This window comes from Octopus sinensis, linkage group LG20 (assembly GCF_006345805.1).
Source record: "Octopus sinensis linkage group LG20, ASM634580v1, whole genome shotgun sequence".
Classification (NCBI taxonomy): Eukaryota; Metazoa; Mollusca; class Cephalopoda; order Octopoda; family Octopodidae; genus Octopus; species Octopus sinensis.
The window spans coordinates 14,720,984-14,865,162 of record NC_043016.1 but is presented as its reverse complement, the minus strand read 5'-3'; the positions used below and the strand labels follow the sequence as shown (position 1 = coordinate 14,865,162).

Below are 144,179 nucleotides of genomic sequence, written 5' to 3'. Positions count from 1 at the left end.
ACATAAAAAGCACCATTCTAGCATGGTCAATGCCAGTACCACCTAACTGGTCCCTATACTGGTGGCATGTAAAAAGCACCCACTATACTCTAGGAGTGGTTGGCGTTAGGAAGGGCATCCAGCTGTAGAAACCTTGCCAGATCAGATTGAAGCCTGGTGCGACCTTCTGGCTTGCCAGTCCTCAGTCAAGCCATCCAACCTATACCAGCATGGAAAGTGGACATTAAATGATGATGATAAACTTTCCAGGTCAGCAGTGGTTTACTGTGATGGAAGGGTGTGGGTTTTTTGTATATCAATGTACAATAAACTGAAAAAGTTCTTTTTATATTTCATGGTAGGCAACCCGGGTTGCTGAGTATGTGATTAAGAATATTAGTTATGGAATGGAGTAAATAAGATCTGGGCTACATAAGTTTCATAGCAAGCAGAACCTTGAAAGTGGTAAATATCCAAGCAAGGTGTATACCACAGGGTTCTCTTCAGGCCAAGAATATCTTGATTAAATGAAACTTTATATTGTCGCATGGCGGTACATGTTTACAAATGGAAGATTCAATTAGATTGGAAAGGTTGTGGATTTTTTTGTATCGAAATATGAAAAACTGAAAAAATTTCTTTTGTATTTCATGGTAGGTGACCAGGGTTGTGAGCTATGCAAATAAGAATACAAAAGTTAAGGAATGGAGTAGATAAGATCCAGGCAACATATGTTTCGTGGCAAGTGGAACCTCATATGTGGTAAATATCTAAGTGATTGAATCTTCCATGTGTAAACATTTACCTTCTTGTGACAATGTAAACTTTCATTTTATCAAGATATCCTTGGCTTGAAGAGTAGCCTGCGGAATACACCTCACTCGGATATTTACCACTTCTGAGGTTCCACTCGCTATGAAACATATGTAACCCGGATCTTATCTATTCCATTCCGTAACTCTTATATATATATCAATCATCATCATCGTCGTCATCATCGTCATGACTTGTTAAGTCAGGGGACTAAGTCTTGTATGCTCCAGTTTTGGCATTTCTTTTCTTTTGCTGGATGTCCTTCCTAAAGCCAACCTTTTCTGGCACCGATTATCACATGCCAGCATAAAGTCAGCCTATTTATAAACTGATATAGTATATAATCAAATTTTATAAATATATATTTAGAAAAATCCAAAATTTCCTGTTTCTATTCAAACTCTTAAGAAGAATTGTAGATTAGGTCTATGACTTCCTGCCAATTTTAATCAATGGCTGATCATTGAGAGGAAAAATTAGCTGAACTAGGTTTTGAAACTTCACTAAAATAATTGACTGGCAAGCTAATTAATTATTTTGGCTTCAAATTATATGATGAAGGCAGCGTGTGTGGTTATTATTTTCATATATGATTGACTTGTCTTTAGAAAGACATTTAGTTTTATCAACTTATACAATAGTTTGAAATTGCAAGAATATCCAGCATAATTGAAATGGACTTGGATAAGTCTGAAAGAATTCTTACAAAATAAAAGCACACAGTTTGGGATTTTGTTTTGCAGAAATTATGTAAAGACCATATATTTTCGATTTTTACTTTGAAGAAAGGGTTCACTGTAAGGTAAGCCAAGTTTTATTTTTGAATTCTCAATGTAAGCCAGTAGGGAAAAAGAAATTAACTAAAATAGAAGAATAATAGTAAATGTTTAAAATGTAATGCTAAAATAAATATTCTTTAATGCTAAATATTCTAATGACTGACCATCCAGATCAAGTTTTTGTCAATTTACCATAGGTTTAGATATTTAAAACCCAACTGAGATCAAATCCTGTTTCAAAAATCAGAGCTTGAGTTTAAGTTAATATGCTTTAATTTCAAATCCCACCAGCACCAGCAAAACTGTCTTCGATTCTTAGGGAGTTCGATAAAATAAAATACCAATCATTGCATAGCCTCAGCAAAATTTTGGAAGCTTTGAACCAAGCTTAGAAACAATGTTCATATAATTTTTAAAATAAAGGTCACTCTGACCTATTTTCTTAATTTTTACTGTATTTGAAATATTTTGAGTTCTAACGTAATAAATTTAGATACTTAAGAAAGTATAAATGTAAATTTACATTTACCACATTTTAGTGAAAATCTATGCTTGTAGGTGGGTGGGGTGGGGGACAGATTTAATAACTTTTCTCTTCTGTGAACCATTTCTTTCTGTTGATCAAAATAGCAAATCAAACCGGTAGAATATAACTTGTTTTTATTTCTACAAGGGCTTGGAATGAGACTCAAAAAAGTAATTGGAATGTCTTGGTGAAACATCAGTGAAAGGAAAATTGTTTAAAAATAAAGTAAAATATTGATGTAAAATGAATCAGATAAATATACAGATTAGATCAGATCGCTTGATCAGATGATATTCAAACTCAAAATAAATTCCGCTGTATACTGTAGTTGCATGTTGAGAGAGGATTCAGGAACTTTCCAGAGGTGTGGAGGGACGGGGCGGGGGGGTACTTACTTTTTTTGGAAACAAGTCAAAGAATAAATTGGTGAAATTTTGTTTCTAATCCAAACGTAAAAATGGCAATTAAAACCAGGATTAATAGTGGCAAAGATAATGATGATGATAGTGGTGATGATGATGGTCATGGTGATGATGATGGTCATGGTGATGATGATGGTCATGGTGATGACCATACGATGATGATCATGTTGATTGGTGATGGTCATCACAATAAAAATGACTTTAAAGATATAATTTATTAAATATCCTGTAGGTTTAAACAGAAGAAAGTAATGAGGGTTTTCTTGATCAAGAAGCAGTTGACTTGTCCTTTTATCATAAATATCCTTCCCTTCATGCACCAGTCAGGGAACCACTGACTTGAGTCACTGAGGGAGCCAGCCCATACACGATCTGTTGTTTTGCTAGAAATGGCAACTAAATTTCTCTATTATTACATTAGATAATACATTGGATAATGTAATCCAAGATAAACTGTCTGAAATGATGAGATGGTCATTTCTAGAGTGTCTTTGATCATAAGTTTGCCTCATCAGGGCTGACCTGATGCTATGCAACAAAAGCAGCTTTCTTTGACAATTCTTGCCAAATTAAGGTATTAATAATTGCAGCAGGTTCAAATGATAATTTTACTCATATATAATGATCAAGCAACTTCTTGCCAGCCCCTGAGAAGATGGCAGATAGATTTTCAAAAATCTCAAGTTAGGACACATCAAATTTTCAAAACCCCACACCACTAAATTTATTTTAACCCTTTAGCATTTAGATTAATGTGTCAAATGTAAAGCTTATTTATTCACATTGTTTTAAAATTAATCATGAATTACCTTGCAGCTTGAGAATTTAATTATGTGATTGTTTATTTTTAGAATGACATTGTAGGGTAAGTGTGAGAGGCCATAGCTCACCAGCTAAAATATATAACAGGTAGTATATTTGGGCTGGATTAACCCATTTAGCCTCTGCTTTAACCATTTAGCATCCAGATTACTTTCAAATATAATGCCTAACTATTCACATTATTCTGTATTAATCATGCATTATCTCATCACTTAGAGGTTTCAATGAGGTGATTGTTTATTTTTAGAATTACACTGTAGGGTAGGTTTGAGAGGCTGCACATGGCCAGTATCAGTGTCAAAATGGATAGAATATCTGAGCCCAATATAGCAGGTTTAAATGCTGAATGGTTAACCCTTTAGCATCCAGATTACTTTGTCAAATCTAATCCTTATTTAGTCACAATATTTTAAATTAATTATGTATTATCTCATGACTACAGGATTTCAATGGTGTGATAATCTACTTTTGGAAGGACACTGCATGGTAGGTATGAGAAGTCAGATCTGGTCAATTTCATCATAAAATAGGTGGAATATTTGAGTTGGATATGGCCAGTTTAAATGCTAAAGGGGTTAAATATACAATAAAGATAGAGTCATACTTTACTTTATTCCAGAGCAATAATTTTAATATATCAAAAGCATACAAGACTACTGACTCTATAATTAATATTGTATTTACAGGCGGCGAGCTGGCAGAAAGGTTAGCACACCGGGCGAAATGCTTAGCGGCATTTCATCTGCCATTACGTTCTGAGTTCAAATTCCGCCAAGGTCGACTTTGCCTTTCGTCCTTTCGGGGTCAATAAATTAAGAACCAGTTACACACTGGGGTCGATGTAATTGACTTAACCCCTTTGTCTGTCCTTGTTTGTCCCCTCTATGTTTAGCCCCTTGTGGGCAATAAAGAAAAAAAAAAATATTGTATTTACAGTTTTACATTGGTTTTGTTTCTTTTTTCTCTCTTTTTAAACATTTTGATCCTGTTAAACAACTTCAGAGCTTGCAACTTTTGAATACCTAGAAAATAGATGAAACTGAAAAGAGACAGTTGAGAAAATATTAGGAGCCTGGTTTCTCAGAAAAGATTAATAAGAGGGTTTTAGCTTCCAGGCTTCTGTTGACTGCTGCAACAAAAATCTAACATGCATAAATAATTGGTTCTATATCAGCCACATGGATGGCCGTGTGGTTAAGACACCTGCTTTGCAACTTCATGGCTTCAGGTTTGACCCCAGGTGTCATCTACCATAGCCATAGGTAACCATTGCTTGTGAATTGAATTTGGTTGAAAACTGTACTGAAGCCCATGGTCAGACACAGACATACATACAGACCTATGCATTATATATATATATATATATATATATATATAATATAATATATATATATATATATATATATATATATATATATATATATATAATCAAGTTAGAAAACAGAGAGAGCTAATGGATACAAATTAGTTTATTAATTAATCAACACATTCACCTACAATTGTTTCATTTCACAACCAAAATTAAAATTACAAAATGTATACAAATATATAATTTTGCATTTTAAATACCTTGTATAGAAGATGATTTTGTGAAATGAAACAGTTGTATGTGAATATGTTTATTGATTAATAAGTTAATTTCTATCCATTAGACCTCTCTGTTTTCTAACTCGATAATAATATTTGATATTTCATGATATTCTATATAATATATTCACTGAAGAAATATTTCTTTAAAATATATTATATTAAATCACTGTACCTTGTATAAAAATATCCCTATAAGAGGTTTAAATATCCTCATTGTGAGTATATATATATATCATCATCGTTTAGCGTCCGCTTTCCATGCTAGCATGGGTTGGACGGTTCAACTGCAGTCTGGGAAGCCAGAAGGCTGCACCAGGCCCAGTCTGATCTGGCAATGTTTCTATGGCTGGATGCCCTTCCTAACGCCAACCACTCCGTGAGTGTAGTGGGTGCTTTTTACATGCCACCGGCACAGGTGCCAGGCGAGGCTGGCAACGGCCACGATTGGATGGTGCTTTTTACGTGTCACCAGCACAGAGGCCAGTCGGGGCGGTGCTGCCAACGGCCATGTTCGGATATATACATATAGTTGCGGTATACATATAGATACTTATACAGGTTGTGATGGGTAAATTATCGCCATTTTATATATTTATTTCATGCATGTGCATTGTTTGTTTTTGATTTTGTTGACTGCACAGTATAGTAGGGACAGTTGGGCATCATCTATCATAAAACAGCACCATGACATAATTCACTCTGCCGGAAATTTGAAAATGATATGCTGTACTGCTTGGCATTTGCTCTGGAAGCTCCAATATGAACATTTCAGAGTGTTTGGGTGTCAATCTGAGGATATGTACCAAGAGTTATAAAAATCAAACATCTAGTCAACATCATGGTGTTTCGAGTGATCATTAGTTATGGTGACGTTATGCCTCCATTCATCTTCCCAAATGGTGTCACACTCAAAACAGGGGCCTACATTAAGTGCCTGGAGGAAGTAGGGCTGCCCTATCTGAAGAGGGTGGCTGCTGGAAGATCCTATGCCTGGCAACAGGACTCTGCACCATGCCACACAAGCTGGAGAACAGAGTCGTGGTTGTCAGACAATTTCTGCGACCACATCACCCTCTAACACCTGGCCACCTTGCTCCCCAGATTGCAACACCCTTGATGTGTGGGGCGCAGTTGAGCGGGGCACTAACAAAACTCCTTGTAACACCAAAAATAACCTGAAGGCAAGGATTATGGCAGCATTCACCAACTTAAACAAAGAGACCGTCCAGAAGAGTTGCAGGAAATTCCGAAGTCATCTGGAGGCCGTGGTTGAAGCCAATGGCGATTTTATTGAATAAATTTACTCTTTAGTATTTCAAGATATTTTTATGTAATTTTGGTAAATATATCTGTTAAAATGAAATGTCAGTGTTATTTTCATTTTTGCGTAATTTAGATGACAATTTCTTGACTGCACTGTGTGTGTGTGTGTGTGTGTGTGTGTGTGTGTGTGTGTGTGTGTGTATATTTGAGGGAATGGTTGACAGTGATTTGAAAGTTTCACTTCCATTTGTTTCATGAGACTGTCTGATGAAGCCAGTGGAGACAAATGACTATGAAGTCATTTTTGAAACTCTGTTTAAATGTACAAAGTATTCCTTTTAGTGTTTTACTATTTGATATACTTAAAATATATACCTAAAAACAGATATTAGTATACTTATGTATGTGTGCAAGTTTCCATGTGTGTGTGTGTGTGTGTTTGTGTGTGTGTGTGAGAGAGAGAAGAGAGAGAGAACTGAAAAAAAAATCAAATGAAATTCGTTGATATATTATTAATTCTGGATCAAGTTACAGACACTCTCTTACAAGCATTTATTCAATGATGATATTGCTCAGGAATTGCATTATGAAATAAAATCTCTTTTTAAATTTTAGGTATCAACTTTCCATTGTTGTTTAAGAGTTGAAGTATCATGGCTCTGGCCCTGGTAACATTATAAATTCCTGGTTCCAAATGAGTCAGGGATAACAGTGGAAGGAAAGTACAAGGATAAGAGTTGTAATTGACTGCCACACCTTTTTCAAATGCTTAATTGAAAGTACAGCAAAATTGGTACATCTTCAATGATTTGATCAGAAAATATATACATGTTGGTTTCTCATGCAGCTGGAACTTGGACCTTGTTACAGAATGTAACAGCACATCAAATCTCTTTGCTGAATAACTCATGTCTCTGCTGAGATCCAAACTTGACTGCGTCTTCCCACCACAGTGAAGAATAGCGGGCAAGATTTCTCTTTTTAAAGCTACTAGTGGGCTCCAGCAAACATACATAATTGCCCGAGCTAGCTGGTCTGTCATGTGATGGGAAGGATAGCCCACATAAAGCTAGAAGGACTGACCAGCACGTGACCAAGTCATGTGACCCCTTGTGGAAAACACACATATGAGCCAATATTTGGGCATTTAAGCCTAATCGTCTGAATGATAATCATACTTCTGTTACGGTTGCTTAACATCAACTCTGAAGCTAAAACAGAGCCATCATTATTTTTTTTTTTTACAAGATAATCAACCTTTACACCTTGGAAATCAAATGACTGATTCATGCTTCATGTTCTTATTATCTCAATCTTTTTAATTTCCGGTTTCCTTTCTGATTTTATTGCAGGGCAAATATCAAATTTTAAAAGTGGAACATCAGATAAGATACCCTGTATAGAAGAAGAATAGTTTCCTTGTAGAATATTGCTCTTTAACCATAGCTATTTGAAGAATAAAAGCAGTTTCCCAACTGTCTGTTGCTCCCACCAAGTAGTCTTATAAGAATCCAAGGTTGTACATCACTTTAATAGGCGCAGCCATGTTCCGGGTTCAATCCCATTGTGTAGTACTTTAGGCAAGTATCTTCTACTTTAGCCTCGAGCCAACCAAAGTCTTGTGAGTGGATTTGGTAGATGCAAATTGAAAGAAGCCCATCATATAGGTATAATGTTTGTGCGTGTGTGTGTGTGTTTCTGTCTATGTATCAACTGGTGTTGGTGTGTTTATGTCCCTGTATCTTAGTACTTTGACAAAAGAGACAAATACAAAAAGTACCAAGCTTAAAAAGAGAAGTATCGGGATTGATTTATATGACTAAAAAACTCTTCAAAGCAGTGCCCCAGCATGGCCACAGTCTCATGACTGAAACAAGTAAATGACAAAAGACAATATATATACATATATATATCATCAACATTATTGATGATGATGATGATATATAGATATATATATGTGTGTGTGTGTATATATATATATATCATCATCATCATCGTTTAACGTCCGTTTTCCGCGCTAGCACGGGTTGGATGGTTCGACCGGGGTCTGGGAAGCCAAGGGCTGCACCAGGATCCAGTCTGATCTGGCAGAGTTTCTATGGCTGGATGCCCTTCCTAACGCCAACCACTCCGCGAGTGTAGTGGGTGCTTTTTACGTGCCACCTGCACAGGTGCCAGGGGGGTCCGGCATCAGTCACAATCGGTTGGAGCTTTTAACGTGCCACCGGCACGGAAGCCAGCCAAGGCGGTGCTGGCAACGGCAACGTTCGGATGGTGCTTTTTATGTGCCACTGGCACAGAAGCTAGTCGGGGCGGTGCTGGCATCGTCCACGTTTGGATGGTGCTTTTTATGTGCCACCGGCGCAGAAGCCAGTTGGGGCGGTGCTGGCATCGGACACGTTCGGATGGTGCTTTTTATGTGCCACTGGCACAGAAGCCAGTCGAGTCGGCGCTGGCTACGGCCACGTTCGGATGGTGCTTATTATGTGCCACCGGCACAGGTATCACAACTACTATTTCCATTGATATTTATTTCCATGTTCATGTTCATGTACTTGACTCAACAAGTCTCCTCAAGCACAGTGGGACGTTCTGGGATCCAGGGTACATTGAATGGGATGGGGCTATGCGGAACTGGTGCAGGAAGCAGCCCGGGTCTTTGCAGTCACAGCATATCTCCAGAGATCTCGGTCCTTCGCCATTGCCTCAGTGAGGCCCAACGCTCTGAGGTTATGCTTGACTACCTCATCCTATGTCTTCCTGGGTCTACCTCTCCATACATATATGTGTATGTGAGTGTATCTGTGTGTAAGTGTATGTATATGAAGTGATTTTTTTGCACTTATGTGTAATACTATCATATGATGAATGTGACTCAAAAAACAATTGGAATGTCTCAATAAAACACCAGTAAGAGGAAAATAGTTAGAAAAACAAAACATCAGTTTAAAATTTAAAAAACAACAACCCATACAGGTTGCATTAAATCTTTTACAAGTTAGAAAGTCAAAATACATTACCTGGTATTGTGATGAATGCCTTGGGTCATTTCAGGAACATCTGGAGGAAACAATTCAAAGAATAAATTGGTAAAATTTTGTTTCTAATCTGAGTGTGAAAATGAAAATTAAAGCCATGATGATGATGATCATCATGATCATGATCATGATTAACTTGTTAAATATTCTCTATAGCTTTTCTGAATTTTAATTTTTGCACACACACACACACACACACACACACACACACACACACACACAGAATCAAATAGAATATCGTGTAGAAGTCTATGTCAGAAAAAAAAATTGATCAAAAAGATGCAAGTTATGCATAGCTGAAAGATCACATATTCTTTTTAGATCCAGGAATTCCACCACACTAAGAACTACAAATCTGAAATTTTTAACAATTGCAAGCATATGGACAAGTTTCTTTTGTCAAACTGGAAGACACCATTCTCTCCAGATTGAATACCTACCTCATAGACTTTGACCTCTTTTCCATCATATTTTCCTACATCAGCTAGATTAATTATAATTTCTACAAAGGGAATGAAGATTTTGGTTTTCTAACTTTTCTATCCTTTCTTCTCATTCATCATTTTGCATAAACATTCTGGTGTTTTCCTCCTTTATTATTATTATTATTATTATTTATTTTTTTTCTTATTTTCTCATAGATCAGCATTGTGGTTTTCAAATAGGTCTAACATGGTATGCACTGAACCAGAAAAATTGCTCGCAGACATATTGCATGTTATATAAATCAGACAAATTATTGTATGTAACAGCATAAAACTATTAGTAGTTCTTTTCTAAATGATATATATATTCTAAAAATGATATCAGTAGATAACTTTTTTTGAATCATTTTACTAAATGTTAAATAAAATTTCTTTACTTTATTTAATATTTTTGCAATATAAAGTGCTTTTTTAAATAGAAGTTTTATTTTCGGAACCATATATTAGCAAATTAGGAACCAGAATGCTGCTGTAGTAATATAAAGTAAAATGCATAAAATTTCATAACAAACTAGCTTTTTTAGGTCAACCTGCCCTATATTTTAATAAAATGAGAAATACTGATTTTACTTTGATTTTTCCTTTTGTGCTGGATAGAAATCGATTAAATCATCTTTAATATAATACTAACATTTATTCTGTCAACTCTGAAGCAATGAGGGTCAATGAATAATTGAGTATGGTTTAAAAGTAGGGCAGTGCGATCTTGTACTATAAGATTTTCTGTTAAGTATTTTGACCTGGTATGTTTTATTGATATTGATTCTTATGACTAGGTGCAAATATTTTCATTCTGATTAGAAAGAATATATTGATTAAATCGATTTTAGGTCCCTATTAATGTTTATTTTATGTACCTTGAAAGATAAGAATACCTTCACATGATTTGAACTCAGAAAAGTCAATAGTGCAGTTTAAAATTACTGTTATGCCAACTTAATCTTCTTCAAATCATTTCAAGTAAAGGAGGATAATGGGGTCAAAAAAAGAGGGGTGATCATGGCTAGAATACTGTTGACCTTGCTCAATCTAGGGCTACCCAATAACAACAATTTAATCTTTTTTTTATTTTCATTTATATTTTTTATGTGGTACTTTATACAAAGGAGAGGAGAAGATTTGTAAAAGTTACATTTGAATTGCAGCAACAAATTATTTTGTGTTGCATGTTTCCATTAATAACTTTCACAGACAACATTGCTTCAAAGTGATTTTGAGAAAATACTATTAACAATCAAACTTTTCTACTCTAGGCACAAGGCCCGAAATTTTGGGGGAGGGAGCCAGTCGATTACATTGACCCCAGTACGCAACTGGTACTTAATTTATTGACCCCGAAAGGATGAAAGGCAAAGCCGACCTTGGTGGAATTTGAACTCAGAATGTAAAAACAATCAAACTGATCAATCAATGATCAGATCAAAGTTGTCATTTGTTCTGATCAAGAAACCTAAAATCAAAGTTGTTCTGGTCACAAATATTATGCCTTCTTTATTAAAACATTGTGTGCTTAAAATTACACAACAAAATGTCTTTTCCTTTTCTAAGAGAGCAGAAAAGAATTTTAGAGAGGTTTGACTGCTGTTTCTAGCAGGGCGTATGACCATGTAAAGGTTCCTTTGTTATCTTACTGGTATATTTTTAGTTAGCTACATTGATGAACTCATGAAGAATCATGTGCTTTTCTTGAATATTTAAATACAATGACAATGATTCATCCATAATGAAAATATATTCTTTGTATAATTTTATTAGGGTAAAGGATTGGCAGAATTAGTAGAACTTTGAACAAAATGTTTTGTGATATATGTTCTCAGCTGATTAATTTGCACTTCAATCTTTTAGGTTCGATAAAATATGGCAATTGTCAAGTAGTAGGATCAGTTTAATTGACTGCAGATCATACAATTGATAAGTAGAGCTCAACTCTCTGCCCAGTCACTGAATGCTGACAACCAAGTGATAGTGGTGCACTGACATTGCACATATGTTAGTGCATCGCTATCACTTCACCTGAATATTACAGTTTCAATATTAAGACCCTAAATTATTGCATTCAAGCGTATGAGCATGAGATCAAACACACACACACAGTAATATCCAGTCTGTAAAATATGCAAATACATACACACTCTGTTTGGAAGAAGAACTCCTTAAAGGTATAATGTAAAAGTGAAAAAGGAAAATAATATGAATCTATTGAGAATTGTAAGAATTGGGATCTGATGAATCAGCTTTTCATAAATATCACATTTAAGGTGAATAAGAATATAGATTTGTGACCAATAGAGGAAAAACAGACCGTATGAACAGAGCACATATACAATAAACTTTGAGAAACCTTTTGCAGAGTCAATTATCTGAAAGTAAAGACTAGGAAGCAAGGAAGTTACATTTTATAGACTCTTTGCACATAGAAGAGATTGCTTTAAGGAACTGACCACTTTAAGGAACATCCACATAAAACAGGATCTCATCAACAATTCCATTTTTTGGTATTGTTTCCTCATTGAAAGAAATAGCTATAAATACCACTGTGTCTCTACCTGCTGCAAGTAGTGGCACATTCTTTAAGACAGTCAGCTGTAAGTAGTGTCCATACCAGCCAAGACAATGGGTGATGACAATTATGACATCGATGCAGCTGAATCAGCTAATTGCTAAAATTACACGACAATGGATACTGTCGTTTATTACTGCATCTACATCTCACACAAACTTTGAACCATCTATCTTGGTGTATATACATTTTTGTTGTCATTGGTAGTAACAACAATACAATTTCTTAATGATGAAAATAAATATTTTTGTATTTAAAATCCCAATGGAATTTTATTCTTTCCATTGACACCTACTGAACCAAATAATCATACTGGTAATTACCAAAAATTCATTCAAGAATATCTTGTTAGAGACATCTTCCATTCAACATGTATCGTTCCCACTGTAACCACAGAGGCTGCAGGATTGGTCTGGTTCCTCTTAGTTGTTGTAAACTTTCCTCTTTTGTCCTTGTCACCCTAGCCCCTCCCCTCTCTCTTGCTTGTCTTTAGACATGTCAAAATGATATTGATTAGATAGGCATCATCATCATCATCAACATCATTGTTTAACGTCCGTTCTCCATGCTAGCATGGGTTGGACGGTTCAACCGGGGATCTGGGAAGCCAGAAGGCTGCACCAGGCCCCAGTCTGATCTGGCAGTGTTTCTACAGCTGGATGCCCTTCCTAACGCCATGTATCCATTTATCCATGTCTTATTATCTTTCCCTTTTCTTTCACTCCTTTATGTTGTAATGATGATACAATGATGAAATGCACCTGGTACACTTTTGTGAGATGTTTGATGCTAAAAAGGAGAAAGAGCATTAAGGTGAGAAATCAAACCAGAAATTAAACACGAGTGAAATGTAATCCCTCCAACGCATTAAGGAAAGCAGCAATGGTTCCACCAAACTAAACCAAACCAAACCGTGTGTGTGTATGTATGTATGTGTATGTATGTATGTGTATGTATGTATGTATGTATGTGTATGTATGTATGTGTGTATCTATGCATGCATGTATGTATGTATGTGCATGTATGTATGTGTGTATGTATGTGTGTATGTATGTATGCATGCATGTATGTATGTATATATGTATGAGTGTGTGTATGTATGTATGTGTGAGTGTGTATGTATGTATGTATGTGTGTATGTATCTGTGTATATTTTCCATTTGAGTTTTGTTTAAGTTCTTCTTGAAAGAGTTCAAGCCAGTCACTAACAAAGTGACAAAAAATTGTTGAGTTGTGAGGGGTTCCCAGTGTTTGCAAACATGTGGTTGAGTTGATGTGTTGGTTGAACTGTCGATGCATGTGTCCAAGTGCATGCATCTATTCATCTAAAGAATTTCCAATGGACAATCTCTGGAATCTCTCACACATCTTCACTGTGCTGCTAATAGATTGGATTTTGAGCATCATCATCAATTTGTTTTGCTCTCTCTTTAAAAAAAACTAATATTTCTTGGTTTTGTAAGCACATAGCCCAATACATTTATGGCGATAGTACAAATTTATAGTCAGGCTATGAGAGTTGTAAGTCTTCATTAATTTGCCATAAATGTTCTGTTCTTCCAGTACAGTCACATCTGCCGGGCAGCTGACATCTACAACAGTGCATGACTTTTATTCCCTGTTCCACAGAACAATATCAGGTCTGTTATGTTTGCACTGAAATAATGTTTTTATTGAGATGTTCCACCAGTATTCCTTGTTTTTAAAGGTATAAATACATGTTGGTTCTGACATGCCTTTTTGATATATGTGCCGGGGTGGTCCTTCCTGCAGATAGCTTTGTAAATAGTCTTTACAACTATATAATACCTCAAGAACAGGTAGTATCTTGTAGACATTTGAGGGCAGCTGCTGCTCATGTGGGGGATATCTTCCACAGTGGTAGAGCAGAGCTGACATATTTTATCACAGCATGGAGATTTGTTGAGCCTCTGTCCCTCTGGTTTATCAGGTATTTAGTAGCTATCTCCTGTCCCTGGATAGTGAAGGTATATCCTTCTAGATGGGGTGTAATGTATCTTTGGCAGGTCCAGGAGAAGCTACTCTTCCTGTCAGTGTTGTTGCTGTCCTTTAACTTAGGGGATATGTACCCATGTATTATTTTTTGCTCATATGATGCCTGCTTCTTTTTCAAGCCTCTCTTTAGGTTGGTCAGTCCAGCATCCTTTGGGTTGCATGAAACAGTTGTATTCTCTGCGAACCTGCACAGTAGTTCTTCTCCAACTCAGGAGATTTTGTTGCCTTCACTTCTGAGTATGTATGGAATGTACTTGTTTGTTTCCTGTTCAGTAGGTGTTGTCTCAGTGATACAAAGCAACATTCAAAGGTTGTTTGGACTGACTTTATGCCTCTACTGCCATCACTTCATCTCACATAAATCCTCCTATCAGTGTTGCTGTTAATGTGGAAGTTGCCAGTGGTGGTCAGTACCTTCCTGGTTTTGATGTTAAGGCTGTGTATCTCATCGAGTATCCACTCCTATATCCCAAATGTTGGTACCGGCACTGACACTGCAAAAGCATTGTGAGAACTGGTCAAGTTAAATGGAGAGAGCTCTGAGTTCCATATTTTCTGGAATCTAGAGAAGTACTCTTTTGTTATTCTGGCTAGAGTCACAGCACCAATATATGCAACATTCTCATCAATTCTGGAGTACTTGTAGCTTTCGTTATTAGAGATAAGAGAGATAGACAAGCCATTCATGCACATATTCTCTGCCAGATCAACAAGCTTTCCTTGTTTGAGTATCATGTATGAGTGTTTATCTTGCCCAGACTCCGTACCTATATCTCGTGAGAATGCTGTGACTAGTTCTAATTGCCTCTTCATGTTGGTCATATTACCAGAATATCAACAAAGACCATCAACAAAAAAATGCGTAGGTGACATTAAATTTATTCTTTTCTACGTATCCCAGCATTAGTCTTGGCATTTTGTTATGTATGTACATATGTGTATATGTATATATCTGTGTGTGTGTATGCATGAGTGTATGTATGTATACATGTATGTATGCATGTATGTATGTGCATGTATGTATGTATACATGTATGTTTATGTATGTATGTATGTATGTATGTGTGTGTGTATGTGTATATGTATGTATGTGTGTATGTATGTATGTGTGTGTATGTATGTATGTGTGTATGTATGTATGCATGTATGTATGTATGTATGTGTGTATGTATGTATGTATGTGTGTATGTATGTATGTGTGTATGTATGTATGTGTGTGTGTGTATGTATATGTATGTATTATGTATGTATGTATGTATGTGTGTATGTATGTATGTGTGTATGTATGCATGTATACATGTTTATACACACACACCCATGCATGCACGCACAAACATGCATGTCAAACAAATGAGAGAGTTGTGTTCAACACCTATTGTTGTGGATATAGTTTTTTCTTTTATCGAAACTAGACATCCAGTCTGAGAGATTCTCAATTCAGTCATGGGGAGGTAGAAAAGAATAAATTTCTTCCCCTGTCAGTGTACGGGTATATATTTGTGCTCTTCCGACAGCAAAAAGAGTATTTACTCCTATTTCTAGCAATGTAGGTGTCTAGGTACCCTTAGTCACATTTAGTGATGATTGAATTTTCCTTTCTGTATCTATCTGTCTGTCTGTCTGTCTGTCTGCCTGCCTGCCTGCTTGCCTGCCTGTCCGTCTGTCCGCCTGTCCGCCTGTCTGTCTGTCTGTCTGTCTATCTATCTATCTATCTGTCCGTCTGTCTGTCTGTCTGTCTATCTATCTATCTATCTATCTATCTATCTATCTATCTATCTATCTATCTATCTATCTATCTGTCTGTCTGTCTGTCTGTCTGTCTGCCTGCCTGCCTGCCTGCCTGCCTGCCTGCCTGCCTGCCTGCCTGCCTACCTGCTTGCCTACCTGCCTGTCTGTCTGTCCCTTCCGTCTGTCCGTCTGTCCGTCTGTCCGTCTGTCCGTCTGTCCGCCTGTCCGTCTGTCTGTCTATCGATCTATCATCTATCTATCTATCTATCTATCTATCTATTTATCTGTGTATGTGTATATGTGTGTGTGTGTGCATAGATATTATGTATGTATGGTACAAGTGTGGCTGTGTGATAAGAAGTTTGCTTCCCAACCACATGGTTATAGGTTCAGTCCCACTGTGTGTCACCTTGGCCAAGTGTCGTGTACTATAGCCTTGGGCCAACTGAAGTCTTGTAAGGGGATTCGTTAAACAGAAACTGAAAGAAACTTGTAAACGTGTATGTGTATGTGTGTATTGTGTGTACGTGTATGTGTATATATATTTTGTATTTGTGTTTATCCCCCACCATTGCTTGGCTGTTGGTGTTAGTTTATTTATATCCCTCTAACTTAACAGTTCAGCAAAAGATACTGATGGAATAAGCACTAAGCTTTAAAAAATATGCACTGGGATCAATTTGTTCAACTAAACCCTTCAAGGTGACAACCCAGCATGGCCACAGTCCAATGGCTAAAATAAGTAAAAAATGCACACACACACACGTGTAGCATATATATATATCTACTAGAAGAGGATGATGACATCATAAAGTACGTTTCTCCATTTACTTTTGATGTGGGTCGCCTTGACTAGGAGGAGTTGATGGCATTAAACAGTGTCAGAATTGTTACTGGGTATTTCAACCCTGAACTGTAACAGTCCCTTGATGGTTGGGTGGCAGTGATAACCAAATCATTGCCCATCTCCACTCGTCAGCTTCCAGCTTTTGCTCTGTAATCAGCAACAAGCTTTTTCAAAATCCTCCTTATTTTTTGTCTTTTCAAGGTTGATATAATAAAGTACAATCAAGGGAAGTGGCCAACCATATCGTCAGATGAAAAACTCTACACACACACATATACATACACACATACATGCACTCACACACACTTGCACACATACATACATACATACATGCATACATGCATACATACATGCAAACATACATACATACATACATACATACATACACACATACATACATACATACATACATACATACACACATACATACATACATGCATGCATTCATACATACATACACACATACATACACACATACATATATACATACATAATTACATGCACACATACATACATACATACATACATACATACATACACACATACATACATGCATGCATGCATACATACATACATACACACATACATACATACATACACACATAAATACACACATACATACATACACACATACATACATACACACATACATACATACACACATACATGCATACACACATACATACATACATACACACATACATACATACATACATACATACATGCAAACATACATACATACACACATACATACATACACACATACATACATACACACATACATACACACATACATACACACATACATACATACATACATACATACATGCAAACATACATACATACATACATACACACATACATACATACATACATACATATATACGTACGTACATACATACACACATACATACATATGTACATACACATGCACATATGTACATACATACATACATACATATGTACGTACATACATACACACATACATACATACATACATACACACGCACATACGTACATACATACATACATACACACATACATACATACATACACACATACATACATACATGCACACATACATACATACACACGCACATACGTACATACATACATACATACACACACATATACATACATACATGCATACAAACATACATACATACACACATACATACATACATACACACACACACATACATTCATACATACATACATACATACATACATACAAACATACATACATACACACACACATACATACATTCATACATACATACATAAGACCAAAATAGATCTCTTTCACAGTCAGGAAATGTTTGCTGATGAAAATTTCTGTAAAGTGCCACTTCTGTAAAGTAGTAGAATGTGAATATAGGACTGCAATGTTAAACAAAATGTGCCATTGTAGTGGAGTAGATTACCATTGCTGCAACCAAAACATGTATACCAGAGCTGCTCAAATGTGGAGTTGGTGTTAATTATCAGTTTTGATTGGAAAGGTATCATTTATCTTTAGTTTGTCCCATGTGATCAGACAATCTATAAAGAGTTTGAGGTGTTTGAGAAAAACAGTGTGAAAGAAGATCCCAAATGCAGGGACAAATAAAACCAAGATACTTCACCATGAAAATGCTCCTACTCACTGACCATTTTTATCGATGTCTCTTTTGATAAAGCATCAAATGGTTCTTGTCCTCTAGCAACATTTATCCTCAGATTTGGACACTGAAGACATTTTTGATCTCATGGTTGAAATCTCCCTGAAAAGTCATTAATTTAAGCTGACAGAAGAACGAAAAACAAAATTTGCTACAAGAAATGTGCAGCACCTCTAAAAAAATGTCCTTTAACATGTTCCAAAAGCTGGAAAAGTCATTGGGAGAGGTGTATCAGCAACGTATTTATTCAAATTTTTAAGCTCCTTCAGAAGCATTTACCTACAAAACATAGCAAAAAATATTTAATAAAAACACTATCAAACTTTTCTATTAATTACCTGAAATTTTGACTATAATTTAGCATAACACAATTAAACTGAAAAAGCATAACAAATCTTTTACAAAATAAAAAAGAAATGCAAACATATAGCACTGCCTTGATTCTGGTAACAACTCTCAAGAATTCAACTGCATATCTAAGGTTACTGTCTACCAGTGTCTGGCATTTAACAATAACTCAAAAGCTTAAGTTGCTTTGACCTCAAATCTATTCAAATCAAGATTTTATCTGCACATACATTCTTTTAAAAACCATGACAGCTGCATACTTCTTTGGCTTCAAAGTCTTTAAAGGATATTTCAATAATATATAATCTTAAATGGAACACACTTTCTAGAGCAAAAATGTATGAGGGAAATAATAGTCTTTATATTATCTGCACAATGAAGGGAAAACAGTCTTTTTACCAAACCCTATTACTCATCTGTTATTCAAAAGGCATTCCAAACTACACCCACAAAAAATGTCATTCAAATTTTAAAAGCTAACAAGCCTTCTACATTGCTAACAATGCCCTGTTTAGTTGTAGGGAAGCCTATATCTGCAAGTATATTCACACATTATTCATTCCTTTGTTCCATTCATATAATGTCTCACATTTTTAATTAATCTCTTGACCTTTTACCTTCATCATTGTTAATGGTTGTAAATCTACCAATGCTAGCTCCAAATTCATATATATGTAGGCGGCATGCCTGTGCAGGTGGCACATATAAAACACCATTTGAGTATGGCCATTGCCAGTACCGCCAGACTGGCCCTTGTGCCAGTGGCACATAAAAGCACCCACTACACTCTTGGAGTGGTTGGCGTTAGGAAGGGCATCCAGCTGCAGAAACTCTGCCAGATCAGATTGGAGTCTGGTGCAGCCATGTGGTTCACCAGTCCTCAGTTAAATTGTCCAACCCATGCTAGCATGGAAAGCAGATGTTAAATGATGATGATGATGATGATATATATATATATCTTTTATCTTTCACTTGTTTCAGTGATTTGATTTTGACCATACTGGGGCACTACCTTGAAGAGTTTTAGTTGAACAAATCGACTCCAGGATTCTTTTTTTAAAGCCTAGTACTTATTCTATCAGTCTCTTTTGCCAAACTGGTAATTTACAGGGATGTAAACATACCAACATAGATCATCAAGCAGTGATGGGAGGACAAGCACAGACATAAACACATACACACACATTATATATATATATATATATGTCTATGAATTAGAGGCTAGTAAACCATCTAAGGGATACTAAATATCCAATATACTATTGGATGTGTACCTACATATTTTTAACCAAGTGCTTACTATTGCATGGCAATATTGAAATTGAATACTAGGTAAGGGTGGGAGTAAACTGGAAATTTACCCAAGATTTACAATGACGCCACAATGTGATATCGCTATAACGGTAAAGATGGTTTGTGGTACAATCAGAGTATATTGAATTCCTACCCCAATCTGTGGAAACATCTGAAATTATTTTTGCTTGCCTTCCCTACCTCATACCTGGTTGAGTCTGGTTTTAACCATGTTGGAACTTTACTTTCCCATTAAAGAATTGGACTGGATGTGACACAACGAGAAGACTTGTGGCTAAAGTTGACAAGTTTGAAACTGAATGTATCTGCACTAGCTGCATCGCACCAGACCCATGGTTCTCACTAAAAAAGTTTTATTTTTTCCTTTATAATACAATCATTAATTATTTTTGCATTGGTAGTTCTGATCAATGGTTCGTTTGGGGAAAATGAAAATCAGTGTAAAAGGAAGGCGCAAGTTTCCAGAAGTTAATCTGTCAGCATAATATAGAGTTAACGTTAGAATATTATTGACACTAACGGCAAAACTAAACCCACAATAAGAGATTTGTAAACAACCGCATATTTAGGCCAAACGGCAATGAGTCTATGGGGGCAGGGGTTGTGTCAAATTTTTTTTTCATACAGGTAGGCAATGGAGCAGTTTTTGGCCAATAGATGGCGATATTGCAGTTTGACATGTAAAGTTTGGGAAACTCTTGATAGATAGATAGATACCTACCAACCTACATACCTATCTACCTAAATACATACGTACATGCATACATGCATACACACATAAATGCATGCATACATACATATACACATACATATGCATGTACGGACATACATGCATACATACATGCACACATACATATGCATGCATGCACACACACATACACACACCCATACATACATACATACATATACACACATACATACATGCACATACACACATACATACATACATATACCCATACATACACACATACATACATATACACACATACATCCATACACACACACACGCACATACATACATATACACACATATATACACACACATACACACATATATACATACACACATACACTCATACATACATACATACATACATACATACATACATACATACATACATACATACATACATAAGTATGTTTCAATAGCAGTTTGACATAGTTCCATATGACTTAAAGTTTTGTGGGTGCATAGGATGAGCCCATCTTGTTATGTCATGCCATGAGTGCTTAAACTGTCTGTAGGAGTGCAACTGTGTCATATTGGAAATCTTGGGTATTTTAGATCTGGTGCAGACCCATCCCTCTCCAATTCTGACTACAAGGGATTTCTTTCAGAAAAAGAGCGGCAGGAGGAGGGAGAGGAGGGGAGAGAAAGACAGAGACAGAAAGACAGAGAGAGAAGGAGAAAAATTGTCCCCTGTACAGGACTGGTGTTTTATTTAATGATCCTGAAAGTATGAAAAGTAAGGTTGATCTCAGTGAGATTTGAACTCATGGGGTAGCAGAATGATTACCACAAAGTAATCTATCTACCACTTAAAAAACTCTACCAGTTGATTAATTGGTTGCCATATATGTGTGTGCATGGGTGTGTGTGCATGTGTGTGTGTGTGCATTGTGTGTGCATGCATATGTGTGTATGTGTGTGCATGCATACACATACATACACACAGTCAAATTTCAACCTAGTTGGTTTTAAAATACTGAATATTAGGAAAATATATTTCATTAGAATTATTTCACTATTTTATATTTTTAGACATATTTCTTCCTTTTTTTCACAATGAATAAGATAATTTACGAAAGTAAGAAGAGAGAGAAAGAAAAATGAAAAAGTAAATGAATTATAAAATAGGGGAGTACGCATTTCTTCAAACCAAGGAAAACTGGTGAACCTGACTTAATTTTTTTTGTGACACTCAAAACTCTCACAGCATTATTGTTGGTTATTGTGAGTTTGAAGTGGTGGAACATCTGGGCACAAGCATAGAACCTCATCTGGTGCAGCATGTGCAACAAAGCACTAATGAAATGAAAAACAGTGACCTTGAAAGTGGTTCAAATCCTACCAATATCTGAAAAGCCACAAGTTGAAAAATATAATTTATTGATAAATGTAAGATATTTCAGTGTCTTATTTCATTCAATTATGGATTAACTGACCCCACTCACAGCATTAATGATATGTGATGGAGTAAACGAGCTTCTCATGGTGGTGTCCCATATAAGATATCTGCATCTAGTCTGAGAGTAAAGTGTAAGAGTGAGTCAATAGGCCCCCGTCCCATTATTCTTGGACAATTTTGTTGCCTCCAGGATTGAGTGGGTATTTATTTATTCTGGTTAGGGTTTGTTTAATAATCAGGTTTATCTTGTGGAAACTAATGTAGTTTACACAAAAGAAGAATGTGCTGGTACAGGCATGTAAAGAATAACAGTGAGGTAAAGAAATGCTTAGTGATTAAAATGGTAAGAATCTGTGAAAGACAGAAGCATGGAAGAAACAGTGACGGTTGATCTTATGAAGTCTGAATGTCCTAAAGACGATGAAGGTATTTCTGACAAATGGTAAAATGCAGTGTGAGAGAAGACCTGTCTCCAACACATGCAAGCATGGAAAAGCAGATGTAAAAGACAAAAATGATGAAGATGGCATTGTTACTGCTGCTGATGTTGGTGCTGCTACCTCTGCCACTGCTGTTACTCTCATCATTGCTAGTGATGATACATATAGGGTGTATAAAAATTTAGTCTGAACCCTCTGTATTATATGTAATATAATTAGTTCCGACTAAATTCGAGAATTTGCTTAAAAGGAAAAGAGAACGCGATATACCGTCTAAAGATAGAAATATCTTTTAAAAAATCAAAAAATGGCTGTGAGATAATATTTTACTCAAAGTAGCTGCTCTCAGCTTCAACCCTGGCCTCAAGACAGCTTCAGAACCTGGCATATGTGTTCCTCACTGCATCCCTGGGAAGATCTTTGAACATCTCCTTGAACTTCGCTACTGGCTCAGACTTGGTGTTACAAGCAGAGCAGTTGGTGACATGCATAAGATCTGGTCATCAAATCTAAGCAGAGACTTCAAACTTGAAATCTTCAAAGCCACAGTCGAACCAATTCTACTATATGGCTCAGAAACCTGGACGTTATCAAAGAAGCTTGAGAGGCGGTTGGATGGACCCTACACTCGCCTCCTTATGAGAGCTCAAAATCTCTCATGGAAGCACCATCCAACCAAAATGCAAATATATGGGAAACTACCACCTGTGTCATCTCTTGTGAAAGGTAGGAGAGTCCAGTTTGCTGGATATTGTTGTAGAGCTGAAAAAGAAGTAATTTCTACTCTTCTCCTCTGGAAGCCATCTACTCGCAATACCAGAGGGCACACACTTTCCTACCCTGATGTAATCTCCAGGGATACAGGCATCCAGCAACAGGACCTCTGTAATGCCATGATGGACCGTGAAGTCTGGCGTAGCATGGTAAATTCCATTGTCTCGACTACGGTCGAACAATGATGATGATGATGGTGTCTTTCTCAATTATGCCCCTCACATAGTAATCCATTGGATTACAATTGGAAGAATTAAAGGCTGGTGATGTTGTACAATCCTTTGACAACTACTTTTGACTCTTTCTGGAGGTATGGCAAGGAGCTGAATTTTGCTGCCAGACATATGGCCTTCCAGCAGTAATCCTCTCCAGTCAGGATTTATCTACGGTCTTCAGCAGCTTCACAGACCTGTCTGAATTGAAAGATGTGGGGTGGCAACATGTCACCCTCACTGAAAGCACACCCAAAGATCACCACAATTTGGGGAAACTTGGTTTTCAAGATGTCCATGTCATGTCTTATAGCCTTTATAATGTTCACAGAGCATTGAGCGACAGTTATGATGTAGGCATTTTGACACCTGGTACAAATCCTCATGATACAGGTAACTCTTACCCAATATTCAGGTGGCTTCCAGTCTTCCATGTCAGCTAATTTTTTCTCAATTTCAACTTCAATATTTATGCTCTCCAACATTGTTGACTGTTCACCAATGCTTCAAGCTGTTTCTGAAAGAAAAAAAAACCCCCAAAAAACAAAAACAAAAATGGAGACATAAACAAAAATCACCAAATTTATTGCAAACACCCTGTATATTAGCAATTTGGAATTCTATGTTAGAAAAGTGTAGAGACTGTTAAAAAATGTATGTAGCAAAACATGATTATTTCATGTAACTGACTTTTACACTCAGCAGTATTCATCACCAGTGAGACTAAATTGATGTTAAATAATAATTTAAATCCAATGAGGTCTCGAAATAACGCCGCAACACTTATTGATATTTAACAATGCCAAAAGGAAAAACAGCAGCAGATTCAAACAATTAAATGTCATTGATTATTATCCATGTATCAGCCCAAAATCTTCTAAAAGTTATCAGTCTTTCAAAAGACACTACATGGGGCAATCCACAGACCATCATGTGCACAAGGTCACTGTTTTCAATAAGGTTACGTGCTGGATTAGGAAGGTTGTGGATGGCAATATATTTGTTATCAAGGAGAATTTTTGTGCCACGGAAATGTGTGAGTGAGAATGCTTCTTGCTCCAAACTATAAAAAGAACTCATTTGCTATGGGTCAGCATGGTGGATAAACATTATTTTTTTTGATCATTGGTTTAGAAATATAGCTTCCTTATTTGAATTCTGTCTGTCTGTCTGTCTCTCTGCATAAGACAACTAATAAGGATTGATGTAAAAAACATAGGTTAGATGTAAATGTTAGTTTCAAATTTTGGCACAAAGCCAGCAGTTTCAGGTGAGGCAGGTAAGTTGATTATATTGGTCGTCTGGGACTTATTTCATTGATCCTGAAAAGATGAGAGGCAAAGTCAACCCTGAAGGCATTTGAACTCAGGACATAGAGACAGACGAAATGCCACTAAGCATTTTGTTGAGTGTGCTAACAAATCTGCCAGCTCACCACTTTAGGGCAGATGTAAATATTAAAATACAGAAAATAAAAAATTAATTTCTGAAGATGAAGTTAACAGTTTGAAAATTATAATTGAACACACGTACACACACACACATTTATTTCAGAATTACTGGGGAATAACACCCTCATCTCTTGCCTCAAAAATCTACAATTCTATGCTCCTTTATAGAATTTACTGTCATATTGGTTGCATCATATGATGGAACCAAACTGGCTTCCACAAAGGTAGATCAACACTTCTATAAATCCTTGTTCTTAGAAGAATCATAGAAGACCTCAGAATCTTCAAGTGAAAAGCATCAATTGTATCTGTGAATTTCTCCAAGGCATAGTGTCAATAGAAAATACCATGTTACATATATTGTTGCACTATGGTAGGCCAGATGAAATTGTCAAAGCTATCACCATCATATGCAAAAAAAAAAAAAAATCCCCAAAAGCATCAAACTTTGTGCAAAACATAAACAGCCCAACAAAATAGTTTCTAGTAAGAGCAAGAATCATTCAGGTACATACCCAAAGTCTTTTATCTTGCTATTACAATGGACTACATTCTTAAGCAAAGTTTTGAAATCATCCATGACATTTTACAATCAAGTAGAAGTGATCAAGAAGTTAGTAGAAACTATACCTAACCTTAACTTTAGCAATGATCTTATCCATACATATCATCAGCTGTGGGATATGGAAGACTTACTAACATCCTTAGGGAGTACTGTAGCCAAAGTCAGTTCCTCAAAGCAAAGAAAATTGACTAAGAATGTGACCATTAATCAGGCTGAAAGTCACATACCAATTTTTTGAAACAATAATCCACATCTCAAAACAGATCAGTAACTTCACATACTTTGGGCCCTAAGTTGCTGACAGTAAAAGAGACTTCCTGATACATGAAGAACAAGTTCAGTGTGTCTGTAACAAGCTTCAAAACATCTCTCCTCTAAAGAGTTAATAACAATTAAGTACACTCCTAAGAAAATCAACAAAAAAAAAAAGCCCAAAATTTGAAAGAATAATAACAAACCTCAAAATTATAAGGATAGTCAGTTTTGTTTGAAAATAACTTCATTAGCTGAAAGCATAGAGATACAGGAAAAGATCTCATTAATTATATACATCACAACAGCTCTGAGGTGATTAGAAAGGTGATTCACATATTTTAAGGATTATGATATAATCTAAAGAGACTGGTATAAAGTTCTAGAGTAATATCAATGAGATAACTTGCAATTATTATCAAAAGTAGAAGACAAATCTATTTTTTTGAAAAAATCTTATAAATCTTTTTTTTATTCCTCCCATAGCTAACTTTACTCCATTACCTTACAGTGAATAATGCATCTCACCAACACAGACTGCCTACCATGTTCTGAAATTCTTCTTTAATGTGATGTGATATGTATATACCCATAAGATTCAGAGTCACATGACCCCATGGTTATATCGAAATTATTTTCCCTGTCCTTATGGGTCCAAATCTTATCAAATTTGATAACAGTTATTCTAGTTGCTAATAAAATATCTACGTCTTGTTGAGATAGGTTAGTATTCTTTATAGTGACAAAAAAGTGCTTCATTCGGATGAACTGGGGAAGTGGAAGAATAGTAACTAGCTTTATCTTTTGTCTTTATTTGTTTTGGTCATTGGACTATGGCCATGCTGGAGCACTGTCTTGAAGGGTTTTAATCCCTTTTTTTTAGCCCAGTACTTATTCTGCTGGAGTTTTTTTTTGTTTTATTTTTCTTGCCAAACTGCTAAATTATGGGGATACAAACAAACCAGGATCTGTTGTCATGCAGAGGTAAGGAACAAACACAAACACAGACAAATAGATATATGCTACTAGTATTCACACAGTTTCTTTCAACTAAATCAACTCACAAGGCTTTGGTTGGCATGGGGCTATAGTAGAGGACTCCTAGCCAAGGTGACACACAGTGGAACTGAAACTAAAACCATGTGGTTGGGAAGCAAGTTTCTTGCCATACTGTCATGCTTATGCCTAATAGTGAAGAGTTAACATGCACCTTTTTAGACTTAGAAACCAATCAGTTACCTCAGAAATGAAGCAGCAGGAAATTTTGTTTATGAGTTTGGCAACAATGATATTCAGAATTACTGTTTTTCTAATCCTAAAAAATATCAAACTTCAAGCAGCAAATGAATCTTAGAGAAGGTTTACAGACAAAATTAAGTTTGTGATTTTTCAGGTTAACCCTTTAGAAGCCAGATCCAGCCAAAAATATTCTTTGTTTTATGTTCAAAGCAGCCAGATCTGGTCTCTCTTACCTACCCTCACAAACTCACAGACACATGCACACACTTGCACAACCATACATATATATGCACACACACACATACATACACTCACAAACACTTACACACACACACACACATATACATACACACATACATGCACTCACACACACTTGCACACATACATACATACATACATACATACATACATACATACATACATACACACATACATACATACACACATACATACATACATACATACATACATACATACATGCATACATACATACATACACACATACATACATACACACGTACGTATGCACATACATATATATACACACACACATGCACATACATGCACTCACACACACTTGCACATACATTCACACCTATGTATGGGTATGTGTAATGTAAACTGATCCACACACACACATGTATGTGTGTGTGTTTGTGTACGTATGCGTTTGGTCAAAGGAAAAACACAAACGATTTTTATTAATGAGTATTTTCACAAAAGTAATCTCTGAAAAATTCCTCTCGATTTCCTTGTTTCATATTCTTCTGGCTTAAAGTACAAAATTCCAATAAATGAACCGAAAGACAAAATAACAAAGAAATAAGGTGTATTAGTTAATATCTGATGTTTATTGATATGTAAGAACTATATTGAATTAGGTCATTATCAGAGACTGTATCCAATTAATATGATTACAAATGCTCTGATTACCATAAAATGGTACCTACCTGTTGTTGCTGTGGAACTTCTCATCACCTATAACTCACGTATATGGCATGGGGCCAAATGCCAACCTGTTTATTGTGGTGAAAACATTAAAGAACAGATGTTAAAATGATGATGATGATGATGATGATGATGATATTGACGATGACGACGACAACAATAATAATGATGATGGCGACAATAATGATGACGATGATGGTGGCAGTGGTGGTGGTGGCGGTGATGGTACATCGACAACGTTGTTATTGATGAAAATATTTTCAACAAGTGTTAGAATTCCCTTAATCTTGTATGTTTGCCAGGGTGTTTCCTTCCCCCACCCCCGACTTTTATCTTTACTCTCCGTTATTGATTTCTTTTGTGTTGGCACAAGACCAAATAATTTGAATTAAGCTGTGGCATAACTGACAAAATCAATCAATGTATATTACTGGTGCTCATGTTATCAACCCCATGAGTATGAAATGCAAGGTTAACACGTAGCAGGATTTGAACTCAGACAATATATATTTTTATATGTGTGTGTGTATTTAGCATTCAGTTGAACTGTTGATTATTTTGCCAATATCCTCTGCTCATAAGGCGGCAAGCTGGCAGAATCGTTAGCATGGTGGTCAAAATGCTATGCAACATTTGGTCCATCTTTACAATCTGAGTTCAAATTCTGCCAGGATTGATCTTGCTTTTCATTCTTTCAGGGTTGATAAAATAAGGGTCAGTGAAACACTGGGAGTCGATGTAATTGATTTACCCACTAATTTGCTGGCCTTGTGCCAAAATTTGAAAACAATATCCACTGCTCATCTCCAGTCTATAGCTATCATATTATCACCACTTCCATTGACCTTATCATCATCATCATCATTGGATAGCACTTTCCTTCATTTATAGGGTGGATAAGGTGTTAGACAATGTGCCAAAGGTTTCATTTCATCTCAAAGGCAAGACAGCTGTATTCTACAGGCCTCAGTTTATCGAGGGGTATTTAGATAACAGACAGTGTGAGAAAGTTACGTAAAGGTATCCCTTTTCCTCAGAAATTAAACATTGGGCCAATAGGATCTTTTAAGATTTATGGGCGAGGTTATGCTTACCTTTCCCCCTCCTCCCCTCCTCCCTCTCCTCCCCCTCCTCTTCCCTCCCCTCCTCCTCCTCAAGTCATTATCATCATCACTGTTGTCCTCATCATCCTCATAACCATCAGCATTGCCATCATTATCATTGTCATCATCATCGGGGTCAGTATCCCCATTCTTGTTGTTTGTCATTGTCATCACTGTTGTTACCTCCCTTGCCATCGAGATCGTCATCGTCACCATCGCCATCGTCATTGTCGTCATTGTCGTCATCATCATCACCATCGTTACCTCATCACATCATTGCTGCTGATGTTTTTATGACCACCATCATCATTGTCAGTGCCACTCGTGTTGGTGGTGGCATTATCACCACAACCACCACCACCACCACCGCCACCACCATCAACAACACCATTATTAACATCATCATCATCATCATCATCACCATCATCATCATCATCATCATCATCATCACCATCACCATCATCATCATCATCGTCATCTTCTTCATCATCATCATCATCATCGTCATCGTCATCATCATCACCATCGTCGTCGTCGTTATCATCATCATCATCATCATCATCATCATCACAATCACCATCATTGTCGTTGTCATCATCATCGTCATCACCATCATCATCGTCATCATCATCATCACCATCGTTGTCGTCGTCATCATCATCATCATCATCATCATCATCATCACCATCACCATCATTGTCGTCGTCATCATCATCATCATCACCATCATCATCACCATCATCATCGTCATCACCATCATCATCACCATCGTTGTCGTCGTCATCATCATCATCATCATCATCACCATCACCATCATTGTCGTCGTCATCATCATCATCATCATCATCATCAGCAGCAGCAGCAGCAGCAGTTAATGTTTGTATCAGTATACCTAGAGTATATTTTATCTTCTCAAAATTATTGCAACTGCAAAACTGACTGTGCAAAGCTCAGATAGAAAAGGAAGAAAGAATAAAGTTTATCAACTCCTTTTTGTTACCATATTTCTCAATACACCTCCTTTGTTTTAATTAATTTTTAAAATTAACAAACAGTTTAGTGAAATAACCTTGTTGCAATTAAGCTGGTGATTGGAACACAAATTAACATTAAATTTTGATGGAAGAAGGTTTTAATTAGGATCAATTTCAAACAATGAGCTTGTAGCTTAGAACCAGAAAGGGTGGCCACAGTTAGGTTGGTATCAAAAATGTTAAAGAGATATACAAAGACTGAGTGAACAATGCCAGGCCCTCCTGATTGGCTCCCCAATGTGCCGGTGACACATAAAAAGCACCATCCCAATGTGGCCAATGTTGGTACTCTCTGACTGGCCCCTGTGCCAGTGACACATAAAAAGCACTATCTGAACGTGATCGATGCCAGGCCCGCCTGACTGGCTCCTGTGCTGGTGGTGCATAAAAGCACCCACTACACTCTTGGAGTGGTTGGCATTAGGAAGGGCATCTAGCTGCAGAAACATTGCCAGATCAGATTGGAGCCTGGTGCAGCCATCTGGCTTTCTAGACTTCAGTCAAACCGTCCAACCCATGGAAGCAGATGTTAAACGATGATGATAAAGATCTAAAGGACATTTTGAAGCAAAGCAAATTGCTCTGTATCTGACTATGGCCAAGAAACCACTAACCATATTGTATTACCAAAATACTTTCCAATTCTATTTATTTATTTTATCATATTTCCTTTGGACAATGAACTATTAGTGTAATTAAGAGAAGAGGGAATAATCAGTTGAAAAGAAATTATTCATGGGATTACAAATCCTTCAAAAATACTATAATCTTTTATTCTTATATTCTTTTATTTGTTTCAGTCTTTTCATTGCAGCCATGCTGGAGCACCACCTTTAGTTGAACGAATTGACCCCTGGACTTATTCTTTGTAAGCCTAGTACTTATTCTATCTTTTTTTCTACTCTAGGCACAAGGTCCGAAATTTTGGGGAGAAGGCCAGTCGATTAGATCGACCTCAGTATGCAACTGGTACTTAATTTATTGACCCCAAAAGGATAAAAGGCAAAGTTGACCTCGGTGGAATTTGAACTGAGAACGTAAAGACAGACGAAATACTGCTAAGCATTTTGTCCAGCATGCTAACGTTTCTGCCAATTATCATGCCGGCAAGCTGGCAGAATCATTAGCATGCTAGATGAAATGCTTAGAGGTATTTTGCCCATTGCTACGTTATGAGTTCAAATTCTGTCAAGGTTGATTTTGCCTGTCATTCTTTCGAGGTGGATAAATTAAGTACCAGTGAAATACTGGGGTCGATGTAATCTACTAGTCCCCTCCCCACAAATTTCAAACCTTGTGCCTTCAATAGCAAGTATTATCATTGTTATTATTATTATTAGTAGTAGTTGTAGTAAGGCATTGAACTGGCAGAAGTGTTAGCACACCACACAATATGCTTAGCAGTATTTCACCTGTCTTCACATTTTGAGTTCAAATTCCGCCAAGGTTGACTTTGCCTTTTATTCTTTCAAAGACTTGGGTTGATGTAACCAACACATCTCCTTCAAAACTGTTGCACTTATGGCAAAATTTTAAACCATTATCATCATCATCGTCATCATTATCATCATTATTAATATTAAGGTGGCAAGCTGGCAGAATTGTTTGCACACTGGACAAAAATATTTTGCGGCATTTTGCCCATCTTCATGTTCTGAGTTTAAAATTTGCTGAGGTCAACTTTGCCATTCATCCTTTTAGGGCCAATAAAATAAGTACCAGTTGGGTACTGGGGTCAATCTAATAAACTTTGCCCCTCCTACGAAATTGCTGGCCTTGTGCAAAAATTTTAAACCAACATTTACACCTATAAAGGCAGTGAGCTGGCAGAATCATTAGCAGAGTAGGCAAGATGCTTGTCAGCATTTTATCTGTCTTCGTGTTCTGAGTCCAAAATTTGCTGAAGTCACCTTTGCCTTTCATCCTTTCAGGGTCGATAAAATAAATACCAGTTGCCCAATGGGGTCAATGTAATCAACTAGCCACTCATCATAAAATTCCAACCCTTTTGGCTATAGTAAAAAGGAATATTTACACCCACAGTATGTTTCGATCAGTTTGATCTTCAGGTGTCTCATTCCTGGAAATGTACATTGTACTGGAGTAGTTTTTAATTAATTACATTAATTTCTCAACCAATGGCACTAACATTCTTCATTCTTATTCCTGATAAACAACCTTGTGTAATATTCAGCAAAGAACCAAGGGACACATGGATATTGCTGATATCTAATCAAGGGTAACAGACATTTTAAAAAATCTTTATCAAACATTTTACTTTTACTTGTTTCAGTCATTTTGACTGCGGCCATGCTGGAGCACTGCTTTTAGTTGAGCAAATCGACTCCAGGACTTATACTTTGTAAACCTAGTACTTATTCTATCAGTCTTTTTTGCCAAACTGCTAAGTTACGGAGACATAAACACACCAGCATCTGTTATCAAGTGATGTTGGAGGGACAAGCACAAACAAACACACACACACACACACACACACACACACACACACACATATGTATGTATATGTATATATATATATATATATATATATACATATAGGTATGGCTTTGTGTTAAGAAGCTTGCTTCCTAACCAGATGGTTCCAGGTTCAGTCACACTGCATGGCACTTAGGGCAAGTGTCTTCTACTATAACCTAGGGCAGACAAAAGCCTTATAAGTAGATATGGGAGATGGAAATTGGAAGAATCCCATCGTATACATACATATATATTGCCCAAAGAAATTCCAACTTTGATTTTTCATGTTTTATTTACAATCTTATAATAATATAATATAAGATAATATAATATAATGAAATGACAGAATATTAAATGTCCATTCTGATTGTTGTAAATTGTAAAACATAACTGTCACCACTACTACATGAACCTGAAGATTGCATAGTTTAATGCATGAAAGTACTAGTTCAATCAGAATGGACATTTGATATTCTATCATTTCATTATGTTATATTATTATTATAAGATTGTAAATAAAATGCGAAAATCAAAGTTGGATTTCCTTTGAGTAATATATTCTTCTATAAACAATCATACACACCCATGTGTGTGTGTGTTGTGTGCATGTGTGTGCAATTCAAATTTAATTATAGCCATGAAATGTACGTAGTTTTTTTTACTTATTATATAATGATCATTCATTTTTATACTTTTTGAGATCTAGTTATATGTTTTATAAAAATATATTTTATTTGTTATTTATGTTTTGGTTTATGTCTGTCATTGTTTGAATTGCATAATAGTGGTTTTATCTCTAATTTATATTACACACACACACACACAGAAGTATGTGTTTCTCTGTGTGTATGTGTTTCTCCCCTCATCACCACTTGACAATCAGTGTTGGTGTGTTTACATCCTTGTAACTTACCAGTTTGGCAAAAGAATCTGTTAGAATAAGTATTAGGCTTAAAATATGAGTCCTGTGGTCAGTTTGTTCAACCAAACCCATTCAAGGTAATGCCCTGGCATGGACACAGTCAAATGATTGAAACAAGTAAAAGAAAAGAATAACTAACACACACATACACACCACACACACATATACAGACTACACACAAACACACACACCATACACACACATGCTCACACACGTACACTCACACACACACACTCGCACACACATGTGACACTCTTCTTTCAGCTTCCCCTTACCAAATCCACTGACAAGGCTTTGGTCAGTTCAAAGCTGTAGTAGAAGACAGACTTGCCCAAAATGCCATGCAGCGGGACAGAACCTGGAACCGCATATGGTTGGGAAGTAAGAAAGTTCTTATCCAGCCTCATCTGTCATGCTGTTTGTTTCAATATCCCAGCAAATTAGATTCCATTATATTCATAAACTGTTCTCAGTTTTAACATTAACTTAATTTCTGACATTAATGTATTTGAAATTAAAAAAAAAAAAATTAAAAAACCAAACACTGCTCACTTTTGTTTCTTCTGACATTTATGCAAAGTTCTGTGCTAATTGTAAAACAAAACTCCACTGACAGCTAAAACAGAAATAGGAATCTGAGGATTTGGCATCTAAAAATTGCCATAGTAGTGTCCAATCTCAAGTGAAATTTTACTGTGACCAACTTTCTGTTCTAATTCCATTTAACACTGATTATATTTAATAAGAATATGAAATGACTTCAGAGTTTGACTGCTACTTCGTTTTATTTATCAAGTTGAGAGGAATGAAGGGTAAAGTTAATTTCAGCTGGATTTGATCTCAGAACATGAAGGGTCATGATCAAATGCCATAAGACATCTGGTCTGATGTTCTAACAATTCTGCTAATTCACTGATTTTTGTGTTCATTTTGTTTTTTGCTTTATGCAAACCGAGTTTTTTTCACAGCTTTCATAAGCAAAAACGAAAAAAAAAAAAAGAAAGCAGAAAAGAAAAAAGAAAAGAGAAAAGGAATGAGTATATTCTTCAATATTATTTTACAGATTTAGGCATTAAATTGTTAGATGTGTCTGTGTGTGCTATATATATTAATCAGCTGAAATTGCTAAGATGATCCGGTTCCCGACTGAAGATTAGAAGCTTCGAATGACCCGTCTGTTTTTTTGTGTCGTCTCTTTGTGTGTTTTTGCGTTCTTGTCCCATTTTGTAATTTATATTTAATTTCTATACATATATATATCATCATCATCATCACACACACACATACAGTCTGATATAATAAATCCATAAGCACATATAAAACACCAAAGGATATATTTTTTCCTCTGAAAATATTATGCTCAGGCCATATAATTTTAATATTGAGTTAAACGTTTACTGATTACTAACTGAAACAGCTGTAAGGGTTGATGATAAATTTGCTGTTAAACAATTAACTTCCCAATCTCCATTTTCTTTTTCTTCTTGTATGTGTGTGTCTGTGTATATATATATATATATATATATTACACCCACACCCAACTGATCAGTTTTCAAGGTGTCACCTACTTTCTACAAGTGCAAAATTCTTGAGGGACTGGATTGAGGGTCTGCCAACATTGGTGGTCTACTTGGTCTGGATGAGTTCCGCATCTCCATTGCATTCAGAGCGGGAGCCAATGTCTGCAGGGAACCAAGATATTGCCTTGGTAGGTCCCTCAACTCCACAGGCCTTCATGGTTTGTCTTTCCACCTAAATACTGGTTGTTTTACTTGTCTTACCAAGCTAACCTTAATCATTAAGCAAGCTCTGGCTCAGATTAATATCTTTCCAATCCTGGAGCTGGTGGGATTATCCAAACGTGATGGAAAGAGACTAAATGGTCTTACCTTTGTCCTTGGCTAAGAGATTGGTGCCTCATCTGGGTTCACATTCCTAAGATATTTTTCGATGTTATTATTAGTATAATAATAATAACAACAACAACATCAAAAAATACCTTAGGAATGTGAACCTAGGTTTGAAATTTCCCCAAGACACCTGATGAAGGCTGGAGGGTAAATCAGCTGAAATGTTGTGTTAACAACAAACAAGATGAGGACAAATATCTGTCAAATATAAGTAAGTGATGTTCTTGTCATAGTTGGTGGCTTGCCTCACCAAGGTATCAGGCGATATCCTTGACGGTGCGTGGCTGTTCGAGTGTCTCAGCCTTGCCATTACCTGCAATAATGTCATAAGTGTGTTGGCTTGCTTCATTAGGTTCCATCAAACATTGTAGTGTTTATTTGGTCTTTTTCTTTTTCTTTTTCTTTCTTCTTTTTCCTCTTTCTTCTTCTTTGTTTTTTCCTTCTTCACTCATGTTTGTGTTTTCTTCGGTTTTGAATTTGCATTTTAGTGTAGTTTTGGATTATACATTTATCATATACATACATGTTATATATGTAATTATTATCTCTCTTGGTAATAAAAGGGTTAAGATATATATATATATATATAATAAAAAAAGAAAAGAAAAAACAAGTAGTGTATAAGAGTGAGTACAGGACAAAATACTTTGCAATATTTATGTATAACTTCTATGTCCTGCATTCAGGTTTAGCAAAGGCTGAGGATGGCTTTTAACTTTTGATTTAATAATCATTTCTTCAATATGTTTGATTAGCTGTTTGCTGCTGCAAATTATGCATGCTACATATCACATTGTTTTGTATCAAGTGTTAATATATCATTGTTCAACATTCAAATCACCTCTGGTCATCATCATCATCATCATCATTTAATGTCTGTTGTCCATGCTGGGATGGGTTGGATGGTTTGACTAGGGCTGGCAAGCCGAGGGGCTGCACCAGGCTCCAGTCTGGTTTGGCATGGTTTCTACGGTTTGGATGCCCTTCCTAATGCCAAACACTCCTAGAATGTAATTGGTGCTTTTACGTACCACTGGCACAAGTGCCAGTTGCACGACACCAGTATCTGCCACAACTATGGTTTCACTTGTCTTGATGGCTTCTCTACTCAAGCATGGCAATTTGCCAAAGAAGACACAGGTGGAACTCCAAGAAGCAGGGGCATATTAAAAGCTACCATGCAACAAGAAGTAGGTGGAAAAGTTGGTGGAATATAGGATGTAATAATTCTATACTCTCTCTTTTTTCTCTTTTACTCTCTTTTACCTGTTTCAGTCATTTGACTGCGGCCATGCTGGAGCACCACCTTTAATTGAGCAACTCGACCCCGGGACTTATTCTTTGTAAGCCCAGTACTTATTCTATCGGTCTCTTTTTGCCGAACCGCTAAGTGACGGGGACATAAACACACCAGCATCGGTTGTCAAGCAATGCTAGGGGGACAAACACAGACACACAAACACACACACATACATATATATATACATATATACGACGGGCTTCTTTCAGTTTCCGTCTACCAAATTCACTCACAAGGCTTTGGTCAGCCCGAGGCTATAGTAGAAGACACTTGCCCAAGGTGCCACGCAGTGGAGCTGAACCTGGAACCATGTGGTTGGTAAACAAGCTACTTACCACACAGCCACTCCTGCGCCTCTATGATGATAAGTTCTTTAGAATTTTCAAAAACTGTTTGAATTTTCAAAAACCAACACAAAAAAAGCATTGTTGGCTCTGTTGCAGTGGACCTGGTTGCCGCTATGCATGACAATGTCTCAGGGACCACTAACTTGGAATGACCTCCAACCCCATCAAGCAACAGCATGGAACTAAGAAGTCAAGAAGTCTGTCAAACGTAAAGCTTATTTAATTACAGTTTTGAATTAATTATGTATTATCTCATAGCTTTGAGATGTGATTATATTTTAGAATGACATTGTAAGGTAGGTGTGAGTGGCTGGATCCAGCCAGTTTAAACATAAAACAGGTACACTATTTGCATTGGACATGACCAGATTACGCCGTCAAATGCAAAGTTTATTCATTCAAATTGCTTTTGAATTCATTATATATTTTATCATAGCTGCAATATTCTTGTGATGTGATTGTTTATATTTAGAATGACATAAAATAGGTGGAATATATGGGTTGATATGTATGTCCAAACATTACTACAGACATCATATTGCTTTTCTCTCTCTCTCTATAGAAAAAAAAAATTAATTGTTCTGTTGGCAGATTGAGACAATTCCATTATGTTTACTTACACTTTGAACTTTCCCCCATAATAAAGACACAAGAGAAGTTTTACCAGTAACAGCTGACACTAGTTTGTTATTGGAATCTTCAAATAAAAACAATTGTTGCTTCCTATATTATAACCTGTTCTGACAACCTATGCTTGGTTAGTAGAAATATAGAAATATAAACAATACACACATACATATACAAACACACACACACGTGCACACACACACACACACACACACACACACATGCTTATTCTAAAATTAAAATGTATCAAGAGGAGTGAAATGAAATTAAAAACTACAGCAGCTCATTATTAACTCTGCCACAAATTATCACATTAATCTTACCAACAATTAACATCAATATTGACTTGCTAGAAATAACAACCAGATCTCCTTTAATTGATATCCTATTCTTAAGTAAGGAAGGAACGTGATGGATAGTATTGTCCCAGACATAACCCCACAAAAGTTGCTGAAGTACCTTTGAAAATACTTTTCTAAAATATAAGCAGTGATCAATATTAACCTTGGATTAAACAACTTAAATCTGTTTAAGGACATTGCATTAACTCCACCCCCATCCCCAACCACTATTAACAAACTGATCAAGAAATAGCAGCAGAATGTCCCTCAAGTCATATCTTACTGTCTCAAAAAAAAAAAAAAAAAAAAAATTGGATAATTAGTCATACACAATGTGTCTTAACAAAGACAAGATAGTCATGGCTGGAATGCCTTTGATCAAAAGTCTACTCAGTCAGAATTGACTTAGAACCAATGAACAAAAACAACAACAACAACAATAGGATTAACCCTTTTGTTACCAACCTGCCCAAGACTGCCTCTGTTTCTATGATAAAAACTTTCTGCATTAGTGATCAAAATTAAACTTTCCCATTGAAATTCCATGTTATCATCATCATCATCATCATCATCGTTTAACGTCTGTTTTCCATGCTAGCATGGGTTGGATGGTAGACCGGGGTCTGGGAAGCCAGGAGGTTGCGCCAGGCTCCAGTCTGATTTGGCAGTGTTTCTATGGCTGGATGCCCTTCCTAATGCCAACCACTCCAAAAGTGTAGTGGGTGCTTTTTATGTGCCACCAGCACAGGGGCCAGAGGAGGCTGGCAACGTCCATGATTGGTTGGAGCTTTTTACGTGTCACCGGCATGGACGGTACTTTTTACGTGCTAACATTAATTTATGTTACCAACTTAATAATGACAAAAACAGTTTATTAAATTCTTTATCATTTTCCAAAATGAATTGAAACAAATGCAGCATAGTTCAACAGAAGTATGGTAACAAAAACCATGATCAGTTTTGTGGACATCACACTTACTAGAAAGCTATACGTCACTAAAAATACTATGCAACACTATTACTGAGGAACTCTCCTGGTGACTTCACATCCAAAACATTACAAGGACTACACCAAAAAGATAGGTCTTCCTTTTGAGGCACAAAAAAGATTTCAACCCTCTACAACAGTGTTTCTCAACTGGGGTTCCGCAAAAGGTTATGAGAGGTTCCGTGAGAAAGAGTGAGATAAGCTAATTTCAGGATCGTAATATTACCATACATGCACAACATATCATTGGCAAGCTGGCAGATATGTTAGCAGGCCAGACAAAATGCTTAGTAGACGTTAAATGACGATGATGATGATGATGATATTTCATCTGTCTTTAGATACTAAGTTCAAATTCCACCAAGGTCAGCTTTGCCTTTCATCCTTTTGGGGTCAATATCCCTATGAAATTATCCATGCATTCTTTTATTTACCCATCTATTTTAAGTTTCATTCGTTTTCAATTGCTTGTATAGTACTTTATCTTTGCAATCTTTCATCCTACAAAAGTCTGACCCTCTTACTTCAAATAATAGCAGTTCTGTGGCATTTTTTACATGCCATGCTATGTTGTTTTCCTCTGCTCTAATGCTGTGTTCGCATCCAATCAGTCCTCTTCCCCTTCTTTTTCTTGGTACACACATTCTGTTTGCTTCACTTTTTGGGTGGAGTGACCCATATCTAGTTAGCAACTTCCTTGTCTTTCTGTCTAAGCTGTTTAGTTTGTCTAGTATCCATGCAATTACCCTGCTCCATATGTAAGGAGTGAAACCGCCCAGGTGTTGATAGCTTTGATCTTATTCCGTCCTTTTAATTATTATTATTATTATTACTATTATTATTATTATTATTACTATTATTATTATTATTATTATTATTATTATTATTATTATTATTATTTATGGATTTTGTATCTTTGTGGTACCAGTGCCGGTGGCACGTGGCACACAAGAAAACCATCCGAACGTGGCCGTAGACAGTACCGCATCGACTGGCCTCCGTGCTGTGGGCACGTAACAAACACCATCCGATCGTGGCCGTTTGCCAGCCTCATCTGGCACCTGTGTCGGTGGCACATAAAAACACCATCCGAGCGTGGCCGTCTGCCAGCCTCGTCTGGCACCTGTGTCGGTGGCACATAAAATCACCCACTACACTCTCGGAGTGGTTGGCGTTAGGAAGGGCATCCAGCTGTAGAAACACTGCCAGATCTGACTGGACTGGTGCAGCTTTCGGGCTCCCCAGACCCCAGTTGAACCGTCCAACCCATGCTAGCATGGAAAGCGGACGTTAAATGATGATGATGATGATGATGATTATTATTATTTCTTTTTTGGAGATTAGGCAGATATTATACTTAATTAGAAACTTTAAATAGAAGCAGTTCTAAGAACATTCATTTGGGAGTCTCAATCATGGTTTCTTGCTTGGAGAAGCCTCGAAACAAAAAAAATAAATGCTTGTAAAAATGTTATTAAGTGGGAGTCAATAAATACCAATTGTGTAATGAACAACAGAAAACATGTGACCACATGTCTCAGACTGTCTGGGTGTTGAGCTTGTCAGAATGTGCATGTGTGTGTGTGTGTGTGTGTGTGTGCATGTGTGTGTGTGTGTCTGTGGACACAGACATGATGAAATAAGAAGTTATATTTATAAAACAAACAATATGCAAACACTGCCAAATGAGAACAGGCAACATATGATGTAATCACTTACCAAAACAGAGAGCAATAATGCTATGCTCTCCTCTGCTCTTCCTCACCACCACCACCACCACCACCACCGCCACCGCCGCCACCGCCACCGCCGCCGCCGCCGCTGCAACCGCCGCCACCACCGCCGCCGCCACTGTTGCCGTCCCCACCATCACAACCGCCATTTAATGTCCACTTTTCCATGCTTGCCTAGGACAGATGGAATTTGTCGAGGCAGACTTTCTATAACTGGATGCCTTTCCTGTTACCAACCCATACCTATTTCCAAATAAGGTAATATCTATCCATGGCCGGATATGTTTCTCATGAAAGACTGGGAACAAGAAATCTTGCTTACATGATGCTGGCACTCGTGTACAATGTCTTGCGATATCAACATATACATACATACATTCATACATACATTACATACATACATTACATACATACATTACATACATACATACATACATACATATGTAAATGTGTATTATGTGTGTGTAAGTAACATCAACACTTTAAAGTAAAGATTGTTTGCCAACATAACATGGCAGTCCTGGTTTAGGACGAATGTTGCTGTACTTTAGCACCAGGAGACATCATCTCCAGTTGGCTATACGACACAATCTGTGTCCTTATATTTTCGAACAAGGGGGTCTATCATCCCCACTCTGCTCAAAACAATATCTGTGTATCGTGATTTCTGGTTTATTGTTTTGAGCTGAGTGGAGATGCTAGACTCCTTTGTTTGAAAATATAAGGACACAGATTGTGTTGTACAGTCAGCTGGAGATAATGTCTCCTGGGGCTAAATTATAGCAACATTAGTCCTAAACCAGGACTGCCATGTTGTGATGGCAAACAATCTTTATTACAAAGTACAGCTGCTGAATATCTCTTGTTGTGAGATTTACAAATAGTAATTTTCTAATCAACACTTTAATACGGAGTATTTCTCCATTATGGATCTTTGCAGAGCTAACAGCTGTTAGGAGCTGAAGTATTTTATGGCTGCAAAGAGAATGGTCAGTCTTTGTGATGCAAGTTTTTGCTATGTTGAGGATGTGAAGTGACTAGGAGAGAGAGATTTTTATTGATGGTCAGGGCTTTCACTTGTAGTGACCTTGTTGGTTCACACTATGTGCTGTTACTGGGGTTGATGTAATCAACTTATATCTCCATGCCTTGAAATTGATGGCCTTGGGCAAAAAATTTTAAATCAATATTTAAGATGAAATGTGAGGGCCTGATTGACACATTCGTTTGAGCATCAAATAAAATGCATTGATAAGATGGTGAACCAGTGGAACCATTAGCACACCAGGCATAATGCTTAGCAGAATTTTGTTCATCTTTACTTTCTGAATTCAAATTCTGCTAAGGCTGACTTTACCTTTCATCCTTTCAGGATCAATAAAGTAAGTACCATTTGAGCACTGGGGTGAATGAAATTCACTTACCTCTCCCCCAGGGTCATTGGTCCTGTGCCAAAATTTGAAATTAATGTTTAGGGCATGATGAGATGTCATAATGTAGTGATTATGTCTTTATGCTGTTGAAGTAGACAAGATTGACACCACTCTATTGGTATGTTTTCAAAGTGGTTGTTCATGAGTAAGTAGAGATTTAGCATGCAGTGGAGACAGTTGGGTGTAGAACGTTGGGGAAGAACAAAGGTTGGTATCATCTAAGTAGGAATGGATGTTGTTGGAGGTGACAGTATGGAAACAAAACCAAGCCCTGTAGCACATCAGAGTCGATAGAATGTGGGTCATAGAGTGCCATCAGCACATGTCCCAAAGAGGCAATCAATAGGAACTCATCACTGTCTTTCAATCTGTTTTCTAAAATGCATGAAAATTATTGTTTAAAGAAATCAATATAATTCCTGGAGAACTTAGAATGACATTAATACTTCCATCATCATCATCTAATAGAAAATTCTATTATGCTTTCTTAAGCCCCCCCCCCCCAGGTCATAAAATATTTTCACTATTTTAAAATTTCAAGAAAAATAAAAATTCAGTCCAAATTTAGGGATGGTTTTCAATAATGAAACCTGGATCAAAACTTTTAATATTTTTCCTTCTATTAGTAATCTCAGCATCATACAGCTGTTGAAGAGATGTTGAAGTGATACAACAATAACAGCATGAATAGCAGCAGCAGCAGTATTAGTAGTAGTAGTAGTAGTAGTAGTAGTAGTAGTAGTAGTAGTAGTAGTAGTAGGGAACTGCCTGTTATGTGAAGTGGTTTACCTGCTAAAAATAGCAGCTAAATCTCTCTGAAAGTAACACATATCATCTAATAGGCAGACTAGAAAATGTCCTAGTTGGGAAGGGCATAGATGGAATGCCTTTGATCATAGTCCTTTTTCTTTTTTTCTTTCCTTTTTGCTTACTGGGTGTGGAGGAAGAAGCTGTGACTAACAGCCTTTGCAGGCACTTTGAGGCATGTAGCACTGATACAAATGGTTTCTGTTGAACCATTGCTAGTCAACACCTTCAGAAAAGAGAAGAGCAGGGAGGTAGTTCTAAGGAGATGATATTCAAAGGACTGGGAAAGTCCTGTGAAGACTGGGAAATGGGACAAAACCACTGTCTAGTAGGGTGGAGTCAAAATAAAAGATTGTAGAAATTGAAAATACCTGAGAACTAAAATGTTGCTATATTTAATTATGAGAAAAATGCTAAATTTTCCTTTAGATCAGTCAAGAACATTTACTCCCTCAAACCCCACAAACTCCACTATTGTATAAAATTTACAAAATTTCCCCATTTTTGGAGTTTTGGGGGCTTGAGGGAATAAATGCCCTTGATTGATCTCAGCGAAAATTTAGCATTTTTCTAGTAATCAAATATAGCAACATTTTAGCCCTCAGACATTTTCAATTTTTACAATTTTTTATTTTCCCTCCACCCTGCTGTCTAGCTAAGTAAAGTCACTGTCTTCCGTACATACAGGCTTGTCCTTTCAGGTGCCTGTGCCACTTAAAAAGCATCTGTATCAGTGCTGTGTTAATGCAACCATGCCAGCGCTGTGTAAATACGCTCGTGTTGGTGACATGTAAAAAGCATCCACCACACTCTGCTAAGTGTTTGGTGTTAGGAAGGGCATCCAACCATAGAAACCCTAACCCCAACAGATAGCTGGCCAGCCTCATGCCAAACCATTCAGCCCATACCAGCATGGAAAGCAGATGTTAAACAATGATGAAAAGTGATCAGAAAAAGAGACTGGAGTGGGTTAAAAATTCCTGAGTAGATGTGGAAAAAGCCTATCCCAGACCAAGGAACAAAAGTCATTATAGTAGTGGTAGAAAAGTCAGAAAGAGGAAACAGAGGTTGGAGAATATCCGTGAATGACTTTATGTAGTTTAGAAGCACTGATCTACATGTGGGAGGAGCTCTAACCATTGCGGGCCACATCTGAGTTTTGTTGAATTCAGTAATTGCTGGTGAATGAAATGTTTCTTAGGATCTAAGGAGAAGGACCAGTTGTTGGGATGTAATCCTTGCTGTGTTATAGATGTGCTTTTACCAAGAGACAATTAAGGTGTGACAATGAAGTCAGGTATTTTAGAACTAATATGGAGGGTCTTGTAGCTTGTTGTTCATAATTAGGTGGTGCATGGCAAAATGGGTTTCCTTTTTTTTTTTTATATGAGTAATGTTTGTATTTTGTTGCTGTTGAAAGAGACGGGATTAGCATGTCCCCATTGGAGGAATCAATGCAGGTTTGAAGTGTGGTGTCTGGATTGTGAGAGGATGACACATGGATGGGGAAGATTAGAGAAGAATGAAAAGTCATATCATCTTCATAAAAAGAGGATTTGTTAGATCTGGTGGCAAAGTAGGTCACTGATATATGGGTGGGTGGGAGTACAAGGCTAAACTCTGGGGTATGCTGGAGGTGCTAGAGTGAAAAATAGAAAGATCTCTGTGATGTTGTGATTACTGATCTGAGAAAGAAGAATGGGTGATCTCTCAATTGGAGATCTGCATGCCAAACATGATCAAAAGAGATTAGAAAGTAAATTATTTAATTTGACCTGGTACAAGCCCAGTTTTGAAGCACTAAACAATATAATTGACTCCAATAACATCGCTTGTAATTTACTTACCAAAATCTTCCCACACATTCACTAAGAGATAAAAGAAGCCAAGTTGATCTAAGCAGGATTTTACATGAAAAGTATGAGTAGAGTTAGTGATGACAAGTAATTGATTGACATTAATAAATCACTGGTATTTATTTATTTTATCAACTTTGAAAGGATAAACAAAAAAGTTGGCTGCAGCTGAATTTAAATACAAAATAAACTGAAACAAATTTGGTGGTGGTGGTGGTGGTGGTGGAGAGAGGGTAGGTCGATTACCTCATCTCCAGTGTTCAACCCGGAAGGATAAAAGGCAAAGTCAACCTCTGTGGTATTTGATCTCAGAACATGAAGACAGTCAAAAATGCTGCCATCCATTTTGCCCACCGTGCTAACGATTTTCTCAGCTCACAACCTTAAAAATAAACTGAAATATTACCAAATAATACATGCACTTTAGTTCAGTGTTTGGCTATTTCTGCCATTCCACAAAAGTTACTTTTTATCTTTTACTCATTTCAGTCATTGAACTGTGGCCATGCTGGGGCATCATCCTGAAGGGTTTTAGCCAAACAAATGGAACCCTATACTTATCTTTTAAGTCTGGTACTTACTCGATAACTTTTTCTTCTTTCTTTTTTTTTTTTTTTTGCTAAATTACAGGAATGTAATCAAACACTGGATGTCATGCAGTGCGGAGAGGGGGGGGGGAACAACACAAACATACACACATTCAATTCAGTCATTTGACTGTGGCCATTCTGGAGCAAATCGACCCCAGGACTTATTCTTTGTAAGCCTTGTACTTATTCTATTGGTCTCTTTTGCCAAACTACTAAGTTACAGGGACATAAACACAACATACATACATGCATACACATATATACATACATACATATATATATAATATATATATATATATATATATATATATATATATATATATATATACATGATGGGTTTCTTTCAGTTTCCATCTACCAAATTCACTCACAAGGCTTTGGTCAGCCGAAGGCTAAACTAGACAACACTTGCCCAAGATGCAACGCAGTGGGATTGAACCCAGAACCATGTGGCTGGGAAGCAAACTTCTTACCACACAGCCACTCCTGTGCCTATGTGCTATGCAGTGAGGCTGAGCCTGGAACCATGAGGTTGGTAACCATGTGGAGGGTGAGTTAAAAAGTAATGTCATTTTGTTTAGGCCAGGTATAATTACCAACACAGGAACATGTATCATACATCAAAATGAAGCTGGTCCTTTGTGGATCACATCCCTACTTCTCAACATAGTCACTGTTTCTCTCAATAGCAATATTCCACCTTCGAATGAGAGCATGCATCCCTGCCCCGTAAAATTCTGTTGACTGTTCTTTGAGTCACTTCTTCACTACAGTTTTCACTTCCTTGTCACTGGAATAATGTTTGCCTCTCAAACCCTCTTTCATGGGGCTGAAGAGATGATAGTCTGAAGGCACTAAATCTGGTAAGTGCAGGCAATGACCCTGTCAGATTTGCATTTAGTATTCAGCTCTCTTGGTACCCAACGGGCACACACTTTTGAAAAACCAAGTGATTTGACAATGTTGTAAGCACTTCCATGGCTCGCACATATTGCCGACAACAATAGCTTACAACAGGATGAAAAGTGCTGCTTGGAGCACTTTGCCTTTTTTTGGTTTTCAATCCTCACAGGACAAGACCATTGAGAAAAACATTGGACCACAATATATTACATTGTGGTTGCATTGTGTACTTGACCTCAGCCACTTGAATACATTATATTATATAGTAGATCACATCACCACAAATGTTGGTGGTACTACAACCACCACCACCACCACCACTTGATGATTATAAAACTGCTGGGTAATACTTAGAATATACAGGACTGCAATATCCCAAGGCTGACAGATCTCAATCTAAATCTATAAAACTTGACTGCCACAACAAAATCCACCATCAACAACAAAAACAACAACAAAAACAAAAACAACAACAACCACAAGTACATCAGTTAATTGTTTTTCATTCTCCCCCAGCCTCTCTCTCTCTTTTGCTATCATTGTTTAATTAAGGTATTAATACCTAATTTTAAATATCATTGTGGATTATAGCCTTTATATTTCTATGTTGTTACTAAGATAGTCATTCTCTGCTATAAACACACATGACTGCTGCAAACCAGTCGGTAGTAAGTAAGTTTTAATGCCTCCGACTCCATGACATAATTTCAATTTATGGTCAAAATCATTTCACTGTAATCATTTTGCAAAATGTCACACAAACACATTCTACACGGTACAAGTACACAAATCCCTTGAAGACATAATGAATAACAGCCTGTTAATGGTTTCACCTGATTATGAAAAAAAAACAACTTAGAAACTAGTGACTTTTTATCACATTTCTATTAGATAAATAAGTATTATTGATTGATTGATTGATCACCTATATCAGGTTCAGATTTAACACATCTAGAAATCTCAAGCCAATAGTTTTATTTGATTTTGAGGCCAATAACATATTGGTCTCAAATTTTGGCACAAGGCCAGCAATTTCAGGTGGGTAGGTCAGTTGGTTACTTCAACCCCAGGGCACAAGTGATACTTAATTTGTCAATTCCGAAAAGATGAAAGGCAAAGTTGTCCTCGGTGGAATTTGAACTCAGAACATAAAGGATGGGCAAAATTCCACCAAGTATTTTACATCATCATCATCATCATCGTTTAACGTCCGTTTTCCATGCTGGCATGGGTAGGACAGTTTGACTGAGGTCTGGAAAGCTAGGAGGTTGCACCTGGCTCCAATCTGATCTGGCAATGTTTCTACAGCTGAATGCTCTTCCTAACACCAACCATCAGGAGCCTGTCAGGCGCTCCTCACACCGATCACATTCAGATAGGGCTTTTACATGCCACTGGCAGGGGAGCCCAGTCAGGGGGTATCGGCATCGGCTACATTTGGATGGTGCTTTTTATGCACCACCAGCACAGGAGCCAGTCAGGTGGGCCCGGCATCGATCATGTTTGGATAGTGCTTTTTACGTGCCACTGGCACAGGAGCCAGTCAGTGGGTACTGGCATCAGTCACGTTTGGATGAAGCTTTTTACATGCCACTGGCACAGGAGCCAGTCAGGACGAACTGGCCACAGCTACGATATTACTCGGCTTGCTAACAATTCTGTCAGCTCACCACCTTAAAGTGTACACATTATTGAGAATACTAAGTATGACATCCAAATGGCCTTTCTCAAACTTAATTTCATATTCTTTTATTCTTTTATTTGTTTCAGTCATTTGACTGTGACCATGCTGGAGCACCGGCTTTAGTCAAACAAATCGACCCCAGGACTTATTCTTTGTAAGCCTAGTAATTATTCTATCAATCTCTTTTGCCAAACCGCTAAGTTACAGGGATGTAAACACACCAACATCAGTTGTCAAGCGATGGTGGGAGGACAAACAGACACACACATATACATATATATGTACTATGAGCTTCTTTCAGTTTCCATCTACCAGATTCACTCACAAGGCCACCAGTACAGGAGCCAGTCAGGCAGGCCTGGCATCGATCATGTTCAGATAGTACTTTTTATGTGCCACCGGCACGGGGGCCAGTCAGGGGTTACTGGCATCAGCCATGTTTGGATGGTGCTTTTTATGTGCCACCAGCATGGGAGACAGTAGAAGACACTTGCCTGCGGTGCCACACAGTGGGACTGAACCTGGAACCATATGGTTCGTAAGCAAGCTACTTACCACACAGCCACTCCTGCACCTATTGTCATTGATTGCTTTTTTATTTTTTAAAATTACTTTTAAAATTATAGTTTATTTAAATCGAAATCGATCAACATCAATGGAAATTGCAGATGTGATACCAGTGCCGGTGGTACGTAAGAGAACCATCCGAACGTGGCCGTTGCCAGCGCTGCCCCAACTGGTCTCGTGCTGGTGGCACGTAAAAAGCACCATCCGATCGTGGCCATTTGCCAGCCTCGTCTGGCACCTGTGCCGGTTGCACATAAAAAGCACCCACTACACTTACGGAGTGGTTGGTGTTAGGAAGGGTATCCAGCTGTAGAAACATTGCCAGATCAGACTGGGCCTGGTGCAGCCTTCTGGTTTCCCAGACCCCGGTTGAACCATCCAACCCATGCCAGCATGGAAAGCGGACGCTAAACGATGATGATGATGATGATGATTTATTTATTTTTTGCAGTGAAACTTTGTTAAGTAATCCCTTTTTTTCCTGCTGTATGACATTTATTGTATTTATACACATGAATACAGAGGTAGGTATGACTGTGTAGTAAGAAGCTTGCTTCCCAATCCCTATAACCCTGGGTTGACCAAAGCCCATCATATACAACACACACACACACACACACACACATATGTGTGTGTGTTTGTGAGTGTGTGTGGATGTTTGTTTCTCATCGTCTTGATATTGTGTGATAGTTGTAAAATTGTTATCCCTATCATACAAGCATTGTCATTCATTTCCAATATTCTGTGAGAACATAATGTGGCTATGGAGAAATATTACCTGGCCTGGAAACAGGTGAGGGTTGGAAACAGAAAGTGCATCTGGGTGTAGAAAATCTGCCTCAATAAACCCTAATTTCATGCAAGCATGAACAGGTGAACATTTAAAACGACGTGATGATGATGTGTGTGTATATATATGTATATGTATATGTAGTATATATATATATATATATATATATATATATATATATATATATATATACATATATAGATATATATATGTGTATATATGTATATGTATATATATATGTATATATATATATATACACACATATATATATCATCATCATCATATATATATATGTGTTATATATATATATAATATATATATATATATATATAATATATATTATATATATATATATATATATATACATATGATGATGATGATGATGATGATGATGATATATATATATGTATATATATATATAATATACATATATATATATATATATATATATATACACATCATCATCATTGTTTAACGTCCGTTCTCCATGCTAGCATGGGTTGGACGGTTCGACCAGGGTTCTGGGAAGCCAGAAGGCTGCACCAGGCTCCAGTCTAATCTATATATGATGATGATGATATATATATGTGTATATATATATATATATATATTATATATAATATATATATTACATATATATATATATATATATATATATATATATATAATTAATTAAAAAAATAGAAAAAAAGACAACAACAAAAATCAGCAACGTAAGGATTAATACATGCAAAGACACCCAGGGAAGGAAAGAAAGGGTGTTTTGGTGTTTTGAGCAAAGCTCTCCTTCAGAAATGGGGGGGGGGGGGGAATGACCAAGAGTCCACATGTAACTACATGTGGATTGTTGGCGATTTTTTTCCCTTCTTCTTTTTCTTTGGGACTTTCCTATATCTCCTGTTTCCAAAGAAGAGGTTTGCTTGAAATGTAAAACAACTTCTCTTTTCCTTCCTTGAGTGTTTTATTAATACTTTGCATGTACCACGTCCTTGCAGTGTTGTTTTTTCTTGTCTTTTTCCTCTGTTTTTTTTTATTAACTTTTTTCCACATGCTCACACAGACCTTCATCCTTCAGTCTGGTTTTGGAGTACCTAATTCATGGAATTCTTTCTACCATCAGATTACATTACCTTATCCATTTGGAATATGCCATATATATATCTATATATCTATATCTATCTATCTATCTATCTATCTCTCTATCTCTCTCTATATATATATATATATATATTCCCTGTAAGTTTGGAATAATATTCCCTCATATTATTATTATTATTATTACTATATATATATATACATATACATATATATAAATATTTATAAACATACACGTGTATTTATTCATATAGCACTTATGTAATTTCTTGGATGTTTTTATGTGACTGGAATATTCTAGACCAGTGGTTCTCAACTAGTAGGGGTCCATATAAGATTTTTGGAGGTCCATGCAATCTAGATAGTAAGCTGAGGATCTACAGTAGTATTTTAGGGGTCCATGAAAAACTTTGATTTAAATGTATCTATTGCAAGAAGCAACTAGGTTTCTTTCTTTAATGTTTTACACCTTTCACAAGTGAATGTGTAAAGAAGTATCCATAAAACAATCTTTTAAACATCAAATGGCAATGGGGTCCACCACAATAAAATAGCAAACAATGGAGTCTATAGATAAAAATAAGTTAGAATCACTGTTCTAGACAATTGGAATATAACCTGTCATATATTTGTTTTCATTCGTTTGCCTCACCTGATGTTCTTGTCAATGTGTTTTTGACAGTTCTTGACACTGTCTTTGACAGTTCTTGACACTGTCTTTGACAGTTCTTGACACTGTGTCTTTGACAGTTCTTGACACTGTGTTTTGACAGTTCTTGTCACTGTGTTTTGACAGTTCTTGTCACTGTGTTTTGACAGTTCTTGTCACAGTGTTTTGACAGTTCTTGACACTGTGTTTTGACAGTTCTTGACACTAATATAAAATATTTCATTTTATTTAAAGTTATCCAAAAGAAGAGGGACAGACTGCTTAACCTTATCTGGCTTTCCCAGATTTATGAGATTAATGTGGCTGGTGTTTAGTCCAAATATCTGTGGATTAAAATCTTTAAAAAATACTGAGGGGGTTACAAAGGGCTCTCAGACTATTGGGTAGGGATAAAATATTTTGTAGGAGATGAGACTGAATATGCGTAACAGGAGAAAAAGCAAATGCATTTGATGGGACTAATATGAAGTTTGAAAATTACTATTTTTAAATCTTACAATGAGAGATATTCAGCAACAATACTTTAGAGTTAAGATTGTTTGCCAACACAACATGGCAGTCCTGGTTTAGGATGAATGTTGCTGTAATTTAGCCCCAGGAGACATCATCTCCAGCTGGCTATATGACATGATCTGTGTCCTTATATTTTCAAACACAGAACTCAGGGAAGCAGAAGCCATTATAGAATGGACAGCAGAGTAAAAGAACTGTTATAGTATGTCTGTTTGCTAGAGGTTGCTTTCTGTTGGTGCATAAATTTTTGCCAGCCAACAGGATGACATTTAGTCCAGGATATCTGCATGTATACCATGAGCAACAGTAGCACTCAAATGCTGTACCTAAACTTTGAAGAGAGTTAGTGACTGATCAGACCTGAGGTATTTATTTTGAGAAGAGAAAGCCAAGGCTTTTGGGTGCAGTTTGGTAGTCATGCGTATAAGGTTAACACGAGAAACTGCACAGGTTACAAAGCTAACCTTTCCAGTGAGTCTAAGAGCTTTAGCTTTGTGTTGATGTGAGAAGGTGAGCATGTAACTGTGTTTTCTTTGAATATATCTTTTATCTTTTACCTTCTACCTGTTTCAGTAATCAGACTGTGGCCATGCTGGGACACTACCTTGAATTTTTAGTCGAATGAATTGACCCCAGCACTTATTTTTTAAGCCTGGTATTTATTCTATTGGTCTCTTTTGCAAAACTGCTAAGTTATGGGGACATAAACACACCAACACTGGTTGTCACGTGGTGATGGGGGGACAAACAAGACACACACATAGATATATATATGCATATATATAAGTTTCCGCCTTCCAAATTCACTCACAAGGCTTTGGTCAGCCCAAGGCTATAGTAGAAGACACTTGTCCAAGGTGCCATGCAGTTGGACTGAACCCAGGTCCACATGGTTGGGTAGCAAGCTTCTTACCACATAGCCACTGCTGTGCCTGTATATATATTTTCATTGTGCTCTCTGCTAGAGATTAGGTTTTTGTCTCCTACTGAAGGATTCCCTTCAAGGTCTCATTTCATGTTTACATAGCATTTGGATTATGTCTGTCTAAGCAGAGGGTTAAGGAGTGGAAAGTAGTAACCAGCAGTGTGAGTATTGTAGAGTTAGATACAATGGTAAGTGGATTGTTAATGTTCAGAATGATGATGAGAAAATGTAACAGATCCTTGGAATACACCAGAGTTAATAGAATGTCAGTCAGAGAATGTCTCGTTTAACAGGAAGAGTTTGATTCAAGAAATGACTAACAGAGGTCAAAGGCAGGAAACTTAGCTGGAAGATTCAAAATCTTTGTCAATGTCAAGTGCAAGGGACCGTTTGTGAAATGAAAATCAAGTTCTCAGTGGATCTAATTCAAAGAATGGAGTACTGCTAGCTGTAGACAAGAGAGAATAATTGAAAATCTTGAAGATGAGAGAGAATGATTGAAAGCTGTTCCCATGCAGGAAATGAGTCCAACATGTCAATTGTTGGAAGTGTCAGATAAATTAATATTTTGGTGATGAATTATAAGATGAGAGAAGTTCCTAACCTGAAGTCCTCACTCGTAGTATTGGGGTCTGTGAGCTGTGTTCAAAATTTTAAAAGGCTGCAATGTTAAATATTTAATGAATCCATTGCATATATTTATTCAGTTAGATTACAATCAAGAGATTAAAATAGGACAATTTGGTCGTCAGTTAATAAAATTGGCTTATTGGATAGATAAGCCTTTCTAAAACCTAGTCCATGGGGATATTTGTTTAAATCAAAGGAGTCCTTGGCAGTGAAATGGTTGGGAACCATTGTACTGAGGCAGGTTCCCAAAGACTGAGATATAATGAGAGGGAGGGGGGATAGAGGGAGGGAGGTAGAGAGAGAGAGAGAAAGGGGAGAGTGGGAGGGAGGGACATGAAAGTGTTTCACAAGTATAGGAATTAGTTGTGGAGTGTATTGTTTGTAGGTGGTGGAACAGATGGCTTGTGGGTTGTAGAAATCAATGCTTTTTTTTTTACATACTCAACTGTAACTGGAGTAGCAAGACAATGGGTGAGTGGAGGACAGTCTGAGTGGAGTTTTGCGAGAGAGTGAAATGAGGAGTTAAATGCAAAATGGGAAGCAAATGCTGAGGTTTCTTTTTAAGAGTATTTTTAGTAGAGCTATTTTGTTTGAGAAGTAATAAATAGGAGGATTGTATGAAGTTGGGTGAGAACAATTTTACAAGGAATCAGAAGGCTTTATTGCAATAAAGCACAAAAGCATTCTTTGCTTTTCTGGTGGTGGTGGTGGTGTGCAACTCTCACCAGATGTTGCAGTAAGTGGTATTCTTTGCCAATTCTGCTGTAACGCAATTTTGGGTAAATAATTTGGGAGTTTAGGGGTTTATGGAATTTTGAAGAATGTAACTCTTTATAGGCACACTTTTTTAGTGCTTAAATCACAAAGTGTACATCTTAAAAGCAAGAAGCAGGGAATCCCTTATCCAAAACTCACAGAACTGAAATTATTGTGGATTTTCAGAGTATTTATGTGTTTGCTTCTATAAAATAGGACAGCTTGGCAATCAGACCTAGGTCTAAAAAAACAAAAAAAATCCATAGCCATGGCTTATAGGTGCAGGCTTGGCTGTGTGGCAAGAGGCTTGCTTCCCAACCACATGGCTCCGGGTCCATTCCCACTGTATGGCACCTTAGGTAAGTGACTTCTCCTATAGCTTCTAGAACGCCTTATGAGTGGATTTGGTTAAACAGAAACAGAAAGAAGTCCATTGTATATGTGTATGAATATGCATGTGCATATGTGTCTGTGTATGCCTGTGTGTGTATATGTATTTGTGTCTGTGTTTGTCCCCATCACCACTTGACAACTGGTGTTGGTGTGTTTATGTCCCTATAACTTAGCAGTTCAGAAAAAAGAGACTGACAGAATAAGTACTAGGCTTGAAAAAAAAATGTCCTGTGGTTGATTCAATTGGCCATAATTTCTTCAAGGTGGTGCTCCAGCATGGCTGCAGTCTAATGAGTGAAACAAGTAAAAGGTAAAAGTTTACATTTTATAAAAGAGCTGATATATACACACTGAATATAGTTTTTCATATAAATATTTAATGATTTTAATAATTTTTATGCATAATGGTTTCAGATGTTGGCTCAAGGCCCAGAGAGGGAGTAAATCAATTACATTGCCTAGTATACAACTGGTACTCATTTTATCAACCTGGAAAGGATGAAAGGTAAAGTCGAATCAGTGGAATTTGAACTCAGAACATACACTAAGCATTTTGCCTGGTCTGCTAACGATTCTGTTAGCTCACTTGACATCATTATATGATAATACTATCAGAAAGGTAAGATATCAGTCTCCACCTGCAATGTCCTGTTTTGACATTAGCTGTTTAGTCATTACCATTAACCTTTAAATATTTAATTCTGTGCCTTTTCATAAATGTTTCTAATTAACCTGTTGAATATTTAGAGCTACCTTTGATATTCAATTCCTCTTACATTATGTACATTTGATGGATATTTCTCCTCATCTTGTTTGTTGTTAACATGTTTCAACTGATATACCCTCCAGCCTTCATCAGGTGTCTTGGGGAAATTTCAAACCTGGGTTTTCATTCCTAAGGGATTTTTCGATGTTATTATTATTATTATTGTTATTCAGGTCACTGCCTGGAATCAAACTTGGAATCTTGGGGTTAGTAGCCCATGCTTTTAACCACAATGCCATATGCCCACAGCCATATGGCGTAGTGGTTTGAAATTTCTCCAAGACACCTGATGAAGGCTGGAGGGTATATCAGCCGAAATGTTGTGTTAACAGCAAACAAGATGAGGACAAATATCCATCAAATGTAAATAATGTACATAATTCCTCATCTCTTAAATATAGAACAGTATTATTCAATTCTTCTTGATAGATTTTTTTTATTGTTTCATGAGCAGCATTCTATCAAATGGCATGCGTTCACCCTACACCAACAAATCCACTCCACCCAATACATAATCAAGATCTTCATTTTCTTTCCTCCAGAAACTTAAACAGTTTGTCCTCTAGTTTCTTCAGGTTTTAGATAGTCATTGTTCTAATACCAAATTCCTCAAATGCTTCACACTTATGCAACTGTTAAGTTCTCTTCTATTGATTTCACTTTCTGTGTTATAAATAAGCATAAATGTTTTCTCTTTTTCTTTCCACTATTATCCATAAGGGTATCTCCTGACCATTTCCAACAATATCTTCACACCACAGAGCATAAAACAGGCAGTAACACAATGACCAAAGTTGTTACTGTGGTGACTGCTGACAACAAATTACAACCGACTGGCCAACTCACTTGAGCTGAGTGGTGGTGGTGGTGGTGGTGGGGGGGGGGACCCAATCCAGGATAGATGTGGTCTTGTGTCATAACAGCTTGCAACAGCAGTACTTTATGGAATCTTCCGAGCACTTTGTGCAAGTTACCCTTTGTGGCATATCATGCCAGCATTCAAATAACAATGCCACGAAGCATTTTTCTGGGCATACTAACGATTCTGCCAGCTCATTGCATTAATAATAATAATATAATAATAATAATAATAATAATAATAATAATAATAAAAATAATAATAATAATAATAATAAAAGACCTACTCATTGAAATTGAGAAAATGTGGCATCTCAAGGCGGTTACAATACCAGTGATCGTAGGAGCACTAGGAATGATCAAGAGGGAACCGAAATTATATGAGAATGATCCCTGGCTTACCATCCCTGCAAGAAGTGCAAAAGATTGTCTTAACTGGTACATCACACATATTGAGAAGAGCATTGTCGATGTGAGAACTGTTGCTGCTCATGTATTTTAATTTAACTAAAAAAAAAAAAAAAAATGAACGATCTACTGAGTTTGGTTTAATGGCCTACCATTGTATACTATGAGTTTCTTTGCCCTAGGAGTCGGGAAGACACTCGGCAAGAAATGGAAGCAAATTTGAAAGAAGAAAAAAAAAGTAATAATAATAATAATAATAGGACAGTGCTGTGCTTGGAAACTTTGTAAAAGGCAATACAGTAGACAATTACGGGCCAGTATTCTGCTTGCCAGTTATGTGGAAATTATTGACTGGAATAGTCGCAGAGTCGATGTACAGACATCTGGAAAAAAAATGGAGTCTCACCACATGAGCAGAAGGGTTGCAAGCATAAGTGCAGAGGTACCAAGTATCAACTCCTGATAGACAAAACTATACTTAGAGACTGCAAAAGAGGGAAAACTAAATTAGCCATGTCATGGATCAATTATCGTAAAGCATACGATAGTTGTTATTCATGGATGACCTCAAACTTTACGGTAAAGATGAAGCCCAAGTCAGTTCCCTCGTTGATATGGCGTATACTTCTCAGAATGGAGTTCAGACTGAGAAAGTGTGGTGTGTTAGTCTTGAAGAGAAGCAAAATCAAATGTATGGACAGGCTATCGATACTGTTGAGTTATGAAGCAGATAGAAGAGACAGGCAATAAGTACTTGGGGATTTTGGAAATGGATAAATTGATAGAGAAAGAAATAACAGAAAAATTAAAGGTGGAGTACCTGCTCAGACTGAGACTGATCCTTAAGACAAAATTAAACGGACAGAATAAGATTGAAGCTATCAACACCTGGGCAGTTTCACTCCTTAGTATGGAGCAGGGGGTAATCACAGGGAGAGTAGACGAACTAAACAACTTAGACAGAAAGACAAGGAAGTTGCTGACTAGATATGAGGTACTCCACCCAAAAAGTGACACAGACAGACTATATGTAGCAAGAAAAAAGAGGGGGAAGAGAACTGATTGAATGCGAACACAGCATTAGAGCAGAAAAAAACAATATAGCATGGTATGTAAAAAATGCCATAGAACCACTATTATTAGAAGTAAGAAGGTCAGGCTTGTGTAGGATGAAAGATTGCAAAGATAAAGCACTATACAAGAAATTGAAAATGAATGAAACTGAAAATCGGTTGATAAAGAAAAGAATGCATGGACAATTTCATAGGATGTTTAAAATAAGACAGACAGAGAAAAAAGATGGGTGTAGATGACTAAAAGTGATTCAAAACCAGAAACGGAGGCTCTAATCTGTGCTGCCCAAGAGCAAGCACTAAGAACAAACTACATAAAATACAGAGCAGACAACACATCTGAAAGTGATAACTGCAGAATTTGTGGACAAAATAGTGAAACCATATGGCATATTACCAGCCAATGTACACCATTAGCCCAGAAGGAATATAAGAGACACCACGACAATATAGCAAAGCTTGTCCATTGGACACTTTGCAACAATTATGGTCTTGACAGAGAAAGAAATTGTTACGATCATAAAGCTGAAGGCATCATACAAATGATAATGCAAAGATCCTATGGAATTTTATGATTCAGTGCGACCATGAGATAGAGAATAGGAAGCCAGGCATAGTCTTAATTGAGAAAGAAAACAAACCATGCTGGATCATAGATATAGCATGCCCAGCTGACAACAAGGTATGCGATAAGGAAGAAAGAAAAGTTGAGAGATATGACAGGTTAGCTTGGGAAGTTAAGCAGTTGTGGTCGATGAAAAAAAGGTGGTAGTAGTACCAATAATTGTTGGAACCCTAGGAACAGTGAGTAAAAATCTTGAGAAGTACATGGAACAAATGGGGGCTGCAATAAGGGTGGAACAATTGCAGAAAACAGCACTGCTTGGAACCGCTCAAATACTCCAGAAGGTGCTCAAAAAATTAGAGGTGTCACCTTAGTTCCCTGGTAGTGAACAGCTGACACCATAGTACACCTCCAGCATTAGAAGCTGTGCAAAGGCAATAATAATGATAATAATAATAATCCTTTCTGCTGTAGGCACAAGGCCTGAAATTTTGGGGGAGGAGACTAGTTGATTGCATCAATCTCAGTGTTTCACTGGTACTTAATTTAATGACCCCAAAAGAATGAAAGGTAAAGTTGTCCTTGGTGGTATTTGAACTCAGAATGTGCAGTCAGAGGAAATGCCGCTAAGTATTTCACTCAGTGTGCTAACGGTTCTGCCAGCTCGCCACCTTCAATAATAGTAGTAATAACGATAATAATAATAAAAAATAATAATAATAATAATAATAATAATAATAATAATAATAATAATAATAATACCAAACCTAATTCAAACCAACAACAATAACAATAGTTATAATAGTAATAATAATAATAATAATAATAATAATTAATAATGGTTTTAAATTTTACCACAAGGGGTAGCAATTTTGGGAAGTTGATAAATCGAGTACATCTGGTACTTATTTTATCGACCCCAAAAGGATGAAAGGCAAAGTCGACCTCGGTGGAATTTGAACTCAGAACAAGAAGATAGATGAAATACCACTAAACATTTCGCCTGGCATGCTAATGTTTCTGCCAGTTCGCTGCCTTTAATAATAATAATGATAATAATAATGATAATGATGATGATGATGATGATGATGATGATGATGATGCGACCAAGTTAATTCAAAACAATAATAATTAATAATAAGGAAATAAACGTTATTTTATTATTGACTGTAATCTCTCCTCTAAAAAGAAAGGGTCATCCACCTGGCTTATATGAAGTTCCTCACCAACATACTCCAATTTTCGCTGCCCAGATGTACCCTCTCTTTTTACTGATTTCTTTTTGGTGGTGGGAAACCTCTGCACCCCAGAGCCAGCTGGTTGTGTCCATTCTCTACTCAAGTACACTTGTCTTTCTTCTTCTTCACATCACACATACTATCTTTCCATTCTAAGCCTCACCACTAATCACTGTGTCCACTCTTTAGTCCTCATGAATCCTCTTCCTGCTCCTTTTTGCACCCATCAACTCAAGCCATTCAAGAGGAGTATTAGTTGTATAAAATTCAGCAGTTGCAGAGGACCTTTATAAATCATGGGCCACTGATCCTTATTCCAAACCAAACAAACTAAACCGTTAAAGTAGAAATAAATAAATAATCATGTTAGAGAATTATTTTAAGAAAATAATTAACAGCTGTAATTATGTCTGAAATATCTTTCAATCTTATTTTATTTTTGTCTGCTTTGTTATTTTCCTTAATGAATTCTTTCTAATGAACCTTTTAACAATTAAGAAACTAATTTCTCAACTAGTTTATAAGATAGTGCATAGACTTTTTTGGAATTGCAAAAGTAAATTTAAATGAAAGGACAACTGTAGATATTTCTTTATGAAAGTTTAAATGCTCCTGACATTCTGCTCAAAGGTCAACCTAAGATCATTAAACACATTGAATATATATATTACGGTGGCATGTAAAAAGCACCATCCATCCGTGGCCGTCTGCCAGCTCCATCTGGCACCTGTGCGGGTGGCACGTAAAAAGCACCCACTACACTCACGGAGTGGTTGGCGTTAGGAAGGGCATCCAGCCGTAGAAACACTGCCAGATCAGACTGGGCCTGATGCAGCCTTCTAGCTTCCCAGACCCCAGTTGAACCGTCCAACCCATGCTAGCATGGAAAGCGGACGCTAAATGATGATGATGATGATGATGATATATGTACAATTCTTGTAGAGTTGTGGTAGCTTAATTTCAGGTCAACTGTAATTAAGACGACTTAAGATAAAGGGGAATCCAGCTGTGATCCTGTCTCTATATTAGTCTATAATATCTAATGTGGCCTGCAAGACAGCAAGCTGGCAGAATCATTAACATGCCAGGCAAAATGCTTAGCAGCATTTCATCTGACTTCGCATTCTGAGTTCAAATTCTGCCAAGGTCAACTTTGCCTTTCATCCTTTGAGGGTAAACGAAATAAGTACCAGTTGAGCATTGGTGTCTGTATAATCATCTTAACCCCTGCCCTGAACTTGTGGTCCTGTGCCAAAATTTGAACCAATATCTAACGTGTACTGTCCTTACTTAAGACAGCAGAATGTCATTTGAGAGAAACTTGGCTGTTTTTCTAGCAGGTCGAATGATTTAATAACGGCTCCTTTTTTTTGACTTATAGTTTAGATGAAAATGATTGCCTCTGGGTCCAATTTTCTGAAACCTTATACTATTGTACTATTGTTAGTATTTCCTATATTAAGCTTATAAAAACATAACTGAGGAAACCACAATATCTATGCTGAATTACCTAATTTCAACTTTCTCAAGACAAAGCTTTGTATTATTCTAAGAAATTTCAACATGTCTCAGAAATTGATACTACAAAAAGAACAACTATACAATTCTGACAATAGTCTAAGATTCACATCCTAGCACTTAACTTTCTATTCGGTGAAGGTGACATATGCTGATATTAGTTATAAAAATTTAACAGTATCAGGCTTTGTGCTTTATAATAATGGTGTATCTCTATTTCTTCATTTTTATATTGAAAATATAAGCGGTATTAATAAGTATTTTCTTTCTTCTCTCTTAGAGTCCAATTTCATAAAATCTTCATTTGTAAAACCAGGCCCAAAAGATATAGTCTCCCAAAATGACAGGTTTTCTGTTGTTGGCGGAGCAATGGAATAGCAAAATATGATAACTGGTTAAATGTAAAATGTGTCAGTTTAGCTAATAAGCATGGGAGTTTAATCTCTTGATCAAATTCTGATAAAAGTCTTTGGTTTAAGCAGAACAACTAACTGACATCACAAGTAGAAAAGTAACAAATAAGAGAATATTCCTGGTATGGGAAATAGAATGGCAAAAATCTCTTTAATAAGGAGTTCAGTTTAAAATTCCAAGAGTCCCCATATACAACAAAGTACTTAAAGAAGGTAAGAGGGAACACTGTCATAATGAAGATTTTGTGACCATAACAGCTTAAATGAGGACACTATTTGCAGGTGTGAACAAAATAAACTAACTGATACCTTGGGTTAATAAAGTTGAAATTCTTTTCTGTAGGGGATGCTTAGGGGACAGGTTACGACTTGTCATTATAAATGGTGTGACTTATTGAAGTTCTGTTGTTGATGTTTGGTGCCAGGTCACCCAAGATCAAGGAGACCTATTTTCCAAGACATCCCATATAACATAAGACTAAATTGTTTGATGTGTCTTTAATTTTTTTTAAAGATTTTAGGGGCATGATTTGAAAGAGAGAGAGAGAGTGCGTGTGTGTGAGGGAGAGAGAGAGGGAGAGTATGTGTTGGTTACTATTTCTAGCAGAATGGGTTCCTTTGTTGGCTGTACTGCAGAAAATGTTTTTTTCTCCGTTATTTGCTCTTCCTACAATTAGTCGTGTGACCATGAGGTTTGAATGGAACCTATTTTCAGTTGGCATATTAAGTAAACAGGCTTTTGTATTTTCCTCATGGCCACAACATAATGGCTTCAGCTGTAAGCTTTGAACTTATTCATTTTCCACTACCAGCTACTCAACATGAAGTAGGACTGAGAACAACGATAGCAAAATATGGTGGCAAAAATAGCTGTGTGAGGAAAAAATAAAAATGATAATAATAGTAAGTTTTTTAATATCAAATGTTTTATATATTTACACGCATACTACAAATATATATTCATATCTATCTATCTATATCGATATATATATATAAATATACATACATATATATATGTATACACACACATATATATGTATACATACATATATATATATATATATATTATACATATATATATGTATACATATATGTATATATATATATACACACATATATATAGTATTATATACACACACACACATATATATATATATATATATAGACAAATATATATATTTATATAATATAATATATATATACATATATATATATATATGCATATATACATACATGCATACTAGTCATATACATATATATATACACACACCACACAATATATATATGTATACACACACACACATATACATATATATATATATATATCACGTGATCATGTGACCGACCAGACCATCAGATATTGTTACACATTGCTGGTTACAATGCGTTCGCATTGTTTTAGCCTTCGAATGACGCCACCCCGCTGGCTAAGCGAGCAGGCCATATATATATATATATATATATTATATATATATATATATATATATATATTATATATACATATATAAATACTATATATATACATATATATATATGTATATGTACATATTTACATGTATACGTATATACATATGCATGTGGGCACAGGACATGACAAAAATATAGACAATAAAAATATGAGTACGAGAACATGGAATAAGGGCTTTTTTTTTTGCAAGCAACAAAATAAACAAATGGAAAACATGACAAGCCACAAGGAACGACCCTTCATTATGTCAGCTGTTTTTCTAGTCCATATGTCATATGTGTCGCAGGATCTGCATTTGAGGTCTGAACCATTTTGAAGAACGTTAACCTGGTAGTTTTTTGTGCAGCCAATATGAAACTTTCAGTCTCTGCTTTTAGTCCTGCAATGGGTTGTTGCTTGATCTACATCAGCATTTTGACTTCGAAGTACATACTGTCCATGCAGAGGTTTCTAGTGCCATCACTCCTCAGTTTATTTCTGCCTGTTCTTTTTTGCAGTCTGCTTGATCCATTTTGCTTGTTTTGTGTCAGTGGTTTCAGGTTTTTTAAATATTTCAGGATTGATCCCAAGTTCCCTTGTGAATTTGTAAGCTTCTTTGACAATAGAATGTGACTTTTTGCTGCTTTTGTATTTGCACACACAAGTTGCAGCATTCAGTTGTCTGTCTTAAATAAGTACCTGTTCATTGCTATTGTGGAGGTCTTATAGCACAATTCTTCCTGCATCATTCCTCTTCCCCCATTATTTCTAGGTAGGTCCAGGCAATCAACATCTGCTTTTGGGTGGTGCATGTTCTTAAAAGTTAGTAGTTTTCTTGTCTTCTTGTCCAGGCATTGGAGCTTTGTAAGATTCCAGTTAATGATATTAAAACTATATTGGACTACTGGAAGTGCCAGTAATGGTTTTGATGTGATTTTTAGAGTTGAGTTCAGTTCTTAGTACGAGTTTTATTCTCCCATAATATTCCTTTCTTATTTTTCCTTTGTGGTAGCATGTTGTATACCATCTCCTTCATTTATCCCCGGGTATTTGTAATTTTCTTGTGAGTCAAGCTCCTTCATGATTGTGTCAGCACCTAATTTAATGGAAGCTGTTTGCCTGAGATTGCCTCTTACAAAAGATGCTTTAGCACACTTATCAAGGCCAAAGTCCATCCCAATGTCATTACTGAATTCTTTAACAGTGGTTAACTCTTCATCAGTTCTAGCAAACAGCTTCAGATCGCCCATATAAAACAGATTGTTTATAATCGTATTGTAAACTTTGAACACATACCTGGTGTTATTTAGTTCGTTTGAGATTACTATTATTGTTATTATTATTATTATTATTATTATTATTATTATTCAACATTTGATAGTTTGAGGCAAATTTCTACTCTATCACCTGCTACACACCTTTTGAGTGGGATGGGTTACTCAACATGATAAAAATTCTAACTGGGCCCCACCTGCAAGGTCATGCACTGTTTATCTTGATATGAGATCACCATATTGCACACATATTGTTGTGATTCATGTGCCTAGTGTACCCTTATCAGACAGGTAGTCATTATGGGTATACTGGGCTTTGTATATTTTACCCCAGTATCACTTTGATGGCATGCACTGCTCTCTCACTCAATAATAATAATAATAATAACGCTAGAAAAATCACCAGCAATAATAAATATCCAATAATATTGGGAGAATATATGAAATCATAAAAGACAAACTAATAAAGAGACAAAATAAGGAGAAAAACAGGAGCAAAGAAAAAACAATGATACCTCAAGAATGGCTCAACACAATTAACAAGGAATTTACCAAAACAATGAAGAATAGTAACTGCAATGTTCCTAGAATTAATAATGTTCCTAATTTCTTTGAAACCCTTTCGCTTTAAAATGGACCACATCTGGCCCAAATATTACACCTGTTTTATGTTCAAACCAGTCAGAGCCAGACTCTCACACCTATCCTATAATGTCATGCTAAAAATAAACAACTGCAATGCAAATAAAGAAGCATTACAATTGACAGAGTGATTTGGTTGCTGAAGGGTTGAAGTACCTAAGTGGCCCCCACCAGTTGTAGACAAGATGTATACATATCTGGATCAAAGAGGCAGATTTAGCTTTATGTATACACTGCTTTTTCTGCTTCTCCTGATGATGCTGTTTTCTCTTCATGTCTTCAATCTCTTTCTAGTAATAAGCTTGTCAAGGCAAATGGTAATTAGTGCTGTCTATGATTTTTAAAGTGGAGGCACATGGCCTAGTGGTTAGAGCAGTGGACTCATGGTCGAGGAATCACGGGTTTGAATCTCAGACCGGGTGATGTGTGTGTTTATGAGCAAAACACCTAAGTTCCACGCGCCTCCGGCAGAAGGTAACGGCGAACTTCTGCTGACTCTTTTGCCACAACTTTCACTCTTTCATCCTGCATCTAGCAGCTCACCTGTGACAGATTGGCGTCCCGTCCAAGTGGGGAACCTATACGCTGAGAAAACCAGGAAACCGGCCCTTATGAGCCAGGCATGGCTGGAGAAGGAACAAACAATGATTTTTAAAAGGTTTTTGCTTCAATAAATTCCTTGAGCCACTACTTTTGTTCACTGACCTAGTATTAAGCCTGATGCAGGCAACCATAAAGTTTTCTACAGGAAATGCAGATTGTGTTTAGATCATCTTGGTGATCATGAAGTATGGATTCAATGTTTTTAATGTTGATTAAATGAGGGATTTTGGGATACTGAAAAGATCTTCGGATATCAAAAAAGTTTTCGTGAACACTTGATGTTATATCTGTATGCAGTTTATGTTTCTCAGCTATACAAGAGAACAAAAATACAGTCTGCTCTCTACGGTCTTTGAAGATGTGTTCTCTGCAAATATAAGTTGTAGTCCAAAGAAATGTTTTGAATATGACTTTGGCCAGAAACTTTCCACCTTTGGACAGGAAGGATATATTCCAACTTCTGGAAAAAAAATTAATTTGAGTTCTTGTCATTGTTTAGTCCCAGATCAGACTGAATGGTGGAGCCTCATGATCAAAGGTATTCTGTTCACAAGCATACTTCTTTTCTCTGAGTCATGAAGCAAGAACCAGATTATTCAATGAAATTTTTTTAAAAAGGAAATGTTTGATTTGAAGGCAATTTGGCTGCAATTTCTAGACAGCCAAGCAACTACACAGAGACTCCATCATTTGCCATGTGTGTGTATGTACACAGACATTTCAAAAGTAAATAGACGCCATCATTTTCGAAAGATTCATTTCTGTTTTCTGTTTTGGACATTTGTTGGCCAAAGAAGAGGTTTCTTTCTAGTCTCTCTGCCATAGAAGCCAAGTTGATGGAGACAACCTCACAGAAGTTCTCCAACTCATTTGTGTTGCAGCATCAGCTGTCTTACAACAGAGATTCCTTTTCAGCCCCAAAGTGAGAGATTCATTTGACAGCCCCTAAGTCACTTGTCAGAGGGCCCAGATCGATCTGACCAGGATGCTGTTGACACTTTTTTTCCTTTGCTGTTAAATCGTCCATCCACTCTGTAGACTGTGGTAAGAGGAATCCTAAGGTTTTGTACTCTCTCACACTGGCTAAGTCCATCCTCAGATTCACTCACAATACACCTTCTCTCTCTCTCTGTCGAAGACAAACGGCTCTTTTGCTTTTGGTGTTTGCAACATGGCTAGTTGCTATAAACAATTAACATTTACTGTAATCATCATCTAGCGTCCGCTTTCCATGCTAGCATGGGTTGGACGTTCAACGGGGTCTGTGAAACCAAAGGCTGCATCGGCCCAGTCTGATCTGGCAGTGTTTCTACGGCTGATGCCCTTCCTAATGCAACTACTCCATGATTGTAGTGGGTGCTTTTTAGTGCCAGATGGAGCTGGCAAACGGCCACGAACGGATGGTGCTACATGCCACCGGCACGGGGGCCAGGCGAGGCTGGCAACGGACACGAACGGATGGTTCGCTTAATCACAGCTGCAATTTCCATTGATGTTGATCGATTTCGATGAAAAATAATAACGAGAAGCACCAGTTAGTATTTGCACAGATAAAGTGATATAGTAAGCGGTGGCTATTTACCTCTGATATGTCTATATACACTCTTGATTGCATGTCTCAATGATGTGTTAATGAAGGATTCTTGTACCATAGCATGCATCCTTCTATGATAACTTCAACTTTAATGATTGAGTGGTTAGCAGAAAGGTAATATCTAATTGTAAAAATATGCAAATAACCACTAGAGTTTATAAGGTTTCCTTCAGTACTTACCTTTATTCCATGCCTCATAAATAAAAGAATTAAATTGCTTGTTGATCATAGGTGATAGATTTCATTCTATTAGTCTATTTTTTAAATAACGTAGACCAATAAATTGTAGGGCAAATAATTCCCAAATTATTAAAACCATTTAATTATATATGAAAAAATTAAACCATATATGAATAAGATTTTATTCACAAGATCAGAGGTTGCTGGTTCAACCACCAAGCATTTAATTTGGTCAATTCAGTATCAATGTCATCATTGCTATCACCACCACCGTCAGCATCATTTGATTCCTTATCCCATGCTTGCCTGGGTAGAACATATCCCCTGCACAGTTTCTCAACATATGCAGTTTGTTTTTTTTGCCAGATTCCTGAGGTTTGGCCATTCCTTCCTCTTGGATTGCATAACACTTACCTGTCAGTCTTCAATGTACCAGTATATCTGTACCAGTACAGTTTCTTCTCTTACATCCAGTTTTTCTCCCAGCTTCACAAAAGCATACTGGAAAAAAAAAAAATCCAAGAGGACAATTTCTAGACATCATTGTATGAGGTAATCAATCAAATATTAATTAGTTTGTTATTCAACAACTACCATTTAAGCCTCAGTCTACACAGCAAACCATCAGCAGTTTAGCTCCAGTTCAGCTTTGGCCAAGCAGACCTGTCTTCATCAAAAGCATTCAGGCCATGACCAATTTGTTTTCATTCTAGGCATAGTGGTTAATATGTCCTTTTCTAAGATGATAGGGCATGATACGAAAATTTAGCTGCCACTTCTACTAAGTGGCAAGTAACTCCCTCATTTTTGTGAATTGTCATCTTGGATGCTCATCAACAAGGCTCGATGGTTTGCCATAACTATTCCAAATACTTATTTGTTCTTATACTCGAGAAAAACATTTTTATGCCTTCAGATATACATCTTATGGGAAGAACGGTTACATTGCTGGTATTTATTCCATAGTTTCTGAGTGAATAACAGGTAAAGATTTGTAAGTTAAGCCAAAGACATCAAATTCGAGTAAGATCGATTAATACCAAAGCTATTATTTGACTGGTTGACCTCGACAAGTTCCAACTCGATATTAATAGCGATTTCTTTTCGTGGTGGATAAAAAGCACTTTTAGTATGCAAGGCGGAGGTGTTCAATCCCAATAGGTGTTAGTATATTACTGGTTTGTATCTTATGGAACCATGAAGAATAAAAGGCAATGTGGCGGCGTTTGACACTCGAACTCGGGCACGAGCTGCACTGAATCTTGCACCGAACCATTTAGCACTCAGTCACCATCCACAAAAGCGAATGCTCATGTTACACTAATGTTACCAAATGTTTGACGTTTGAAATAAATTAAATGCAAATGGAACAGCAAGATGGAATTGGAATGGCCAAGGTGGAACATTTGGTTGATTGGAACATTTGGTTCAAGTTATAATATAGTCAGAGAGTCAGAGAGAGACAGAGAGAGACAGAGAGAGAGAGACAGAGAGAGAGAGAGATAGAGAGAGAGAGAGAGAGAGAATATTGGTTAGATTGATATATAATTTTTCTATAATTATATATATAAATATAGAGAGAGAGACAGAGTGAGAAAGAGAGAGAGACAGAGTGAGAAAGAGATAGAGAGAGAGTGAGAAAGAGAGAGAGTGAGAAAGAGACAGAAAGAGAGAGACAGAAAGAGAGAGAGCGTAGTCGGTATGTTTATGAGTTGCCTTCTACGTGTATATATATGTTGGAGCGTGCGCAGAAGCCCGTATGATTACATCAGTCTATATATATATTAACAACTGCTGTATATTGTATGAAAAGTCGGCGTATTGCTACTTTCACTGGATAGTCACCTCCTCCTCCTCCTCCTCCTCCTCCCTTTCGATATCCGTTCGTATTTTTCTTTTTACTATACGTTCGACTACCACCACCACCACCACCACCGCCACCTCCACCACCGCCTCCACCACTACTGTTACTACTACCGCCACCGCCACCACCACCACCTCCACCACCACCACCACCACCTCCACCACCACCACCACTACTGTTACTACTACCGCCACCGCCACCACCTCCACCACCACCACCACTACTGTTACTACTACCGCCACCGCCACCACCACCACCACAGCCACAGTTACTCCCACCACCGTCACCGCCACAGTCACAGTCACTCTCACCACCACTACTGTTACTACTACTACTACTACTAGTACTGCTATTACTACTACTACTACTACTGTAGCTACTACTGCTGTTTCTGCTGCCGCCGCTGCTGCCACCGCCACTGCTACTGTTACTGCTGCTGTTTCTGCCGTCGCCGCTGCTGCTGCCACTGCCGTTGCTGCTGACTGTTGCTGCTGCTGTTGCTGCTGGTGGTGTTGTTAGTGCAGCCATATTGTCTGTCAGTCAGTTTATTTTAGCAGTGGTGACTACTGACTGCTTTCCCAGCCTTCACTGCCTCCTCTGACACTCATTTTTACGGCCAGTCGAGAGAAAAAAAAAAAACCCCTTCTTTTTTGACGACACAATCATGTAAGTATAAATAACAATAATAATAATCATAATATTCTCTTGTGAAATATATTTATTTTTTCTTCCAAAATTTCCATCCATCAGGGATGAAAATGAAATGTGTCTTTTTTTTTTGTTTTTTAAATTAAAACCCCTCCAAAAAAAAAAAAACCCAGCAGAACCGAACCGAAAAAAAAACCAATGGAAAAAGAAACCCCAAATCCAAACACTTCTCTTCTGTCTCTCCTTTATTTTCCTCCTTTCCTTGTTTTAATGTCGAAGGAGAAAAACGGAGAAAATAAATTTTGTTGTTGGACGCCATTTTGTTCTCATCTGTCATTAAACAATTTGTTTATCCATATTCCACCAAATGTACAGATGTTCTACGCTAAATATACACCCAGTGTGTACACTAGTATATGTATATATGTGTCGGTATATGTGTCTGTCTCTGCGACAAAAACCATTCCTGGTCGGTTCTTTTTTATTGAGAAATGTCAAATGAGGTTCTCCCTCCTTTCTTTGGAAGCTTGTCACAGAGAGAGAGAGAGAGAGAGAAACCTCATCTGCGATCACCTGTTAAGTCATGAATTCCTTCAGAGAATGGAACCCCTTCAATGTTCCTTACTCTTGACGACATGTACACCACACCTTTAACCCAACACCACCGACCGAATCATAATATAATATATACATACCTATAATATATACATACATAAAAATATACATACATAAAATATATACATACATATATGTATATATACATACATATAATATAATTGACATACATAAAATATATATATACATATAATATATATATCATACATATAATATATACATACATATATGTATATATACATACATATAATATAATTGACATACATAAAATATATACATACATATAATATATATATACATACATAATATAATTGACATACATATAATATATATATATATATATGTATGTATATATATGTGTGTATGTATGTAATATGCGCATACATACTTGTACGTGTGTATATATGTGTATGTATGTATGTGTATGTGTTGGTCTTTTTTGCTAATAAAGCTGCTGTAATTTCTAATTTTAATGTCATTTGGGAAGAAGAGGAATGGATTTAATTTTTTTTCTTCTTTTCAATGAAATACCCTGGACACACACATTCATGTGTGTGTATAGATATGTACACACATATATATATATGTATATACACACATATATACATATTCATGTGTTTATGTGTACGTATACAGTGTCTATGTATGTATATATATATATATATATGTGTATATGTATATCTAACATTTGTGTGTGTGTCTACAAATGTTATCTTTTCTTCTCCCTCAACCTGTTGCAGTAATTATGTTAACTTTCTTCCACATTATTATTATTATACACCCATCCATAAATGTCCTCTTAATGCAATTCTTTAATAATTATTTTTAATGTAGTCATTGTTATCCATCACCATCATCATTATTATTATTATTATTATACATTATCCTGTGTGGTGGTCTAATCTGACACCTCTTCAATGAATATCGGATGATGATAATCTCTGAAATGAAAAAAAAAAGAAAGAAAGAAGAAAGCACTTGATAGTTTGTCCTGTGAATATAATGTGTTTCATTCATTCGATTGAATCAATAAGTTATTTTGTTAGGAGCGAAAGATGAGGAAGAAATAAGAAATTAAATTGTCACTTTCCATCGATGTTTCTGTTTTTCCTTTTCCTTTTTCTTTCCTTATAAACTTGATACGATTTCCAGTTCGGAATGAATGGCTGACATTCGGAGTTGCTGTTAATTTCTAGCATTTATTTCTATGTCTGTCTCTGATTTAGATTAGTTTATTATTGAATACAGTGTGTCCTTTTTTCTTTTTTTGGGGTTTGAAAAATATTTTTTTAATATTTCAAAATGAAATATTGACAAGACAGAAAAGAAAAATTCACACGTATATTAATTTACATACATAACTATTTTAATTGCAAATCGGTGTTGAAATCCATTGATAATAATAATCAATGGTTTATCAATGGATTCAGCTGTCTTCTTCAACACAAGGATTAAAATCAAATATATTCTGAATTGAAATGGAAGCAATTTCGGTTTTTTATTATCTCCAATTTTTATTCATTTTTGGTATTTTCTTTTTTCTGTTTTTAATGGCATTTTTCAGCCTTTAGTTTCTTCTAATCGAAAACTTACCTAAGATGTCGATTTCAATTAGTAAGTGCAACGGTATATTTTTTTATGAAGAGCATAATTTAGAATTTAGCTAAGTCATTTTTGGGATGCAGTTTTTAAAATAGTGATCAGATATTGATTTTTGTTCATGGAGTATTAAAGGAAGAATGACTATTGAATTGTAATTTTCGAGAGAGACACCACAACATCTTCGATAATACCATGGGAAAAAATTACCTTATTCTCACTAAGAAGACAAAAACCTGAGTGTAAAACAGAAAACTAAATTCATTCATTCATTCACTTTCTTATTACCAATTCTCTGCTTTGATAGTTTATATTTTCTCAACTGTCTTTTAATATTAACAATTAGAATTTTGTTTGACATTTTATTCTTGTGATGCATTTCTGAAGCTTTTGGTCTTCAAATTCTGTACAAAAGATATTATATCCCAAATCTTTTGTGAAAGTGAGTTTAGAGGAATTCAATATGGATAATTCATTCGGTTTTTTGGTTGCAACAAAAATAATTACTGAATAGTTTTGCTAATAGCTTTTTTAATTTTTTTCTTTTTTTCTCTTTTTGTATGGGTTACAACTAGCGTTGAATATTACACTGAAATACCTCATTTACTTGTGATCGTGTTCGATTTAATCACATTAAGATAATCTTAATTACATTCATACGAATCATTATATAAAGTCTTTCAGAATATCTGTTAGGAGGAAATAATTAGTAATTACAGAATTAGTTAATTTCTTTGCTTTTGGCTGCCAAAATGTTACCTTCCAATTGTTCTAATGAGAATGTGTTTATAATATTAGATGCAATAAACGTTAACATTGATGTTCACACAGTTAATATTTAATAATAAGGGCTAAATTCATAATATCAAACTATAATTTGACCTTGAACAAACATGTGTATGTATATGTATGTACTAGCATATATGTGTGTATGTATGTATTTATGTGTATATATGTTTGTCTGTATGCGTGTATGCGTCTACATATATACGCATATTTGTATATATAATATACATGTGTATATATATGTGCATATTGGTGTATAAATATCATCACTTAAAACATCCATTTTACCTGCCTGCATGGGTCACATGGAATTTGGTGAGAGGCAGATTTTCTATGGCCAGCTGCCCTTCCTGTTGCTAATCTTTACCTGTTTGCATATTTTCCTATGGATGTGTTTTTCATCATAGACTTGAGATGAACAACCTCACTTGTATGATGATGATGATGATGCTGTTTACAACTATCATGTAATGTCTAGACATAAGTGCACATATACATACATATATATATATAAACGCACTACAGGCTTTCAGTTTTCATCTAACAAATCACATCACAAGGCTTTTATTGGTGTGGGGCACTTGCCTAAGGTATTATGCAATGGAACTGAGCCCAAACCACATGGTTGGGTAGCAGATTTCTGAGCTACACAGCCATGCCTATGTATACATGCATGTGTATGTATGTATATAATATATATATTGTGTATGTGTATATATATATATATATTGTGTGTGTGTGTGTATATATATATATGATATGCATCTTGTGTGTATATATGGGTATGTATATATGCCTGTATCTCTAAATGTATGTGTCTCTATATATATGCATGTGTATAGATGTACATTTATAGTAGAGTATATGTGTGTATGTATATATATGTATAAATGATGGCATATGTGAAACATCTGTATGTGTATAGGTATGTGTGTATGTGTAGGTATGTGTGAATGTGTAGGTATGTGTGTGTGTATATATATATATATATAATATATAATATATATATGCATACATGTAGGTGCATAAGTATGTACATAGGTGCATGTACATGAATGTGTGTGATATAGGTATAACCTTTGCTTATTGTTAGAAATGTTTTATTTTCCATCTCTGAGGTTTCTTTTTATACGGAATGTATTATAACTAATATCTTCTTGTTAAGCTCTCTTCGCTTGTCTCATAATGTATTCTTGTACAGCTTGTTGTGCATGTGACTATCTCTTGTGTCAGTGATAGGATTAATGAGATTGCTGCAGCTGAAGAGAAGCTTTTCTGCATTATTGAATGTTTTTAGTAGTTTCTGATGCTGTGTCTTAAGAATTGCAATTTGTACCGTTTTAACTAATGTCTACGAAACAGCTTTGATTTCTACGATTGTCACTTCATCCTTGTTATCTATCTTTTCAGCTGGCTTGTAGGTTTGATCATTATAAATGAATGGGAATGTAGTGTGCTGCTGCTGCTGCTACCATCACTGCTATTACTGACTGCTGCAGCAGCAGCTACCACCACCACCACCACCACCACCATCATAAATGCTGCTGCTTAGAGCAGCAGGAAAGGGATGAGGAAGCATGGAATTGGAAAAACTGAATTGCTTTAGTTAATAGAAGATAGTCTTCCCTTGCTCTTTATCATTTTTAAACAATTTTTCTTGTCTTGAATTGGTTTTTCTCTTGAAGTTTCTTCATAATGTATCTTATATGCCAGGTCCACACATCTCTTTCATCCAACATCATCACTTCATATCTCTTTGTTTGGATAGGTCTTTTCCAACACACTACTTTGTCATTTGTTGTCTCTCTTCATCTCTTTTGTGAGGTCCAGTATCTACACTTGTTCCTGAGTCTTTCTTGGTTCTTTCACAAGTCCCTTCCACAGGACTCCCTTGGCACTGCTTCACCAAACTCTCATCCTCCATATGCTTCACATATCTGTACCAGTGCATTTTGTTCTCTTGCATGCTACATTTGATTCCTCTTATATTTCATTTTTCTCTCAGTACATATCTTTCATGTATTACACATATGTAGTACAGTTTTCTCACATCATCCCTGTTTTTGTACATCCTCCACATTTATGTTGAAAGTTTGCTATCGTACAACCTCACATTTAGTACACAAACATCATACTTTCTACCTTTATTTTTAAAAAAATTTGATTGCAACTGAGGTATTAGCTTCCTTAAATTTCTTGCCTTGTTCTTTTTGGATAGTCTTCTTCACTGTTAATTAGATCATCTTGGTAATGAAAGCTATCAACTTCTTCCAAGTATTTCATGGGTGTTCCAGTTGCTAACTATTCTTGTGCATCTGTTACATATAAAGACTTTATTCTTTGTCAGCCTGCCTTTGAACCCTCACTTTTGCATCCATAATTAACATTAGGTGCAGGCATGGCTATGTGGTAAGAAATTTACTTCCCAGCTACATGGTTCCAGTTTCAGTCCCACTCTGTGGCACCTTGAGCCAACCAAAACCTTGTGAGTGGATTTGGTGTACAGAAACTGAAATGGCTGTATGTGAGTGTTTTTGTTCCCAACCACCACTTAACAGGTGTTGGTTTGTTTACTTCCCTGTAACTTAGCAGTTTGGCTAAAAGACAGTAGTACCAAGTTTTTTTTTAAAAAAGTACTGGAGGCAAGTTGACTAAACCCTTCAAGGAAGTATCCTAACATAGCCACAGTGACTGAAACAAGATTAAAGATTTGGTATACAACACAGAATTCTTACAGCTTTTGCATCTTTAGGTCTTCCCTAATGGCCATAGTCCTGTTTACTTTTTTGCTAATCAGAACTTTTGTCTTTGGTTTACATTGATGCTCCTAATTTTTAGGCTTTGTTTCTACATTAGAAATTTCTCTTTTACAGATTCTGTTGTGAGAACTTAGTTATGAGCAAACAAGATTTACCATAGGCAGCTAGTCTTGATACTCTTCCTGTTTACCACTTAGAGAACTATAATAAACAGCAAAATACTGAGAACTGAATCCTACCAGACAACATACCTGCAAGTGAAATTTCTTGCTGAAATCTTTGTCGACTCTCACCTTCATGAGAACACAGACCATGGTAGCCTATTAAAGGGGCCTCCTTGATGTTGAGTGTTTGATATAATGCTTTGTTAATGTGTAAGAACTCCTGTTGTTGTCTCGCCAGGAAGAGAACATCACTGGGGACTCTTACACCAAACACAAACTTTAAACTGAATCTCATCTAAGCTAATTACCTTCCCTATTAGTTTATTTGCTTTTTTCATATTCACCCATCAAAATAAGAGTTTGTTTCCAGAACATCACCTTTACCTTTCTAACAGTTGATGTTCTGCACCACCACTCATTAATTATGACACTACTCTATACCACCTGATTGATTATGCAAGTAACTTATACATACCCTACTTTATTGGATGTTTTCAGCATCTCAGCAGGTATCCCTTCCAGTCCACCTGCTTTTCTTTAATGTCCTTAATTGCAATCTTGACCATATGTTCTTACTTTACCTATCTCCCTTTACTGTTCTTGGCTTTTAAAGAAATTCTTTTACTTCTAAAATTCTTCACTGCATATTTTAAAATGGGCTTCTTCTGCATCATTGATTTCCTTATTTACTTTGTATTTAAATTAGTTATTTCTTGAGATCGTTTTTAACATTTTAAGAATTTATTGAATTCCTTTTAATACTTGAATCGAGTCTCTTTTGTGAAGCATACAGACATTTCAGTTTTATCTTTGAGTTACCTTAAATAATCACTCTTACTTCTGAAACTCTTTTAAAAAATCTGTTTTCAATAAAGGCACTTTGAAATGTCTTTCTTTTAAAAGCATATGCTCTTCTGTCTTACTTTTATCACCAAAATTGCATATTAGAATATATTATATGCAAGCAAGTATTTAACTGTTTTAAACCTTTTTACCTCTCAAGGGAAGACAATGGAGACTGGACTGTTGTTGTAAGGTATCATATATATTTTTTGACTCTATTTGGCTTTGGCTTCTGACTCTGCTCCAAACTGTATGATTACTTTTCTTTTAACTGACATGAAGCCTTAATACATTCTTGGGAGGTGTTTCAGTCTTTTTTAATAAAGTGTGTGTGATACCCTGACTAGTTCTGAACTAGAATTTCTTTATGGTACCGGGTTTTTTTATCTTCTAGTTATTCAAATGCATCAACTTATTGCAATTTTATTGCTTATTGCAAATTTTACTAATGATAATGAAAAGGTATTCTTGAACTGATAATTAAAATAAACTCACTATCATATAACTTAACAATTAATATTATTAGACAAGGTTTTTCTAAACTTTTTATTTGATATGTAAAATCTGATTCAGTATTGAATAATATTCTTACTTTTACTGAATTATTAAAACAAATAATTGAATCACTAGCATTGACTTAGTTCAGATGTAAAGTTCTGCAATATATGAGACTTTTCAAAAGCCTTTCAGTTACCCTTATGACATCCAGTTATTTCTACTTGAATGTTCAACTACTTCTAATTACTGTATTTCTGAAATCTGTATTTGATTTGTTAGTTATGCACCATAGGCCTAATCAAGAACTGAGACTAATCATCATATATAATTTTGATTGACATTTCCAGAATATAGCTATGTTGAGTACTTTATTCCGGTTTGAGAAGGAAATATTTTATATACTTCTTAAAATTTTATTTAAATATTTAATTACTGATTCATAATTCACTACTAATGCTATTTAAATCATTATATCAATATATGGTTAAGTTTTATAAATGTCACAAATTAACACTTATTTTAGAACCTTTATACTGACTGCCAAATTTATGCTTGACAGATGGATATTTTTAGTGTAACTAGGTAATTAGTATTTCATTGAAAGGCTCTTTAGCATATGAAACTTGCTTTCATTAACTTCACCTTTATTGCTTCACTAAGATGTATTTTGCTTTATTGATACATTAAATTATGTTTTTTGTGATTTTGACTAATAGAAATCAATTAAGTATCATTCTTTCTTATTAGTCTCAATATGTTACCAAAAAGTTTTTGGAAATCATTAAAATGTTTGATTTTTTGCTAATTTCATATATTCTATAGTTTTAAAATTAATTTAAAGATTTAAGGTGTTGATCCTGATGTAAGTTGAATACCAGTGGCTATGTATTATAATTTTGGCTATGGGAATCAGTGGTAGACAAAATGTGACGATTACATGTCCCACAGAGGTTAGCATGAACATTATTTTGTGGGATAAAGTAGCATGCTATGATCGAAACAGTTGGGTATACTGTTGTAAACTTACCTTTTGTTCCAGAAAGTGATTCATTTAAAGTACAAAAATATTTTTGGAATATTTTCGTATTATAATGAAATTGCTTAGACAACATCTTATGAAAATTACATTAAAAATAAGATTCTTTTTCACTTTTTACATATTCTTTTATTTATATTAAAATGAGACATTGTTGAGGTGTAAAGCAAAAAAAAAAACAATTAAAAATTAAACGACTATTTTTTATTCCTCATCTCTTTTATGTTTGACTTTTTTTTTTTTTTAGACTTCTTGTAAAAGTTGATTTACACAAAAATGAATCTGCTCCATCACCTGAATTTTGAAAACTTTCTATATTTCATTTAAAGAATCTTTGCATACTATCCTTTCTTATGATAAGGATACAAAAGAAAAGTTAGCATTTCTCATTTTCAAGAAATAGGATTACTTTTACTCAACAACTACAGCAGCATCATAGTTGCTGCCTAACTTAGTAAAACTGATCCTTAGAAAAACATTTACACAGAATAACTAGCATAGTTGCTCCTCAGAAATTTTCCATTATCAGATCTGCAACTGCCATGGAGTGGTCCATTGGGTTTTAGGGAAACTGAAGCGTGTCTCAAGCAACTCAGTTTGATGGAGTTCAGCCATCTTCAAGTACTACTTACAAATCTAATCATTCATTTACTCAGGTTGTGAGATACGTTCTATAAAAAATACAATGTCATGAAATCCATTGAACTGTCTTTGCTTATTTACACTTACATGAACTGCAGCTATGCTGAGTTTGCTTTTTCTTTCTGGTGACATATGCTTAAATACAGTCTACATACATTTTGATGCTATTCCCAAAACTTACAATATTTTGGTATTATTCTCGTTTTTATCAGCTATCTTGCATGTAGTAGTTTCTGAAAGTTTTTATTATATACAGATATTGGATCAAGTGCTTTTGAAATTGAATCTATTTCAACCTTTAACCAGTCAACAGTGAATTAGAATTGTAACTAGTATTATTTTGAGCCTATCATATGGGCAGAACTAAGTTACATATGAACAGGGAATTCATTTTGCTAGTGTTATTTTTTTTCTTTTAAATTTCAACTGATAAAAATCAATTTTATTTGAAATTTGATTCAATATTTCATGTTTATTCATATATATTCTGGAGAATTTTAATTTGAGGAAATCATCACCACATATGTTTGTCGTTGATATTTATCATTTGTTTTTCAGTGATGGGCTCAAAAATAACTAATGAAAACATGCCTATTTTTGTTGACTAAAATTAACACAATTGTATATGCATAAGTGCATATATATCACAGCTGAACATCTTTCTCATTTACAAATGCACATTTATCCATCTCTCAGTACAACTGACAATTGGACACTTTTCTCTCTCTCATATACAGATGAGCACCTCTCACACACTTAGCCAAGCATCTCTTTCTCTCTGACACACACACTCAACTGAGCATCTCTTTCCTTCTCTTTCTCTTGCACTCAGCCAAGCATATCTCTTTCTGTCTTAACTAAGCATATCTCTCTCATTCGGCTGAGCACCTGCCTCTTGCACTCGGCTGTTGTACGCAAACCGAGTGTCTCTCTCTCTCTGTCCCTTGCACCCAAACCAAGCATCTCTCTTTGTATCTTGCTCCCAAACCGAGTATCTCTCTCTCTGTATCTTGCACTCAAATCGAGCATCTCTCTCTCTCACTCAGCCAAGCATATCTCCCTTGCTCACCCAGCCAGGCATATCTCCCTCCCTCACTCAGCCAGGCATATCTCCCTCCCTCACTCAGCCAGGCATATCTCCCTCCCTCACTCAGCTGGGCATATCTCCCTCACTCAGCTGGGCATATCTCCCTCACTCAGCTGGGCATATCTCCCTCACTCAGCTGGGCATATCTCCCTCACTCAGCTGAGCATATCTCCCTCCCACATACGCCCAAGCATCTCTCCTCTCCTGCATACACCAGGACATCTTTCTCCCTTGCTCTCCCCCACATACACTCCCTTCCTCACATAGGTTGGATCACTTCTCTCCCCTCTCCATGTAGGCTAGGACACATCTCTCTCTCCCACATACACCAGGGTCTCTCTCTTGCTCTCTTACACACACCAGAACATCCCTTTCTCACTCTTTCTCCAACATACATTGAGATATCTCTCTCACTCCCTCAAATACACAAGAACATCTTTTTCGCTCTGTCTGTTTCCCTCTCCCTATCTCCCTCTCCGTCTCTCTCCATCCTCCTCTCTCCATCCCTCCCCTTCTACCCCCGTCTCTCTCCCCTTATCTCTCTCCCCTTATCTCTCTTCCCTTATCTCTCTCCCCTTATCTCTCTCCCCTTATCTCTCTCCCCTTATCTCTCTCCCCTCATCTCTCTCTCCTTATCTCTCTCCCCTTATCTCTCTCCCTCCCCTCTCACTGATCTCACTCTCCTCACCCTCCCTCCCCTCTCACTGATCTCACTCTCCTCACCCTCCCTCCACTCACTCTCTTCTCACTCTCCTCACCCTCTCTCCTCACCCTCTCTCCTCACCCCCTCTCTTCACCCCCCTCTCCTCACCCCTCTCTCTTCACCCCCCTCTCTTCACCCCCCTCTCCTCACCCTCTCTCCTCACCTTCTCTCCTCTCCCTCTCTCACTGTTTTTTCCTCTCTCTCCCTCACTCTGTTTCTCTGTCCCACATATACTGGAACATCTCTTTGTTTCACACATGCTTTAATGTCTTTCCTTTCACATACATAGTTCAGTGTGTCCCCCTACATAGTGAAAAGCCTACAAGGGATCCTCATGTCTGCTTGTCCTACTAGACATCACATCCAAATCTCTCCATCCTAGCATATTGTACTGATGAAAAAAATATCTACTGAATAATGCAGTTGTGCATACTCCAAACTGGCAATGATGAGCATAGCTTTAATACTTTTGATTGCATATCTGCTTTGTCAAGATTAATTTGAGGCTAAACAATCTCTCTTTCTGCTCTCTCTCTCTCTCTCTCTCTCTCTGACATACAAACGTGCTGGCTTATGGTTGTCCATTGAATCTTGGCAGTTCTTTTGATTACTACAGCCTTCCCAGTCATGTTTTTTAGGGTTCAATCCCACATGGATAAGGATCTTCCACATAGTCCTAGGGTGACCAAAGTTTTGAGTGGATTTGATAGTCAGAAACTGAAAGAATCCTGTTGTGTGTGTGTGTGTGTGTTTGTCTTGGCATCATGTGATGATTTCAAATGAGCATCATTTGCTTCCACTCTTCTCTGAGAATCAGGTCTGGTCATGGGGAAAATACAAGGGGGGAGGTACCCAAAAGTAACTGGAGACATTCTCTATGGGATAAACCCATTGTATTGGGTTGTTCAGAAAGTTTGTGCTAAGTTTTAAAGGAAAGAAAAAGGTCAATAAATACTTGCCATTACATTTTTAATCAACCAAATGTGAACCATTTTGTTGCACAATGTGTCTCCATCTTTCCTTTAACTTGAAAATACCCTCTTCCCAGAATTGAGGTGGTTTCATGGCAAAGAATTCATCAAGGTATCTTTTTACGTCGTCCAAGGAATTGAAATTTTTACCATTAAGACTATTCTGCGGAGACCTGAATAAGGGAGAATCCGAAGGAGCAATATCTGGTGAATATGGAGGGTGGAGTAACACATCCCAGCCAAGCTGCAGCAATTTTTGTCTGGTTCCCAAAGAAATGTGTGGTCTTGCATTATCATGTTGGAAAACAACACCCTTCCTGTTGGCCAATTCTGGACGTTTCTCTTGAATTGCTGCTTTTAACTCACCCAGTTGTATGCAGTATTTCTCAGAATTGTCTGGCTACTTGGGAGAAGCTCATAGTACAGAATTCCTTTCCAATCCCACCAGACACAAAGCAAGACTTTTTTAGGGTGAAGACCCGCTTTTGGGGTGGCTCATGTCGCTTACTCTGAACATTTCGGTAGATAATCCATTTCTCATCACCTGTCACAATTTGCTTTATCATGCGATCCAAAAGGTTCTTCTCACTCAACTCATGTGGTACCCAAACATCGTAGCAATTTGTATACCCAAACTTTACCAGGTGCTCATGAATGATGGATTTTGATAGGGTGAGGCTTTCTGCCAATTCTTGGGTTGTGCAATGTGGGTTATTCTCAAATAATGACTTGATTTGGTCATCATCTGTGGTGGATGGTCTGCCTGAGCACTCTTTATCAATAAGGCTACAATCTCCAGCTTGGAACCTTGCGAACCACTTCCGTACAGTTCGTTTGGATAAAAAAAACACCACCGTGAGCTGTGCATATTTCTTTGGTTGCTTGTGAGGCATTTTTCCCTTTACGGAAAACGAAAAGCATAAAGTGCCGAAAATGAACTTATCTTCTATTTTAAAGGGTTACAGAATTAAGACAGATTATAGGAACATAAATCTTCTTCCACGAAAAGATAGCTTAAACTGTGCTCTAAATGGGGGTGTAGTCAAATCCTATTTTATGGACTCAACCATGTTCTAAAATAAGTTGAAAGGTAAGCTACTATAAATCCGTACGAACTTTCCAGACAACCCAATAATTCAGGCTTCTATCACTAGAAGTCACTTGATGCCACCCTCAGGCATCAGTTCGCCAATAAGCAGCATTGAGTGCAGTTGAACTGCTATGTGATACCTCTTTGTTTTGCAGTGCATCGCCCCTGTTCATCAGCTTTTGTGGTGGCTGAAATGAAGGAACAGCGTACTTCCATGAAATTGTTTTCTGCTGAAACAGCTTACAAGGACGCTATTGTGAGCAAAACACAAATTTATGTGTGGTTTCCACACTCTAGGAATGGTCATTTGCTGCTTGAAGGCCAACCTCATTCAGGATGGCCATTGACCTTCTGAAGGAATAAAGAGTTCATGAACTGATCTTGAAGGACCATCACTGAACAACAGTTGATATGACTGGTGTATCCTGGAGCTCCTACCAACGAATTTTGAGTGAGGAATTGCAAATGAAAAGAGTTGCAATAAACTTGTGCCTCGCTTGCTCATGGAAGATCAAAAGTTGTCATGAGTGTGTTATGAACTGAATGAACAGTTGGAAGTTGATCTGGACCTTTTTTTGATGATGAAAGCTGGTGCTGTGGAATTTGCAGATGTGGAAGAGTTGAAGAAAGAAATGATGGAGGTGTTTAAAGGCATCACTCTGCAAGAGTTCCAGCACTGCTTCAGACACGGTAAAACATGCCTGAACTGATGCATTGCTTCAAATGGAGAATACTTTGAAGGCGATAAAAGTGTAAACGTGTAAAACTAAATGAATAAAATTATATTGCAAAATTCCAGTTTCTTTTGGGTACCTCCTCGTATCTTGCTTGGGAGTATGAGGGTTGGCAACAAAAAGGCCATTCAGCTGTAGAAAATCTGTCTCAATTTCTGTTTGAGCCATGCAAGCACAGAAAGTACATATTAAACCAATGTCCTATTTGCAACTGAAGCTGCACATCAAAGATTAGGATGATGATCCTAAACCTTCAAGTACTATTTAGGTTGCAGACAAAATTCTTTGTTTTGCCCCTATATTCCTCTTCGATTCCTCTCTGACAGCTGGCAATGACTTTTGGAAGGTTGTTGTTGATCCTTGAATGAATTGTCAAATGGTCTTTAAACCAGTTATTTTACTTTCCAACCAGGCATTGCTCATACTGTAACTGGTTGTAGAGGATTCTATGGAGATGTGAGTCAAGTGTGTGAACTATATGTCCATGTAGTGTCACAGATCACTCTATACAAGTTGATGTTTGTCTAGGTTGATCAGTGCTGTTGGTTTTCGTTCAATGGAGATATTTGTATGCACAGACCTATCTTACCATGTAAATGAAAGAATCTTCTTGAGACACTGGATGCTAAAGGACTCCAGAAGCATTTCGGATAGTCCTTAATTTACACTTTACAGGAAACTCTTTCCAGTTGACAAAGATCTTGGTAAGAAACCTGTAATTTAGAATTTTTTTCATCTTGTGCAGAGTCATTGGAAATGATGCAAGGTAGTTATTGTTGTTGTGCTGAGAAAGTAATTGGAAGGGTGGTACCATGTGCTATTGATAAATGATTTGCCAATTGCATTCTTTCATTACTATTCAGTCTTCAGCATGCTATAAGCTCAGATTTGAACTTTGTGGTGATCTACTGCTTTATGTTGGGAAAACTTTTATCAACTAAAAAGTTAATAGATTATCCTGTTTTATCCTTCTGTGTAGTATAGGTAAAGAAAATCTTAAGCATTTCAGGAACTGGTGTACAGTCATACATAACCCGTTTTTACAGTTGATGCACAGACACATCTGTCCTCCAAATACTCATACTATCATCCTTATGCAGAACTAGTAGATGAGTTTACACAGTTTTGGGTAGGCAGCCAGTTTCTGAGAACACCCTCATAAGTTTTCCTGTTTGCTGTGTCAAACATTTGGCAGATCCACAAATGCACTGAACAGATCCTAATGTTGCTCTTTGCATTTCTCCTAAAGCTACCTTGTAACAATGATTGTATCAAGAGTGCAAAGATGGACTATCTTCCTTTTTCACACACTGTGTCTAGCTTACATATATACTTTTTCACACTAAGAATTTTGTTGCATGCACATATAACAATAGTTGCCAATGAATTAAATACATCTAATACTGAGCAATATATTCTCTCTCTCTCTCTCTCTCTCTCTCTCTCTCTCATGCACTTAGCAATTTCACTGATTTGTCCTCTTGTTTCAGCAAATAGAAAATCCATTTTGCTTCCAAAATATCCTAAGTCCTTGCTACTTTCAATGACTTCCTTTAGTTATTTCATTTTAGAGGAACTTAGAATTCTCCCTGTATACTCACTATTTTTACACCAGCAAAGTTTAGAAAAATGGTAATATGCATGCATGCTCTTCTTAAATTCTTGTTTGTTTTTTGTTTCTCTTTGAATTTATTAAATTTCATTTCAAATTTTCACTTTACGTTTTTTGGTTTGATGCCATTTCAGTTTATTTACATTTATAGGTTTTGTACCGCCTCCATCGAAAGCTATCAACTCCTAACTAATGAAACATGCTTGTTTTTGTTGACAAGACTGAACACAGATTTATAAATATGCATATATATCATAGCTGAACATCTTTCTCCCCTCCCCCCCTCCAGTATTTCTAGAAGACTCATACATAGATTGGATATATTTTGGTAAACGTGGACAATCAAATTATATTGAGCAGTAGTAGGTAAGACAACAAATAAACGTGTGTGGACAGATACATACAAAGTTAACTTTGCCATGGTCTGTGTCTGATTTCACTGCATAGCACCTTAGGTAAGTGCTGATAAATATCCTGTGAATGAAATTTGAATTGACAAACTGGAAAAACATATTAGCAGAGGATATACTCATTAACCATAAACTAATATTTGAAACAAAAGAATTTGGTATTTAGTCTATTCAAACTTTACATACTCTTCTGATCACTCTGCCATTGAAATGCAGTAAATCATTTATTGGTCGGTTGAAAATCTGTAACCACAAAGTCAAAATTACTGTTTTTTAAATCTCAGTGAGATATTCAGCAACAGTACTTTGTAGTAAAGATTGTTTGCCAACATAACATGGCAGTCCTGGTTTAGAACTAATGTTGCTGTAATTTAGCCCCAGGAGAAATTACAGCAACATTAGTCCTAAACCAGGACTGCCATGTTATGTTGGCAAACAATCTTTACTACAAGTTCATAAAACACAAAGTATAAAATAATCCTTGTGGATATTCGTTTCTATTTAAGCGTAGTGGGTCCCTAGTAAAATAAGTTGTAGGTGAAGTGACATGTATAAGCTTGGTCCATCTTTTATTCCTCTGTCTAGCAACACATTTCATAAAATCAGGTGACTGTAAAACTGGTTTGAAGAATTTAATGGCATTATTCTAAAATAACTATATTCACCTGGATTGGCCAAGCCAATTCTGCTGGCTACAGCATTTGCTCCATTCCCCTCATGCTCTTGCCATTCTCCTCTACATTGTTCCAAACATTTTTTTAAAGTCCTCTCCCCCACCTGATTGGAGGTCTTCTGTGTGGTCTCTTCCATTTGCATGGGTACCACTTGACAACTGCATGGGTCCATTGATTGTCTATAAACCTTGCAACATGACCACCCAATTTTAGCTTTGTATGGTGGTATTCTGTGACGATGTTCTTCACTCCAGTTATATCCCTGGTTGATCCTGCCTGTAGTCATATGTTTATCTCAAAGCTTAAGCAATGCTATACAAACTGGATTTCAGGGGTTCAGCAGTTGGCTTGAAGATCAACCATACAAATACCAAGTTCATACGATCTGAGGGTTTACCAATTGGTCACCTAACAGTTGAAGGTAATGAAATAGAAGAGGTGAGCAGCTATGTGTATTTCGGTCCAGAACTGCCTATGAGGCAAGAGATAGAGAATGAGATCTCATGAAGGATAAGTGCAGGGTGGAGAGCATTGAACTTGGTGAAGGAGGATGTGCTGAAGGTAAACTTAATCTCTTTGGCAACACGGTCTTGCCTGCAATGCTATGTGCCTGTGAGACTTGGGCCTTGAAATGAAAACACCAACAGAGCCATGGAAAGGTTGATGTTGAGAATCTCACTAAGAGATCATGTCTGGAATGAGATCAAGGACAATAACTATTACAATCAAATAAAACAACCCAAGTCGTTCTTTTGTATTTTTGGGGGCTTTCTGGCAAGTGCCCTTGTACCTCTAAAAGTTAAGGGCAAAAAAAATGTTGATAAAATTTAACCATTAAAGATTTTGGGAAATTTAAGTTTCTCTTGCAGCTTTATAGAATATCCAGTGAGTAATCATTTCAATTTGTTAGAATTATCATGTATCAGCTTCTCTTGCATACCTGACTATTTGTGATTTAAAGGATTCCAAAGACACACTTCAAGATTTGAAGAATATCCATTAAGTTCTATTTACATATTTGAATAGTCTTACATTGGAACTCTGACTATATTTATTACTATGATAGAATTTCTAGATCAGTGTATCAAATTGCATATTTCCTCCCCACTGGTGTAATTTTGCAGTAAATATTCTGAATTTAGGTACAAATTTTTCCATCTCTTCCTTGAAAAGCACATTTACAGCATCAGAAATAGATTCAGAAGGGAAAAAACTGATCTCTAATGGAAGTGATAAAAATCCTTTTTAGCATCTCTTTGGAGCTCTTAAAGGATTTCTTTTCTTTTTTTTCCCATTTCTTAATAACAGTTTACATTTGTACAGAAGTGATATATTGTGAATAGTACCAAAATCTTCGTACACAAGTTTTGTAAACATGGAGGGACAATCTTGATTGATAATTCACTGGATAGCTAATCAGGCAAGATCGTTTATTGCCAAATTGATATATAAAAACTATATTAGGGGCTACTGAAGCTTTACATTCATCTTAACAGTAGTCATGTCCCATCATTTGTGCAGCTTTTCATATTTTCTATTAACTCATTTTTGCAAAATGAACCTATTTCGAACATCATCTGCTTGTTGATTTCTTCAATAATATTCATTCGTGTCTTCATTTCTTTCATGACATGCAAACACTAGCAACGAAGCACAATTTTCCCCATTTACCTTCACCGTTTTCTCACTTTCCTCTTACTGGGCAGCCATGTATCTCCTTCACAGCAAGACTCCTGTTTCTGTCCCTCTATTTACACTCAAGCCTCTCATCACCTGGCACAAAGCCGCTTCACTCAAATACTATTTCCCTCTCAGTTGAGAGGTCTCTGTCTTGCATACTGCTAGATGGCCTCGCTAAATTGCACCCAGTACAACTGTAAACTGGTTGGCATTAGGAAGGACATGCAGACAGCAGAATTTGGTGCAGTCAACTGACTTGCCAGCTTGTCAAACCATTCACTCCATGCCAACATAGAAAACAGATGTTAAATGATGGTGATAGAACCAAGTTGAACTGCTAACAAAATTTCAAACATAAATCTTGCCAATTATTTCTTTCAAAATGTCTCCTGACACTTCTTCTATATGCCACTGGACTGTAGTTTCAGTTTCACCTCCAAGAACACATCACCACTTCTTTTGCTAGAAGGACATGGCTGTCTGTGGTTTTAACTTAGTTTTCATTTAACAATTGTAAGTGAAACATCAAAGGATACGTTTTACTGTTTTGATGGAAAGTACCACCACTTAACCCAATCATTATTTCTAGAGCATTACTTTATGCTTAAAAATAGTCAAATATCTTTGTCTTTGACTTCAGGGTTAGTTTTCTCAAGTTACCAAGTAAGAATGCAACTTCATTGAATATTTTTGGACAAACTAAATACTAGAATAATAATAATACCATTGTTCACTATGGATATAAATTTCAGCTGTAAGTTGATCTCTGAATGTGTTTTTTCTTTCATATGTTCATATTTCTAAAGGATAGAAAGATTAGTAAATTAGGATGGTAGTTGGCAGCCAGAGGAGTTGCATTTTGAATAAAATAATGAGATTCGTGGAAGTTTGGAAGTGAGATGGAGCAGAGATAGTTGCAATTAATAATGGGAAAGTTCATTAAGCATAAATCAGGAATTCGGGGTTTTTTTGTTTTTTTAAAGATCATTGATATCAATTGATTTTACTTTTTAGAAAACCCAAGAGATTGTTTTTCCTATCTTCTGTTATAATTTTCCATATTTTTATTGTACCAGCTCAGGGAAAATAATTTAACATTTATGTCTTGGTGATATAGTGTTATGGTATGTAATGTAATTCAGTTAAGTAATGATCCACATGGAATTTCACAATACTCATTTCCAAATCTTAGATTCTGGGGAGAGAATTATTGTAAGCAGGTCTTTGTTTGAAGAGCTGAGAAAAATGCAGTTCTCTTGGTCAAAGACTATATAAACGGAAAAGATGAAATTTTGTTTTATTTTTAAATGGAGAAATGAAGTCAGAGTATTTTGTACTTACGGGAAAATTCCAGCTTTCATAATTTGGAATGGCTATACTTGAATTGAAATTTATTCCCATTCTTGCCCAGCCTATATGATATGGCCAGAGAGATTGCATCTGGTCACTGATGCTGCATGCAATGACTATATTTTGAAATGGTTTCTGTAAATTAGTTTTGTAAAAAATTTGTTGCTACATTGTTCAGCTTGGTTAAACTTCCAGGCCTTTACATACCCTTGAGAAGACCAAGTATACTCCTGGAGGCACATATGTCCCAATTTGGAAGCCATGTTTAAAAACAACTAATAATTTTTACAATATGGTCATTGAATTATAGAATTAATGCACTTACTAGCAAGGAGACCAACTTGCTACAGAAAGCCAAGAGATTTTCACTTTACATTGCTACCATCTTAGATAAATGAAAGAAAAATCTGATGATATATTCCTTCTTTGCTCCTCAAAAGAAATGGTCACAGTTGGAATCAAGCCTTTGTTTATAGGCTTCTTTGAAGTAGAATAAGTTACCAAATATACAGCTTTTTCTGTCTTTTTCATTATGCATCCATGTGGAACACCACTGTTATGTATTTAATTCATAACATCTTATTTGAATCTAATACTTATTTTATTGATCTATTTGTCAGACTACTAAGTTACAGCACATAAAGGAACACATCATAATAGTCACACAAGTACATGATGGACTCCTGTACAGTTTGTGCTTACCAAATTCCACTCATCACTTACTGATTCAAACCTGTAGTTGAAGATATTTTCCCCCAGGATACCACACAATGGGACTGAACTAGGAACTGCTTAGCTGTGGAGTAAACTTCTTAAATATATGATCAAACTTGTACTTGTTTTGTGGTTTGGATATAGCATGTAATCATCATTACCGTTTAACGTCTGCTTTCCATGCTAGCATGGGTTGGACAATTTGACTGAGGTCTGGTGAACCAGATGGCTGCACCAGGCTCCAATCTGATCTGGCAGAGTTTCTACAGCTGGATGCCCTTCCTAACGCAAACCACTCCAAGGGTGTAGTGGGTGCTTTTACATGCCATTGGCACAAGGGCCAGTCAGGTGGTACTGGCAACGACCTTGCTTGAATGTTTTTCAAGTGCCAGTAAGGTGACACAGCTAACGATCACGCTCGAATGGCGTTTTTTATGTGCTACCAGCACGGAGGCCAGTTTGTTGCTCTGGCAACAATCATGCTCATATGGTACTCTTAGCGCTCCACTAGCACGGATGCCAGTCATTGAATTTGATTTCGATTTTGATTTCACTTGCCTCAACAGGTCTTCACAAGCAGAGTTTAGTGTCCAATGAAGGAAAGGCATGCATAAGTGGGATAGTTACACCCCTGGCATAGGTCATATGGTTATGGTCTCACTTGAGCTTACCAAGTCTTCTCAAGCACAGCATATTTCCAAAGGTCCCAGCCACTAGTCATTGCCTCAGTGAGGCCCAATGTTCAAAGGTCATGCTTCACCACCTCATCCCAGGTCTTCCTGGGTCTACCTCTTCCACAGGTTCCCTCAACCGCTAGGGTGTGGAACCTTTTCACACAGCTATCCACATCCATTCTTGCCACATGGCATACCAGCACAGTCGTCTCTCTTGCACACCACATCTGATGCTTCTTAGGTTCAACTTTTCTCTCAAGGCACTTACACTCTGTCAAGTATGCACACTGATATTACACATCCATCGGCACATACTGGCTTCATGCCTTGCGAGTTTACACATGTCCTCAGCAGTCACGGCCCATGTTTCACTGCCATGTAGCATGGCTGTTCGTACACATGCATCATACAGTCTACATTTTACTCTGAGCGAGAGGCCCTTTGTCACCAGCAGAGGTAAGAGCTCTCTGAACTTTGCCCAGGCTATTCTTATTCTAGCAGCTACAATTTCAGCGCACCCTCCCCCACTACTTCCTAGGTAACGAAAGCTATCAACTACTACTTGTTTTTCTCCCTGTAACGTGATGGAAGCTGTTCTCTGAGCATTTTCAGTGTTTATTGCGCCTGAGCATCTGCCACATACAAAAACTATCTTCCCAGTTAGCCTTCCTTTGACATTGCTGCACCTTTTATGTGTCCATAGCTTACACTGGGTACATCTTATAGAGTTTCTACCTATGCCTTTTCTACAGATCGAGCAGGGCCATCTACCTGAAGGGATTTGTGGTTTGTCTGCCTTCCTACTTATTAGGAATTTGGTTTTAGCTAGGTTGACTCTAAGGCCCTTCGATTCTAATTCTTGTTTCCACACTTGAAACCTCCTCTAGTTCTGATAGTGACTCAGCAATTAGAGCAAGGTCATCAGCATAGAATATTTGTTTTATTATATCTGAATGTAGATATAAAAATGTTCACATATTTTAAAAAAAAGTCATGTATAAGGGTTATAAAAGGTTGAAATGAAGAATGCATACAAATCTTAAAATAGGTTTTAAAAAAGCTTGATTGGAAAACGAGATGGATCATTTGCTTTCTTGAAAGAAATCCTATTTATATTTCTAAAAGCCATTTTTTGGTTTATATTGAAACGGTAGATGAAAAAAATGCATCTGTTGGTTTTGCTAATTGTTTCATTAGGGTCCACTTTCTCTATGTAAGCTATCGCACATACTTTTAATATGTAAACCTGCATAAAACTATACTGATGTTCATGAGTTTGGATAAACTCTTTTAATGTATGGAGAAAGAGATTCTCATTTCTCAGGACCATACAGCTTTTAGTCTATCTTCTAATCATGTTAGCCTTTACCGGCATTATATTCACAACCGTTCAGCAAACTGCAATTTTAAAATTGAGCCTCATTTTATGTTTTTAGCCATTAATGCTACAGGGAGATAATTACCAATAATCATGTTGGATTATATTATAATGAAATCTATAGCATCTAATAGGAGGAAATTCTTGATATTTTATGTGTTATAAACTGGAGGCTGTGATCTACAGAAGTGGTTAAAATAGTTTGGATTTTGGTTGCTATTAGAGCCAATATTATCCCCTAACTAGATTAACTCCTTTGTTGATTTCACAGAAGCACAAACCTTTGCCAAATGTGCATACCACCCCAGGACTATAATATTAACTGCTTTACTAGTATCACATAATTTCCACCCTGCTTCAATATAATATGCCAGTACTACTTGGGATACTCTATAACTTTCTCTGAATGTTGCCATTGATCACAACTATCCTTTCTATCTATTTAACTACTTATTGCCCCCTCCTGTCCCAATCATTCTTTTTCACACTCTATGCACATTAAATTTACTCATAAGCTCTATTGGTTGCTAAAAACTTGGATTTCTTCTCCAAATTCAGCAATTTCAAAATATATGATTAGGGCTATCAGTTAATTTTCCTCATTAGTTACCATGTAAAACTAAAGCCAAAGATGGAATTTAGTTTTTGTGTTAAATTTCAATGACATTTATCATTTAACGTTCATTTTTCTCATGGGTCAGATAGAATTTTTGCACTTTGAAATTGCACCACGCTTTCTTACCATCCCATATTTGCTTTAAATTTGGTTAATCTACTTTACATCCAATTGTTGGTGATAATCATTCATGAACATCTCACACAGCTCAATTATTCACATTTATATCTCGCATTTACATTAGACACTCACTAGATTCTGCTTGTCTCATTTTCTTTCAGTTTCTGTTATCATTCACACTTGATGACCATGTCTTTCTACCATGCAGTGCCATATTCCTTACATTAGCTTCACAATCAGCTTTTCACAAGAATAGAAATACTTAGGAACAGCTGTTTTCTGAACATTTTCCACATCTTTCTTTCTTGCCCGCTTGTCATCTGATTTCAGAAATTTATTATTAAAATGAGTATAAAATGTCGTGTGAATTGCTTGTTCTAATCATGCTATCAGCATTCATTTGTAGTTTGCACAGTTTTCATAAACTGCTCATTAAACTTTTGGCACTTCAGCTGGCCATATGTGGCCAAAACATTGTTTTATGTTCAAACCTGCCAAATGTGACCTCTCACACTTAGACTACTATGTTTAAAATTCCAAAGCTACAAGATAATACATGGTTAATTCAATGCAATATGAATAAACAAACATTACTTTTGAAAGAGTAATCTTCCTGCTAAAGGGTTAAAGTTTCCCAAACATCTGCCATATCACACACGCACGCACACACACACATAGCATTGTTGTCAACAGATGCAAAACAGAGCATTCAGTTGTTAGCTAAGAATTTCACTTGAGTTGTCTCTAGTCCTGACATTTATAGCTATATGTTTGGTTTAAAAAAAAAAAAAGAAAAAGCATCTTAAACCAAATTAGCTCTATTCTGAAATATCCTGTGTGTATAATGCTTTTCCTTTATCCTTGTATCATATGACAGTTGCTTAGCTCTGTCATTCCTGAGAGAAGATATTTTCGTACGGTCCTAGTTTAACAATATATGATTAATTTTTAAGACTAGCATTTTGTTTGAGGTAGATTTGCTTGTTGCTTCTAGCAGGTTAACCCTTTAGTGTTTAAACCGGCTATATCCGGCTCAAATATTCTATTCATTTTATGCTCAAATTGGCCAGAACCAGTATCTCACACCTACCCTGCAATGTCATTCTAAAAATAATTACATCTTTCAAATCTTGAAGCTACAAGATAATACCAGATTAATTTTTTAAAATGTAAATGAATAAAGATTACTTTTGACATATTAATTCGAATGCTAAAGGGTTAAGTGAGTACTTAGAAGCTCTGGAGACTGAGTATGAATTGTACTGTAAAGCCCTATCACAAGTCGTCTCACTGATTTAGTCCCTCAATGCTAACAAGTAGGTAAAGTTGATTTGAACATTTGAATGCTCATTGTTGAAATCAATTGAAGATTCATAACATTCTTGTCTTTCCTTGTTATGGAATGTTATTTTATTTTTTTTTTTTTTCTGATTCTTTACTTTTGCTTTCCACTTAAGCATTGTCTTTTAGGCTTCCATTTTCGTCTCCTGTTCCACATAACTACTTTTTTTTTTTCTTTTTGCAAACTTCTTTTTAAATTGAATCTTGCTGGCTCAGACCACTTGCCTTCTCAAATTGTGGGATCAACCTAACAAGAAATATGTCATCATGACCTTTTATTAAAAAAAATAATAATTTGTTTTTGAAGACACTTGAATCAAATTAGACCCATTAGATATTTAAGCCATGATCTTACAAGTTGATATTCTGCAACTACAGTTAGCCATTGTTTACAGCTTTTTTTTTAATGGTGATTTCAATGAACTTTTTCCAATAGGTCAAGAAATCATGTACAGGTTCCCTCATTGGCTCTTCATTTGATCAATCTGATGCGACCCTTAATATAGTTTGTGATTCTACTAAGTGTTTTTACTTTTTCAGTTACCCATCGGTTGCAAAGCATGGTGGGGTATATATATATACATACACATGTATATATATATATATATATATATATATATATATATATACACACACACACACACAACGGGCTTCTTTCAGTTTCCGTCTACCAAATCTACTCACAAGGCTTTAGTGCCTGAGGTTATTGTAGAAGACACTTGCCCAAGGTGCCGGCTGAACCCGGAACTATGTGGTTGGTAAGCTAGCTACTTACCACACACCCACTCCTGTGCCTGAAAAAAATAATTTTACTTTTTTTAGCACTCTGTTCATTTTCATATTTGGTGAATTTCTATTCATTTTAAAACTACTTATTACCCAAACCTTTTTAACCATATCACATTTTGATTTACGTGAATTTTCCTTTCTACCAGTGTATTTCTATTTTTCTGTTCCTCAATAATAATTGAAGTGAAAACTCCAGCATTTTCATAATCCTTCATATTTTGGGTATGGGATTTTCTGCTCTAGATGAATCAAAGAGGAGGAAATTTCTATTATATACACAGCTTGTAATATAATGTTGTTGATTTATACAGCTCCTGGAACAGCTTTTTACCATGTAAGTGTTGGTGAAAAAATATATAACGGATAAAAAAAATACTTCAAAGAAATCCTCGTTCTTTAGTGGCTAATGCATTTTTCTCCATGTTTACTTAGGTCTGGACCACAAAATCCACAGGCTGGCCCTGGGGGTCCACCGTAAGTACGGAGTTAATGTGCTGTAGCTACTGCTCATTGTTGTAATCACTGTTGACTCTGTAAATTTATTTTAATTTTTTGTTTATACTGCACTCTATAGAACTATCTCTTTCAGTTTTTTTAGTTTTCTGTGCTTATATTGTACAGATGCTGCATGTATAAATGCTTGAAATTTTATGTACTGTTCTGTTGGACACATTATACAACATCCCAAAGATGTGTGTGTGTGTGGATATATATATATATACATATATATATATACACACACACACACAAGTGTGTGTACTCTTTCTATCTTGATTTTATATAATTTTTTCTTTTTTGTAATTCTTTTATCTTATATTTATGAAAATCTCTTTAAGTTGATTTCCAGAAACAATTTCTCTATAGCAGTTATAAGGTAGCAAATCTTCTTGATTTCCATAAGGTTGTTGAAATGTTTCTAGTTTAGTGTAATATCTTCATTTGAGATAATTTTATTGTCTTAAAAAAATACATTGAATTTACTTCTTTTTTCATTGCTAAAAATTAAGTCATGCTTGTCTTTTTGATATATCTTGCCAAAAAATTGTTTTATCATTTTTTGTGGGGATGTACAGTATGATTAATCCAATCTTGTTTAAGTATTAAGCATGAAGTTTTTTAGCTTTGTAAGTTTGTTTGCTAATTAAAGTTTGTTTTGAATAATCAAAATAAATTATTGATTACGGAGATAATTATTTTATTCCTTTAAAATATAGTTATCAACTAAATTTGTCAGATTGCTTTCAGTTAGTTTTTGTATTAGATTCCTTTTAAAGTAAGATGTCTAAATTATGAAACTTATTTGGATTAAATTCATTTCAAAAGCAAAGTGTTAATTTATTGTCTAATATATTTCTTTAGGTCAGGCCCACCACAGCCTGGTGGCCCTCCCGGCCCACCACAAGGCCCTCCTCAGCCTGTCCAGCAAAGTAAACGGTTGCAACAAACACAGGCTCAAGTTGAAGAGGTAATTCATAAAATTCTGTTCATGCTTTATTATTCAATCTTAATTTTTGCAAAGTGAGTCATTCAAATTTTTTGTGTAAGACTATCTTTACTTTCATTTTTTTCATACAGTTTTCTTAAAAATTTCTTTTACCAGCTTAAAATATTTTTCATAAAGTAATGAAAATGGTTATTTGAAGCATAAATTACTAATGCTGTTGCATTTTATATATTTATATATATATATATATATATATATATTTCTTTTTCTACAGGTTGTAGATATTATGCGCGTGAATGTTGATAAAGTTTTGGAAAGAGATTCTAAAATCTCTGAACTGGATGACAGAGCAGGTTAGTTTTATTAAAACTTCATTTCTTACATGACATGCAAATATAAATTTTGAATTTATCTAAATCCCCATCTAAACGACTGGCTAATTTGGAATCTAATAAAATGAAACTGAAAATGTTTTTGTCAGGCTTGAGAATTCTGTTTGGTGTATTGTTAAAAAATAGTGTAATTTAATCAATGTATTCTGTCAGTAATAGTGTATCTACCTGTTCATCTGATATTAACATGTAAGTAACTTGCACTCAAGACAAATTTCTCACCTGATGTCTCTAGCTGATCTTTACTGTCACTAATTCAACTTTACTCTGAAAGATGGCGCAGTCACTCTCTCTCATCTGGATAGCAGCATCAAAAATTTCCAGTTACTTCCGTTCAATGTACTTCTGTCCTGGTGACTTCAGTGTTCACATCTCTTAGCTCTTGTCTTCTTTTCACTCTGTTGCTCTGAACTTTCTACAAAATTATATTTTCATCATCGTTTAACATCTGCCTTCCATGCTGGCAAGGGTAGGACAGTTTGACAGGAGCCGGCCAAGCAGCATCCTGTACCAGACTTCTGTGACTGTTTTGGCAGGATTTTTACAGCTGGATGCCTTTCTTAACACCAACCACTCAGCAGAGTGGACTTAGTGCTTTTTACATGGCACAAGCACAAGTCAGGTCAGCTTTGACAAGGGTTTTACAGCTGGATGCATTTTAAGTAGCACCTGCACTGATAGGGTCACCATGTAACCTGCAAGACAAAGATCTTTTAGGAGGGGAGGGGGCATTGAAAGAGGTGATGATGAAAGCTTATAGTGAGACAGAAATGTGTTTTGCTGTAGAGGAGGTACAAGGTTGCCCAACCGGAGAGAGGGAGAGATCAGGAATGAAGACAGAAACAGGTGTGCTGTCACAAAGGAGATACATGGTTATCTAACCTGATGAAAATGAAGGAGACAGAGTGGGGAAAGTGCTGGGCATACTCCCAATGGACAGGGATCAGAATATAAATGGGATGGTCAAGTAAAGGAAGAGAGAGATATGGATGGTGGCAAGTGCCAGGGCATACCTTTGAGGTTTGAAGGTCTTAATATAAGTGGCAGGATATTGCCAAAGAAGTGTGATTAGAGGGGGGAGAGGAAGTGTGAGGTGAAAACCTGGGTATATAGAGTAGGAGGGGGCTTGCTACAGAGAAACAGTACCATGAGGACAGGATTGGGGAATGAGAGATAGGCATAGTGTATGAAGGAGGAAATGTAAGGAAGAGAAGAGATGTAGTTTGGTTTGTTGGTGTAGGGTATATGAAAAGTTTTCTTATGTGTGGGTGGAACTTCCTTATTTATGTTTCCGATTGATACACGTTCTATATCCTTTCTGAATCTTGCTTAACCCAATGAATCAATTTATTATCACTCATACTGCTTTTCATCACCCAACCTGAACTTTTAACTTGCCTATTTCTCTCCTGAATATCAATCCTCAAGAATTTCCTCCTGTTTCTTTTGCAATTGTTTGTACTAAACATATAATTACAATCCTGCCAATCTCAGTTGATCTGTGAAAGCTATCAACATTTTCCTATAGTACAAATAGAATGAGGAATTGAGAGAACGTTATTAAATAGGTCATTAAAAAAGCTGTGTTTTGGGTGTGACATACTGGTAAACTGTTGTTGTGCAGAAACTGACAGAAAAGAATACTTGAATAAACTTGGGTTGATGATTCTTTTTAATGAAGTTGTTTGACAGGCTCTCTCTTGGCTATTACATTTTTTCCATTTCATTTGTTTGGAAATTGTAACAAATACAGCTGACGAATGTAAAAGCATCTTTTCTTAAAAACTATTACACCATCTTGTTGCATAGTTTTTTCTTGACTTGTAAAATATCCCTAGACATGAAGTAAACTTCCTAATTTTGTTTTAAATGGTTTGTAATATTTTGTCTTATAGCACTTTAGGCTATCTTTTAACATAAAAAAAAAAATTTCTTTTTAGATGCACTTCAAGCAGGTGCCTCACAGTTTGAAGCAAGTGCTGGAAAACTCAAACGTAAATTCTGGTGGAAAAACTGCAAGGTAGGTTTGGTTTTATGGTTAAAATCACACTCTCTCTCTTGGTAGTTGTTTTTATTAAATTTTGATAAAATTATATACTCTAAGACCTAAACTTATTGAAATTAATTGATCTAAAAGACGTATTCTTAAAACAATTTTTATTTATAAGTAAAAGTAAAGTATTACTAGGAAATATTTGACCTATATTGTATTAAATCTGAGGAATTTATTTTTCTAATGAATTCATATATAATGAAACAAATGTTTTTAAAAGTCTAACTTTTAATTGCTGTTAAGTTCTATACTATCAAGTGGTCAAATGTTAATCTCTTTGAATATTTTAAACCCATTTCAAATGTGTGGTTGTATACTCTCTCTCTCCCCCCCCCCCCCCACAGCTTTTACATCATCTCTCCTACACCAGCCCCCCGCCCCCACAACAACTCTTGCTCCTCTCTTATTATCTCTTCTTGGATTCTTGCCACTCATCTATTTCGTCTCTTTCATCTTCCCTTCCCCTCAGGCCTACCATTCATACTCACTCTTATAATGCAGAATACCCCCTCTACACAACCTGTCTCATCACCTTTACAGTTCTATCCTTTCCTTTCTTGCTAACCATTGACCCTGACCTTCCTCCCCCCCCGTTTCCTTCCCTCCACTACCTGCTCCTCCACTACCACCACACTGCTAAAAAACTGTTCCTCTTATCATTCTTTACTGTCTTTCATTACCTTGCTAAAAATTATTATGCTGTTAAAGTCTCCTTCAGTTTTAGGGGCCACTTTAAGTTCTTTTTTAGTCTTCTTGGTAGCATGAAAATGCAACTAGTATGCTCTGTCAAGTGGTTGTTAGGGTATCCAGCCTTGGAAACCACAATAAAAGACATTGGAGCATGTCTTGGTCCTATGATTTTTTGGATCCTATTGAATCTTCCAATGCATCTTTGCTTGGAGAGTGGCAGTTAAACGATGAAATATATAGTTAATTTATATCTGTATATTATTTTACTAAGTTAAAGTGACTTTAAAGCTGTAAAAGTAATTTTCTTATATCCTCATAATTTGTGAATTAATTTTGGAATCTTATTCTGGATTAAAAAATATGTACAAAACATTATTTAAAAAATTTTTAAAGCATTTAAATTTCTTTTTTAAAATGTATTTATTTACATTGTAGAATGTTCTTGGCACTATTTTATACATGTAAGAATAGTCTTTCAACAGCTTTAAAAAATATAGTGTTCAGATAATTAAATATGTTGACTCATACTCTCTGTAATTCTAAAATATTAACTGTTACCCTGCTAAAAGCCACAGTCATGACTTTCCATAAGATTACATTAGGCTACGATTGCGGCTTTAAATAAGCTCTGTTTTTAATTGTACATAAATTCGAATTAGATGTGCCTGCTTCATTTTTTTGTCTCCATGAGTTGTGACATAAGAAGCTTATCTTCAATTTGCCTTTGTATGTAATTTGGCAGGATAACAGTTAAGATCTTCAATTATGGATACTTGATCCATAACACATATCTTATATAAAAATGAAATGTGATGACCATTTCCTTTCTTCTCTTTGTTTTCTTTCGATTAAATAATTAAGGAGTTTAAATTTTAGAATGTATACAGCCTGGTAGAATTATTTTATGAACATGGTATGATAAATCATGAAGCCTTATTACTGGATAATTTCAGATGATGATAATTCTTGGTGCGATTGTGGCAGCCATTGTCACTGTAATCATTGGTAAGTGCTGGTGCCATCGATTATCAATCACTTTCTTGTTGAGTTTGTTTACAACAGCTTCCTGGAAATTACACTTTTTTTTTTTTTTACCCACTCAGTATGATATGCAGTAATTTTCTGCTTGTTTTAAATTTTATCTTTTATAAAATGAGCAGAAAGTATGGGTTACTGTGTGAAAATATGTTGAGTGGTAAAAAATGAAATAAAAAAAAAAAAATAATCTTTCAACCAGATGAAAGCTGATTGTTACTGAACCAACATCTTGAAAGTGTTTTTCTTTTCTCCAGCACTGAATGCCAATTTAGAAATTTTATTTCAAATTTTATATACTTTGACAATTTGCATTTGGATTTTTTCCCCATAGCACGCAAAGCAAATTTGCTATCTTTCTTTCATTCTTTCATTTTCTTTTTTTTTTTTTTTTCTTTTTCCTTCTTCTTTGAAATATATTCTGGAATGTCATTATTTTTTATCTTGCACTTGCACGCCAAATTTTTTTTTTTTTTTATGTCGAAATTTTAACCTCTTATATTAGATTGCTAATCATAAGATTTTATGAGAATGGCTCATCTACTCAATTTGAGATGAAATTTAAAAAGATAATTAAAAAAAAAAATCAGAAAGCATTTAAGCTGCTTTTGAGCATCAGTTAATTTTAACTTTTTCATAATGTTGAAGTCAATCTTTTTAGAGGTTAAACAATGTTATCTCTTTTTACTTATAATTTTTTTATTTATTTGCACTTTTGGCTTTTTTGAAATTCTCTTTTACAGATGATCGCTATTCTTGTTACCATTGTACTTGTGATTATTATCATTATCATTGGTAAGTTATTGTTGGTCTTACGAACTGCCATCTATTCTAACACTGTATTGCAAAGAAGATGTCAGTTCTTTTGTGCTGCTCTAATATTCTCTCAATTCCAGTGTATGAAATACCTCAATTTGTAATGCGTCTATTAACTCACTTTTTAAATGCTTTATATAATATACTAATTGTTTAATTAAAGATGGATCAGGTTTTCAATCCCAACTCTCAAAAACACTAAATTGGAAGTAATGTTAAATTTAATCAACTTTCTATGATAATCCTGTATATTATGTTACTATCTTCATTTCTGTTTTTCCATCTTTTGCAACTCTCTCTCTCTCTCTCTCTCTCTCTCTTTCTCTCAATTTAACTTTGTATTTAGCATTCATATTTGGATTACTTGCTCATTGAAAGTCAATCTAAGATTATTGCATGGTTAGTTCCATGTCTTTTGTATGATACCTTGTTTGGTTGCCAGTATTTTGACACCAAACGTAGTTAAGTCTTAATTACTTAATTTAGTACTTAACCGACCTGAATAACAAAGGCTGATAAAGATATTTTGATGCCAGAAATATTGGGTCCCAATCCGATTGAGTGAAGCTAGAACCAAACTAAAAATAGTTGGATCACATTCACTACGAGAGTATAACTCAGATTTCTCAGACAAATTGGCTGATGATAGGGCTAAATGATTTTTCCCTAAACAAAACACTACTCATGCCAATACATGAAAGAAGTTTGGAAAACCAATGTAATAGGTTCCTAGTTTCAGCTTCCTGTGTCATAGAAACCCAGATATAATTTTAGTCTGAGAGTCTGGATAGAAAACAGATGAGTCACTATTAGAACAACCATATACTTTCTTTATAATTTTGTGCAGATTATTAAAATGGTAGGAGTTTGACTGCTAATACAGTTTGTTTATACAAAATGTTGCTAGATAACATTTTCACAGCTAAAATTTGCATCAAAGATAGTTTCTAAGAGAAAGGAAGTTTATGGATTCCAGTTGCTTGTTAAGGATTATTGTTAATTCTGTGTTGATAAACTTCTCCATGACATACAGCTATTCTACAAAGAACTTGATATTCTGTGATTGGTTTCAGAGTTGTATCATTTAGTGAGGAAGCACATTATATACATGTTTATTGAAAACTCTTCTGCCACATACATTGATCCCTGTTGTATATCTCAGTGACTTATTCCATGATAAATTGTCAGTCGTGTTTATGTTTCTAATACTAAAAATTACTTGAGTGTACCATCTTGGATCTGCGAGTGATTAAAAAAAAAATTTTTTTAAGTAATTGCCATCTTTAATTGGTAAAAACAAGTTAGAATGAACAAAAGTATATAAAGATAAAAACAAAATAAGCACCTTGTGTATTACACTGCAGTAACCTGGAAGAAATGTTACGGGATTTCTTGGTAGATTTGGTAAATAGGAATTAAAAGGTTTCTTTTGACAACTAAAGAAATTTGCTCAGAGAGGTTACATATCTGAAATCAATTATAGAGATGTTAGCTGCTTATCTCCACTTGGCCAAAATAAGCTGAAGGTGCTGTGAACCATTTCATTTTGAAATGTTTTTAAAATGTTGTCTAAAAGCAATCTAAGAAGCTAATTAACCAGAAACTTGTTTCATAAATTAGCTTTCAAATTATCCCAATTATATATATTTTAAAGAATAATCCTAATAATGTGAACATTATTACATTTATGGATGTAAATATCGTCTGATCTATATTTTTAGCTCGTCTTTATTTTAATAATTAACTTTGTTTTTCTGACTTTAAAGTTGTTGCATTAATCTGCATTAATCTTATCAGTTGTTGTGAACAATTGTATCTGTAACCATAGTAAATATTAGTGAAATTGTTTACCTGACTTATATCAAATTTTGATACTTTTACATTTTGTGTTGGCAAGCTGTGTTTTTTAACATTTGTAAGGACTAAATGCTTATTAATTATAACTGATGTTCTGAACCAACTCTTTGTTCCTCATAAATCATTTCATTTACTCAACTAGCCATTTCATAAAATCCATGTTTCCTCCATTTCATAGCTTATAGTCAATCTATTTATTTACATTTATTAGTCTTTAATTCTCTGGTATATTTTAGAATTTTTGTTATATTTATGCTGTTTTCTTAGATTTTTTTCAAATTTGTCTTTTAAATAAAATGGATTATTTGCATTCCACATTCAAACATCTTGGGGTTGTTAAACCATTCATTTTTGATATCAACTTGCTTGAGGTCATCTCTGATTCTATTGCAACAAAATTGCCCATCTTAAAACGGTCGTTTATTTCAAACTCTTCATAACTCTTTATAAGCATCATCTAAGTTATGTTCGAAACAATGTGATGGTTTTTAACATTTTTTTTTTTCATACTTGTTTGCAATACTGAATCCTGCTATTTGAAATCTTATATAACCTTTAGATTTGACTTCATCAATCCCTGTCTCTCACTTGGTCAATTTATGTCAGAATTTCATCTGTACACATTATATATCTATACCAGCACAGCCAACAATCCTTGTCTGTCTGCTTTCATAGTTCTCCTGTGTATGCTCAGTTTTTTTTTATGCAAGTAAAGTGTTTCATTGGATGTTCTCTGTTAGCTCATCCTTCCCTGCCCTCCATTAATCTTTTCACATCCATTGCTTATGCCTTATTACCATAAACATTGCACAACTTAAAACATTTCATGCAGTTTATTCTTTGCCAGCAGGTGACAACTGTCAACTTTTCCCAACAATTATATATAACTAAGTAGCTGAAACTGCAGCTGTGAATGAAAAGATGTACAAAAGTAGTGAGCAGCAGTTTGTCTTTTTGGATGCACAGTATGTGTGAGCCTGTGTGTATTTATTCAAATGTGTGAATATGTTTGTAAATAAAATATTAATATATTTTCATGTTTTTTTCTATTTACATATGTTTATTAAGTAGTTTATAGTGGGCAGAATTAGCAAAGAGCAAGTCAGAATAACTTGAGGAGGGTTAGTTACTCCCCTTTGTCCTGATTTTTAAATCCTGTTCCAGGATGACATTACATTTCTCTTTCCAAGGTCATTAAAATAAGTACAAGGCAAAGTATTAGTATTGATTTAAACTAAAATTTTTGAAGGTTCTATACCAGTAATGGCCACAGTCCAGACTAAAACTAGTTGCTTGTTCATACTGAGAAATATTGAATTCTAGTCAATACCCTTTAGGCAAGGCTATTTCCCAAATGTTCTTCTTTGTCAAGTTGCCTGATGATGACTTTTTTCTCTAGATTATATTTGAATATAGAAGATACTAGCTTAAAAGCCGCTCTATTGGGTGGCTCTTAAGCTGGCTCCTGTGGAGGGCTCTTCATTGGGACTTGGGCCCAACAATGACGCTTCATGCATTGAGTACATATTAAATTTTATTCAACTTGAGCAATTTTCATCAAAACAGTGATATAATTTGTCAACTTGGAACTTAATGCAAAGCTGCATGATAAACAACAGTACCACCATGGCCACCACCTCTGCCATACACACATCTTTCAGCCTTTTTGTGATGGTAATGGGAGGATAGTAATAGTATGAGGTGTAGTTGTGGTGGTGGTGGTGCTAGCTGAGATGGTCAGGGATGACAGTGAGAGTGAAAGATGTGAAAGACTGGTCATGGTGGTGAAGTCAGTTATTGATGGTGGTGGTGTCAGAAGTCTGGTGGGTGTATGGCAGATGTGGTGGTACTAAGAAAATGAATTCAGTGTTTAGTCCCTAACTCTCTCACATACCTACTCTTTCTCTTATTAATCCCATCAACAGTAGAAGTTACATTGAATAGCGAGAGAAGGGATCAAAGTGTGACACACTGACACACAGAAATTAGTTTTCACATTTATTATATTAGATTTAGTATTAGTTTAATGAAAAAAATTGATACTATAAACTTATGTTTAACATAGGTAGAAAGTCTCCTTTTGGAGAGTTGTGTAGTTGATTAAATCAGCCACAGTTCTTGAGTTGCACTTATTTTGCTAATCTTTGGAACAATGACAAGCAAAGATGATCTTGGTGGATTTGAACAGTGCAATGTACAGGCCCATATTCAAATAATCCAACTTATTTCGTCCAATATCTTACAGATTCAGCCAATCCATTGCTCTGAAAACTGCTTTTAAGAGTATTCATCCATGTCAAATTAAAGATAAAAAATATCATTGATATTTTTATTATGATCAAGAATTTCATCAGTCTAACAAAACAGAAGATAAATTTTATATTTTGTTTTATTTTTATTATTATTTTATTACTATGGAGAAACAACGAAAGGCCTATAACTGGTCTTGAGCAATTGTGTATTTATATAGTATGTAGTTCATTTGGACAACCACCCATAGTTAAATTAGTAGCATTATTTTGTGAAATCACTCTGCTTGCTGATTTATAAATTTCCAGAACGTATTTTATAGACTGAATTATCATTAACATTATTACTATGCTATGAATAGTGACTGGCATTTTTGGACAAGTGTACTAAGGTTAATTGGTCAACAGCCACAAAAAACTCTTCAAAAAGAGACAGTTATGAATGTAGCAATGATTCCATTTTGTTAGTTTCTTAAAATAAAAAGTATGAAGATTAATTTTTAATGCTAATTTTTAACTTAGTTTATAGTAATGCTGTTTGAATAATAGATTTAACTATTATATTATAATATGGAAAAGAATTTCCATAATTTCTTACGCTTTTCAAATAAGATTCCCATTTGTATTTTGATTAGCAATACAATGTGTTTTTTTTTTCCTCATTTTGATAATTAATCCCAACTTCACAAAATCTTTCTGTATTAAAATCTTAAGTTTCTATGATCTTGGATTAAATTGTTTTCATCATGGTCTTAGTTAATGTCTGAAGAGGGGTAGATTGTAAATATATATTACACATTTGTGTTTTCTGTATATTATTTAAATTTTATTATTCATCTAATGAATTGAATTCTTTCCTTTATTTGAAAAATAATTTCAGCACAATTCATAATTTTTATGGCTACATATATTGTGTACCTGTGTGAAATAACTGGATTAAATGTTGTTTTTTTTTCTCTTTTTTTAATACATAGGAATAAGATTTTGGTATTTGAATGTTATAAGTAAAATGTTTTCTGGATTTTTATGAGGTTTTTAAATAAAAACCATTAATAATTTAGATTTTGACAAGAAATTTTCTCACTTTGTCCCTTTCATTTTTGCTTTCTGTTCTTTGTACGTACTTCATATACTCATATATTTCACTTCAATTTCATTGCATAAAATGTTTTATAATTGAACATTACTGTAGAATTCAGTGAAAGCATTCCACTACAAGATAGCTTGCATTAGCTGTTTTTCTTTAGTATTTATTCAAATTTATATATTTTGTTTCATCCTTTTTAAAATGTTTCAAATGATTGAGTTTTTCTTACATTTTAAAACTAAATACTTAGATTCATTTCAAGTTTGACAATACTAATTATTTTAAATTTCAATTTAATAAAGTTCTAATTTGATATTTATATAAACTACATTTTTATATTTTAAGATTAAAATGTTAATTTGTATGTGTTTTTAACTATTCATCTTTTCTAATGTGTAGAGATAAACTCTTCAATCTTTTCAAGTTGAATTTTTTTTTAGTATATAAATTTAAATATCTACATTACATCTTGGTTTGTATTAATTGGTATTCTAATTTATTCATATTTAATATATTTTGAGTGTCTGTGCAAACTTTAAAATGTTTTGTTAACTCATTGTATTGACAAATTAAAATTTCATTCAAATGAGATATATTCTCTTTGAGTCTCTTCATTGTTAGTAACTTTTAACATTATTTATTCTTTAACCACACATATTTTCACATTCATATATATAAATATAAAAAGAAATGTTTTCTAGTGAGCTTGTTTTTCCCTTTATCCATTCTTATTTGATTTAACTCGTTCAATTTGCATGTTTTTCTTTATTACTGCTTGAAATTCACTAAGTGTAACCTTTACACATTCTTAATATTGCATACAATACAATGAGATGATTGTTTTATGAATTGCAGTTATGCAAGACAGTTATATAAATGTTATAGATTATATATGTACATAAATTTATATACAACATCTAATCTGTTCCTATTTCTTTGTCTTCCTACCTATCACAGTCTGGGTGTTCGCATAAATACTTTGCGATGTGTAAGCTAAAATTTCTTGTCTTATGAATATATTTGCACTATCCAACACAATCTTGGTATTCATTAGATGTTGTACGTGTTGTATATAGAGGTAGATGTTTTGTCCGAGATTCAAGTGTAGTTATACTGTGTGTATTGGTTTTCTGGTGTTAGGATGTTTTTTTTTTGTTTTTTTTAGCACAGGAATTTTCCTAATTGTTGCACTTAAAAACATAAAAATATTTCAAAATTGTGTGTGCATGCACACAAACACATACACACACACACACACACACACACACACACAAAAATTAGTCTGTATCATTTTTTAGATATTTTTATTTTGTGGCTTATGAAGTTCATTTTTGCTAAGAGATTTTGACTGTATATGCATTTTTTAATTTTATTTTTAATGGTTGTAGGGAATAAAATGTAGGAATTTCTTACTGTTATCTTTTAAAAGTTAGCTTCTTGTACATGTTGAGAAAATTCGCCCTAAGACAAATTCACTGTATGGACAATTATATCAGCATTTTGTTAAATAAATAAATAAATAAATAAATCATTGCTTTGTAAAAGCATTAAATAGGCAAATCTTTAATGTCAAACATTAAAAAACTGTGATGAAGTCATAACGAAATTTCTTATGACTAATTTTTCAACAGCAAAAATATTTACGGCGAAATTTCTCATAACCCTTTTTGTAGATGTTAGATTTTTGGTTCTACTTAGTGATTGTAGATGTTAGATTTTAGTCCTATTTAGTGATTATCTATTTGAATTTAGAATTCTGGTATTGATTTTCATTGACTGATTTTTAAAAAATATATTATTTTTGGATATTCTAATATATTCAACGTAAAAAGTCGTTTATCAAAACACGTTGCCTCTTTTTTAGGGTAGGAGACCTTAAGTATTAGTATGCTTATTTTGTCTATTTTAGTGTGATTAAATTAATAGTATTTAATGATCTAATCGAATGACAGTTCTTAGCTTAAATCATTTGAAGCAGTAAAGTGTGATTTAACTCTTTAACATTCAAACTGAACCATATCCAGCATAAATGTTTTACCATTTTTATGTTAAAAGTAACCTGATCTGGCCTCTCACACCTACAATGCCATTCTAAAAATAAGCAGTCGCACCATGAAAATCTCGTCTACAAGATAATGCATGATTAATTGAAAACTATATGGAAATAATATGCATTACATTTGAGAGAGTAACCTGAATACTAAAGAGTTAAGATTATGGCTGGCTATAATTTTGCCAGGTTGAATGACCATGTGAAAGTTTACCATTTTAAATTTTAATGGTTTCTTTGGTTTTGTTTTTTCCCAAAATATTGTTTCTAGGGATTGTATATTCTTTTGTCCTGGAAGTGAAACAAAAGCAATAACTAGTCTAATGTATAGCACTTGGTGGAACATATTGGTGCAGTTGATCAAATATTCATCTTATTAGTTCTTAGCCACGGGTTAAATCAGCCCTTATAGGAATCAAACACAAACTACCAATTACTTAGACTCCAATTCTTTAAAGTATTGGATTTTACCCCTTTTAAACATAAAGAATGATGTTCCTCATCTCTTTATCTCAGTTTTGCACAAGTTTCCTTGAAATGACTTGTCAGAGTTCTAATTATTTTAGATGCCAATAATCTTTTCCTTGAATTGTATCATTGCTGTGAAATATACATTTTGAAAACTTTGTCTTTCTGATTAATATTGAGCAATAATTAAATATAATATTAGTTTATTCATCGTAAGAAAAACTAATTTTTGTTTAAACTTCTTGAATTTAAACTAGCTCTAGGTTGGTTAGTCCTCATTACTCCACAAGGAGCATAAAGCCAGTTTCTCTGAATATAATTCCTCAGACTGGATGCCAGTCTGTCACGGTATCACTTGTTTTTGGCAGCTGAGGGGACTGAAGCAACCTGAAATGAAGTGTTTTGCTCAAGAACACAATGCGTTGCCCAATCCAGGAATTAAAACCACAATTTCACAATCATGAATCCAACACTAGCCACTAAACCATGCACCTCCACAGACTAGCTATATCCCTCCCGAATATTCTACTTGTTTTATGGCCTCTTACTCTTCACCTACAATGTCATTCTTAAAATAATCAGATCATTGTGTGATTAATTGAAAACAATATAAATGAATAAGTATTGCATTTGACTGAAATGTCTGAATATTGAGACTTCATTCATTTAGCTAAAACCCTTCATTTTCTCTCATATTTATTGTAGTGTTTTAGATATTTGCAATATTGACCTGTCCTTGATACAGCAATTCATCAGATCTGAGATTAAGTTTTTCTAAACGATTCAAGCAAAGTTGTTGGAGAAACATAAAATAATGTGAACTCATTTAATGACTTATTGTAGAATCTAGATTCATGCTTAGAGTAAAAACACTTTGTCTATTAATTCCCTTATGCATACACACGCATGCACGCACGCACACACACATACACACACGCACATACATACACGTGTGTTTGTGTACATGCACAGTACTGTCTCTATTCTTACAAGAAGTCTTGGGTTTTGAACAGGTAGTTTCTAGTAAGTTTTTTTATTTATACAGTATATCTTCCCATGTAGCACACTTAACCCTTTAGCATTTACACCAGTCATATCCGACCAAAAGTATTCTGCCTGTTTTATGTTCAAACTGGCCAGATCTGGTCTCTCACACCAGCCCTACAATGTCGTTTTAAAAATTAACAGCTACCTCATCAAAATCTCATAGCACCAAGATAATGCCTGATTAGTTCAAGGCAATGTGGATAAAAAAGGATTAATTTTGGCAGAATAATGCGAACACTAAAGGATTAATCATATTGCTAACAGATTCACTCGAATGAGGGGCCCTGAATTAGGTTTCTCTCTCTAATGTGGTTTTAATTAAAGCCTCATATCTGTTTTGTTTGAGCTTGTTATAGAACATATTAATGTTAATTGTATTTTCTACCTTATCTTTATTTCTCATACAAATCATCTTGAAGTGAAAGAACTTTAAGAAACTGATGATGTAAATCATTTCAGTTTATTTGATGTTGAAACCATGTTTGAAAAATCTTTAAAATATTGTTTCTTCCGGAGTGAATATTTGTAGGGTTTAAAGATGCTAGAGGAATATGTACTGAGAATTTTGCTCTCAGACATCATCTATAAGACCACTAATATCTTTTAAGGCTCATTAGTTGTCTTGCAGTCTGCTTTTGTGCCTGTTGAAACAAAAAGTAGCTACGTTCGGTTCTAGTTAACAGTTGGTGTGAGGCCAAAATAGTTTGTATTGCAGCAAGAAATAATTTCAGAATAGTTATAAAGATGGGCTGGTACAGGATATATTTGGGGTTTTTGTGTAAATCTATATCCATAATTACTTTGTAATTACTTTTATGAATTCATTACACCAGTTTTACTATACAAACTGAACATTCAAAAATTTAAAAGAATTCTAAGTATATACATAACATTAATTTGTAAAATGTGTATTCATTGATTCTTTTATGTTCAATTTATGAGTAACGACTTAACCCTTTCGTTACTGTATTTTGAGATGCTCTGTGTTTCTTTCAATTATTTTAAATATAACAAAGAATTTAGTAAAATAACTTTATCATTAAGCTATTGTTAGGAGTATAAATTGTGACTAAGGTTTGGAAGATTTTAATTCAAAACTTGTAAAAAGCAAGACATTTGTACTACAGAGCCAGTTTCAGCCGGGTTGGTAATGAAAGGGTTAAATGATGTGTATTTTAAATATTTCTTGTCAAAGCCGAACACTAACAATAGAATTTAAAAGCTACAGTTTACAATAGGTGAAAAACTTGTAAATTTAAATTTTAGGCAACTATAGAATATCAGATTATAATATATAATTCCTTTTAAAATAGCCTTTTCCGATTTTTAATATGGTGCATGCATTTTAATTTGTTGTGTAATGTGCACTAAGTTCACTTATCTTCTTGAATACTATTTATGTATGTTTGTGTGTGTTTTCTTTTAGATGTTGTGTAAAGTTATTTGTTAATTTTAAATGTAGCATTGTTTGAACGCATCACAAAGTTTTATAGCTTTGCATTACAAATGGAAACTATTAGATTATGGTCTTGTAAAGTTAATAATAGTATAATATATTTTCTTCAAAATTGAACATTTTACAGTTTTGTAATTATCAATTTGCATAATTCTCATTTTACTCAAATACTTATTCAAAAATCACTAGCTTAATATTTAAAGACATTTACTATATGACTACAAAATTAAATGCTTGTTTAATTGAATTTTCCTAATCATAATTATAAATAACAGTAATAGAACTAAATTTACTCCAATTTCTTTTCACTAATCTTATCCTTTGACGGATTTTATACTAACATTATTTTCATTTCTCTTCTCTAATTTGCCATGCAGTCTGGGTAGCCAACAAATATGGCTAATGGTAGATTATTTTCATTCTTTTGATGTTGTGATTTTTGTAATTATTTTAATGGTCCAATTTTATTATTTTATACTTGTGTGTATGTGGGTTTTTTTATTTATTTTTTTTTTTTGTCAGTCTTAGTTTTTGAATTGTGTATGAAAGTTCATCTTGTTACTGAGTTTTAAGGATTGTTCAAATCATTACCCATAGTGTTACTTCAGATAAAACCTTTAGCCAACAAAATACAATTTACTATTTCCATTAAGAATCTAATTTAATGGTAAAGCAGTGCAAGTATTAATTTTTTTATTTGGGATGATGATGATGCAGTTTTTCAAAATTATGTGGTTCAAATATTACTTCATATTGTTCCTTAACAGTGTTGCTTTATTTTTTTATAAATCACTTATAATTGCATCAAAATGCAAATATACTTCATTAATTATAATTTGATTTAATGCTTTAGAACTGAAGAATTGTTATTAAAACTAGTATGGTGTGTAGAGAATAAAAGCATTTTGTAAATTAAAAGTGGAGTGTGTTTACAATTGAAGTAACTAGAGCAAGTATTTAATAGTTATTTCAGACATGTAAAAGTTAGAGATTGTAGGTGAAATAATGACTGAGATGGGCTTTTTTTTTTCTAATATTGTTTTTAAAACTCTGATATGTGCATGTGAGGTATTTGTTTTCTAAAATTTGAAGGGTTATGAATTGACAATTTTTATTCTATAATTCAGTGAGTTAAATATCTTATATACATAGTAAGTAAATAAAGAATTCTTATGTAAGAGTCCTCTCTTTAGATTATTTGGAAATTGTAAGGGTACATTACATTAATAAGGACATTATGGGAGAAAGTGATATTTCCTAAGAATATTGATTTTCAAATGAAAGATGGTATGTAACGTTGATTAATCATGTATGGTGTTTCATGGAATACATTAAAAAAATAAGATGTAGATTATAACAATTGTTACATCAGCTACTGTTAATGTAGACAAAGTTATAATGTTGAATTTTGTAAATCAGCTTGGTGTTTGACAATTTCTGGTATCCGATAATTCAAAATTTTGAAATTAAGTCAGAATAACAGTGGAAAAGTAGTAGTGAATTTTTTATAGAGTTTTTTAAAATTTTATTTAAATAACTCTTTATTTCAAACAAAGTAAGATCTGTCAGCAAAAACCATGCCAAAATAACTTGTAAATAGTTGAAGCACTGACAAATGCAACAATTTAAACATGCTTCCTCATGCAAAATATTTATATGATTTAGTTGAAGAAATCAGAGCTATTTAGTGCAAGCATGTCAGTGTTTCTGGTCCAGTATTGAAGCAGTCTTTATCTTGTATATTTAATATACTGAGCGATGTACAGTCACTGTTGATATACTGCTATTTAAAAACTGGATAAAGATCTGGCTACTGATATAGCAGTGTGAGGAGTTACCATGTAGCAGTTTCTTTGAAAATCCATTCTCTCATCCACACTCTTTGGTCTGTATGTACATTTCATCACACTCGCATCTCACCATTCTCCTTGGCACTGCTCATCGTCAGCTAGATGGAGACAGGGTATGGACTAAGAAGGGTTTGTGTGTTGCATCTAAGTTTTCCAGCTAACTACTTGCATGTAATAGAACAGTTTCAGTAGGGCTACAAAAGTAGGACACAGTAAGCCTTTTTTGTAAAGTCAAAATTTTCCATCTTTTGTTGGAGAAACATTTAGTTATGTACATTTAATGCTTTCCAGATAATATTGAGATCCCCCCATTATTCATGATGTGCTACAGTAGTCGAGTGAATGAGTTTTTGTATCAGCTGTTCTGATATGGCTTTTATGTAGCAGCTTCTCATACAAGCTTGAGAATCATGCCTTTTCATATATTTCTAGCAATGCTGGCGCTCCCTGCATCCTTGCTCACATTTTAGTGATGGTGAATTATTTCCTTTTTGGTTTTAAATTGTGCCTAGCCTCCTTAGTTATTTCATAATTTTCACATTACCATTTTGCTGAATCAGCCACTGATTCCTATGGCAAATGCTATAAATACTTACAACTGAAATTTCAGCTTCATCACCCACAACGGAGTGCTACTGATGAGCATGAAGTTTTCATGCCAAATTGGCTTGCCAATCTAATACCCTTGCAGTATGGAGGTTGTCTCCCTTGTCAGTACATAGAACATGTGCTTTTGTGGCTAGAGTCTCTGACTCTTATTTCTAGCAATGCTGGTGTTCCCTGCATCCTTGGTCACTTGGTGAATTTTTTTTTTTTTTTGATTTTGAATAGTGTCTAGCCACATTAATTAAAATTTAGCAATCAGCAATTGAGTACATGGAAATATTCATTCCAATATTTACTCTGCATCAGCAATTTTTTTCTTGTGCAAAACAAATTGTTTTTATTCTATTTCCTGTCTTTGTTAACATTTCGATGTTAAATATTGCCATATATATATATATATATATATTCTGGTCATAGTTGCCAAAGCCATGTGGACAGCTCGTCAGATTCAATACAAAAAAAAAAAATACAAAGACAAAAAAAAACCTAAACGTGTCCACTTCAAGCGCTATCTACTGGAAAATCGGATCTCCCTGTTTGCTGATTAGTCCTTTTCAGGTCTGTTTTCGGTTATTTTATCATATGGTCCAGAGAAGACAACCCATCCTCATTAACATGTTTATACATTGGGCCTTAAATCTTGATATCTTAGTGTTTCCTTATGTTTGCGTGGTAGAAAGTTTAAATTCATCTTTGTATAGTCTGAGAAGCTGTCCACAAGGCTTTGACCTTGACAAATACGAAACCTTTGGTAACTCTATGACCAGAATTAAAATTTTGTTGTAACAATTATTGCTCTATTCTTTAGAGTGTGTTTCTTTCCTGATATGTTTTATTGACTATATATATATATATATATATATATATATACACAAATCCTAATGGGTTATGTGATAGAACAGGTTCATTTTAAACATTTTTGTATAATTGATATAGTTTAAAATGTATAGATATTTCTTCAGAACTTACATATAAAACAGTCCAAAAAGAACTTGTGGTTTCTGTGCACTTGTGCATATCTCCAAATATTTATTTCTCTTACTTCTGGAGACTAGTTACCTAACAATCACACAGCCTTCATTTAATTCAGTATTCTAAGATTGTTTATATGAGAATCCTAGTAAGTTCTATGGAATCCATATATTGAGGGGATACTTTACTTTTTGTAACAGTGATAAACAGGAGTGCAGAATGTGATATTGCATAACAGCAGGAGTAAATTGAGCATGATGCATGGAATGGTGGAAGGTGCACTAACTGAATGCAAAGTGATCAGAGAGTGTAACTGAAGATATAAAAGAGTGTTCACAATATACAAAAGAATTATACAGACCCTAAGTAGTAAGGAATTGTTTTGCAGTGAAAGATTATGCAAAATATTGTTAAAATATTTCAAGAAAAGTTTTAAATTAAGCTTGATTTTTTAATTTTTTTATGTGATACAGTATTGAGATCTTTTATTACTAATATATTAGTAATTTGTTGCTTCAGTACTTGGTGTTTAAATGGTTTTGAAGCATAGGTTTGAAATAGTTTGATGGTGGCTTCAGAATATGTAAATCTCCAAGTAATCCAAAACATTAATTTTGTAAAGTAAGCTACATTACACATTGAAACAAACTTGTTGGTTTATAATGAAAGGAAATAGTTGAGGAACTTTCAGTATGCTCTTGATACTGGTCTTGTTGATTCAGTGGAGGTGAAAAGCAAAATCGTCTACAACAGAATTTCAACTGTATGGTGCTGTATCCGTGCTGCCATGCACTACTCATATTAGAATGTGCCTTGGTGTTTATTAATGTCTGAATATTTACGCTTTATTTTGATAGTGTACATTTTTATTTACCTTAATATTTTTAATGTTATTACAGAAGGTTAAATTTCCTGTACTGTTAAACTTTAATATCCATTTCTTTCAAAGTTATGAAGTTATAATTGCTCCATCACTGTTCAATTATTGCTGTTAAAGATGTTATTTTTTCTTCTTTCTAACTCTACTAACATGTAAATGCTACTATGTAAAATAATTAAAAAGAATTTTAATGTTTTCATATGTATTTGATTGAAGGTCATGCTTTATAAATTTAATAATTAATAGATTTCATTGAAATGTTGTAATATACATAATTATGGTTGGACCAATCTATATTTTATATTTAGTTAGCTATGTAGCATTTTGATAAAAGTAACAGTGAAAAGAAATTCAATTTTACATAGTAGAATGTTTTCTTGTCTGCTTGCAGTCTCATACACAATTTCTTTGTCATATGTGTGCAAATGTGTTTTCGTGTGTGTATGTATATATACTCGGTTAGGTGTATGTATACACATACTTCTCACATCCTGTGCATGTATTTGAGGACATACTTAGTAATTTTGTTAAACAATTCTAATTTAGCAAAAACCAAATGTATTTAATAAAATTTCGTGGACAAGTTCTCGATAATCTTTCTTCTAAGATTATTCTGTGAGTCCACCTTCAGCTGCGACGATTGTTTCAATGCAGAACCAGAATAGTTGACAAACCTACACTAAATAGCTTTTACTTCACACCTGGATAATGACAGCCTTCAGGGGAGCTATGGTATTGTGATGATGTTGATTAGTCTCCCTTCAAAAAACACTCCAAACGTAGTAGTCCAAGTTTGGTGTTGGATTATCATAAAAATTCTAAGATCCTGTGGAAAGATGAGAATTGGCATGATATGACCTTCTTTACTCACCATTCCTAAAGCCATCAGAAGCATCTGTACATAGCCATCTCTCATTTCTCTTGTTAGATTTCGGGTCTTGGTTGAAGAGTTTTTCCCATCAGAGAACCAAAGCAGGCCATGTTTGTGAGGGGTTTTAAACCTTGTTAAGCAACTGCTTGGCAGGGATCAAATGGAGTTCTGTGTCTTTGTAGAATTGGTCCCTCCTCAATACAAACGACTTGTATTGAATGTCTGCATGCACCATAATTCTGAGAGCAGAAGTTCTATGGTGATGGCCCTTATTGATTTTTCTGGGATCCATATCAATAAGGCTGGATGAGTTGCTGTTTCCTGATAGTTCTTTGAGAATGAAGTGTATCAAAGAGTGGGAGGTAAAACCCCTAAACATTCTCACGAGAGGCTTCCAATTTCATCTGAAAGATCTTGCAACATATAAAATGTTGTCAATTTTCTAAATTGTTGTTTTCCCACACACACATGGCAATAATGACTTTCGTTTCTTGTATTTTGTCTGCCATAGGGAAATCCTTTTAATTGGTTTGAAGAGAGTAATGTACTGATAATTGTCCACAAATACCATCTATACCCCACGTGTGTGTGTGTATATATTTGATTCATGAAACTAGTTTTAAAAATACGCTTTAACATAGCATGTTTTGATTTTGTGTATGTATATATATATGTGTATGTATGTATGTGTGCACATATATTGATGTTCTCTTTTTTTTTTTTTTTCTCTTTTCTTAAATTTCAGTTTGGCAAGTGAATGAAAATAAGTGAAGCATCTGGCTCCAGCAGCAGGACTCTTTGACCAAAGCAACATATTTAGTGTAGATTTGTAGGGAGTGGGGGGAAGGGTGGGTCAGATGGTTGGATGAATGTTTTTTTGTCAAGGCTGGACGTAGTAAGGGTGGGTGTATACTCTGTACACATTTGTGGGCTTTATATATTTGTTCTGCTCTTCAATGTGTATGTGTATGTGTGGGTGTTAGCTTGTGTGTGTATTGTGTATATGTTAATGTGTATGAATTTTGTAGAGACGTATACTTATGTTTATACTCTCAGAAGTATTACTAATATAATAATTATGGACATGTTAATGTAATTTGCAATTGTTATCTGAGATCTCCCTGCCCCTCCCCTTCTGTGAATGTTTTAGGAACTATACGGTGTATCTATGTTGCTGCATGTGTTGTCTTTCCATTATTTCTCTCATCATTTTGTTTTCTCTCACACTTCTGTGCATTATCTGCATGTATGCCTGCATTCCTTCTCCTTGCTCTCCAGATACCTATCCTCTCCTAATACCTTACATTTCTCTGACACAACCATGCTATGCCCACTCACAACATAGTGAAGAGAAGCCACTAAGCTGGCTTTTAATGTATTTAATTATAGTTTGTGAAAATTTGTATAAATAAAATTGTAAAAAAAACAAATAAAATAAACAAAATAAATAAAATAAATAATTTATGTATAAAATAAAATCCACTTAAAAATGGTGTGTTAGTTATAATATCACCATTAAAAAATATATATTGAATATTTCATTTGGTTAGTATATGATCTATCACAGCAATTTGTAAACACTGCTGGTGTATGTGGTTGAAATGGGGTTATTTTTCCATATTAGTCATATAACTGAAATTATTTTAGCCAATTCTTTTCTGATAGCTTAAGAAATAACTTAGACATCTATTGGCTCATGTATTTAAATCAATGATGAATGTGCTGTCATAAACCTGGACACTAACATTATTTATTTCCACATAAATATTGTTTTATAGTGCTGCTATTGCCATTAATTTCCTTTCTAAATTAATTTTCCCTTCATGTAAATAGTTTCTGTAAAGTCAATTTTCCCCCCTTCTCCCCTACCCCGTTAATTCCCCTCACCCCCACCTTTTATTTTTGTCCTTACCTGTTTTTGGCAGTTGCAATTATTCTTCAGTGTAACTAGATATTTACACAAGTATGGCTCAAAATACTTGTTCATGATGTACAACACAATCTTAAAATAGTATTCTCTTACTTTGATGATGAAATAAGAGATTATTATTATTATTATTAAAAGTAAACTCTTTAAATTAGTGTATGGTGGATTTCCTAGCAGCTTCCATACCTCTTAATTTAATAAAATTGTGGTTAAAAATTAAAAACGTAAAAAAATCCTGAACTATTAAGATATACTTTATAGGCTGTTTGAAAATAAAATTTTGAATGAAATCTCTCTTCAATTATTTTTTATTTGTTTAAATTGTTTCAAATTCCTAACTGTAGCTTGTGTCAATGCTTCATGATGCAATCTGAATCTCGAAAAAAAAAAAAAGAAAAAAGAAAACCAAAAACCACCAATGATTCCCCCTCCCCTTCGTATATCTGTAAATGAATGTTTGCATGTGAGGAAGACCTACTGGCAGCACTTGGTTGGTGTTTTTGTTCAGTCTGCTCTACACAAACCAACTACCTGTCTTGTTATGAAAGAAAAGTACACTCTTTTAGGAGCCTTGGATTATTTATTTGTATTTATCAATTAACTTCTGTTAATTATCCTCTCTAACTTCCTTTTTAATGTTTAACTCTATATAAGCTGCTGAAATGGGAACCAGATCTACTCAGTACACCAGTTGATGGTGTGAGATGTGTACAGCTCTCAGCCGAAATCTGGTGCAGATTAATTCATCAAGCAATTCACTACCTTTATGAAAATTTTAAAAAATAATAAAAAAGAAAAAAAAAAAATATTGGAGAAAAACAAATGGGCTCTGTATCTTTATATAAAAGATAATCAGTTTCCAAATCTATTTAGCTCTTATAGATTACTGATGAGAGAGAGAGCGAGAGAGAGAAAGAGAGAGAGAGCAACAAAAAAAAAAAAAAACAGAAACCATCTAACGAAGCCTTTAAATGCTTCCTTTTCACTTTCATACACGTTAAGTATTCTTAATAAGTCAACACTGCTTGAGGAGACAGTGAGAAAGACCTATCAGCCAAGACGGTTGCTTAATGCCTAATACAGCAGGAAAGCTATATTCACACTTCCTCTTCATTTAATCTATCTTTCTCTGTTCCTTTTTATTATAACAGAGCCTTTCTGTTTCCCTTTTTCCAAAAGAAAGTTTAATTTCCCTTTTATCATTTTGGCTGTTGCCTAGAAATCTCACAGATATTACACAAATCTCTCCCTCCAAATAAGCAGCAAAATCAACTTGAAATCTCTTATCTGATTTTCATTTTATCTTTTCTTTCTTTTTTTTTTTTTTATTCATCTGTATATTTCACTTCTGGGTTGTTTATTTTCTTTCTTTCTTTTTTTTCTTCAGTTCTCAACAAAATAAAACTTGAAATCAAAAATATGCCGCTGTAATAAATATTCAAGTCTTGTTTTGTATGAGAAAATTACCGGAAAAAAATAAACTAAAAAATCCTTTATGTTTATATATATATATAATATATATATATATATTTTTCTTGTTGTTCTCCAACATTTTCCCCGAGTTCGGATTGTTGGTTGTCACTAATTTTGAAATGGGTCTTTTAAATAACTTCATTCCAAGTCAATAGCCCTCTGTTTATTTGAAAGATTCCATTAATATTGTTATCTAATTCATAGCATTAACATTTTGTTTTGACTATTTATCCTACTGTTCACTTATAATAAGCTTATTTCTCCTCCTTTAATCTCATTTTAATTTTTTTCCTTTTTTTTTTTTTTTTTTTTGTTTGGGCCTTATACAGTGTATGATGGATGTTGTCTGTATTCATTTAGAGGTCCCTTGGAAAACAGTGTAAATTTGGGAGAATTATTTTAAAGGTTAAAGTTACACTAATGAATGGGAAGCCCGTCACTGAAATTGATTGTTGTCATGACCTTTTTCTACTGCCCTTATATTGGCAAAATTAGATTATTATATTATTATTCATGTGTGTGTATGAGTGTGAGTGATTGTGTGTGTCTGTATAAATATATACATATATGTACATACATATATAAATAAACATTTAGATATCCTTAGTAAATTAATACCAGTTCTGTGTGTGTGTGTGTGCATGTGTGTGTACATATGTATATGGTGATTATTATTATTACTGTTAAGGACAATGGCAGTCCTGCTACTGTATTTTTAAATACAATTGTTGAGTGAGTTTGACCAAATATGGACAATATAGCCTGTCTCCTTAATAGCCAGACGAACACACTCATTACACTCACTGATACACACATTCTCTCATACAACTCAATGCAGATGGACACGTCCCTTGCTTGAAAAAGTTTGACTTTTATGGGGTTTTGTTTTTCCATTTTAGTTGTTTTTAAGTTATTTTCCCTTCCAACTATTTCAGTGGGGGCACCCCTGTTATGATGCACAAGTTAACTTGTTATCTTAGACTTATGACTTGTAGTTGTTCATGAATAAAAAGAAATGTAATAAAAGTTTGTGTTCGTTTATTTGATTTATTATAGTATAAATGTTTATTGTTTTATTATAATATAAATGTTTCTAGCTTTATATTTAACACAATGTTTCAGCTGATACACCCTCCAGCCTTTATCAGGTGTCTTGAGGAAATTTTGAACCTGGGTTCTCATTCCTAAGGTATTTTTAGATATTATTCAGGTCACTACCTGGAATTGCACTTGGAATCTTGGTGTTAGTAGCCCGCGCTCTTAACCATTATGAATATGGCATAGTGGTTAAGAGTATAGGCTACTAATCCCAAGTACAATTCCAGGCAGTGACCTGAATAATAATAATAATAAAAGAATCTAAAAATACCTTAGGAATGAGAACCCAGGTTCGAAATTTCCTCAAGACACCTGATGAAGGCTGGAGGTTATATCAGCTGAAACATTGTGTTAACAACAAAAGATGAGGACAAATATCCGTCAAATGTAAATAATGTTAAATAAATTTAATAACTGAATGATACTATGAAATTTGCAACTCTAAATTATTCCATGAAATAGTTTCAGGATTATTGTAATAAGATTTAAATTTTATTTGAAGCTTGTGTATCATTCCATTTATGAAAACTAAGATTTTTTTTTTTTTTCGTTTATAGTTGAAATTTTAAAACCTCATCATAAATGTATACTGAATCAACTGGATTATCTACCCTTTAACAATCTTGATATTACTGTGTTAGACTAATAAAACATTTTGAAAGGAATTAACTGGTAGTGCTAGCTTAGCTAATAAGTATGGTACAAAATGCTATATCTGTGATTAGAAAAAATGACGGTTATTTTTGAATTGTTTCCATTTCATAAAAAATTATTAGAGTAATCCAAGTCCATGGACCAGTTTCGTGCATGAAAATTATTCCACAGACCAGGGAATCACATGTGTAAAAGATACACTACATGTATATATATATAATGCAAAAACACCCTGCAGGCTGTAATAGTGAATCAAATAGGAATAGAATTTATTCTGTGTGTGCAGCCTGGTACCCATTGATCCATGGTCTGGTGGCTTAGTTCTCTTGCTCAAGTCAGTGCCACATACGTATCCTGCAGATGATATATTGAATTGTTGGTTTATTTTCTAGATATGAAAATAAGTGCTGGTTCCACTGAGAAAGTGTGTTCCCAAGGCTTTGGGATATGAAAGGAGAGAAAACTAGCTTTTACAAACAACCACATATATATCCTATGATATTTTATTAAAAAACTAACTTTTGCCAGATGTTTAGATAACATTTTGCTATCAGTACCGTAAATCCTCGAGTATAATCCGCATTTTTTCCCCAAAATTTAAAGGTCAAAATCCCTAGTGCGTACTATATATGAGGTTAAAAATGAAAATTATTTTCTAAGCAATGTCCGAGTCTCTATTTGATGTCTGACAATGTTTAGACGCATTTTGTGATGTCAGGCGCGAAAATACCTTGAGCTAAGCCTGAAAGCAATGAAGTCATAAAAGAACCATTCATAACTTGCAGTAAGCAACATTTATTAAACGTTATTACTGTTATTTCTTTATTTTCTGCAAACAAAATGTACAAAAAAGCTACACGTTTGCATTATGTTATATATACAATAATAATAAAGGACGTTACCGTATACATTTTTACAAACCAAGGACGTTAGATAGACCTCCTTGACTCAAGTTAGAGAAGGGGTGCGTATTATACACAAGGTTTAGGTTTTTCAGAGGTACAGCCCTCTAAAAATCACCTGCGTATTATACTCGAGGATTTATGGTATCTTGAAAACTACTCCAAATTGTTATAATCACAAGGACAGATAAATTTTTAGAAGAGAGAGAGGGGTAAAAACAAAAAAATAGGACCATTAATAGACAAAGATTTTACTCTTAGAAAATTGTCTACCCTACCCACTCTCCAGTCCAGACCTCTAAATCACCTCACCTATTCTCATTACCCCAGTATCCCTCAAGGACTGTGTTTCCCAACTTATTTTCTTCCAGGCCCCACTATAACTTACCAGAAAATTGTATGCCGCACTAGTAGTTGGAAAAAAAAAATTTTTATATTTTATCACAATTATTTAATACAAAATAATCTACCAGTAACTCTTTCATTTAGTACTGATTCCAAAAAAAAAAGAAAAAGAAATAGTGCTATGCTGTACCAAACAGTCTTCATACACTAAACTTGGCTGGAGAGATCGGTCTGGCTAGGCTGAGTATTGGTGTAGTGTGTTTGCTGTGAAAAAAAAAACTTCGCAATTTCATGTCCCTCTAAAAAAAACAAAAAAATTTAGACCCCACCAATGGAGTGTATTCCCCACCATTAAGAATTACTGCTCTAGGGCACGTCCAAACACATCTTCATCATCCTCTCCTCTCTATCACTGTCTTTTCTTTTCCAATTGGAATATCCATGTATCTACAGTAAGACACTATCTCTGTCCCTCTGTACTTTTAGTCTTTCAACTGACACAAAGCCACACCCCTTAATACTGTCCCCTCCGTTTCAGTTGAGGGGGTTTTGCCTCTTGTCTTACAAGGTACTTGGTGACCTCGTCGATGATGGTGCCACATAAAGTGCACTGGTGCTGTTGCCGTGTGACAAGCTCTCAGTACACTCTGTAAAGTGGTTGGCGTTAGGAAGAGAATCAAGCTGTAGAAACAGACAATGGAACCTGGTATTGCCAGTTCCTGTTAAACCATCCAACCCATGCCAGCATGGAAAACACACGTTAACTGATGATGATGATGATGAAATCCATTCATAAGACTTTGGTTGGTCAGAAGCTAAATAGCAAAAGACTCTTGCCCAAGGTGCCATGCAATGGGACTGAACCCAAAACCATGTGTTTGGGAAGTAAACTTCTTAGCCACATCTGCACTCCAGCAACAAGGATGAGAAAGAGTCAAGTCTACTGGAGTTTTGTGATTCAAATGACTTCAACATTTGCAACCAGCTGGCCACCTGATGACCTACAACTTAGATCAGTGGTCCACAGCCATTTTTGGGGAGTTTTTTTGCTTACAGACCTTTTGATTCTTGTTTTACTCAGATGCCCCGCCCCCTCCTATAGCCACTTGATTAAGAAAATCCTATTTTTATAATTAAATATTATTAGGAATTGTATAAAAAATTGTTAAAGTATCTCATATATTGTAGAAATAAAGAGGTTAAAGACTCCCTTCAGTCATGAATGACCATGGGATTGCACCTAGAAAAATTCCCCTCCAAGGAACAATTCTGTGCAAAGTTGTTTTTATAGAAGACCATCAGTCACCCATGCATACCAGCGTCCCTTCTTGCTATTATATTTACATAGGATAAAGGGCCCCTTCAGTCATGAATGACCATGGGATTGCACCTAGAAAATTCCCTTCCAAGGTACAAGTCCGGGCAAGGTTGTTTATAGAAGACCAGCAATCACTCATACATACCGGCCTCTCCTCTCCACACCACTGGTGTTATCTAAGATAAAGGCAAAGGGGCCGATACAGCTTGGCACCAGTGATGTCGCAACCCATTTCTACAGCTGAGTGAACTGGAGCAATGGGAAATAAAGTGTCTTGCTCAAGAACACAACATGCGGCCCCGTCTGGGAATTGAACTCACTACCTCACAATTGCAAGCCTGATGCTCTAACCACTGAGCCATGCACCTTCACATATTGTAGAAATATAACCAATCTATTGCACCAAACTTTAATGACAAAATCTTCTATAGAACCCCAAAGGTCATATAAACCTTGGTTGAGAACCACTGAGGTGAACACAAAAAGCTAGGTAGACTTCCATTCTCACCTGGCAATAAGATAGACAGGTAACTGTAAATATTAAGCCTTTCCCTAAACAGAATAGTGATTATGGATTTCAGGAGCTAAAACTGTTTCTCTAGTTGTGGTGGATGGGACATAAGTCATGGATGAATTAAATTTGGTGTTAATGTAAACTTGTTTTGAATATTTACATGCGGTATATTTACTTTATTCCTTCATGGCAGAAAGAATTAAAGTGGTTGTGGGACAAAAATATGGTCAAGATATGCTAAGGTTTCAAGACAACTTGGAGAAGAAAAATAAGGAATTTTAGAGAACCACGAAAAAGATGTTCAGAGAAGTATTGGAGCATTTGATGATATGAAATAAAGGCTTGTAGTCAAATGCAAGCGTATCTAATGGAACAGTCTGCTGAAGGCCACACACCAAGTATATGTATTTCTTTACTACCCACAAGGGGCTAAACACAGAGGGGACAAACAAGGACAGACAAAGGGATTAAGTCGACTACATCGACCCCAGTACGTAACTGGTACTTAATTTATCAACCCTGAAAGGATGAAAGGCAAAGTCGACCTCGGCGGAATTTGAACTCGGAACGTAACGACAGACGAAATACGGCTACGAATTTCGCCCGGCGTGCTAATGTTTCTACCAGCTCGCCGCCTGGTTGGAGCAACACCTCATGCAAAGTGATATAATGGGCTTAGACAGGTCTGGCAGACTGTAAGAAAGGGGGTTACAAAGACAAATATCAAAAAGCTAAAAAGGAAGCTGGACAACAGATATATTTAAAAAGAAGCAGATGTCAAGAAAGAAGTTTGCACTTGTAGGGCGTGAGGATCAGAGACGTGAAGTTTACAGAATAACAAGCTGGTTCTGAGTGACAGTAAATGCACCTCTGTTAATCTGTATACACTTCTTGATGTCGTCTCAATTCTCTCTGATATTCTGTCTTTTTATTCTGAATACTTTGCATCTCTGGTTGTCACAGTGTAAAATGTGAGCAGGAAAAAGGCATGAATGTGAGACAATGAGAAGATGATGGAGAGGCTGCTGCAAGTAGACCCAACAGAGAGACCGGCTAGCAGAATTATAGTAAATTGTTACAGCGGGGAAAATAATGCATTAGAGGGAGGAAATAACAAAGGTATCAAATTGTAAGATACATGGAAGTTACAGAAAAAGTTATTGCAAATTTGATTAGAAATGGTATAAACTTGTATGAAGAAGAGGTACCACTGATGATATCTTTCTAATGAGATAACTGCAGGAGAAATACTTAGCTAAAAGTAAATCTCTCTATATACAGCAATTGGTCTACCAAGAGAAGGCCTGCAACAGAGCCCCTCATTCCAATAATCTGGTAGGTATTAAGAAAGCTAGGAGTAGGTGAATAACCAGGGTGGTCTGAAAAAGCTTCTATGTACAGAAGTATGTAGCATGTAGATGAGAGTTAATATTGAGCCCAGTGAAAAATTTAGGGTTCATTCCTTGATCTTTCCTGCACGTCCTCCCCTCTCAAGTTAGCACTCTCAGATTCGCATCTGTGGTTAAATGGAAATCTGAGAGTGATAAGTCGAGTAAGGAGGATGTGACAGAGATGTCCACCCAAAAGAAGTGATTGCCTCCCTTGTTCTGAGGTTTGTAGTGTTGAAGCATTTTATCCATCTCCATATCTTACACAGTAAATTCTTGCTCCAAGTCCTTTAAGGGTTTCAGTGTACGCTTTTAAAGTTGACTGTTTCTCCTCCCGATAAGAATAACACCTTGAACATTCCAAGAGATAGCCACCATGATTTTTCCAGTTGACTTTTCTGCTTTGAACTTTCTTGTCTTTAGATAGACTGGACGACACAATTCCATTGATTGTCTTTTTGATTCAGGTTTACAATGATGAATCCAAGTCTCATCACTTGTTATGAAGCCTTTGAAGAAGATTCTGTCTTTTTTGCAAAGTTCAAGGAGCACAGTGCAACCCATTAACCCTCTCAGTGGCCACATTTTTGAATATCCAAGTAACTTTGATAATGTCTTGAGAACTATCATGGCTAACTCCAAGTTCTGATGCCAGCTCATCAACGGTTATGCATCAACTGACTCTAATTAAAGTATTTGCTTTTTCCTTGTTGACAAGCAATCACTGTGAAGCATGCCGATAATTTGCAGGGTTAAGGTTTTATTTGAGCCATTTTCAGTTTTTGATTAATGTGCCTATCCAGAAGACACCGTATTCAGATCCAGACCTGATATCTCCAGTTTCATTAGTAGTTTTCTCTTAGGATTCATTACCGCTCTCCGGCTATCTATCTGCAGCTTTATATAGCTATGGTGCAACCTCACCTGGAATTTGCATCACCGGTCTGGAACCCCTATCTTGCCCAGCATATTAATCATCCGGAAACCGTTCAGCGATGTGCAACCAAGAGAATACTCTCCATCTGGCATTTGCCATATTCTGAACACCTTACTTCCTTGGGCACGGATACATTGAAACTCTGACGTCTGGCAGCTGACTTGGCAGACACCCATAAAATTATTAACCATCTTACAAACAATAACTCTGAGCACCTTTTCAAACTCCACCTGTCTAACACCCGTGGACATGTTTACAAAGTCAGAAAACAGCACAGCTCCCATGAAGCATAGAACAAACTGCCGGCATCAGTTGTTAGTTATTGGAGCACTGCATCCTTCAAAACTTCCATGCTTCTTGAGATTCGCCAACACTACACCTGATTTTCTCCCCTCCATACACACGCAAGCATGTATCTGACTCATACACACTTCTCAGACATTTGTACATTACTGCATATACTTTATACGCACTTTCTGACAAGTTGTGGTGCACCTGAGCACTGTATACAATAATTTCAGTATTATTATTATTATTGTCTGCCGTTACGTTCTGGGTTCAAATTCTGCTGAGGTCGACTTTGCCTTTCATCCTTTCGGGGTCGATAAATTAAGTACCAGTTACGCACTGGGGTCGATGTAATCGACTTAATCCGTCTGTCTGTCCTTGTTTGTCCACTCTGTGTTTAGCCCCTTGTGGGTAGTAAAGAAATATATTATTATTATTATTATTATTATTGTAAAAACCAAATGGTGCTTCCTTCTGAAAATGGAAATCTTTTTGGTGAGTTGAATTGTGATTTAGGCAGTATGTCCACCTTCACATACTGCTCTAGTTTAAAGCTTTATCTTTGTAAACATTTTTCAGTCTTGTAAATTCTTACAAGAATTTCTCCTTCAGGAAGTCAGTCACTGCTTTTTACTTCTGACAGGTTTCTAGCAGGGCAACCCTTTTGAAAATGGCTCATTTATTCGTGTATCTGGTAAAAAAAAAAGAAAAAATTAATAATCATAGACCAGGAATATGTGTTCCATTACATTTGTACTAAACATCAAATAATTTGTAGTAAAGATTGTTTGCCAACATAACATGGCAGTCCTGGTTTAGGACTTAATGTTGGGGTAATTTAGTCCCAGGAGACATCATCTCCAGCTGGCTATATGACACGATCTGTGCCATATCTTCGAAGGAAAGTAACCCAGAATCCACGATATTGTTTTGAGCTGCGTGGGGATGCTAGATTCCCTTGTTCGAAAATATAAGGACACAGATCGTGTCGTTATAGCCAGCTGGAGACAATGTCTCCTGGGGCCAAATTATAGCAACATTCGTCCTAAACCAGGATTGCCATGTTATGTTGGCAAACAATCTTTACTACAGGGTGCTACAACTTTTGACAACTTGTGGTGCACCTGAGCACTGCATACAATAATTTCATTATTATAATTATTATTATTATTATTATTATTATATATTTGACTTTTGCTTTATGTCTGTACAAGTTGGCTCCAAGTCTCACCCAGAGACCTCAAGAGACAACAGGTTGGAAGTTCACGTTGTTGTTATGCCTTGTGTGCCATATATTTGGTTTTTTTTTTTTGGTGTTGTACTAGTGAATGTCTAATACATAAATAAAAAAAAAAAAAAGTTTGTTTTAAACCTTGGGATTACATAGAGAGTATTTTGCGTAGGATATGAGCAGTTCCCATGAGCACTATCTTTTGAATTTCTGCCATTTTGGGGTTTCCTGGTATCTGAGTTAGGTAGCAATCAGCCCATTATTATTATTATTGTTATTATTATTATTATTATTATTATTATTATTATTATTATTATATTATTATTATTATTATAAGTTGACTTTTGCTTTATATTTGTACAAGTTGGCTTCAAGTCTCACCCGGAGACCTCAAGAGACAACAGGTTGGAAGTTCACGTTGTTGTTATGCCTAGTGTGCCATATATTGGTTGTTTTTTGTGTTGTACTAGTGGATGTCTAAAAAATAAAAAATTAAAAAAATATTTTAAAAAAATAATAATAAAAAAATGTTTGTTTTAAAACTTGAGATTACATAGAAAGTATTTTGCGTAGGATATGAGCAGTTCCCATGAGTACTATCTTTTGAATTTCTGCCATTTTGGGGTTTCCTGGTATCTGAGTTAGGTAGCAATCAGCCCCTTTTGCTATCATTCCCAGGGCACCTATGACAACAGGTATTGTTTTAGTCTTCAGGTTCCACATTTCGCTGATTTCTATTTCAAGATACTTATATTTGCTCAGTTTTTGGTAGGTCTTGACAGATACGTTTATATCGATTGGGACATTCATATCAATGAGGAGGCATGTTCTTTGCTTGAAGTCTTTCAATATGATGTCTGGCCTATTTGCATCTATCTTTCTGTCAGTTTGAATGGTGAAGTACCAGAGGAGTGAGATGTGGTCATTTTCAAGCACTGGGGTGGTTTGTGTTTCCACCAGTTTTTTTCATGGGGCAAATCCAGGTTTTTGCAGATTACCCAGTGAATATATTGTGCAGCTCTATCATGCCTGTTGAGATACTCTGTAGGCGCTAGAAGACTGCACTTGGAGACCATATAATCAATGGTTTCATTTTGTTACTGGCATACATGACATGTTGGGCAACTGTCGTTCTTTAATATGTTGGCCTGGTAGTTTCTTGTTGGTAGGCATTGATCTTGAGCTGATATGATAAACCCTTCTGTTTCAGATTTTAAGCCAGAGGCCATTAGCCATTGATGGATCAGGGCTTTGTCAACATCTGCATTATTCGCTCTCTTTGGGTATTTGCCATAGAGAGGTTTTTCTTGCCATTTATCATTCAGAATATCTAAGGCCGCAGATTTAGCTTTTTCTGTGCTTTTTTCTTGTATGCCTATCTCTAATTCCGAAATTTGTTGTATTTGGAATTCACTTAGATATTCCTTTGCCTGTTTTGTTACTGAGTAGTAGTAGTAGTAGTAGTAGTAGTAGTAGTAGTAGTAGTAGTAGTAGTAGTATCATTATTATTATTATTATTATTATTATAATAACACGACAGAGTTGGCCAATATCTACACTGGCTAATAAGTCGGCATTACAATATCAAAACTGCCGACAAGTGATATAATCACCACCCTGAAGCTGAAACTGAAGGAGAAAATGTAACCATTCTGTGGGACTTTCCAGTACATACAGACCGAACCATCAAAGCCAATAAACCAGATATTGTTGTGAAAGACCAAAACAATAAAGTTTGCTTATTGATCGACATGAGCATCCCCTGTGATCATAATATCTCGACGAAAGAGTTTGACAAGCTCAGAAAATATAAAGACCTGCTCATTGAAATTGAGAAAATGTGGCATCTCAAGGCGGTTACAATACCAGTGATCGTAGGAGCACTAGGAATGATCTAGAAGGGAACCGAAAATTATATGAGAATGATCCCTGGCTTACCATCCCTGCAAGAAGTGCAAAAGATTGTCTTAACTGGTACATCACACGTATTGAGAAGAGCATTGTCGATGTGAGAACTATTACTACCCATGTATTTTAATTTAACTTTAAAAAAAAAAATGAACGAACTAGTGAGTTTAGTTTAATGGCCTACCAATGTATACTATCAGTTTCTTTGCCCTAGGAGTCGGGAAGACACACGGCAAGAAATGGAAGCAAATTTGAAAGAAGAAAAAAAAAAGATAATAATAATAATAATAATAATAATAATACTGATGTTGAATATCTCATGTTGTTTGATTTAGAAATAGTAATTTTCTAATCAAATATTTTCATTAAAAAAAAAAAATGACTCTTATGATAAAAACTGCATTGCTTTCTGACTCAGCCTCATATATTTCTTGTTGAAGTTTAAAACACTGTCAAGCACCATTTCAGACCTGCAGATGGCAATTATGTACTTAACCATGACTGAACTCACCTACATATAAGAGACTCTTGGGGGGTCACAATATTTGAAGATCACAGGCTAAAAGTTGACACTGACAAGTCTTATGACATGTACCAACTTCCTTAAAGGTCCATCCAACAAAACATCAAAATTACCATTGATTGACAGCCTCACCAAACAGGTCCCCTAAATTCTATATCTTGTTTCTGTTTTATCTTCAAATTAGTGTGGCTGTTTTCAGATTACAGAAAATAAGGTTGTGGCACACATGGTAGTCCTGAAGTGGAGGATATTGCATATGTAATCATAGGTTACCAAATGCACACACAACACACACACTCGTTTATATCACACTAGCAGTATCGCCCGGCGTTGCTCGGGTTTGTAAGGGAAATAACTATATAAGCATTTTTAGAGAGTTATAGCCAAGAAATAGCAAAAAATGCATTAAAAATGGGAAAAAAAAATGATGGTAAATTTTTTTTAAATCGTTGACTCATCGTAGACATTTTAGAGAGTTACTTCCCTTATATAATAGCGAAAAAATGCATTAAAATGGAAAAAAATAATGGTAAATTTTTTTTAAATCGTAGACACGCGCTAATACTCAGAAGGGCTCGATATGAATCACGACTATAAGATACCCGGTTTTGGTTAAACTGTACCGCAAAATGTGGGAGTAGTTAGGAATCTAAATCGTAGGAACAGACAGCACACAACCTCACTTTTATATATAAAGATATAAAGATTTTAATTTTTCCATTTTATACAATTTGAACATATCAGAAAAACAATAAATAATCACTTTAGCTTTATTTATTTTATATTATATGGAAATTCAAACTTGCTATTTATGCTTATTTTAATCCAGCAAAAACCAAGCCATTCAATCATTAATCAGTGATTTCTCCCACTCAGTTATTCATTATTCTGAATATTTTCTTTTAACTCTGGTCATTGAGTCTGGTTTGAAATTACATGCTATCGCTTTTTATTTATGGATATGTCTGCCCTTTATTTACCATTGCTAGGCCCTCTTCTGAAAAGTTGGTACATATTTGAAACACTGCTTTGAATGAGTTCACTTGCAGACAGCTTTATTTGATTCCCTGACTCAGTTCACCATTGAAAAAAATTCACTAAGTGTGACCATTGCTGTATAGAACAGAAAAGATATAAGCATTCACCTTCTTCAGGTTTGTAAAAGGAACCATAGATTTCACAGATAGTTAGATAACATTCAGGGCCAGCATCATGGTAGCAACTCCAACAATCACCTCTCTCACCGAATTGCTAAGTTACAGGGACATAAACACACCAACATTGGTTCCCAAGCGATGGTTGGGGGACAAATATAGACGCACTAATATTCACACACACACACACACACACACACACACACACACACACACACACACATAAAGCACCAATCAACGGCAGTATCCTGTGAGTGGCTCTTACGCCGGTGGCACATAAAATGCCCCACCTAAATGTGATCGTTGCCTAGCCCGTCTTACTGGCACTTGTGCCAGTGGTATGTAAAAAGCACCCACTACACTCTCAGAGTGGTTAACGTTAAGAAGGGCAACCAGCTGTAAAAACTCTCTGCCTGACCAGATTAGAGTCTGGTGCTGCCGTTGGCTCTCCAGACCTCAGTCAAACTGTCCAACCCTTGCCAGCATGGAAAATGGACGTTAATCAAATCATGATGATACATATATATATATGTATGTGTATATAATATATATATATATATATATACAAGATAAGAAAATGGAGAAATACATCTAAATCAAATATTAATTACCAGATATAAAAAGCAGAACAAATCAGTGTACATAAAGGAATGTACATAAAAAAGTGTAATAAAAGAGTAATGTTGTATAATAAGTAGAATATTATACAACATTACTCTTTTATGTACACTTTTTTATGTACATTGCTTTATGTACACTGATTTGTTCTGCTTTTTTATGTTTAACCCTACAGTCTCTTATGTGGTGGTTTAATAAAGTATGTGATTGAGTATTATCTGGTAATTGATATTGATTTAGATTATTTCTCCATTTTCTTATCTTGTATATATATATATATATATATATATTATATATATACAAGATAAGAAAATGGAGAAATACATCTAAATCAAATATTAATTACCAGATATAAAAAGCAGAACAAATCAGTGTACATAAAGGAATGTACATAAAAAAGTGTAATAAAAGAGTAATGTTGTATAATAAGTAGAATATTATACAACATTACTTTTTATGTACACTTTTTTATGTACATTGCTTTATGTACACTGATTTGTTCTGCTTTTTTATGTTTAACCCTACAGTCTCTTATGTGGTGGTTTAATAAAGTATGTGATTGAGTATTATCTGGTAATTGATATTTGATTTAGATGTATTTCTCCATTTTCTTATCTTGTATATATATATATAATATATATATATATATATATATATATATATATATACACATACATATATATATATACTAGCAGTATCGCCCAGCGTTGCTCGGGTTTGTAAGGGAAATAAATATATAAGCATTTTTAGAGAGTTATAGCCAAAAAATAGCAAAAAAATGCATTAAAAATGGAAAAAAAATGATGGTAAATTTTTTTTTAAATCGTTGACTCATCGTAGACATTTTTAGAGAGTTACTTCCCTTATTTAATAGCGAAAAAATGCATTAAAATGGAAAAAAATGATGGTTGGCAAGAGACGCGCGCTAATACCCAGAAGGGCTCGATATGAATCACGACTATAAGATACCCGGTTTTGGTTAAACTGCACCGCAAAATGTGGGAGTAGTTAGGAATCTAAATCGTAGGAGACAGACACACAACTTCACTTTTATATATAAAGATATATATACACCAGGCTTCTTTCAGTTTCTCTCTACCAAATCCACTCACAAGGCTTTGGTCGGCCTGAGGCTATAGTAGAAGACACTTGTCCAAGGTGCCATGTGAGTGGGACTGAATCCAGAACCATGTGGCTGGTAAGCAAGCTACTTACCACACAGCCACTCCTGACTCCTGTGCCTATATATAAATATATATATATATATGTCGGTGACACGTAAAGAGAACCAACCAATCGTAGCCGTTTGCCAGTCTCCTATGGCCTCTGTGCCGGTGGCACGTAAAGAAAAACCACTACACTCACGGAGTGGTTGGCGTTAGGAAGGGCATCCAGCTGTAGAAACATTGCCAGATTAGACTGGAGCCTGGTGCAGCCTTCTGGCTTCCCAGAACCCCGGTCAAACCGCCCAACCCATGCTAGCATGGAAAACGGACGTTAAACGATGATGATGAGATGATGATGATGATATATAAATTTGCAAACAAACTCGAAAGCTGATAAAGTACAGGAAGAGCAACCCCATAGGTCTTTATACAATAATAACTACAATTATATATTATTATAATAATATAGACTCCAATTAGTGTGATATAATCTAAACAAATAACTGAAAAATGATGGGCTGAACCAGTGGGGTCCCAACATGACATAAATACTTTCATGGCTCCATATACATTCCATTCGTCTATATAGCCCACCCAGCAATTTCAGCCAAATTTAATGTATAGATATTTACTGTCTAGTATATAAACATACCCGAAGGCTGATAAATTATGGAGAATTGAACCACATAGGTCTTTATGATATAGTTATTACATATATCTATCTATCTATATCTATGTATGTATCTATCTATCAATATATATATATTGATAGATAGATAGATATACAGGGTGCAGTGAATAAATTGTCTATACGATGCAAAAATGAAAATTACATTGACATCTTATTTTAACAGATATATTTACCAAAATTACATTAAAATATCTTGAAATACTAAACAGTTAATTTATTCAATAAAATCGCCATTGGCTTTAACCATGGCCTCCAGACGACTTCGGAATCTCCTGCAACTCATCTGGAGAGTCTCCTTGTTTAAGTTGGTGAATGCTGCCATAATCCTTGCCTTCAGTTCATCTTTGATGTTACAAGGAGTTTTGTTGCTCTGTCACTGAACATAATAAGCAAGGGTGTTGCAGTCTGAGGAGTTAGGTGGCCAGAATTTAGGGGTGATGTGGTCACAGAAATTATCTGACAGCCATGACTGGGTTCTCCTGCTTGTGTGGCATGGTGCAGAGCCCTGTTGCTAGACATAGCATCTTCCAACAGCCACCCTCTTGACCCAGAGCAGTACTACCTCCTCCAGGCACTTGATGTAAGCTTCTGTGCTGAGTGTGACGCCGTATGGGAAGAGAAATGAAGGCATAAGGTCGCCATCACTTGTGATCACCCCAAACACCATGATGTTAACTGTTTGATTTTTATCACTCTTGGTGTATGTCCTCAGACTGATACCCAGATACTCTGAAATGTTCATATTGGAACTTCCAGAGTGAATAGTGAATTGCGTCATGATGCTGTTTTTCTCACAGACAGTGCCCAACTGACCCTACTATACTATGTAGTTGACAAAATCAAAGACAAACAATGTGCATGTTTGAAATTAAAAATGTAAAATGTTGACAATTTACCCATTGCACCCTATATGTGTATGTATATATATATATATATATATATATATAATATCTACTCAAAATAAGCAACGAGTATATCTTTGGTAATTTGGTATGATCGTTTCATGTTACTTCATTTTATTAAACATTGTAAGTATTGCATCAGTTTTAAAATGTTGAGCAATCTTCAGCCATTTATAGATATCCTCCATCAAACGGACAATACATATACTTATTTCCAGTTCGTTTGCCAACATTATAAAGAGGATAGATATACAGACAGAGAAATTGATTTGATTGTTAAGAACATGATAGTATTGAAATTTAATAACTGTAGGAAAAAGTCTATAGTCAGAAGGTTTTTAATACTATCATGTTCTTAACAATCAAATCAACCTCTTTTTTATTTGAGCCATTTTCACTTTTTGATAAATAATGTTGTGCCTATCCAGAAAACACTTTATTCATATCCAGACCCGAAATCGCCAGTTTCATTAGTAGTTTTCTCTTATGATTCACTATTGTAAAAATCGAGTGGCACATCCCATGTGGCACATCCCATGTGGCACATCACATGTGGAACTTCCTTCTTAAAATGAAAGCATCTCTGAAGTATTGGGAAATTCTTTATTGCGCTTCTCTTTGAAGCATCAACTGCTATTGAAAAGAGCAAACCATATTTTTTGATATACTGTATGAATGAAGATAGTTGCGTCAAGAGGTGCTGATCTCTAATTGTAGAGGGAACATATGTAAGGGGTAGACCCGGGAATAAGTGACAGATGAAGTGGTGAGAAAGGATCTACAGATGTTGGGACTCATAGAGGGGTTGACAAGGGACCGAGAAATACGGCGGTTTACTGTGCTTGAGAAGACACATCAAGCTAAGTAAAACCACAGTTGCCCTTGCATAAGGCTTGTTCCCTGCATCCCTCCTCAGCTGGGTGATCCTAATCTTGTGGGATTGTAAATGTTGGTGCCACATAAAAAGCACCTGTGCCAGTGGCACATAAAAACCACCCAGTGCCACTCTGTAAAGTGGTTGGCATTTGAAAGGGCATCCAGCCATAGAAACCATACAAAAATAGGCATGGAGCCTGGACAGCTCCTGTCAAATCGTCCAACCCATGCCAGCATGGTAAAACAGACATTGAATGATGATGATGATGATGATGACAGTCATTTGAAAGTCCATGATAGAAGGTGAAATAAAGGTATTGAAGTGGCTGAGAGAACTGAAATCAAGAAAAACTTAAATTTATTACTTACAAGACTTAGACTGGGTCACTGTTGATTCAGATGAAATATTAAGAAAAGTGCTTAAAACGATCTTCTTGATAGACAAAAATCTATAGTTTTTCTATTTGTATCAATGTGCGTTTGTACTGACAACAGCCTGTGGCAGCTGGTCAAACCAGAAACCATAAATACTTTAATACTTGCTGCAGTTGCCATACATTTGATATGCTGTAGTGATTATCGTGGTGGAGTTAGCTTTGACCTTTGGCTAATAGGCCAAGGGCTAAAATCTGTTCGTGTCTGTTAATGTGTTTTTCTGTCAAAAACTAGGTTACAACCATCTCAATTTCCTCTAATCTGTTTATATTATTTGAAGCTAAGATACAAAACTACTTTCTTATTTCTATGCTAACAGAACATAAAAATATCTCTCAGACATATTTCAACCAGTGACACATTTAAATTTATCTCAAAACCATAGCCTTGCATTTTTTATCTGGAATCAATACCGAAAGTACAGCTGGTGGAAATGCTGAGTTTTACTAATAAGCAAACCACAAGGGCTGGTCTGACGCTCGACTACATTTCTCTTCAAATATCACATCTATTTCTTTTATCTTCTACTTGTTTCAGCCATTAGACTGTGGACATGCTACAGAAGATGGGGGTGGGGGACACCACATTGAAGAAGTTTTTAATCAAATAATACAACTTTAATACTTTTTTTTTAAGCTAGTCTATTTGTCCCTTTCTAGGCTTATTCTATCTGTCCCTATTTAGGCTTATCTGTCCCCTTCTAGGCTTATTCTATCAGTCCCTTTCTAGGCTTTTTCTATCTGTCCCTTTCTAGGCTCATTCTATCTGTCCCTTTCTAGGCTTTTTCTATCTGTCCCTTTTTTGGATTATTCTATCTGTTCCTTTTAAGGCTTATTCTAAGTGTCCCTTTTTAGGCTTATTCTATCTGTCCCTTTTTAGCTTTATTCTGTATGTCCCTTTCTAGGCTTATTCTCATTCCCTTTTTAGGCTTATTCTATCTGTCCTTTTCTAACCTTATTCTATTTGTCCCTTTTTTAGAATCATTCTATCTGTCCCTTTCTAGGCTTTTTCTATCTCTTTTTAGGTTCATTCTATCTGTCCCTTTTTAGGAACATCACCAGTTTTACCTACTAAAATCCACTCATAATACTTTGGTCGGCTGGAGGCTACAGTAGAAGACACTTGACACACTCAGTGACCCTGAACCTGGAACCATGATGTCATTAGGGATTCCTGTATATGTATTCTTCCGTCACTTAATTCTTGATTGGAACATTGTATGTTACAGATAAGTCCAATAGAACCAGCTGTAATCACAATTTCAGGGAGATTCAGCTGCCATATCTAGCAGGTCAGACAGCCACATGCAGGCTTCCTTTTTAGATCATGTAAAAGGAAGTGTTGTGAAAAAAAAAAAGGAAATTAAATGTTGATGGGGGGGGGGAGACTTGTGCAAAGAGATAATAAAAGAACAGATTGCAGATGCAAGTCAATGTATGAGAGAATAACAGTTTAATAGATTAACAGTTTAATAGAATAACAGTTTAATAGATTAACAGTTTAATAGATTAACAGTTTAATAGAATAACAGTTTAATAGATTAACAGTTTAATAAATTAACAGTTTAATAGCTGAAAGGTTATGGACAGTAACCTGGTGAAGAACTGGGGTGTATTGATAGTGGAAAGTACAGAAGGGCTGAAGGTTGCTATTAGGGTATTAACCCTAGTCAATAGGATTAGATTTAATGGCAGAGGATTGAGACAAATCGGGACTTGCAGACATGGTGTAGACATTTCCAGTCCAATATGGAAGAAAAAAATTCAAAAAGACAAAAGCAGACATCTTGATGCTAATGAATATGCACACATGTATGCACACACACACAAACTATGCATGCACATATGCACAAACACACATGTGTGTATGCACATGTACACATACAGACACATGCATGCACACACACACACACACACATACATACACACACACAAGTATATACAGGGTGTTTGGGCAAAATTTAATGATTTTATTGTTTCCTTTTTCCAAAACAGCTTGATGTATTGAAGTGGAGGAGAGCGGACTGGAAGCCATCCGAATATTGGAACAGAGTTTCCTGTATCACAAGGATTCGCTCTGAGTATCAAAATGCTGACATCATGACTGCTGCTCAATGAGCTGTGAACACTGTAAAGGCTGACATGGACAATTGCAGTGGAGACTATGAAGCTGTGGCCAACAGGAAGAGACACAGGAGGCATTCTGACTGCATCTGCACTCCGGAATTCATCCGACAACTGCCGGACAAGGTGATGGAAAATCTGAGCAAGGGAATTTGGGGCTTTAGTGTGGGAGATGGGTACTGGAGTTGCCATCATGAAGCTGACCCTGAATGAGGACCTTCACCACCACTCATACAAGAAGTGCAAGGAATAAATTTTGATAGCAAAATCAAATGAGAACTGTTTGACAAAGGCAAGGAAGCTCCTGAACAAACTAAGGCATCTCTGTTGATCCAAGGATAATCTGGTTCTTCTCAGATGGAAAGAACTTCTGCTGGGATCAGTTGCACAACACCCAGAACAACTTGCAATCCATGTGATGTCCCACACGTCATGAGAACCAAGATCCCTCAAACTGTGAGGGTCTTTGCATGTGTCCCCAGTGAGAGTGACATCATGCCGCCCCACATCCCTGAACAGGGCCTTAGGATCAATTCAGATCCTGAGTGCAACAAATTGAATTCCATCCAATACCATTCCTACATACTGAGAAGAGCTTGTTACCTGACAGAGTGTCTTATCCACAACTGCAACTTTAGTGTATTTGCTAGGTTACACAAGCCATATATAGGGGTGCTATCAGGTGGTTGAGAGTCAGCCATGTGTACAAAGATGAATTAAGTGTATGAGTTCACCAGGGTTCAGTTCTCAGTCCCCTCTTATTCATCATAGTCCTCCAGGCCATAACAGAGGAATTTAAGACTACCATATGTTGATGACCTTGCTCATATAGCAAAATCTGTAGCAGAACTGGAAATGAAGTTCCAGGTATGGAACCAAAACCTGGGGTCAAAGGTTGTGGACTTGCAAGCTGCATAGTGAATTCACTAAAAAGCACCCAGTGCACACACACACACACACACACACATGGAAAGTGGGGCTTATGCCTTGGTTCCGTTCTCATAATTGTTTCACTAATCCAGTAACGACAATACGAAGTATGTAGCCCTTGAAACGGTTTTTGTGCATTTACAGAGAATACCAAACTGTCTTACACAGAATCTTGTTTTTAGGAATTCCCAATAAGTGATGAATACCCAAATTGTGAAGTCAATTATGTAATAACATGAAATTAGTTACCCGATAAAGTAGTCCCAAAAAGGGCTTTAATGCATTCCCAGGGTATATAGAACTTAGGAGGAAATACTAATAAGGTATGTATACTAAAATTATGTAATAACAGGCTAATTAGATATGAGATAATAACAATTCTAAGTAAATAATTCTGAAAAGGGCTTTTGTGCTTTACCAGAGAATATTATCCTCATGGGTGCTAGTGTTGGTATATTCAGGAATAAGTCACTAACTGAAATAAGTGGATCCATTGTTTAGGAAAATACTATTTACTTGTTTAACAGTTGTACTGGATAAATTGTGAAAATAACTCTAACAGTTCAAAAAATCGAATTGAATTGAAAAATACTAAGAAATAAGCATACTCAAATTTGATTTATACCAAATAATTTAGGAAAAGGAATGGGTTATTTCCCATGGATATATATAAGGATCCCTTCCAGGGACTCTATTATCGATTTTTTTTCAACAATCTAAGTATACCACAAGGTTTCCAGACATGAGTTCTACTCACATGTCAAGTTTCATCAAAATTGATAAAACTATGTAGGAGGAGTTAGCTAACAACTCCACAAACAAACACACACACAGACAGAATTTTCCACATATGTAGTAGATATATACATATATATGAACATACACATGTGTATGTGTGTGAGTGTGTGATGTATATGTGTGTGCATGTGTATGTGTGTGTGTGTGCTTGCATACACATAACCATGTATGCATAAATGGATAGAGCCTGTCAGACTGACAGAAAAGCATTTGGGTTGTTCATTGTGTGGGTAGATAATTAAGTGGAGAGACAGCGAAAGTAGATGAGAAATATAGGTCTTATTTAGATAACAAATTATGTATTTATAAGTAGGTATGAGGTAAATATAAGTCAATTCAGCCTCACTTTGTTATGTTTGTGCATTAGTTAGTGTGTGTATATGTGCGTACATCTGATGTATGTGTGTGTGAGTGTGTGCATTATATGAATGTCTGCTTAAGAGAATTTAATTGTCTTATGTCTCTGAACATAGAAAAATGCTTTCATACTTATATGTATGTACAATAATTTTGAAAATAACATGCTCAAAGTTCTAAAGCCTAGTTTGACTAACATTAATAGTAATTAATTGAGAATAAATGTTTGTGTCCTAATTTTGTTCCATTAATTGCAAATTCTTTAATTAGGCTCATTTGGTTAAGCCAAACATTTATGTTGAAGTAGTTATCAGGTCTGTTGGAGCCTAGCAAAGCCAAACATGACACAAATGTACTAGAACATTGGTGAATGCACCAGCCATCTTCAATCAGCTTTATTAAAAATAATTTAGCATTAAAGCATTCCAATCCATTTAGGATTGTGTAATTTGAAGCAAAAGCATTTTCATACTTTCATGAATATATCATTTAATGTGACTGTGTTTGTTTAACAACTTTGCATTTAAATTGGCAATATCCAGCCCAAGTTTTCTACCCATTTTATGTTCAGACTGGCCAGATCAGGCCTCTCACACCTGCCATTTAATGTCACTCTAAAACTAAACAATCACATCTTTAAAACTTCAAAGCTACAAATTAATGCAAGATTAATTCAAAACAATACGAATAATCTGAATGCTAAAGGGTTAATGATGATGTACGATCTGAACGAAGTTCGACTGCTATTTTCAGCAGGTCAAATAACCATATAGAAGCTCTCTTGTTAGCTTGAGTCGCAGTCATTCACTTCAAAGTGAAGGGGAAGGTGGTGTTATTTATGTTTTGCTTAAACTTCTACAAATTCTGTAAAGGAAAGTACAGTGATCCCCTATCTTGCCCAGGATATTAATTGTCTGGAAACCGTTCAGCGACGTGTAACCAAGAGAATACCCTCCATCAGGCATTTGCCATATTCTGAATACTTCCCTGGGCATGGATACATTGAAACTCCGACATCTGGCAGCTGACTTGGCAGACACCCATAAAATTATTAACCATCTTACAAACAATAACTCTGAGCACCTTTTCAAACTCCACCTCTCTAACACTCGTGCCCAGTATAAGCAATGGACACAAGAGGTGCTGTGGGTTAATTGGAGGGTTATCAGAAGATAGTTTTCAAATGTGGAAGATGCAAGAATCCATAAAAACTTTAGAGACTCAGGAAATTAATTCTCTCAAAAGCTTTGGTGGCTCATCAGAAGTAGTAGATAATTTCTGTAATCCAGGGAAACAAATTAGTAGTGGGGGAGGATGCACAGAAAGTGTAATAGCTAGAATAAGAATAGGATGGAGGAAATTCAAAGAGCTGTTACCTCTGTTGGCCACGAAAAGTTTCTCTGAGTGAAAGGAGGATTGTATGATGTATTTATACAGACAGCAATTCTACATGGTTAGTGAGACGTGGGCCCTGGATGCAGAGGAGAAGCAAAGGTTAGAAAGGAATGAGGCTAGTATGCTCTGATGGATGTGTAATGTAAGTGTACATGTTTGACAGAGTGCTCGTATTTTGAGAGAGAAGTTAGGATTAAGAGGAATTAGATGCTGTGTGCATGAGAGAAGAATGTGTTGGTTTGGTTATGCGATGCGGATGGATGCTGACAGGTTCATAAAGAAATGCCAATCTCTAAAAGATGGAACAAGGGGAAGTGGGAGATTCAGGAAGATATGGGATGAAGTACTGAAGAATGACCTCAGGATGCTGAACCTTTCGGGTGAGATGACAAAGGACCGAAATGTCTGGCACCTTGCCATACCTCACAGCAGAAATGTTAAGACTGATCCTTCAGGTGGTATAAAGCATTAATGGTGGTGCCTCATAAAAGCACCTGCGTAGCACCATGCAAAAGAACCTGTGTGGCGCCATTTAAAAGAGCCTGTGCGGTGCCACGTATAATCACCCAGCACACTCTGTAAAGTGTTAGGAAGGGCATCCAGCTGTAGAAGCCATGCCACATCAGATAGGAGTCTGGAGCAGCCCCTCAGCTTAACAGCTATGGTCACACCATCCAACCCATACCAGCATGGACAACAAGTGTTTAATGATGATGATGATAATGATTGGTATATATATATATATATATATATATATATATATATATATATATATACTATATATATATATATATATATATATATATATATATATATATATACACTAGCAGCTAAGCTCAGTTTCACCCAGGTGGTTTGGATGATGTGGTTGTAAAACCTGCTCTGTGTAAGTATTTGTCTTGTTTGAGCATGCTTGCATTAAAAAATAATTTTAGAATGACATTTTTTGTCAAAACACTAAAAATAACTGACCAACCAAGATACAAGGAGTGGAATGGTAAGAAGCTTGCTTCCCAAACACATGGTTCCAGGTTCGTCATTATCATCGTTTAACGTCTGCTTTCCATCCTGGCATGGGTTGGACGGTTTGACTGAGGGCTAGAAAGCCAGAAGGCTGCACCAGGCTCCAATCTCATCTGACAAAGTTTCTACAGCTGGATGCCCTTCCTAATGCCAACCACTAGTTACCGAGATAATCTACCATAATAATAATCTTGTGTTTATGAATGAGAAAGGAAGAGGGTGGTAGATGAATAAGGAAGGAAGGGGTAATGTCATATTTTTTTCATAGCTCCCATGGTTACCGAGATAATCTACTATAATAATACTCTTGTGTTTATGAATGAGAAAGGAAGGGGTGATACATGAATAAGGAAGGAAGGGGTGATATCATACTTGGTAGTGGGATGATGAAAATTGTACGCTGAAAAAATAAACCAAACCGCATTTCAACTCTGTGTGAATATATGTATATGTAAAAGGGTTATGTGAATGTGTGCGCGCGCAATTTAAGTAGGAAAGTTCGCTTAGTATTTGGGTTTATATTTTTATTTGGTTGAATCTTGATATTTTTTTTTGGTTGTTGTTGGTCAGTTATTTTTAGCGTTTTGACAGAAAGAAGTCATTCTAAAAGTGTTCAAACAAGACGAATGCTTACACAGAACGGGTTTTACAGCCACACCATCCAAACCGACCGGGTGAAACTGAGTTTAGCTGCTAGTATATATGTATAACAGTTGTAGCAGCATGAAAGTTTCAAGTTAGCCTTTCAGTAACACACAAAGGCTATTGATTTCATATAAATCAATAGCACCTATTATTGTTTGTAGTATG

The 144,179-nt window shown here is 35.5% G+C and overlaps 1 protein-coding gene and 1 long non-coding RNA gene across 11 annotated transcripts in view; one reads left to right on the top strand and one right to left on the bottom strand.

Moving 5' to 3' along the window:
• The first annotated feature begins 69,517 nt into the window (after window positions 1-69,517).
• LOC115222629 (synaptobrevin) lies at window positions 69,518-120,824 on the top strand. 10 transcript variants are annotated; one of them, XM_036511509.1, is made up of 10 exons: window positions 69,519-69,705; window positions 76,614-76,646; window positions 95,005-95,046; window positions 95,932-96,037; window positions 96,291-96,369; window positions 98,349-98,428; window positions 100,930-100,981; window positions 107,153-107,183; window positions 111,594-111,621; window positions 117,141-120,824. In XM_036511509.1, coding segments are annotated over exons 1-8 (411 nt in total). In that variant the 5' UTR covers window positions 69,519-69,703; the 3' UTR covers window positions 107,170-107,183; window positions 111,594-111,621; window positions 117,141-120,824. The 10 variants fall into 10 exon arrangements, with proteins under 10 accessions (XP_036367404.1, XP_036367405.1, XP_036367402.1 ...); XM_036511508.1 differs by lacking the exon at window positions 100,930-100,981 and adding an exon at window positions 100,105-100,156 and having other exon boundaries at window positions 69,522-69,705; XM_036511511.1 differs by lacking the exon at window positions 111,594-111,621 and having other exon boundaries at window positions 69,518-69,705.
• A 6,832-nt stretch (window positions 120,825-127,656) lies between these two features.
• LOC118767233 overlaps window positions 127,657-144,179 on the bottom strand; it is a 31,733-nt gene continuing 15,210 nt past the window's right edge. The window contains exons 2-3 of the long non-coding RNA XR_005003134.1: window positions 131,015-131,136; window positions 127,657-127,930 (exon numbers count right to left, since the gene is read on the bottom strand). This is a non-coding gene — a long non-coding RNA (uncharacterized LOC118767233). The remainder of the gene's footprint in view (window positions 127,931-131,014; window positions 131,137-144,179) is intronic.

Coding starts and splice junctions, on each gene's coding strand:
- LOC115222629 (XM_036511507.1), top strand. Junction 95,047..95,931: donor GCTGGCCCTGGGGGTCCACC/GTAAGTACGGAG, acceptor ATATTTCTTTAG/GTCAGGCCCACCACAGCCTG. Junction 96,370..98,348: donor TGAACTGGATGACAGAGCAG/GTTAGTTTTATT, acceptor ATTTCTTTTTAG/ATGCACTTCAAGCAGGTGCC.